At 28.8% G+C, this 144,179-nt stretch overlaps 1 protein-coding gene across 4 annotated transcripts; it reads right to left on the reverse strand.

The window, feature by feature from the left end:
* Window positions 1–8,356: 8,356 nt before the first annotated feature.
* LOC107450262 (uncharacterized) lies at window positions 8,357–119,864 on the reverse strand. 4 transcript variants are annotated; one of them, XM_087163699.1, is made up of 8 exons: window positions 119,580–119,864; window positions 92,502–92,596; window positions 27,496–27,622; window positions 24,281–24,325; window positions 16,415–16,456; window positions 16,114–16,134; window positions 10,076–10,141; window positions 8,357–8,770 (listed from the first exon to the last, which is right to left on the reverse strand). In XM_087163699.1, exons 2-8 carry the CDS (start codon window positions 92,570–92,572, stop codon window positions 8,495–8,497), a joined length of 648 nt encoding a protein of 215 aa, XP_087019825.1. In that variant the 5' UTR covers window positions 92,573–92,596; window positions 119,580–119,864; the 3' UTR covers window positions 8,357–8,494. The 4 variants fall into 4 exon arrangements, with proteins under 4 accessions (XP_087019825.1, XP_087019862.1, XP_087019916.1 ...); XM_087163736.1 differs by lacking the exon at window positions 92,502–92,596 and having other exon boundaries at window positions 119,580–119,861; XM_087163790.1 differs by lacking the exons at window positions 92,502–92,596; window positions 119,580–119,864 and adding an exon at window positions 48,661–48,994.
* Between the last annotated feature and the right edge of the window lie 24,315 nt (window positions 119,865–144,179).

Raw genomic sequence — 144,179 nt, forward strand, 5'->3', positions numbered from 1 at the left:
ATGATCCTAAACCCACTTACAAAATTGATTAACTAAGAAGGTTAACATTTTGAACAGACCGTCAATCATCTGCCTGATCCCTGAAAACAATAGACACATTTAAAAGTTCATTGGAAAGAAAGTCGAGGTATGAAATCATTCTACGAAAGCAAAACTCCTTCAAGATCTTCAGGCAAAATGAGTTCCAAAGAGTTCAATCTTGAGGGCCTTGCTAATTTCATTTCCAGACTGTGTGCCGAAATCATCAAAGCAAAAGGAAATGCAACAAAGTCTTAAAAATTTGTTATATTTTCTTACTTTAAGATGATTAATTTTAATATAAGTTAAAAAAAAAAAGCTGAATGGTCTCAAAACTTTTAAATAAAATTTTTAAAATTTTTGTTTGTGTTTCTTAAATTAAAAATTTTGAGGTCTATAATTAGTTGCTCTCATATGGGATGATTTAAGCTGCCAAATTACTGATTTATATAAGAGATATCAATTGTTTTAAAAAAAGGTAGAACAGGAAAACATATCGTTTCAAATCTTTTCTTCCTACTGAAGTTCTATAACTATCTCCCTTAACAAAAAAAAAAAGAAGAAAAGAAAAAACACCGTTAGAACTATTGTCTCTGTTTTGTTTGTTTAACTTAACGTTACATTTTGATTTGTTGAGCGAAAAGTATAAGATTTAGATACTTTAAAACACGAAGATGTGTCAAAAATATACAGCGAGTTCAAGGAAGTAAAAAAAATTTTTTTTCGCTTATTCAAAAAAAGAGAAAAAGAAACATTTTATAATTAGTTTGCACCATACGAGCCATTGTACAGGTTGCAGCAACTTCAGAGTCGAAATTTGGTATTTTGAAAGCGTCATATTTATTCATGAGCTATACACATTTTACAAAATTCCAATTTGTTCGAAAGTTACTGCAATTTTTAAGTGTTTTTTTTCCGCATTTTTAATCACTTTTACTTTGCTTTACGTTACATTTTGCTTTGCTGCAAAAATTCTATAGAACTTAGGAGTTTATAACTACGATGATATGTAGAAATATGCACTGGGAGAACGATGGAATAAAAAAAAATTAAATCGGATTATTAGTTCGAGAATTTTTCACTGTTAAAAAAATACCACGGTTGGTATTTTTTTATGCTAAAGTGTCAATCAAAAGTAGCAAAAAAAAAATATAAGAGAGAGAGAGAAAAAAATTAGTGTTGACAAATATAATTTTGTATAGTAAAATTTTTAAAAATAAAATTAAAAAAGTAATAAAAAATGATAAGAACCGTTTTTATTTGAATTCCCCATCAATCCTAAAAAAAATAAGAACTGCGCTTGAAATTTTGCTGTCCTCTTCTGATTTCCATGACTGTTTGATTTTTCCAATTTTTTCTCATTAATGCATTACTCCATTGAATTCGAAGTAACGGAGAACTCGAGCATTTTAATTTCAAATAACAAATAAGTGCTTCGAAGCAGAGTGCACCCAAAAACAAAAAAAAAAAAAACTGCCCCTGCTTTCAAATGATATTTTTGCCATCGCGAACTAGTAATTATATAAAAAATATATTGAAAGATGGCGTAAAAAGAAAAAAATTGAAATCATAACAAGCAAATCATCTACTGGAAGTTGAAACGATCTCTGCAAATACTGCCCCCTACCGTTGAGAACGCGAAACAAAGTTGCGAATAAAGTTAATTGAGGTAATCATTAGTCAACGTCAACAAATAGAGTTACTTTTCAATTATTTCTTTTTATTAAGTCCCACATTCTGCTTTCTTTAAGTAGAATAGATTTTTTCAAATTCAGATAGTTATTTTTTTCAAATCCAGGTAATCACCGATTTCGTTATTAACACGATAACAAAATGTTCTCAAATAAAGTTACAAATATTGTATATATTGAAAACAAAATATTCTGTGTTTTTGTGAAAAATATCGACATTTAAAAGAAAAAATTATAAATTAGGAACTCTTTTTGGGGATGGCGAGTGGGACTACGTCATTATAAACTAAGCTAAATAACTGCCAATTTTGTGGTGCAGTATAACTTATATCAGGGAAGAAATAGGCATCCTTTTACCACACTTTTCACAAAATATGATCATAAAATGTATTTATAATGTGTACTTATTTTCGACTATGACATGCTTTTTCTATAAATCACTTTATCAATAGCTTGCGTAAATTTATCCGAGTTACACCCAATTTAATGGTTATAATTAAAGAATTAATTGCTGTATTTTAAGAAAAAAAATTAAAATTGCGAACAATTATTGTGTTACAGTCAATTATGTAAATGTTGCGAAAAAATGAAGATAAACTTAATTTTTTTTCGGTACCTAAAAATTGTGATTTCTATCTGCATTTAACTTATGTAATTCTTAACCAAATTGTACTTGAAACAATTTATTAACCAAATTTTACTCTAAGAACAAAGAAGAGCAGCGTGATTCTCTTTATAACAGCACTTCAAGTTAATAGGCTGATTATCCCAGTGGATCGATTTTAGCGGAAATTTCCTTTCTATCACATTCTAAAATAAGTGTTAATAGGTAGTTAAATGAGTTCGAGGCTGGAATATTGTTGGATTTGACAAAAAAATCAAAAAAAAAATCACATAAGCGCTGCTTTAAAAAAGGTTCCATTCTTCACCCTAATTGATAGAGCTGATTTTTTTTAAAAAAGGTGTTTCATAAATTTTTTTTCCTCATATGTAAGATGCTATAAGAAATAACTATTTTTTTCTTCATCATTCATTTAATAAAGCAATTAAAAATATTTTGAATAAAAGTAAATATTAAAAAAATATGTTCAGATATTTAATTTTCTTCTTTACATCACAAAATCTTGTAAGACAATCTTTAGATAGAAAAATTCTTTCATCGAAAAAACTCGCGTTGTCAAAATATGTCATTTAAAAAGTACAAAAAGAGATGATAATCCTTATTTCCACATATTTTACCCATCCAAGATTTTGTTTGAGTTTGATTCGCGTTAGATTTGTTTGGCAGGTTTTGTTTCAGCATGATTTTCTGTTTGATAGTTTATGTTATATATAGATTATTTTTTGCTTTAAAGCAAAACAGGGTTTTATAAATACTATTCTTGAAACATCGTTTTAGTATTCTTTGCTGAAATAAAGTAAAGAATAATCACATAGTTGTCACAATTGAAAAAAAAAACGATATCGAAATTTTTTAAAGATGAGCCGAGAAAAAAAGCATGTTGAAACTACCTAATAGGGAGAAATTTGCAGAATTTCTGACTCTATGGGAAAGCCAAAAAGGTTGGGAATTTTTAGCGAGAAGCTTAATCAATGATTTTGGTAAAATTAACAACAAAAAAATATTTTATAATATGTGATAAAATCTGGTAATTTTATCATGAGGCCTTGGGGCATTTTAGAAAAACTAATTATTCAGGTAAATTTATTTTTCAGTTTAGCTTTTTTTACTGAATGTGTACTAAATAAGAACAATAATTTTGAAAACCACAATTTCCCGGAAACAAATACCATATGAACGAAAAAATGAACAAATGACAGGTTTAAATACTGTAAAATTTTGATTTTATTAACCAAAAAAATATGTCTTACCAGATTACCACTTTTTTGTCATAATTAATTTTTTACCAGGTAATTATACAATATTTTATTTCACTGTGTATATAAGACAGAGAAAAAATGATTTTATATAAACAATGTTTTGTTTACAATTTTATATGAGCAATATTTATATAAAATTGTGAACAAAAATAAAATACCTATTTGTTTTAGATTTCAAGAGTGATTTTGAAGTTATTTCTGAAGACTTCCCGATAAGAAAATGGAATTATAAAAAAAATGCTAATTCATCGCCATGTTTAAATGTTTCTAAAAGATTATACTTATAGTGTGCATAATATAATTCCCAAGTTGGGGAGAATAATTTAAGTTGCTTTTAATGTTTATTGTACTTTTTCTCTTTCAGTTTAAGTTTTCGCGTTAAAATTGCTTTAAAATAAAACATATTGAAATGAAAGCGCATAACTTCTGTAAACAAAGAATCACGTTCTTTATATTAAAGATCAAAACAAACGAAACATCAAAATGAATTTCTCGATTTCGAAGAGATCGATTTGGAGGAGATTAGAAATAATGAAATGCATACAGTAAACACAATAAATTTTCTATAATTTTAAAACTACAAAATATAAAAAGATAAATATAAAAATATATAAAGATAAAGTATAAAAAGACAAAATTTGAAAAGATAATATAGGAATTATTATCTATTTAAAACTAAGCTTATATATCTACACTGAGGAAAAAAGTATGGTCAAAACTATCAGAATATACATAAAATTTACCGTGTTTCTGGCTCCAAGGGAAAACCAAAAAAGCTAGGTAGTTTTTACCGAAGTGCTTTGGTAAGGATTTGGATAGAATAAACAATAAAATAGGGTTTCATAATGTTTGATAAAATTTGGTCAGTATGGTAAAATATTGCAATTTTGCGATGATAACTAAGATGACTTACAAGCTATTTATTCGGTTACTAGTGGGCTGCGCCCCCTGCTCGCTAACGCTCGCCAACCCACGAAAATTGCTACGCAATCTTATATGGTTTGCTTTGCGTACCAAGATCGCTTCGCTCGCTACTAACTTAGGTACATTGCAAATGCACACAATTCTAGGAATTTAAAACAATCATTCAAATCCATATAAAAAAATTATATCTTTTTAGTAAATACTAAGTCATTAAAATAAATTTGAATTCAAATAAATGACATGTAATTCGTTAAACCTATTAGAAATGTGCTATGGTATAATTCGTGATGTAAATCAAAAATCGTCAAATAAATTCGTAATGTATAAATTCGTGAAAAAAAAGCGCTTTCGACAAAATACTAAAATAGAGATCTATCGACAAAGACTACTCAGTTCTGCCTAGCTTAATAGTATGAAATTGCCGCAGCTGATGCTCTCTGGTTATTTCAGTTTCCGTTTTTAAAAGCGCTATATGTTGAGTCACCTCAGATAGATTTGGCATGTGACATTTTTAGCGGCAATCATGGGTCGATTCGCCGTGTAACAGAAATAGTAGCGTAAGCAAAACAAAGCAAACGTTGCCACCGGTGGAAAAGAAATACAGCCAAAATTTGGGAGCCACGTAAGAGAATTATATATATTAGATATTTAGATCTATTGGTAAACAGAAGTGATTTTTCTAAGTAATCATTTTTTTAAATAACATTTATGTTGTTATAACGTTATATTGTTGAAACAAATTTGATGAGTTCACATCCTTAATTTAATATTTTCACTTACCAAACGGTAGGATATATTAAAAAATTTTTTTTTGCCTGCATCTCATTGTGCATGAAGCTGATCCTTAAGTTCTAAATCATTTAACAGATCTCTTTAACTGTAATTTATAACAGTATATTAATGTTATTTGCTCAAAAATAATAATTGTTAGACTACCTTTCTAAATAACTTTATCTTAAAATGTAAGGCAGATTTACATTATAATACTAATAAAAAAACAGCAATTCTCTTAGTTTTAAACTCTTGAATTAAAAGCGTAATAATAGCAGTACAGGAAAATAACTTTAAGTTAGGGATTCAAAAATATTTATAGAAAAGCATGACTTTTATTAATTTTATGCTGACTACAACCAAAACAATAAGGAGACGAATGAGGAAAAACTGGATCACACCACGTGATTTTCTGGCCAATAAAAATGCACCGACAACAATGGAAAACTGCGACACCATCATTAGAATTTTATGTATAGTAAGAAATTGCTTTTACTTTAGTTTGTATTTTTTACTAAATATATGTGATAAAAATAACTATAACTTCATATATAATAAGAACTATAATTAAAAACATAACTTCCGGTGAACCGTTACAATACAAAGAGAAAAATTATCAATTGAATGGTTAAAATTCCGTATGTTGGTTTTAGCGACCAGAATTATGTTTTATTTTATTTTATTTTACCAGAAATGTCATAACCATGCAGTACATTAATTTTATCGTAATTGCTTTTTACGTCTACCATTGAATGATTGATTAGTGTGAAATTTATGAGGGTTTTGAATGATTTATGAGTACGAAATTTATTAATGTATTAAATGATTCATAAATATGAAATTTATGAGGGAATTGAATGATTCATAAATGGGAAGTTTATGAGTAATTTGCTTTTATTATGAATTTATGAGTGTTTTGATACTATAATTTTACTAACCGAAATGATATTTTTTTCCCTCAATAAATGCTATTACTTAACAGTATGGTAATTAAATAATAATTGTTTTCACTGTGCATATATAAAATATTTATATAAAACTCTTAACAAAAATACAATTTCCATATCTTTTAGATTTCCACACTGATTTCGAAGTAATTTTTGTGTACTTCTCGATAAGAAAATGGAATTATAAAAAGAAATAGTATTTCATCTCCATATTTAAATGCTTCTAAGAGATTATGCTTTTTAAATACTTTTAGTGTACATAATAAAATTTCCAAGTTGGGAGGAAAAATTTAAGGTGCTTTAATGTTTATAATACTTAGTTACTTTCAGTTTCAGTTTGCTCTTTAAAGTGCCTCAAAATACAATATATTTTAAGTGCAAAACTTCTGTAAACAAACAATCTTGTTCTTTAGATTAAAACAAGCGCTGCATCAGAATGAGTTTCTTGATTTGTAAGAGTTCCGTTTGCACTCCTAAAATTTTTTATTCGGCAAAACTAAAGCGGCAAAGTAAATTGATTTTATGCAATGCAATAACTTTGACTAATGCGAAGTCTCTCTGGTGTTAGCGAAATCTATTATTTCACCTTTTCACGAGAAAATATTTTAACATTTCTTTTATCATTTTGTATTAAAATTTCTATGCTTAAGGAAACCCAATTTAAATTGAAATATTGCTATAGAATAAGCTTATTTAAATTTACAATTTTAATTTTGTTTTATAAATCAGTACATGCTTTGAGAGATTAGATTCTTATTAAAAATATAAAAACGGATTTAAAGGAGGAAAAGCTATTTATGTCTGAAACTTTTTGTTCAGAGTCAGTCTTTTTCGAAAAAATATTATAAAATTTCCTTTTTTAATTTATATTATAGCTTCTTTGTTCAAGAAAACCAAATTTAAATTAAAGAAATATTATTGAAAAAGTATCTTTAAAATTACGGATTTTATTTCCTTACTCATCGGTGTATGAATTTTTGGGAGATTACATTTTAATAAAAAAAAGTTTTAATACTTAAAGAAATAGACTTAACTAAAACTAATTAATCAGATAAATCTAAAGTAGTCTTATTTTAGAGAAAATGCTTTAACATTTTCTTTATTATTATTTATGAAGGTTTCGATGTGTAAGTTCAATTTCAGTGTGAGTTCAATTTTAAGTGAAGGAAAGCAGTACATTAATTTTAAGAAAAGCATTTTAAAATTTATACATTTCATTTTTCTTTTATAAAGGGTATATGGTTTGAAAGATTATATTTTCATTAAAAATATTTTAGCAGATTAAACAGAGGAATAAATATTTAATACTAAAACGTATTAATAAGTGAAAATTAATTCCGTCGTTTTAGCGTTTCCTTTACTATTTTATATGAAAATTTCTAAGTGGGGGAAAAATTATAAAAACGGAATTTTAAAAATTATAACTTTTATTTTTTTATGTAAATCGGTAAATGTTCTGAAAGATTATATTTTTACTCAAAGTATTAAAGGATTAAAGCGGTAAAAAACATTTACGACTGGAATATATTTATACAAGGAAACTGCTATTCAAACGTTTATTTATAATATTTAATATTAAGTATTAGATTTCTTGTTTCTTTAATCCAACTTTATAAGTTTTTTGGCTAATTTAAGCACTCAAAATAGTCAGATAATTCAAAAGGAAGAAATATTTAGAATTATTTTGATATAATTTATAAACAGATGAACTAGTAGAGTTCTTTTTTTTATCTAAATTGGTTAAATAACTAAAGTTAGATACAAAAATTCTAATAAATACGAAAAATAAACCTACAATTTGACTCTTAAAAAAAAACAACGTAACGCGTGGGTCAGAAAATCAAGTTCGACATACGCGCGTGGCGCTACTTGCAGGTATCTAATTAAATCTGATAAAAAAATTGATTCAGAATGATCATAAACCCAAGACTTAAAGCAGCAATGTTAACACGCCATGCACAACCACGTGATTAGACACAACTATGCGATCAGTTGCAAGTACGCAATTAAGCGAAAATAATTGAACATGCCCGAAAAAAGTTTCGATGAAAAACTTGCTAGAATAAGTTAGTTTTTTTTCCTTCTGTACTTTTTGTACGGTTAGAAAATGATTAAAAGTAATGAAATGTTTCTTAAATTCTTTATTGAAACAGTGTTCTATTTTTAAATAGTGATCTAAATTAAATAGTGCAAAAAAAATAATTTATCTAGCATGGTGTTATTTTTTCTTCAGATAACAGCTGTCAAAATTGCCTCTGAGAACTATTCATAATCTTCCTCCCCTTCAGCCACCATTACTTCAATTTTATCAACAACTTGCTCTTCAAGATCTTTTACCGCATCATCATCAAGTGTGTATCTCTTCATGAATTCAGACACTGAAGGATATGCTTTCTTCAGTTCTTCTTTTTCATCAAGAATTTCTGGCTCTTCAGTTTCCTCGACTTCGCTTGCTTGATCCGCACTGGCTAAAACATCAGGCGAATCCGCCTCTCTTCGTCGACGACCGGTAAACTGAGGTTGAGCTTGCCGAACTTGCTGTAAGCAAACAGGCTTATATTAATTTGAATAACATATCTCATTATAGAAAGCGTGGAAGGGGATTTCCCCCGTAGGTAGGGAATTTACTGCAATCAAGCGAACACTCTAATTACTTAACTTTAGTTTTAACGTACATAGTCATAATATTTTATAATGATAGCAATGCAAATCCTCTTAATTGGAGAAAAAAGAGGAAAAATCAATCTTTGCATTTTTATCAGGACTAAAAGAAATGATTTTTTTTTAAATTTCAAGTTTTAAAGTTCGGCTATAGATTGTACTGTTAGCCAATGAAAATGAGAAGGAGAATGATTTAGTACAAAATAATGATTTTTGAGAGAAATCACCATTCTCAGAAACAATGGGAAGCAGTTAGGTGACAAAATTTATCCTTTGCTTACTTCTGATAAAATAAATGGACCAGAATGTCTGCATCATGCTAAACGCCGTAAGCAAGAGGTTAATAGAATAGATGCTGATGTAGATATTTCAATAGAAATGGTCAGTAAAAATATTGTTTTACTGTTTTTATGATAGCAGCATTATCTATTGACACCTGCTGATATGTGGTCTAGATGATTTAACTAACATTAAAAAAATACAAATAAACAAGTTATTGGTTGAGTTCTTTGGCTTGGAGTTTGGAGCGAGCACCAAAATGTTGTAAAACTGCAGTTCGAAATCCGTCAATTTAGCTTAACAAGTTTTAATCTTAAGAGAGGCGCAGAGATATTTCATCTTTTGTTTTTGTTACAAACAAACGGTTTTGAATTGAATTAAATATTATATAATTGTATTTTTTCAGAATGATTTTCTACTAACATTTTAAATTTTAATATTTTAGAATAAAGAATACTGTTCTAACCTTGTGCCGGCTACGGTTTTAACAATAACTTTTGAATCAAAATAAAATTCATATGAAATATACATTTACAAATTGAAAATCTGATTGGTACGTTTTAAGTAGAACGACCAATCTAGATCCAGTTAAAATATTCCCTTAAATTCTTAAAAATACGAATTAAATTATAACATTTTAAAGAATTTTAGCTTTAGTTGATATAATTTATTTACCGACAAAATTGTTTGAAATATTATTAAAAGAATTATTGTTAGATAAAGAATAATGATGTTACGTAGAAACTATGAGTTACATAGCTCGAAAAGTTGGCTGTCAAACGGGGGAAACATTTCAAAAGTTGAAGGGGTTCGGAGCGTGCTCCAAAAGCTTCGTATCGTAGAACTCATCAACTTATGAACAAAAATATCGCTAGTAACAATAAATTTTTAAATTGATGTTACCTGTAAGCAATTAGAGATAATGCATACAGCTTCAGTTGATGTAATGTTACTCATCAATGCTGACGTCTAAAATGGAAAAACAAAAGCTTAATAACATTAATTATCAAACACATAAAATAATATTTTTATGTAAACTGTAAAGAAGGCACAGAAATTTTAATACATGCATGCATGCATATATATAAGTTCAAAATAAAGATAAAACAAAGAAAATTATAGACATATGAAAAAATGGGGGGGGGAATAATAGGTAAAAAACTTATTGTTTTTCTTAACTTTCTTCATGTTTTCTTGTATTTATTTATTATACCGAGTGACCAAATTATTATGACCACCTGACAGTTTTATGCAAAATGAGCAATTGTGTCACAGTGTAGCCGCTAGAGAGCGAGATATCTGCTAAAAGAGCATGCAATGCAAGTGAACCACTGTGTTATGCCCGGAGATGTAGGCAAAAACGTAACTTAACTGAGTTTGAATGCGGAATGATTGTAGGTGCTTGAAGCGTCGGAATCAGTATCAGCAAAACTGTTGCTCTTGTACAGTGTTCGAGAGCAGCAATTGTTAGTATGTACAGAGAGTGGACTACCAAACAGAAAACTGGGTCTCAACATTCAGCTTGTGGTCGTCACCAGCTATTGAATGTTCGAGCTGGAAGGAGACTTGCTGGAGTTGTCCAGTCTAACTGAAGAGCAACCGAATGTCAAGTAGTAGGGAATCTTAATGAAGGTGAAACAGCGAAAGTCGCCGAACGAACTGTGCGCCACAAATTGCACCGTATAAACTATGGGAGCCGAAGACCTGTTCAAAAGCTTCAGCTGTCAGCCCTGAACAAGAGCAGACATCACCAGTTTGCAAAGGATTGGACTGTAGATGACTGGAAAAGGATCACGTGGTCTGACGAATCACATTTTCAATTACACCATGCTGATGGCAGGATTCGGATATGGCGAACGCAGCACGAAAGCATGGATCCAACACTTCAACACCAAGTGCATTGACCCAACACTTCACGCTCATGGAAGCAATGTTATGGTTTTGGGGGATGTTTTCTTGGAAATGAATTCTATCAGAACCACATATTATTTTGTAGTTTATTTTATGTGAAGGAATAAAAAAGGAATTCTATCAGAACAACATATTATTTTGTAGTTTATTTTATGTGAAGGAATAAAAAAAGAATTCTATCAGAATCACATATTATTTTGTAGTTTATTTTATGTGAAGGAATAAAAAAGGAATTCTATCAGAACCACATATTATTTTGTAGTTTATTTTATGTGAAGGAATAAAAAAGGAATTCTATCAGAACCACATATTATTTTGTAGTTTATTTTATGTGAAGGAATGAAAAAAGAATTCTATCAGAACCACATATTACTTTGTAGTTTATTTTACGTGATGGAATAAAAAAGGAATTTTATCAGAACCACATATTACATTGTCGTTTATTTTATGTGAAGGGAAAAAAGAATCCTATCAGAACCATATATTGTTTGTTTTATTTTGTTGCCTTGAAGTTATTAGAAAATCATTCTTGTGCCTAAAATTTGAAGTGGAATTCGTGTTTAAATTACCAAATGAATGGTTTAAATACCGTTTAATTTGGTTTTATTACCAGAAATATCATTACTGTACAGGTATGGTAATTTTACCATTTTTTTTCTCCGTTAACATTTTACGTATAAGTATCTAAAAATTGTTTAAGGGAAATTTATACTGACAAAGACATTTAAAAATAGATGTTTCAAATAAAATAGGATAAGAAATATTAAAAAAAAAATTTTATTTGTGTATTTTATGAGAAATTTTTGAACTTAACTTTACGGAGAAAATACACATTTCAAGCATAAATATCTGAAAAGACTTTTAACGATTTTTGTCCCGACGAAGACATAAGAAAAAGTTGTTTCGAAACAGCTTGGGTAAAAATCATTAAAAATTCTTTTCAGTAATGCATTATATGATCAGTATTTAATCCTAGTTTTAAGAGTTTTTCTTGGCAAGGAAACCAAAAACTAGTTATTTCAAAACCGTTTGAAAAAGTAAAATTGAAATTCATTTGTAAGTTATATCATCAGTTTTTTATTCTAACTTTACGAGAAGGTACACATTTTCAACATAAGCATCTGAAAATGCTTTTAACGAGTTTTTCGCGATAAAGATAACTGAAAATTGTTGTATCGAAGCAACTTGGACAGATTAATTAAAAATCATTTTAAATTTAATCCTAGTACGAAATAAGTTAGTTTATTTTAAGTGAAGGAATAAAAAACGAATTCCAAAAGAGCCGCAAAGTATTTTGTTTTATTTTCTTTGCCTTGAATCTGGTAGAAAATCTTTTTTGTACCTATCAACTGAAGTGGAATTAGTGTTCCCAAAAAGAAAAGAATTTCAGTTCACGAAGCATCTTCTTCTTTAAAATAATTTAGTTAAATTCTTTAATAACATTGGATTTAGTTACAATGTAAGAGAATTGGCTTTAAAAATTCAAGTTTTATTTTTATTACTTGATGCAAAAATGATTTAAGATCTATCTAATGAAAAATATTCTTGAAGGAATAAATAGAATGAAAGTGGTTAAAACTATAGCGTAAGATAATTTTAATTTACAAAATGTCAAGAAAGTTAGAAAAACACAATGAAATGTTTTGAATCAAAGTTAAATTAAGACCTTTTGCTTTTAGTAAGTGTAAATTGCTTTGAATTAAGCTTCTTGAGTTTGAAAATGTTGCAGGTTGCAAGTTGAAATTATTTTAATATTCCAAGTTTTTATAGCTTTTTAACAAAAAATTTACAACATTACTTTTTTAAGTCTTAGACATTTTTTAAAGTGAGTTTTTTTAATATACGTACGTAAAACTACGAGATTAGCAAAAGTGATAGTAGAGAAGTGGAGTTAACTAACTCGCTTCAGCGATTGAGTAACAGGTTTCCGATAGATCTAATATTACTAATTAAAAAGAGAAATATATCATAATAATAATAATAATAATAAAAATAATATTCTCTGTCTGTGTGAACATAAGAATAGTTTGTTCTATCATTCTGGATTTTGGAATTTCTTAAGATTCAGAATGTTGAAAGTTACGAAATAAAATTATTTAAATAATTCAAGTTTGTATAGCTTTTTATAAAACATTTTGTAACATCACTTTTTTAAGTCAAATGTTATAACAAACACGCTAATTATTCATAATTTATTTTGTAAAATCAAATACACAATTGGGAAATTTCAATAGTTTATTTCTTAAAGTGAGTTTTTTTTTAATATGAAGGTAAAACTCATAGATTAGCAAAAGTGATGGCACAGTGATGGCTAACTGACTTGTTTCTGCGATTGTGTAACAGGTTTCGTATAGGTGCATAATATTAATAATTTAGAAAAGAAATATATAGTAATAATAATAACAACAATTATAATAATCAATATTTAGAGTAATTACTTTTTGCCACTTAGAATAACGTTTAGAAATGAAATAGATATTTTACCGGCAGGGGAACGAAATGTTGGCAATCTCTATCGTAATAATTAATAATTATTTATTAAATTTATAAATAATTAATAATTATTAAATAATAATTATTGAACGTTCTAACGACAGATAAAATATTCGAAATATTATTCTCATGAATACTTTTTTCGAAAATATTGCAATGCATGTTGATATTACGATGCTACAGTGGTGAAGGCAATGATTTATCATGATCTTGTATAATTGGACACCTGCAACTGACGTCATCGTGGAAAAATCTTCTTATTTGCCGATACACCAGACAATGAGTTTAGCTCACAGGCGAGGCATCGTTTACAAGTATCCAATTTAATATGATTTAAATCACATAATTAGGCATAATAAGTTCACTTCTTCTCAAGTTGCAAGCACCCGATTATACACTTGGGAAGTAAATTTTTTAAAATTGTGATTTACTAGCTTAATTAGAACTCTAACAAGAAATCATTTGAAATTATTTGTTTATTAATATCTTAAACATGCTTTTTCCAACTGTATTATTTATCGCATATTTGGCAAAATTTCTACAATTTTTTACAAATATTTGTTACACATTTGTTCAATGACTTTTATCGGCAACAAATGTGAAATAGACAAATATTTTATAACTATCTATTATTTCATAACCAAAAATAAAGTAAATTGTATAGAAAAAAAATTATGCTTGATTTGTAAATAACACTTCAGGTACTTCCCCTCTCAGTTTTGCTGAAACAATAAATTTACTTAATTTAAAATAGTAAATTAGGACTTGCCATCCATGATTAAACGCAATTTGTATTTAATTAATGGTATAATGTCCGCTAAATACGGTTTTAAATAAAATGTTATCAAGACCCTTTCCGAGTATAATTAAGTCATTACATGAAACATTTCAAATTTTTCTTATTATTTATTGGATTAACTAATAAGATAATATATTCAAACTTAAAAAAGTACACGCGATGTCATAACTAAGTTTTTCATCTACTTGTAACCCTGAAAACTAGGTGAACTATTAGTTTCCATTATCTTTTCTGAAAATTTTAGATAGTCATTGATTTATTGAAGGAATTATTAAAGGTCAAATGATCAGTCAAATGTCTCACGAGTTGTTTCAAAATAGCTTTCTGTGGACAAAGTAAGCAGTAATTTATTTGTCACTAAAACACAATATTAAAAAAAATGTAACTTATAAATATGAATTATAGTGAATAAAGTTTGTAATATTATTTCATAAACAAGTAACTTAAGGAGGAATGTGTGCAAAAAATATGTAATAGATTATGTTTTTTAAATTTTGTTCGCTCAAAATATTGTAAATCCAATAGTTTCTGTTTCTTCAACAATATCTGACGCGAAAGTGCATGCATGTCACTAAATTGTTTATTCAGTATTTTTCATGACATGTGTTAAGGAAAAGTAATTTAGTTGTGTACTTTTCTAGTAAAATGTAGATGTTTCAAAGAGTTACATTTATATACTATTCATATTTTAGCTTCTCTTTCAAATATAGTTAAAAATGGAAAAAAGTACATTGTAAAAAACTAATTAATCCAGTAAAATTTCTCATCGAATGTTTAGGAAATTGGTTTGGTGTTAAAAATAAAAGTAGAAAGATACAGATTTTCTAAAAATAAATTTGTGGAAAATAAAGAAGCAAAGTCTAATTAAAATAGTCTTTTTAAAAAATATGTCATTTTGAATTGGTTTAGTATCTTCGACTCAGTGCTCCTCTTAATTATAATTAAATATAGTTATAATTAGTTACAATATTAAAAAAAAAACATTATTACTTTATTTCGTTCAAAGAGATTTTAGAATTTGCTAAAAGTGCAAATTTGATATGATATGAATCGATACAATGCAGTTGCTATATAAATATTATTTTATAATTGTGACCTGTAAAGATTTTGTACAATTTTCAGATTTCGGATTAACAATAAAAATTATGATTTTTACTGCTTAAAATTAAAAATTTTATACCTAATCTTTCTTTCTTTCTTTAAATATTACAGCAACTGAATAATAAATCAATAATGAATGTCTAAATGTATTTTTTTATTAAAATTTCATTGCTCGAAGATAGCAGTTTTGAAAGTAAACTAAAAAGTAATGCTGCCAAAAAAAAAGAGAAAAAAAACGCAATAATAGTTTGGCAATTTTTCTGTCCCTAACTTAAAATGAATGAAATAAATCAGAAATTATTAAAAAGACGGATAGCTTATGATGTAAAAATAAAGTTTAAAAAAATTTGGATCAGCCAGGATTCGTTTTATGAACAAGAAATGGAAAAGGTATAGCACTGTAAAAATACTTTGTAACGTTTTTTTTAATTATATGACTTTATTTTACTATTAAAACGAGTTGAATTAAGAGTCATAGATTTAGTTAATTTTTAATAAACTAAAGTATGCCTTTATAAAACAAACAAACACCTAAGTTTAAATTATGCTCGATACATTTTTTTAATCATATGTTTCGACAGCTTTCAACGTTCAAGTTTAAGCATTAAACTATTAAGAAATAATTTTTGATACATACCCGTCCATTGCATCCAAGCACCTGAAAAGAAACGTTAAACATTTTTATAAGTGTTGGAGTTTAAAATGCAGACAAAAATGATCCTAAATAAGAATAATAATAATGAATTGAAAATAATGTCCTATTGAATTTGTGATGTAAAATAACTTTCATTAGTTTTCTTTAAAATAAATTAAATATTGGGTTTGAGATCACGTAAGAGTATCTACATGTTTGATAAAGTGCTTTTACATTTGTGTGATCTTAAACCATTATGTCATAAATACTCATAAAATGGTGTAATAATCAAAGTAATACTTACTGTTGCTGAAAATTTGTAAAAGTCACATAAGACGCATTGTGCCTGAAAAAAAAATTAGCATTATAGATTTTAAAAACAAATTTTTTATGGACGCAGCACTTATTTTACATTAAGAGAATTTTTTTTTAAAATCACAATATTAAAATTATTTTTTCTACTTATGGTTGCAATTAAAGAAAGGTGCATTTACGAAAGGCTGCTAAAAATTACCACTCTTCAGAATAATTTGATGTTCCTTCTTAGTATACAACACGCAATGGGACTTTGTTTCGTGAAAGACGAAAACAATTTAAGTGCTGGTCGACAGATGGGGATACCGTCGTCATATAAGATGCTGAAGCACGAATGTTTGAGAGGACGCCATTCCACGGGAGAAACTTTTCATCTGAAATTCTCTTTAACCTCCATTACAAATTTAAAACTTAAAAGAAAGTGCAAAGTGAGTTCAGACCACAAAATTTCAATAGCTGAGAAAAATTTGCAAATATGTTGAAAGATTTAGATATTTTAACAATCTCTTTTCAGTATTTGAAACTTCATGATTTTCCCTAGGTTTGTCTAAATTCACTTTTTCTATACTTCACTATTTGTATACTAAATTTTAAATCAGTTATGGAGCTGTAAGAGAATTTGAGCCGAAAAGTTTTTCCCATGGCGTCCTCTTAAACCTTTTACTATGTAGTGTACCCTGACTGTCAACACTAATTCAACAAATGTTACAAACTACTAGAAATGTAAAACTAATTGCTTTTAAACTGTTAGCCATCACTATTCTTTTAACAAAAAAGAACTAAATAATGTCGCTTCACATAGAATGTACTGTCTGAAGTCAAATTTGCTCATGTCTTGTCTGACAAAAATTTTAAATAAGAATTTGCTTTTCCGGAAAGGATTAAACTACTAAGATCTAAAGTGCATCATTTCACTTGAGATGTACTTTTTAAGGCCGCTCTTGCTAATGTTCTACCTGGTTTATTTTTTCAATCGAAAGTTGCTGCAAAAAGGGTTAAATTTATGCTTATTTTAATATGCCAATTAAAAAATATGACCTACACACCGCACATTATATTTGTGATAAGAAGGCAGGGAACGTTGGACCATTACTGAGCCACTTCGATCTGTTCAGGAATATACAGTTTTGCTCGTTAAACTTTTAGGAAATGAACTACATCATATTAACTATTTCTTAAGAATCTTGTCGCTAACTTTCCTTTTACGGTGGTTTTATCAGTTTTGGCATTTTTTTTTACTGTTTTTAGGAACAATAAAAGCCGATTAGCTTCCCAACGCATTGCGGTATCACCTATGTTATGGTCGATCAACCTTGAACAAAGAGAGCCGAAACGACAGTCTTTTTAGCTTATTCTGTCTAGTACAGCGCCATCTGTCTTTCAACTTACGAACAATTTTTCTTTTTTTTTCATAAAATAAATTCTTATAATTTTATAGCTTCACTCAAATTCAGATGAAATGTTAGGCCATTCTCTTTCTTTTCAGCATGTTCTCTTTTTTTTACAGCCTTGTGAAAAAAAAAAGAAAGGCTTTTCGGGGCAGAGTGATTATAATTTTAAAAGCCTTTTTTTAATTATAATCATTCAGTGCATTATTTGTCTTATTCCCGGCCAAACAAAACTCTTATAATATCAAACATTGGAAATAGTCACGAATAATAATTCCCTGCGAAAAAGTTTATTATTGGATTTTCCCTTTCAATTGTCTTTCACCTGTCACAGAAACTAGAATCTTGATCTAACAAATCTTCTGGTCAAAACGTCTCGAAGTTCTGAGTTTTCCAGAATAAGACGTTTATAAGATGTCAAAAATCATTGCCTACAGCTGGTAATTATTATAAACAAACTTTCAAGATTCTGTCTACGAAAATAGAATGTCTTATGTTGCATTAAATACTTTAAATATAAAAATTAGGGATTATTTATATTGAAAATTAAGTTAAATTTATTTTTCCAATTTAAGTTTCTTTTACATAAAAGACCTAAAATAACTTTTGCACAAAATTTGGTCCACGTTAAGATTAATAAAAGTATATGCGACATTAATTAAACTATTATTATTTAATATGAAATTATAAAAAACGAAATGAAGGCTAAAATTGTTTCCAATATAAAAAACAAAATGAGGTATAACTTATTTAACATTGTGTACAATACACGAACTAAGATTTTCAAGTTAATTGTTAAACTGAATTAATTGCTAATTAGTTGTTAAATTGCTGTCAAGTTATTGCAAATATAAATTTTTTTAGCTTTTAAAATTTTGTATTTTGAAAACTATTTCATGTTTTTTCAGCATGTTTCAGTTATTAACTAATTGGGAGTATCAAAAATTCAAATTTGCCGAAAATGTTGAATCCCATCAAAAATATTATTTCAAAGGCAGCTGCTATACTTTCATAAATGTGTTGTTATGCATTAATTTTGTATCCATAAATATTAAAAATTTAAAGTAATACAATTTCATTTATCATATAAATACCATTCTGTGGTTTATAACGCGATTTCATTTTATAATTTTCTTAGACATGTCTGTTTCTTTATTTTTTTGTCATGACCTATCCATTATATTCCGCTTTCCTCGATAAATCTTATGATGTCTTTCCCTTTAATTTAGTTCACTATTTCATAGCTGTATTTTTCTTCTTCGTGTGTCATTTTCATAAATAATTTTCCTGAATTCTTCCATAATTTCTCAAAAAAATATCTCCATAAATTCTTCTAATTATTCAATGTTCAAAATTTCTTAGTATATTTTCAGCTTTGTTAGATAAAATCCAAATTTCAGATCCATACGTTACTATTGGCCTTTTTAGGGTTTTATATATCTGCATTTTACATTTTCTTGAAATTGATGTACTTTTTAGTAATCTGTAGTTAGAAAATACAGTTTCAATTCTATTTTGAATCTGCTTGTTTATGCAGTCATAAATTTCCCTTTTATTGTTCATTTCATTACCGACTCAAGTAAAGGTACTTGTACCCTTAAAAATAATCATGAATTTCATTAAAATGTTTCCTGCAGACGATTTTCTTCGACGGCGAAACAGAAGTTAAAATTCTTTATCTTCCATTTAAATTAATGGCACCATAAGACTTACTTTTAGTTGTCCAATCAAATCCAATACTCCTGCAACGTCACATATTTGTTTTTTATTTTCAAGAACAAAAGTTCTTATTTATCGAAATATGTCGCCAAGTCTAGTAATGCTACGAAGCTGTAACCTTTTTTTTAAATAATTCTATGATGTGTATCGTAAAAGATAGCATGAATTAAATTTTTGTTTGGTGCGTTTATCTATTAAAAGCTTTTGCCTTGAAAGCTTATTTGTTACAATTTAATAACGACATTAAACGGAACATATGCACTCTCGGATGATTTACTTAATTTCCTTTACCCCAATAGTTTTTTCTTAACTTGCAACGGAGTCTAACATAAATAAATTTATTTTATAAACTGGTTTTGGAATAGACATAAAACTACTGTGAGTTAAGAGAATATACATTCAGTGTATAGGTAAATACTGTCCCATTCGTGCAATCTCTAGTATAAACATTCGCTTTTCAATCCAGTAATCATGTTTATAAATCTTACAAAAGGACAGACCTTAATCTTAGCCTCTGTATTTACTCTCAATGCTACTTAAATAAAGATACATGAAATAAATTATGGTGTGGAAAAAATAATACCGATAAAGCTTTGCAAGAATATAAATTAATTTTAACCTTCGAACTTTCATTCGCAATGCAAAAAGATATCAATAAAGAAAGGTTTGATTAGTAAAATAAGATGAAGCTCATCAGTTTAGAATTTAATTTTGGCTTTAAAAGTTGTCCACGATGCCAATTTAAAGCTAATAAGGAAAAGTTTGGTTGAGGAACACGATAAAGGTCATAAACTTGAATAAAGCTTAAACTTGCTTTTTAAAGTTATTTACATTACTAATTAAGTTACAAAAAAAATTAGTTTAAAAACTAAAATAAAGCTTATAAAGATAGAGCTTAATTTTGATTTAGAACTTATTCAGAATGCTAACTAAATGAAGTTACCTTAAAAAATTATACCTTGAAAAAATATTGATAAGGGATAAGAATTAAATAAATGATTAAAATTTAATGTAATATAAAACTTATGATTTATGATGTAATATAATCGTTCAAGGGTGTTTTATTTGGAAACAAAACTTATGGTAAGAAAATACTCTATAAGTGACTTTAGAAAATTTTTGGGTAAAAAATTTCAAATCAACGGGAATTTCAAATTAACAATCCCCCCTAAACAGGTTTAAATATTTAATTGCCGTACATATGGTTTGTCCTGCCGTGAGAAAAAAGTATGGTCATAACTTCCAGAATTTGCTAAAATTCACCGTTTTCTGGTTCTAAGGTAACACTAGAAAGCTCCTTAATTTTTACCGTAGCGCTTTATTAATGATTTTGATAAAGTTAACAATAAAATAGTTTTATGCTATTTGATAAAACTTATTAAATATGGTAAAATTTAATAATTTTACCATGATACCCTAGTGCACGAAAACCACTTTATTTTTCTGTTTTGTATTTTGTGCTAAATGTTTGGTGACTCTTATTTTAAATACCAGAATTTCCGATAAACCGTTACCATGTGCGTGGTAAAAAAACATTCATGTTTTTTTCAGTAGAAATGACATTATCATATAAATTCTTTTCTCCGTATATGGCAAAATTGACGTTTTCTCTGTTATAATTTATAACTTGGAGCAAAATTGTGTTAGATTGATTTTTTTCTACCGTTTAAAAATATAATTCATTCTAAACTTAAATAAATGAAATGCAATGAATGAATGAATGAATAAAGTGAATGAATGAAATTAAAAATGAATTATGTTAAAAATGATTAAGTTTTAACGTTTAAAAATTCGGCAATTTATAAAATGTTTGCAAATTTGTATAACAAAATCTATTTGTTAATGAGACGAAACTTTTTTTTCGTATGTCATTGCAATCAGGCTTTTGATTACTTTATTTTTTTGAAAAGATAGAAAATTAAACAATAATATTAGCCTTTATGCAATTTCATAAAAGTGGAACATGGTTATGTCATTTACAAATTTAGTAAACCTCGACTATTTCAGCTATTACTACTATATAGAGTTGATTAAAAAATTTAAACAGTTCATTCGGTAATTCTTAATTTTTCCTTTCATATGATAACGATTTACCGGAAATTCTGCTTTTCAAAATTATAGTTTTTATTATCACACATTTAGTAAAAAATACAAAACTGAAAAGCAAGTTATACAGAAAAAATCGTTTTAATGCCAGTCTTTAAGGTATGATGATAAAATAACCAAATTTTACCACATTTATCAACTTTGCACATATTATAAAACATTATGTTATCTTTCCAAAATAATTAACAAATCACTTCGGTAAAAATTTAAGAGTTTTTCGAACGTTCCCGTAGAGTCAGAAGCATAGCAAATTTTACCATATTCTGTCATTTCAGGCTATACATTTTATTCAGTGTAGAAATTAAAAATAATCAAATATATGTCATTAATTAAATTCAGAATGTATCTTCCAGGATTTTATGCGAATACTTTCATCAAAGTTCAACTTTTAGTTCCTGAATGATCGTCTTTTTAATACTTTAAAGGATCTTGTTTAACTATCTTTAAACTTGCTGTTATTTAATTAAAATGTAGTCCCGGGGCTCTTGGAGCTGAAGTTTTTTCGTTTGGTTTTACGTCTTTTGCATTTTTAATTATAGTTTATATTTTACCGAAAATACCAGATAAGATATATTTTTTTTTCAATGTTAGAAAAGAAATTAATTATTTTGTAAAAAGATTTAGAAGACAAGAAAAAAATATTGATAAAATACACCGTACATTTCTTGCTAAAAAGCATAAATCATTTCTCATATGCATACAAAAAATGATAATGAATGCTTTATTTTGGTTTGCAGCGATATTTAATTAAAGATATTTTAAAAAGAATTTTTGAATATTGTGAATCGATTCTTAATTTGTAATATTTTAGTAGCGCTATTCTCTCAGTAAATTTAGGAATTTTACGCGACATGATTCAAAGTACTAATTTTTTTCTTTGCGAAATTAAATATAAAAATTGTTTGATCATAATATGTGCATCAAATTAGTTTAAAAACAAAATTAGCAGAATATTTTTTTAATCTATTAATTAGATTTTCCAGTTAGATGTGTATTTTTAAAATATATGATAATTGAATAATATAAATCGATATTTTGACTATTTCGCTGTGCTATTGAAATAGCCTTATTTTTTAAATTGCAAACAAGACAAAATAGATCCCATTCTTAGAATAAATTAACAGTGTTTCAACAGCGAAAGTGTTAGCCGTTCAGAATAGCGAGCTAACTCCAAATTTGGTATAAAGTAAGCTATGCATGAAACATACGCAAAACTTTAAAAAAAAAAATGTTTGTTCGCTGAAAGCTATTTTTAATAATTTCAGATGAAATTTAACATTTTGTAAATTAACCAAATTTTGTTTTGATTCCTGTCAAACTTAAGTAATAATGAAATATAAAAATGAAAATTAAAATTAAAAATGAAAATGAATTAAACAAGGAATTTACTGGTGAAAACAAAAATTCTTGAAATGGTTGTGAGTTGATAACCTGCTTCACCTTTGGAGAAACTCTGAATCTAATCACGAATTTAATTTAAAACATGATTTGGAATGGTATGTTATTCTTTGGCGAGTTTAATGAGATTTTTAGATGCATACATAGCTCATTTCTGCTTCAGAAATTGTTTTGCTTTTCATGCTTTGAACGTAAATGTGTTCCAAATGGCTCACCGAGATCAGAATAACACCTTTGTTTTAACACCCATATGAACGAAGATGTCACGTATTGCATCCAGGTATCTTTTGTTCCATTTTAATTTACTTTCCTCATTTCGTTTAAATATCATTCTATTATTTTTTTAATAATCTACACTCTTAAGTCCTTAACAATACCACAACTTAATAACAATATGAAGTAATAATTTAGATTTATTCTTGATCCTTTCTAAAATGGCTGTAGAAATTTTAAACGTATATAATGATATGGTACCATATACTGGTGACAATTGAGTACTTTGCAACACGAGAAGAAAATCACAGATACCCAAACATGCGTCCTATGACGTCAGCGCCAGCTGATCGTTTATATGCAAAATGGCGCATTAAAGTTGAGTTAAGTTTCTCCACATAAGTTTGAATGTTAATTAACGTGAAGTTAATTGCTTTTCAACGCTGTATCACAAATCGAATTGGCTGAAATATAATTCTTTCTTGTCTACGTCATTTACCTAACTTAGATTTTCTGTTTGTTTCGATATTTTACTGTAACCGTGATATATTTTTGTTTTGTGTGCCTGGCAACTTCGATGCATAGTTAGCTTGTACATGTTGTACATGGCCTCGTGTCTGTCTTTGTGTTTAGTAAGAAATATATAGTTAAAGAAATGAAATATTTGTGAAAGAATCCTTGTGAAAGAACATAGAAGGTGTCACTTAAGAGAATTGATATTTGACGCGATTGACTTACTCGAAATAGAATAGAAGGAACAGTTGCTATCGGACGCAAATGCCACGTTTTAACAAGCAATCAGGATGGAGGTACCCACTCTGCGTCACTTGCAGGTATCCCGCTATCCAAGGGTACTTCCAATGTTTAATATTGCATATTTACTCACTCATTGTAAGCATTTAGGTTACAAAAATTACACTTATTAATACTTTTTTAACGCAACTTAATTTATATAAATAAATGACATTAATTAATTAAAAAACAATTTGATATCATTCCATAAACAGAAAATAAACATTCATTTTACTTACAGACACGAATTGATCCCTTGAGTTAAAGCAGAATTTCAAAAGCGGCTGAAAAGAAAAATATCTTAATTAATTCGTTGACGAATCATGCGGAAAATATGATTCAACAATAATTACTAATTCGGAAAATTAAAACTGCGTGCTGAGTTATTAATTAATGGCATTCATGGAATATAGAGTTCAGTTTTCATGTAGCATAACAAGTTATAATTTCATTTTAATTATGACATCACATAATGAAATACGCATTTTCATTAATCATATTATGTTATACATAGATATAGAAAGGAAGCATTTTTATAAATTAATTTCTAACTTTGAATGGGAATGTAATGAGATAAAGGAATTTAAAATATGATGCAATTCTAAACAATATTTTGGGGGACATTAAATATCGTTGAGTAGACATTTATTTTTAATAATTGAAATTGGATCTACAGTTGGCTTTGCTAATAAACGTTAAAGAGCTTAAAAATTATGACAAATTATGTGAACCTTTAGAAGTTATGATAGTGGAAATCAATTCTAGTGCAAGCTGTTAATTTCTGATTGTAAAGTATTATATTTATATGCTTATCTTGAGAATAAATCTGCCAATTTATAATATGAGAATAATTTACATTGGTCCAGAATCAGAGTGGTTTATTTCATAGAGAATTAGCTGAATACATGTTATTTGTATGGGGTCAAAAAAAAGTAAACAATCGAGATATTAGTATTGAACAATACTATGAAATCAGTTATGAAGCTGAGAGATGTATACTAACACTATGAACAAAAATAAAGTAATTCCAATGTTCTTTTTGTGTATATCAAATTATTTGTTGCCGTTATAGGTGGCCTTGCGCTATTAGATTAAGAAATTATCTAATAACTTATTTAGTAGTTGATAACATCAAAATAAAGATATACTGCATTCAGTATTATCTGGCATAATGCTGTTGGTCGAGGCAACTCCTGATATTTAAAATTTACATTTATCAAGCAGTTTTTCCGGGATACATCGCTTTAAAAATCCATTAAAAATTTATTTTCATAGTATCTATCATAAGAATCTACAGTGTAAATAGGCATATGTGCAGGCAACAAATTTAATTACAAATTTTTACTCCTATGAGAGTATCTATTCAAACAGCCTATTGTGTGGTATTTATAAAAAATACATGTAACAAGTATCATGATGCCAATAGTGCTTATTAACAAAATTTAACATCAATGGTGTTTATAACAGTACGACGACTTTTCATTGTTACCATAAAAAATACATTTTCTCTATTAATTTTGCTTTTTAGTACATAGTTTATTTATTTATTTATTTTTAATTAATAATTATTACTGAAAATTTAATAAACATCATTGTTGTTATTAATAGATTGTCGATTCCTTTACTCTCTTTTAAACTTATCCCTACCGTTTCAACATTATTTTTAAATTGCCTTTTAATTTTGCTTTTTAGTTCATGGATTTATAGTAACAGGTTTTAATAGCATAACTGTAGACAAAATAAACACGTGGTTTCTTTCAACTTTAGAAATACTAATTTGATGACGTTGTCCCCCTATGATAACACAATCTCTTTGATCATTCAGATAACCTAGCATAACGATTAAAACATAATCAAGTGTTACAGAACGTGCAGTAAACAATATTTTGATTAGAGCTATAATCTAGAAAATATCACTGTTGCTATTTTTAAAATATTTGACAAAACTATGATTTGATTTTAAACAATGATTTAAACCAATGAGAAATTTCCATTTTCCAAGTCTGAATCTATAATACTAAAATGAAGAGTTTGTCTATTACCAATACCACGTCACATTTACAGCCTCTTGATCAAGGAATAATTCAAGCTTTCAAGCTACACTATAGAAAATTCTTTCTCAAAGCTATAATTGCTAGAGCTGAAGATTGCAAATCAGCAAACGAAATTACTTCAAGCATAAACGTTCTCGATGCCATAATGTGGATTAGTGACTCGTGGAATTCGGTACGCCAAACGACAATTTCAGAATGCTTTAAAAAATGTGGTTTTACCCGAGAGATTTTAGAAGGTATGAGCGATTCACAAGCTGAAAATGATGACAATAGCACATTCGAAATCTTTTAAATCAATTGCCTTCTGAAGATGAACACGTGGATGCTAAATTATTCACGAATTTTGACAGTGATATTCCTGCATGCAATACTTCCGTTGATCAAGAAAATTTTAAGCAAGACATTTGCGATATGATGAAATTTCCAGCGCAGAAATGTTAAAGATGTGTCACAACATGAAAACGTGTGCCTTAAATAGCTGTCCATAAATGCTAGATTTATTAAGGATACTTGAAGGAATGACTGAAACAATAACTGTTGAAAAGAAGTGTTTTAAGCAACAAAAAATTTCTGAATTTTTTACTGTGAATGGAAGTTTATTAAAATTTGTAGAATTTTTTAATGAATGTTTTGTTACAGCTTGCAATGAGAATTTTATGGATAATCAAGTATTACATTACAATGTGCATTTTGTCATTATGTGTTATTTAAATCGATTACTACGGAAGTTCTTCAACTAATACCAAAAGAAATAAAGTGAGTTTTATGTTAATTATCTTTATTGTGTTAAACATATTTTAGAAGTTATTAGGGTTGTCAATTAATTAAATCACTACTCAATATGGTCCAGTTTTTCGAATGTGCATTTAACTATATGTATATTGTCCTTTTTAAAGAGTCTTCATAAAGTGACCCCCTACATATAGTGACCATTTGACTTGATCCCGAGGGTGGTAACTTTAGGTGTGTTTGTGTGTGTGTGCTTATTTAATTAAGGAAGTTTTATGACTGCGCACGGAACTTAGAAGCCTTAGAAGTCTTATTGCTTAAAGCATGAAGGTTAAAAAATACATAGAAACTTTTATATTATATATAACAAATAGTGAACAAAAAAAGATCTCAGATAAATAAAAATTAAGAACTAAAAGTTTAAAGGAAGAAAATAATACATTTAAAATTACTAAGTTAAAAAAAAGTAATTTTTTTCAATAATTAAATTTAAAAAAAAATGTTTACCACCAAAAGCTATAACCTGTTTTTAAACTCACACAGTTATATCCGTAAAATGCACTGAAATTACATCAATATTTATATAACATCGAAGACATAAGTGGAAAAGAAAACTTTTTTTAAAAACTGGAGAGAAATATTGTACTAAAAATTGTTTTTAAATAACTCACTCTTCCTTTCGTATTATTGAGTAAAGCAAAACTGCCTGCAAAACCAAGGAAGATAACAAAGCAGGTTAGAACGAAGTTTGATTGAGAAGAGGGATTTTTCAATTTCTTGTCATCCATGCTTGTCGATCTAAAGAAAAGAGAAATAAATGTAATCAACACGACTCTTTTTACTTTTAAGTGAAAAGTCTAAGAGCTTTTGAAACATGTTTCAGGCATCATGTAAGTGTAAAATAAACTGATTTGAAATATTTGTCTGTTACTGATATTTGTTTGTTACAAAAGATCTATATTGTGCAAAAATAATAAATGAAGTTTTTATATTGTACAAACTTTTATAGTAAAGAATTGAATCGTAAAATTAAATTGTCAAAAGATAAATGTAATTTATTTAAGAAAATGATGCTCTAATTTTACATTTTGAATAGTTTTTGGTTATTTTAATATGTATATTTTTCTTAAATTAATGACTAAGTAAAGGATTTTGAATAAACAGTTTATTTGTATTAACCATCAAATTTTGTTTATTTTAAATTCTGTTTTCTAAAGAGACTTAAAGTCTAAGTTTTGAAGTTTGAAAAATATGGAGATTAGGATTTTTCGAATTATATAATAGAAATATAATTTTTTTTCTTAAAAAAGGAATATGTCAGCTTTTTTTGCAAGTTTTCTTGATCGGTTGAAAAATCTGCGAAGTCAAACCACTTGAAAACACAGTTTTTGATTATACTCATGAAAATGAATTTTTAATGAAAATTTGAATATAATTTGTATTTTAATAACTATGACTAGATATTTTTTGCATTAAAAGTAATAAAAATACTTTTTTATTTAATTTCAGAAATACCTTTAGATCTAACGAAATGACGTAACATTTTGACCATAATCAGCGCAATTTAAAAGAAACCCTTTTTTAAAATAAAAAATTACCGAACTCTCGGCAATTAAAGTGATGCATACTGGTATAACATCTACTAACTATCACTCACTCTAACATCTCACTCGGCTAACTGAATTGTTTTTGATCGGTTATTTAAAATTTGATCGGTTATTATAAAATTTGATACCAGTTTGCTTCAAATTAAGGTTTCTAAAATTTTACACCACGAATATAAGCCTAAATATATTAATTCTTTCAAACCAAATTATATTTGAAGAAAAACATTAAGAAGCGTCCGTAAAAACAAGCAAATGCAACGTAAAAAATTTAATTAAAATTTTCTCGAATAAGAAAGTTAGAATAAAATAAATAAACCACCAAAAATTTTGTAACTTATGTCTTCGCAAAAGACATAAAGATTGAACCAAAAAAAAAAAAAAAAAAAAAGAAAAAAAAAAGAAAAAGGAGGATCGCAAACACTTCTACTGTCATTTACTCAAATTCACTAAAATGTCACTTAGCCGGTTCATCCACTAAGTTCTTTATATCGATTATCAAGAATTCGAGAAATCATCAACTGCCGCGCATTGTAGGAACCTTGGGCATAAATTCAATTTTGACAATGCCAAACTAATTTCCATCCATGTCACATTAGCTCATTTTGATGTCCAACTTGTTTTATTTATATGAATGACGATTCCCTTGTTAACGACATTAGTTCCTCATCACCCAACCATAGCACGTGGAAATGCATTTTACCCTGATTTGTCTCTCTCGGCTACTGTTTTTTTTTCTAGTTTTGTTTCTCCCCTTTATTTTCCAATTTTCGTTGGCAATTTTACATCTTTTTTTTATTTAATATTCCTTTTACATCTTTTTTTTATTTAATATTCCTTTTCCCTCTCATTCACGTCTTGCAAGTCTCAAAAATAGGTGCTTATTTTTGAAGTTCTGGAAACATGCCGACTGTTCTTTCCTTTTTGTATGCTTTTGAAGTTAATTAAATTTTGTATCAGGTAATATTCAAATAGTTGTAAACAAAGAAATAGGTAGTAAAAAACGTAAAGTTGATACATGAGAAACAAAACTATAAAAACCACTGTAGCTAACAGAGAAGAAATATGAGCAACAGAACAATAAAAAACACAGTGACCGAGAGGGGAAAATCAGGGTAAAATGCATGAATTTCCTTATCACTTACATGAACTTTTACTAATTTAACAACACTTTCTTTAATAATTTTAGCCTTTTTAGTACAATATTTCTTTATTACGGATCGCTACCTAAAGAAACCTATTGAAAGTTTTTTGAGTATATACTAAAGTTCATTATTTATTAGTTTTTATTGATTTTTTTTTTATTAATTATAGTTCCTTCGTGTTATTATAGTGATTAATTACACTTTAGTGGGATTTAAGCCTGAGTAGAATTAACTATTTTCATACTTTCTCCACTTACCTTCATAGTTTCAGTTTTATAGTTTTACTCATATGAAACATACATTATATATATGTAATAAATATTAACTGCAAACAATTATTAAATGATTGGGATGTTTTAGAAAATATTGAATTTTGCGAGGATACTGCAAACTAAAGAAGTTGGAAAACTCCTGATTTAAAGTCTTCTATGAACATGCTATTTACGTATATTGCGTTGCAATAAATAGCATTCATAAAGAGCAATATTGTGTTGCAATATATTGCAATAAATAGTTAAGGGGGGTCAGGACCCTTTAACGCCTTAAACGATACAATGAAATACCATATTTTCGACACACTGTAACTATCTTTGAATTTATCCTAAAGCTATGAAATTTTTTTTATCATTTACTAGCACTATTATCAATATAATTAAATAGCTAAATTCAAAAAAAATCATTCATAAAAAAAATACAGACTTTTTTTAATATAGTGAAATTTTTTTATTTTCGAAAAAGTGAGTTTCATTGCGCGCAAAGCGTACGAGTCAAATATCATCAAAATAATGTCAAACTAATTTTAAATTAAAGTTATAATTACCCTAAACCTGTGTTACCTAATATTATTTTGATATACATATATTTTAATTTTCTAAAAATTAAAAAAGTTTAAGTTTTTCAAATTTCTATATTTTTGGCACATTACACAATTATTTAAAAAAATTTTAAGAGAGTAATGGTTTTTATAGTAGGTACCAGTTGTAGCAAACCATAACATAAAACTTTTCCTAAAGTTTCGTACAATTCTATCAATTAGTTCTTTGTACGCAGTGCGCACAAGTTCAACATATCACATTTTGAGAAAAATGACTTTAAAGTTAAAAATTTGTTTTTTTCGAATACCACTCAATATATTTTTCTAAAAATGCCTAAATAAATAAAATAAATCATTTTACAATACCTACATACAACTTAAACAGTAATACATTAACTAAATTTGACTTATAAACAAAATAAAGTAACATTTCACAACGACTTGTCACATAACGAGCATCGAGTCAAATAGTAATCAACTTTTCAAACATTAGAAATGATTGATACAAAAACCAAACCAACCTAAATGATAGATTTTTGAGATTTATAAAAATCTAAAAGATGATGTTTTAAAATAAATTTTCAAAAGCAAACAAAAGATTTTCAAATTAGTAACTTTTAAAAAATCTATATATATAAAAGAAAGTCGTGTTAGTTACTTCACTTATAACTCAAGAACGGCTGAACCGATTTAGCTGAAAATTGGCAGGGAGGTAGTTTAGAGCCAGGAGAAGGACATAGGATACTTTTTATCCCGTGCGATAAACCGTTCCAGCGATATCAGTGAAAGTCGAAATGGAATTTTCTGATTGGTTAAAAGCTAGCCATTGTTTTAAATTTTGCTATAAACGATTCAATTTTCAAATATCTTGAAGATAACAACAGTGATATTTTCTATCTTATAACTCTATTCATTTAGAAAAGTAAATTAAAGTAAATTGCATATACTTTAATTTTTAATTCGCGCTTTTCTTTATGTCAGGTGAGCACAAGCAAGTAAAATCAACGAGAATAGATTTCTTAATTGTTGGTCGTATCACGGATTCAGTACTGTGAAAACTGTTTAATAAATATAAAGACAAAAGCAAATTTCATTCAAATTGCACGTTTTCAGAAATATTTATATTTAGTACGTAATTTTAGGTTAGCAAAATTAAATATACTTTTCGAAGATTTCAGTGCTGTGACAGTTGTCATTTGAAAACTATTAGTTTGTTTGTTTATTTATGCAAAGTTTTCGAATTCATCCATTTTATTTCTTTCATTTATAAAATTGATTTTTGTTTTAAATCTTATAATTTTCATATTTCTTATTCATCTCATTTTTATTGCTCTTTTTATTATTTAAAATATGTATGTGATATTTCGATTTAGCAAATTTGCGACCACTGCCAACTTTTACATTTCTTTTTCGTTGTCAGAAAGAATATTTGCAAAAATATGCCGCCTAAGCAAATCGCTCTTAGTCGGTCGACATCTCAAGCGCGCAAAAAGAGAACTACCCGTGTTTCAGAAACATCGGAGCAACGGGAAAAAGACTTGAAACTAATCGAGAACAGAATGCTTTTGCCCGTTCCTTAGAAACGTCTGAGCAACAGGAAAGAAGACTGTCAACAAATCAACTACGAACTACACAAGCCCGTTCGTCGGAAACATCAGAGCAACGGGAAGCAAGAATGAAAACCGACCGAGAACGCATTTCGCTATTCAGACGCTGCCAATACTCTGATTTGAATTTCAGTGCATTTCACTATGATCCGACAACAAACTATAGTCTTCCCCCAAGTGTCATCATCGGAGAAATATATCAATTATGTATGTTTTGTAATGCTCTCAAATTTAAAAATGAAACAGCTGAAATTTGCTGTTCTAGAAGCATACAGAAACTACAAGATTTTACGTCGCCTGCCGAGACATTATCAACCTTCGTATCAGGTCAAACAAACCAATCGAAACATTTTTTGGCGCATATACGCCGGTACAATTCGTGTTTCTAAATGACTTTATTCGGTGCTACACGTATCCTGAACGAGAATTACATCCCAACATTCAAAGTGCAAGGCCAAATTTATCATCGTGCAAGGATCACTTCTTTCAATGCCTAACGCAGATCATAAATTTCTACAAATTTATTTCATGGATAACACAAATGCTTCTAGATTTATTTATTACATTTACGTGCAATTCTGCTTGGGTTGAAATTAGAGATATTTTGTTACCAGGACAATCATCATCGGATCGTCATGATATTACAGCACGTGTGTTCAAACAAAAATGATAATCTTTACTTGATTTCATTGTGAAGCGTCATGTTTTTAGAGAGACACGGTGTTGGGTGTACTCTATTGAATGGCAAAAACGAGGATTGCCTCAGGCACACATTCTAATTTGGCTTATTGAAAAAAAACCACCTTCTAAAACTGATCAGATATCAGCAGAAATTCTTGATGTCACCATAGATCCAGTCTTATTTCAGATCATTGTCCAAAATATGTTTCATGCTCCGTGTGCATCACCATACATGTCTGTTTGAAAATGCACTAATGATATCCTAGAGAATTAACTGCTTTTTTTCACCATTAAATAAAATTTGCATTTCAAATCATAATCGCAAATGTCATTTACACACTTAAATACAAAATTCAAATTCAAATTGAAAGCGTTGCAACGCACGCAGGGTACAGCTAGTTGTTTATAAAAATGACCACAAAGTTAAAATTTTGATTATTATAACAATATCCATTTTTATGTTTATCTAGAAATCCTAAGTAACCTCAAAGACATAGATATAAAGGAATAAATTTCTTACATTTTATTATTTTATAATAAAATCAATATAAAAAAAAACATTTAAAAATTAAAAGCCACCAGAAATATACATATCCCCCCCTTCACTTTTTTTCATTCTCTCATTTTCACAAATCTTTTTTTGTCGTTTCACTCTACGAGCTACAATAGACTGTTCACTAGCTCGCTTTTCAGCTTTTGTTACGCGGAGTTTATCTTGAGCATGAAAGTTTTGCTTTGCTTTTTTGTTGATTTGTAGCTCCAACAGTTTCATAATAGACATCAAAGACTTTTTTCCATCGTTAAAAACACAAACACCCATACATGCAGCTATTTCGGCAACATTTTTGCCAGCACTAGCAAATTTAGGGCAAAACTTCCATATGAGTGAGTTCAACGACTCATTTGGGTTTTGGGTCTTACCCCCCAAACATCTTTTCAAAAGAGACGGATGAGACAGATCCTTAAATATTGGCTTTATTGCCTCCATAACAACTTTAGCAACCAGCATTGGGTGCTTATACTCATGCACTTTGTTGTTATGCACAGCTTTATTATAGCTGCACCAACTATTTTCGCCTTTCGGACAAAACCAGTGCATCGGCTCTTTATCCGTGCTGCAAGTATGAGCCCATATGGCCCAAATCGCTGTTCGCATGTTGACTGAGTTATTGCTGTTTTGGCGAATTGCATTGCCATAATAACTTGTAATTCTATTTATTGTTACGTCTGTCAGTCTTCCCCGACCACCTATCGTCTTACCATCTGAAAGCCTTTTTTTGCCATATGAAGTTTTGAGTTTTCGCAAACGAGTGCCCATTCTCTTCTGTATGTGTCCCACACACTCCACTTTGGTTATCGAAACATCTTTTCCATATGGCTTTGCCTCACAAATAGCCTGGAAAGTTTTACAATCACCATCGCCAATGTATGTTTCATACTTGACGTCATATTTTTCTTCAGATCTTTGGAAAATCCTCTTCATGCCGTCAACCTCCATTTTTCCAGAAGAGCCGGCATGATTTTTCTGGCACACTGTTTTATGAGAAGATAGCCACTTATGATATCTCAAGCCAAACTTTGGACCCTTGTACGAAGCACAACCTTTGCAGAATGTCGACATTACTTCTATGTCAACAGCTTTTCCTGTCTCGCCGCCTACCAGGGTACATACGCCTATTAAAGACGTATGACCTCTGGTTTTCCAGGTGCCGTCTCCACTGACGGTTAGACTGTTTGGATTATCTGATAGACACTTTTCCTCGTTAACTGCCTGTTCCATGGATGACAAAGCAACTTCTTTTGATACTTCCAATATTTTAGAATTAATTTTATCATAAGATTTCTGAGTTATGGGCTTGGGCAAGCACATCACAGAACAAAATGTCTGCAGACTTGAAAGTCCACCACCAATGCACCGCATTGCAAAAACAGATCTTCTGTTTACTTCTGGAATGTTCTTATTCACTCCTATCAGTTTGCAGCTTTTAAAAACATCCCTTTTCTGACATGCTTGACATGTTATTTCAAAAGAAGACAACAATCCACACTGGGATTTCTCAGTCATTTTCAAGGAAGCATGACAAATTCCACAAGCAGCTACATTATTGAAAAAACTTATCAAGGAAGCAACATCAATAAGGCGATAACCATCAAAAGTCTCTTTAGTTTCAGTTTCGATATCCTTGAAACTGGAACATGACATCGAAAGCTTTTTCTTAGAAGCACTTTTAAAATCCTCTTTTTCAATAAAAACATTGCAACTGCCCACATTTACACTTTGCCGAAATTGATTTCCACGAAATCTTCTCTTTTTTGGTCTCTGACCAGATCTACGAGGATTATTCATGATTATTTATAATAAATAAATCAAACCGAAACTAGATTTTTGACTAAAATGAAAGCTAATAGACGAATGTACAAATATTAATCTAAGATTAAAAAACGCATGCAATTCGAATATAAACAAATAAAATCTGCAAAGGGTTGGAGCAGTGTTGAGTTGTAGACACTTTAAATCTCAGATTATTATTAGAAACTATAAGATAAGCCCGAAATGAAGCAATTCGCGACCACGCCCACTAAAGCAATTGTTGGTGAGTGACTTGCCTTCTAACCCTTATAACTTTTGAACCAATTGAAAGATTTCGAAATGTAAGATATGAAAATGCGCAGAATAATGCAAGGAATAAAAAAAATGATTCTTGAAAAATCGATTTTTTGAGAGTTTTAAGGGTCCTGACCCCCCTTAAGCAATCTTATAGTGCGTTTGTTTAAAGTTTATCAGTAGCATGCTTTTTCTTCATTTAGTAGGTAATTCTAAATAACTACAGAAAAAGATTAAGTTTAAAGCAAAATATCAAGTTCTTTCAATGTTATTATTCCCAATTTAAATTGATTAGTCAATTTATTTACAAAAAAAAATAATTTCTTGAGAAAAAAATTAAATATCTCATTAAATATTTAATATCTCAGTTTAAGTATCAGTAAACTTATGAAGCATTATGGGTTTATTTTGCATAAATTTAATTAACATATGGCCTAAATTTTAATGTCAGTTTTCATTTTCTTTGTATTTAACATCTAATATAAATATTAACGCTATCCAACAATTTTTCTATCAAATAAATACTTTTTTTTAATATTTTGAACAAATGTCATTTATATAATATAGTATCGTAAAAATATAATTGCATTGCTAGCCTTTTTGTAATTATCTATATTACATAATAACGCATAATATATGTTTTATATGGCGATGTTCGGATATTTTTACATCCAATTTCATATCATTTAATTGATCATTATCAGATATTGTTTACAGAAACCATTAAATTAAATAAAATTTGTAACTTTTTCATTTAATTAAACAAATTTGGATTAATTTGAAATTTGATTAATGCAATGTTCTGGAACATGTATAAAAATTTAAACAGATTGTAAACTGTTATATAATTTTGCAATTATTAATTTTAAGAAATATGCAATTCACAAGGTTTATAATGTTTTACTTGCATATACCTAAATTATTATTTAAAAATTTATTCCTAAGCTTCAGTATAAATGATAATATTTATAATATTCATATATTATAATATTTATATATAACAATATTCATAATATTAATATATAATAGTTTTTATATATTTCAATATTTATAATATGCAAAAAACATTAAATAGAACTCAATTTTCATTCAAGAGTTTTCAGTTTTCTTTCCGTAAGAATCAAGCAATTTCGAGTCCGAAAAGTCTCATTACGTAACAATCGTTATTTTGTTTTTGTTTTAGTTAACAGCGCTAATAAATAGCATATGCTCATGCATCATTGCTGCAGCATCTGTTTCAAAACTTTTATAGGTCGATGCTGATTTTAAAGCTTTAAGAATGCAACTCATAAAAGTTTCCAGAAAAGATTCAGATTTCTTTTTTTTTCTATCTTGTCTCAGAAAAGAATAAAAAATTCTAAATGCTATATTGATTTAACAGTTCAAAATAGTTTAGAGAGAAGAAAAAGTTTCCAAACATTTTTGTCATATTCAGAGACGAAATAGTCTTATACAATTGTTTAAAACAAAAATCGAAAAGCCAAATCAACAAAAATCAACTAATACATTTTATGTTTATTTTACTAATAAATTGTACTGTTTTTTCTTATTATTTTATTTTATTTTCTGTTTTTACGTGTTATTTTTACTTATTGTGTTCTATTTCAGTTGTTGAAATTTTTTTAAAAAATTTTTTTGAGTGCTCCTCAAACTATTGTATTAATATATTTTGCTTTGGCTATATTGATACAATATCAGAAAGCACTCTTTTTTGCGGATATAATCATGAGGGCTGATGAAAAGATTATATCTTCTTTTCTCCTCCGGTTTTTTTAAAAAAATTTCATCCTTTTTTTTAATCAGTTGTTTCTTATTCTTTTAATTATTATTTCCCCCCTTTTTCATATGTCTATAATTTTCCTTTGTTTTATCTTCATTTTGAACTTATCTAATGAGCTCTGTTTACTTGCAGCTTAAGCGCAATAAATGAAACTTATTGTTTTTCTTAACTTTCTTCGTGTTTTCTTGTATTTATTTATTTTGCTATATATATTTGCAAATAGAACAAGAATATATTTAACCATAGTATTTTTCATTTTTATCTTCTATTAGTTTTTTCAAGCATATAAATCAGTACCTTATTTTATTAACATATTATAAAAAAACAATTTTTTTAAGAACAAAACATTTAATTTCATCATCCATCATCATTTGAAAGTAATTAGGGATAAAATAAATTTTAATGTTTCCAAAAACTTTATTCTTATCTATGCCGCATTAAGTGATAGATATTTTTGGATTTTGTCGTTTGAGAAAAAGTATCATATAAATTATATTAAATTGCATTAAGTTTAAATACTAACCATTAAAAACTTTTAACGTTTTTTTTTTCATACAGTTTGAATATTAAACCTCTTCCTTAAAGAATTCTTTGAAAGTTTCTACATAAAATAGCTTTTTTAATAGCTTCTTAATGGAATACCTAATTAGGAAGATAAAATATGTAAAGTTACATTTTATGAAAAAGCGAAATTCTTGTAATAAAAAATAAAACTAAACACAAACAAATTCATTTAGTATTACATACGTTGTAAAAGAGTTTTACTCATTTTGAATTCAATAATAATCTGAGAACGTAATAAAATTATTATATTACTTTATTTAGTCAAATCCCTTTTCTGATTTTTCTAGGGTTTCCGATTTTGAAAACTGAAAAGTTTTTTTTTTTGATTCAAAAAAATTGAATATTTAATTAAAGAAAATTTTGTTTTGCTAGGTTTTTTGTCGGCTAAAATCATTTCTTTTCAAAAGTTTAAAGTTCGTTATAAACCTAAAATTTTGGTAGTAATAAACTCTGATGCATTCGTATAGGTTCCTTGTGGTCTACCACAATAGTTTAAATAGTAAAAAAAACTTATAAATATGATAAAAAATGTTTTTAGCTAGGTTAGCAAAAATCATAATTTTTAAAGGAAGTTCAAATTTTATGGAAATTGCTTTTTTTTTATTTGAATAAATTTTTTATTTATTTGAGCATTTACTTATTAAAACTGAGATAAAGTATATCAATAATGCTTAATAAAATTTTAAAGCAATATTTAAATTAAATAATTGAAAGTTTTAACTAAAATAATTAAAATTAGTACGTACAAAATAATTTCAAAATATATAATCATTTAAAAATTAAAACCTTATTTATTTTTATTCAAGTTCAACATCAAACATCCTCGCGGATTTCTTAAGGCTGAGTCTCAATTATTTAGATAGATATCAAATGAAGAATAAAATCGTTTATTTCAAGAATCATCAAAAAATTTAATTATTCTAAATTACATTTTACAGAACAAGTCATTCTCTGTTGCTTACATGCACATATTTAATAATTTTTAAAAATTGCTAGTGCGTAAGTAAAGATAAAACTAAAGATATATGATTGAATTTTATTTATTAAACAGCCAATTACTTTTAGAACTAATGGAAAATTATAATTTCTGAAAATTTGTTCTAAGTGTTATCCAGATTTAGTCTTTTCTGTTTCGAACATCAAAATAACAATTTCACATATTTTTATCTCTCATTATTTCATTAGATAAGTCTTGAGTATCAAAAAAATCCGGACTTGGAAAGCAGCACTCTAAAAAGAATATTTATAATTTGGTTTAAAAAATATTTTTGACTTGAATCGATGATTTTTAGAAAAAATCACCTGATTTTAATCAATGATATTTTTTCGAAATCAAATGGTTTAAATCACAATTCAAATCATGATTTAAATCTTTTCAACAATGGTTTCTAGATTTAAAAATTTTAATTTATTTAATAACAATGTTAATTGCCACAATAATTCTTCAATTCTTATAAAGAAATAGTTCACAGTTCAGTTCAAATTTATTTCAACTGCTTGCAATTTATAAACTAAAAAAATGGAAACTAGTTTAACAATTTTATGAAATTTGAAGACATGGTTTAAAAATCTAAATATAGAAATTTTAGTATCCACATTTTTGAAAAAAATAAAGCAAAGACTATGGGGAGAGTTGTTATCGACAATGTCAACCTTCATCTTCATCTATGAATCAACCTCAACATAGAATCGATTTAACATGTCTTATATACTAACGAATTAGAATTGTACTTTTGTAGTGGTAGATACACTACAGTACTCCCCCATCAGAATTATATCTGTCAAGATAGGCGTGTTCACGTCTCGTCCGAAGGTCATCAATAAGGGGATAGTAGACAATGTCAACCGTCATCAATGAAAAGGTACCCCAACATGGAATCTTACTTACTTACTTTATTTAACAAAAGCTGGGCACCTGGGCCGCGCAGAAGACCCATATCCCATTCATCGTGAAATTACAGTAAAATTAGAAAATGAAAGCAGTTTGTATACGGAGTCTCTGGGGTGACTGATATTGTAAAGCAAGCACCTTGCTTGTTTAACTGAAAAGAAAGTGAAAATAATTCTAAGCAACTTGCTATAGTAAAGATGGCTGTGTATGTATTGTCCACATGAGGTAACAGGTTTGAATTTCAAGGCTATAGAAAAGATGGCTGTGAATCTATTGTCAACATTAGGTACAAGGTTCAAATTTCAAGTTTGGTATTGTAGTTGAAGCAGTTGAGATTGTAATCTGTTGATGTTTTGAACTATTGCTATGAACTATTGATGTTAGAGTTGGAGATTTTTACTTATGTTGGTAGTTTCGGTACGAGGCGTCAGAGGTGAAGTGTGCAGCTATTGGTCTAAGGTTTTTGTCTTTTTTAAAGTTTTCAAATTTAAATATTTCATTGAAGTTAGCTGTATTGTAGTTGATAGCTTTGTCATAAAAATCTGCATTAAATTTGTAAACATAGAATCGAGTTAACATGTCTTACATATTAGTGAATTGGAATTAAACTTTTGTAGTGGTTGATACACTACAGTATTCCCCCACCAGAATTATATCCGTGATAGAATTCGATGAACGGATACCACTAGTTGATTCATTGCTGTTTTGTGAGAAGCCGGAAGAGCTATATTAAGATCACCGTTCCTTTTGAGTGCTGATCGTGAGAGCTGTATTAAGTTCACGGACGTGGTCGCTCCTGTGTTGTCTTTAGCAGTCGTGTGTATAAATTGTACGTTATGTGTGATCGAGAATGAGCACGAGGAGGTGGGCAATGTCGCAGTCACAAGTAGCAAGTCAACTGTTCATTGTGGACCATCCATCGAAGTAGGCGTGTTCAAATCGAAGTGTGAGTTTCTGTCAAAGTAGGCGTGTTCACATCTCGTGCGAAGTTTACCAATGTGGGGATAGTAGTTATCGACAATGTCTTATATTGTAGTGAATTGGAAGCATATTTTTTGTAGTGGTTGGTACACTACAAAGACATTTGCAAAGAGCTTAAAGAAAATAAAGGTTGTAATTTAATGTAAGACATAGCACGTAAAATATTGTTTTTTCTTTCTCAGATAATAAATTTTTAGCCTTTTTAATTGATTAATAGATCAATGAATAGTAAAGTGCAACACTAAAAGCTAAAAGACAAAATTTAAACTCGACAAACTTTAAAAAGACCTTATAAATTAAAGTGAATTCTTAGGTCGGTGTCATAAATAAATTTGCTTCTGTTGTATGTAAGGTTCGCATAAGTCTAATTTTATTACAGCAGATAATAGTTTGACTTTCATATAAAAAGGTGGCAACATTCAGAGATGTAAATAGAATGCTTCGCAAAAGCATATATTTCGCTGTTATTATTTTTCATTAAATACTGGGTAGACTATATTTGAGGGTGCCCCTTGATTCTCGCCAAGTTGTGATCGCGGTTGATCGCCAGCTTGGGCGATTTTGAAACCCAATCGTGATCCTGATTAGTTTAGATTTTAGCGTTATTTTTAAATGTTCAACGGTACATGTAATTTCAGAGGTCCGTTAGTTCTGCGTTGGATACCGGCTGATAACGTTACTTTTGAATCTAATCAATAAGATCGAAGGTATGTGGGCAGTCATAAAAAGGGATTTAAGAAAAAAATGTCACTGCTAGTTCGGTATTACAGACGCCATTTCCGATTCGTATTTTGTCGAATTTATGTGGCGATCGAAGTACACAGATTCTATTCATGATAAATTTAGACAGTATCTAACTGTTATTAGATAATTCTGTGCACCTAAATCTGAGAATATTCAAGCTTAGTGAAGAAGTGAGTTGTTTTTTTCCTTTTCTTTCTGCGCCTACTCCATAAATTTTTTTTTCGATTCAAAATCCTTTTTATTGGGTTTATTAATTTAGCTTATATTGGGTTCATTGCAAGTTTTGGCCGATGTTTCGTTGAAATTTTTCAATGTTTTATTGAAATATCATTATGTTTTGGCCGACATTTCGGATACCACGGTGTTCCGCGCAAACAGGAATATCTCTTCGCTTATTTACTGTATTGCATATTAACTAAATTCCTTGTCATTCAACTTTATCTTATATGGCGCAGCCGTCTTTTAAAAAAAGAACCTTTTTGCAACTTCTTCTTTGAACATCGAACTTCTTCTATCGCTACATTTTAAATTCTTTCCATGAAATTTTGACTGCCAACGAAGCAAAAAAGTATTCCTCATTGGCTGAAACTCGCCAAGGTAAACCTATTTTGACAAAAAAATAACATTTAACCGAAAAAAATTTGAAAATTGGATTTTATTACATACTGATTTCTTCTCGCCAAACATACGTCGCAAAAACAGATTCGCTGCACTTTTCTCGCCAAGATGTCAACAGACGTGAATTCTGTTTTGAATGCCTTGAATGTGGAACGACTGACTCATTTAACTGTCACCCAGTTAAAATCAGACTTGCGTTTAAGAAATCTTTCGCCCAATGGAAATAAAAATGACTTAATATCGCGCATAGTTAATGATAATATAAAAAGAACAGATGATGGAATTTTAGATGAACTTTTAACTCTTCGCATGCAATCGCCAAATAATGACAACAATGCACAATATTCCGAAGAAAATTGCTTCGACAACTCAGAATTATTGACTAAAATTGAATTACTTCAGAAACAAGTGGAATTTTTAAGCAGTCAACATATTCGTCAACTCGCCCCTTCACCTCCTCTCTCGCAAACTGATTCTAATATTGCAGCAATTCTTGCTACATTTATGGAGAAAATACTTTTATAAAATATCTCTTCGCTTATTTACTGTATTGCATATTAATTAAATTCATTGTCATTCAACTTTATCTTATATGTATAAGAGGCTACAAAAACTCGTTTGAAAAAACTTTTGAACATTTAAGGTTTGAGGTTTCAATTCTTTTGTCAATACGAAGTTTTCCAATGGATTTTTTCCCTTTCTAAATACACGAGCAGACCGAAATGAAAGCAAGTAAGTTTCAAGATGGATACTTTTTAAATCGATAATCAAAAAGTATTAAGAAAACACACCAAAGAAAACTGAGGAAAAGGTTTTGAAAATTCCATTTAAGCTAATTTTCGAAAATATAATTTAAAATTCTTGTAAGAGGATTCTTGAATAAGGTAAAATAAAAGTTTAGAGCCAGTTAGCATATTAACTCGCTTCATGTGAATATTATCTTTCATACATTGGGAGAAAAGTATGGCAAAAACAACCAGAATATGGTAAAATTTACCGCGTGTTTGGTGGTATAAAAAAACAAAAAGCTTTAATTTTTACCAAGTGCTTTGATAATTATTTTCATAATATTAACAATAAAATTTTGATTTATAATGTGTGGTAAAATTCGGTAATTTTATCATGATACCTTAAGGTATGGTATAAAACCAATTTATTTGGTTAAATTTATTTTTCAGTTTTGTATTTTCTACTAAAAGTGTGATAATACTCAAAATTTTAAAACCAGAATTTTCATTAAACCATTACCATATGAATGAAAAAAATTATAAATAAATAGTTTAAATACCGTTTATATTATATATTGCACAGAATTATGTTTTTTTAAACATAAATTGCTCATGCGCTGCAATAGTGGCACAACTAAAAAGACACGCGTTTTGTACTAAGAACAGGTGTAAATATGAAAATACACATTCTTTTCAGCAGCAATACTAGCATAACTCATAATTCAACTTGATGGTAATCTTCGTTTAAGCAAACTAAAGCATTTCTTATGCATTTTCCTTAGAAATGAAAACTTTAAACCCACTTATCTCAAAGCATGATTTATTGTGTTGAGTGAGGTAATGATTTTGGTAAAATTAACAATATAGTTTCATAATATGTGACAAAATCTGGTAAATGAGGTAAAATTCGTTTTTTTTCACGATACCTTAGAGCAGAAATGCTAAGTAAATTCGATTAAATTTACTTTTCAGCTTTGTATTTTTCATTAAATGTTTGGTAACAAGAGCTATAATTTTAAATACCAAAATTTTTTAGTAAACAGTTAACATACAAGTGGAAAAATTTCAAAATGAATGTTTTAAACAACACATAATTTCGTTTTGTTACTAAAATAATGTTCTTTTTTTTCATTTTAAAAAACTAGAAATGTCATTACAGTACGATAAAATTACCAGAATTTTTTTCTTCGTGAAAACTACTCAAGAACATTTTAACGAGAATTCAATTTTTATTACTTTATTAAGAAAGTAATTAGCCACTATTTTGCTAGATTGTTTTTAAGTTTATTTAAAAGGAAATAACTTCAAAATTGAGAATTACATGAAGCAATTTATTTAATGTTTGTAATATATACAAACTAGATAATAAATGTAATACTTTTAAAATAATATGAATGCTTATTTTCTTTCTCGAAAGGTTTTTTTTTTCACAATCAGCTTGATAACCGTCGTTGAACAGTTGGCTCAATTTCGGGTTCATGACTACCGATGCTCAACACCGTAGCCTTGTAATTCTGAACCCAATCCAGAAGACAAAAGAACTCCTGAATTAAGTATTGGGAGAAATTTGCCTTCGTGGAGAGCTTTTTGATGGAACTAACCTGCTTTTGCATCTACTGCTGAAGTAAGACCATGAGAACCTCCCACGGTTAGCCTGACAGCAAGGGAACTCTAACCCATGATTTGTCTACCACTGAGGATATTTTCACGTCAGCACTGTAGTCGGTGCAAGCTGGATGCGGAATTCGCATCGACTTGCCATGGCTGGGATTCGAACCTGGCTCACCTCAAGGCATTTGTTCCATCCCCTGAGCCACCGCGGCTCCTTACAATTAGTTTTATAACCGTCGCTGAACAGCCGGCCCTATTTTTGGGTTTACGACTACAAACGTTCAACACAGTGGCCTCGTAATTTTAAACCCAATCCAGAAGACAAGGGAACTTCTGGATCAAGCATTGAGAGAAATTTTGCCTTAGTGGAGAACTTTTTGATGGAAATATCCCGAATTTGCGTTACATGCCATCGACCAGCCATCGCTGGGATTCGAACGCGTTCGCCTCATTGGAAAACGAACGCTCTTTCTCCTGAGACATAATGTCTCTCGCAATTAGTTAATAATTCATCAGCAGATGAAACAGCTGACAGTAAAACTATCAAGTTTGTAACATCGTCTCAACAGCCATACATGCATGGGAGCCTATTTGTTTTATTTTCAGGTTGCTATTTTTTCTTCAATTGCAACGCCATCTGTTGTCGAACTTTGTAACTTACTTTGAAACTGATAGTAAGAAATGACCTTAGTAAATAACTAAGAGCCGTATTTTTTTAAAATATATTATTCGGTTTTTCTTCAGCTGATTTTTAATTAATCAGTCATTTTAGACACACCAGGTAAATTAAGAACAATATATTCAAATTCTCGATGCAATCATGTAGCGAAGAACAGCTATTATGAAGAAAACTGGGATGGATAGTTAAATTCAAAAAAGGAAAAGAAAAAGTTTTACCTACATATTTTGGTATGAGAGAAGTTTGAATATTAGCTTTCATTTTACAAAAAATTGTATCGAGCACAGAGGTTCGTTTCGACTGGAGACGAATGAAACAGTCATTAATACTTCAAAATCAGAAGAAATTTCTAGAAAATACAGCTATATTTCTAGCACTCAAATACAGCTCGAATAAGAGCGCAGTACAGCAAAACAAAGGTTTCATAATCACAGACGGGAACATGATTTAACTCCGGTCAGAACACTACTGCAGTCACAAGCGACGCCCACTTCAATTTATATTGACTTGGCGACAAAACTCTAGAGCTTCCGACACGATTTTAGACGATTCTCGCTTAAATTCGTACATATTGGTCCTATTGCACTAAAACTGGATGTTTCCAGAAAAATCATTTTATCACCAAAATTTTCGCCAAGTGACAAGTTTTCAAGAATTTCGCCGACAAAAATTTCGCCACCGAGTCTTACATAAGAAATACATTAGGAGTTATTTTCTTTCTCAATCGCGTTACATTTTCACGATTTTCTTGAAAATTTTTTAATGAAACTGTTTATTTAGGCCGGTCTGAGATATTTAGCCTCATAGCAAAATAATATTTACAAAACTATACAAATGTTTATAAATTTGTAGCAATATTTTATGATTAGTGTGCAGTTATGGCAAACGTTATTATTAGTCAATGATTAAGCAAAAAACGTTATTTTTAAATCGCTGAAACGATGGAACATTTCGTACATTAATGAAAACAGCAAAGGAAAATTTATTTTGCGATACGGCATTGTAATGATACATTTTTTTAAAAATTAGTTATAGAATACAATGAACAAATTAAATGAATATGAACAAAAAAAAATTATTATATAGAGGCCTACATTTTAATTAGTTTATATAAAAATGGAGTTGAGAGTCTATCTTAATATTAAGCAGTTAAACATTAAGCTTCCATCCCTTCATGCTGAAGATTTTGACGGGGTAGGCGACAAATGCTTATGACCACGTACACATGAATAAACGGAGATCTTGTAGAATAAGATTAAATTAAATTGAATCAGCTTTGTCTTTTCGAAGTTTTTATTAATGATCTTCAGACCAAAATTTAAACAAAAAAATTGAAAACATTTTTTTTATAATGGAAATTTATCTTTCTAATGATTTTTGAAAGAAATGTTTATTAGCTGAAATATTTTAATTAATGTCGGTTTTTTAGGAGATCAATCATGTAATATTTCCTCATAGTAAATTTTAAAAATAAATATAGTAAGTAAGTATTCAAGCGCAAGTAAGTATTCAAGTATTTAATGATAAAGCAAGTTTTTCCTTTATGATAAAACATATATTAATTAAGCAATTTATAGTATTAGATGATAGGCGAATATTACTATTACTCATATATTTTTTAATGCTAACTTAAAAAGGCAATTAGACGCATTATGAAATGACAAAAAAAATGTAAAAAAAGTTGTTATTTTCATAATGTTAAAAGAGTCATTAACGTTTTCACATTAATGACGTTTAGCTTAAAAGACATATATTTTGGTACCATGTTTCTCATTTATTACAAGGAATAATTTTTAATATATTTTTTTGGTGTTATAAATCCAATTTTAACAAGGATCAGCTATAACACGTGTTAAATAGTAAATGGTTAAGAAAATATTTTTTGGAACACACTTTTAATTATACGTAATTAGAAAAGTCTCTTATGCAACAATTTTTCCATTATGACACATAAGTGAGGTTTTTAACCACTATACATTCAGTAAATTAGTTAAAAACTAAAAGTTAGCTTTAGAAATATTAAAGGTTAGCTTTTTCTATTTAGTTAAAATTACACTCTGACTAGGATCAAGCAAATATTATGTTATGAGAAAGTTAATCTCTGATTTTTTTAAAATTTTGTTTCGTCGAAGTTCATATTACTGATTAATTAATATTGTAATATTACTTTTATCTCGTTTCCCACTTTTCATTAAAGGTTTAAGGTCGTTCTCAAGAATTAGGTTGTTTTACTTTTACATAAAATAAAATATTAAGTAACATATCAAAATTACCTTTTACTCCTAATATTCATAAGATAAGTTGAATAAATGAAGCAATGACGCTAAATACGGTATTTGGAGTCATAAGTAATTTCCAAATTTATAACTGACTAAAAGTTATTAATTCGAAAATGTAAATCAAGTTGCATAATATAAAGCTTAAAATATAAAGAAAACATCAATTTTTCAGATAATTTCCTGAGTCAAATTTAAATGGTCAAATACATTTCAGTGGGCAAGGAGGTGTGACTCAAAACTTGCATTTTTACGTTTCCTTCAAATAAATGAAGTGCTCAAACAAAAATACAATTAAATAATGACCAAAGCTACAATGTAATAAAAGCAATTGAAAAGACAATAATTAATTATTAATTTTATAGTTGATTAATTAATTATTGAAAAGACATTAATAAAGACATTAATTAATTATTGAAAAGACGCAATTAATTATTAATTTTATTTGCGTTTTTAACATACATCATTTTAAAATGATTTATTTAAATGATTTTTCTTATTCTTTTAAACTTTTTAAAAATTTAATCATTAAATATTTAATCGAAAGTAGTGATTAAACTTTCATGCAAATTTAAATAAATATCTACTAATATTAAAAATTCGAGATAAGTAGCATAAAAGACTGTCATAATTTTACATTTAAGAGAGATCATAAACATTTCAAATAACTATATATTGATCTTTATTGCCATAAGCAATTTTTAAAAAATTGCAAGCATTATTTTAAAAATATATTATTGTAGTTCTTGATTAATATAATATTTCACCGTAATAAGTCATTTTCATACATTCTTACCAATATTTATTAGTCCATTACTTATATTTCTTTCTAATTCATTTTCTAAATGCTCTAACTAATATATAAATTTGCAGTAATATATTTAAACTGTATAAATATATAGTGTAATATTATATACTTTTATTGCCACTTTAATTTAAAACAAAAATTAGAATTTTATAAAAATTAGTTATTTACCTTCAATGAAGAAGAGTAAAAAATGATAAGAGTATATTTGAAGTTTTAAATTTAAACTATATAGTTATATAGTGTAATATTATATACTTTTATAACCATTTTAATTTAAGACAAAAAATAGAATTTCATAAGAATTGGTTATTTACTTTCAATGAATAAAAGTTAAAAAAATAATAAGAGTAGATTTGCAGTTATAAATTTAAACTATATAGTTATATAGTGAATATTATATACTTTTCTATCCATTTTAATTTAAGACAAAAAATAGAATTTCATAAAAATTAGTTATTTACCTTCAATGAATAAGAGTAAAAAATTATAAGAGTAAATTTGCAGTTATAAATTTAAACTATATAATTATATAGTGTTACATTATATACTTTTATAACCATTTTAAATTAAAACAAAAAGTAGAATTCAATAAAAATTAGTCATTTACCTTCAATGAATAAGAGTAAAAAAAATCGAAACTTAATCCAAAAAAATAGTGTGGAGATGCTCTAATGAGCTCCTAAACAGAACAACTATTTACCTCTCAATATCTGTGGTACTTTAGTTATGAAGCCTTTATGAATTTGTCATAGAAGAATCTCTGATACATATTTTTGACCTCAATAAAAACAAATAGTGGAAAAAGCGGCATAAATGAAAAAAATGTCCCTTTCCATTTTCTTCCGGTGCTTCTTTATGCCCTTTTTTTAATAATAATAATAAAAAAAAAAAAGAAACTCCATTACGCGGAACAAGAATAGCTATCGAAAATTTGTTTCCTATCGTATTTAGATGTCTTTCACAGAGAGTGTACTTTGACAGGAAGGAGAATAACATGCATTACATCTGGTGATAGTGTTGCCAGATTATCATGTGAGTGAATGCAAAAGATCGTTTGGAATAGTTTTATCATGACAACAAAAAATGCAGATGGTTCAGTGGACCAAATCTGTAACGACAACTCAGAGGGGGTTGAGGATGTGTTCAGTGTTCAATTTGAATAGCTACGATGACTGTTGATAGATGAATAATATAAGTTAATTTGAAGTAGTCGAAAGTTTTTAGAGATTCTGATACGTTGAAAAATTTATTTTATATGCATGAGTGTTGCAAAGAAACAAGAAGTTGTTTCTACACAATATTTTTTATGTGTCTTTCAGGCAGTTGTAATAAACGGTTTTGGAATACTTCTTAAGCAATATAAAAGGAGTTTTGATATTGCGGTTTAGAAAACTTAACTTAACGTTGAACAATAAGTTTGAGAACAGAGAAAAAATGTATGGTCAAAGCTATCAGAATATGGTAAAATTTATCATGTTTCTGACTATATGGAAACACCAAAAAGCTCGGTAATTTTAATCGAGGATCTTTGATAATTATTTTGGTAATATTAATAATAAAATATGGTTTTATAATGTGTGGTAAAATTTAGTAAATGTGGTAAAATTTAGTAATTTTATAATGATACCTTAGAATATAATATAAAACTAATTCGGTGAAATCTATTTCTCAATTTTGTATTTTTGCTAAAAGTGTGGTAATAAAAACTATAATTGTGAATACCAGACTATCCGTTAAACCATTACCATATGAATGGGAAAATGTCCAAATTAATGTTCAAAATACCGTATAGTTAAGTTTTATTAATCAGAATTATGTTTTTCTTAAACATAAATGTCATTACCATATAACACGTTAATTTTACCAGAATTTTTCTATGTGTGCAGGTTTTCTGAAACTCTCATAAGATGTAAAATTAAATCACATTTTCGTTTCATTTAATCATAGCATCCCGTGATCAATTTAACTTTTACTCTCTAAAGAAATCGGTTCAATGCTGAACCATGGTAAAGGTACCCGTAAATTTCCTGTAACTTTGAAAAAAATGTTAATAATTTCTTCGAAGTTCATCATGCACTGTAAAAATTTCTGGATCAAATTACGGTAAAAATTATCGATACACTGGATGGCTGTGCTTTTTACCGCAAAATCGGTAAAAGCAGGGCATGCTTTTTACCGCATGTTGCGGAACAAAAAACTGATATACCGTAATTTTTTACAGTAATAAATACTGTAAAATCACTGAATATTTTACGGTTAAAACGGTTTTTAAGGATGCCTATACCGTATTTATACCGTAATTTGATCCGAAAATTTTAAAGTGTGTAATCAAGTTCAAGAAAAACGAAAACATGATTTAACTTCGAATTCGTCCGAATTAAAGTCCGAATTAACTCCGAATTAAAGTCGCTGTAAATGTGAAAAATATTGCATATATTAAGCTCCAAAGTTTTTAACTTTATGTAAATGTGTAAAAAAGTATTGAATCGTATAAATACTTCCTAAGCTTAACAGAATACATATACAATAATTATAAGATAAAATGTAAGTGGAATTGCAGCACTATGAAATTCTTGATATTCAAACTTGAATTTTTCATTAAAGTATAGATTCTAATCGGATTTAATAGAAAAATACAAGGTTATAAGGTAAAATACAAGGTTATATACAAAATATAAGGTTAGTTACAAACTGAATCAAAATTGATTGAACGAAGTATAATATCGGTACTTTAAAACCATAAGTAGGTGTTAAAAGGAATCATATTTTACTTGACTTATAGTATTGTATAATCAAGTTCGTAGAACGATAAAAGGGCTCCACTTAGTACACTGCAAAAAAAATTCCTGGTCAAATTACGGTATAAAGTTCCGGCACTTGCATCATTCGTAAAATCCATTTTTACCGTAAAATATTATGCAGTAATTTATAGAGTAATATTTATTTAATGCGAGTGCTTCAGTGATTTTAGGGTAATTATTACTGTAAAAATTACAGTATATCAGATTTACAGTATACAGTATATCAGATTCCGTAGCATGTTTCGTTAAAAATGGATTTTACGGTAATTTTTGTCTTTATTTGATCCGGAATTTTTTACAATGCAGATGCCACATTTACTTTGTAGCAATTTTGGGCGATATTTTGGTTCAAAATTTTTCTAATAGTATGAAATTTTGCTATTAAATTGAAGAAATTTATTTGCAATGTTAGCCAACTCAATGTTAACTGATACATTATATCTATCTTTAAGTTAAGCTGATGTTTCATCAATTTTTTTTTATTTAGTACAAATCTCAGCAAACAAAATTTAATCTGGCAAAATATTTTCAGTCTTATAATTCAAATCATTTAACTAAATAAAACCTATTTAAAACTTATTATTTTCCTTCAAATTTCTAGAAAAGGAATTCAAAATGCAAATTATATTGTTCGTTTCGCCTTTTATTACCAAACTATCATTTCTTCAATTTCTAATTAGAAATTAAAGAAATGATTTGTGAAATTAAAGTTTTGTTTTCATGGAATGAAATTGTAAAATTAATTTTTAATTTTCAGAAATGCGTGTTTGAAAACGAATTATTTAATCAGTTTTTGAATGCATTAACAATAAACTTTAATAAAAATATGTTACTTTTTCTAATGCATTCATTTGCATACATATGATTTTTTTTTGTATTTTTATTTATTTCAAAATTTATACTATAAACTTGCTCGCTGTAATTAAACAATAAAGATATTAGTAATTCAAAAATATTATAAATGGCAATTATTAACAAAATAATTTTCATTTTTTCTTCAATTTTAATGAAATTCCTAATTAAATATTCAAAATAAATAATATTATATGCACCGTAGCTTCTTTATTTTTAATAATTCTGATTACTAAATTAAATCGGTTGAATATATTCATAAAATTCAACTATTCATCTATTAGTCTTAAAATATTCATTCCCATCAGACTAGCATTCTCTTTAAGGAAAAAGATATATATATCTGTTTTGACAAAATAACTTATTTAATTTCATTTGCCAGTTCACAAAATAAATTTTATTAGAATCTTTAGAAGAAAATATATATAACAGTTTTATTAAAATATGTGAAATTAAAACTGTTTTAAGGAACTCATTTGTTCATAACGATAAATTTCTCAGAAATAGCTATATTCGAAATTGAACTTTTCATAGGACAAAAAATAAATAAATAAATAACTTAAAAATTACTTTTATAGCATCAACCAAACTCAATTTAAAAAATTTTTAAGCTTATTTTTAAGATAGTTACTAGTTTTAAGATAGTGATTTTTAAGATAAGATTTTTAAGCTCACTTTTAAGACGTGAATAGAATTATGATGATTTTATTGAAATACATAAAGTTTGATTATATAATATAATAAGTTACCTAAATTTGGTTTAAAAAATAAAAAGAAAGTCGACTCAAAAAATTTAAATTAAACTTTTTTATTAAATGGAGTAAGTCTAGGAAAAATGACCATAGTTTTTTTCCAAATCAAAGTAAAACTACAAAGAATAGAGTTACAAGAAATGTTCATTCTTATTTTTATTAAATGCACAAACAATAATGAAATGAAATTTTAAAATCTTATACGTAAACGTTTTTTCCCTTATACGTTTTTTCCCCAAATAAAATATGGAGAAAAAACTATGAAAAACTGCTTGAAATTAAACTGACAATTGAATTTATCTCCTAATTGTCGAGGTAAGATGACCATCTAATACAGTAAAGGAAATTAAGGTATGGAAAATAACCATTAGCCTTGAAAAATTTGCAATAAGTTATGAGAAATGATATCTCACTTAGAAAATAAGTGAAAAGAATCTAATAAACAAACTTTGATGTACATATAGATTCAGTATACCAATCACTTTCGAAAAAACTTTACCACATTTTAGGCAAAGATTTCCTAAGTTTGTACATGACTATTGAAGCAATAGCATGCATTTTACACACTTCATCCAGTCATTACATTTAGTTGAGATATTGTTTTTTTCTTTAAGCCTAACACACAGACATTCATCTAAAACTCAGTAAATCCTGAGTGTATACACTAAGAAAAAATATATGGTAAGAACTACCAAAATATGGTAAAGGAAAATTTACCGTGTTTCTAGCTCTATGGCTAGCGTGTTTCTAGCTAGAAAACACCAAAAATTTCGGAATTTTTATCGAAACGTTATGGTAAAATTAACAATAAAATATGTTTTAATTTTATAGTTTTATGTTAAAAAAATTTGGTAATTTTATCATGATTCGTTAGAGAATGGTATAAAAATCATTTATTCGGTTAAATTTACTTTTCAGTTTTATAGTTTTTACTAACTGTGTGGTAATAAGTATTATAATTTTGAAAATACTGTAAATCATATAAACGGAAAAATTACCAAGTGAATGGTTAAAATACAGCACAGTTTGGTTTCATTAACCATAATTATGTTTTTTTACAAGAAATGTCACTTAAATATTTTACGGTAATTGTACCAGAATTATTTTCTTTCTGTAAAGTCGGTTAATATGTAGGGTTCTATCTAGTAGGTTATAGGATTCTATCGGATAATATGTTAGATGTGTAGAATCGGAATGCATTATAACAGTGTTCGTACAGTCTTCACAAAATTAAAAAACGGTTTCAATATTGTAATAAAAAAGCTATGAGTTTCTTTTTACTAGCTTTCATCTTAAAATTGAAAAACGAAACCAAAAGAAAACCATCAACGAAACCAAAGATTTCGTAACCGGATTTATTTATTTCCAGATATTAAGCGTTGTGGTGAAGATTAATTTACTGAAATACAGCTTATTTTCTTACTTTTGCTACTTTCTTTTAGATTTTAAATCCCCTACAATCCTTGATACGTCAATACGTATTAATGAAAACTGGCAATCTTTCCTCTATTTTATCACTACTATAGTCGATGGTCACCGATTTCATAGCGTAACTCCACTATAATATTTTTCTGCTTCTGTTTTTTACTCAAGGATTTACTTGAGCGATTGCAGAATGATTTTTAGAATTGGTTGAAAACTTTCTCTGTTTCTCTCAGTTTTTCTCAATGAATTCATTAAAAAAAGATAGGCGATTATGGAGAAGACTGAGAGACCGACACACCATCTCTAAATCCTTGTTTTATTATTATTTACGTTTAAGGACGATGTTAATTGAAAATTCCATTCCTTAGTTTCTCAACATTATAAAATTATGAGAAAAAGAGTTTATGAGAAAAGATATTACCATTATTAATGTATATATGTATACATTATAATGTATAATGTATATATACCATTATTATATATATATATATAGATTAAAAATATATCGGAGATATTGAAGCAGGTCATATCTCCTCTGTGGACATTTAACCTAATAGCTTTATTCTATATTTATGTATATTTTTACTTTTCAGATGAAATAGTGAATTTCAGGGAAATTATTTCTTATATTCAAGCATAAAATTTTATCCAAAATTCATTTAAAATATTTTTTTATGAATCGAGTTTAAGAATAATTTCACAAAATTACAGTTCACCATTTACCTTACAGGTAAGCTCAAAGTATCTTCAAAAGCTCAAATAAAAATCTTATTTAAATAGAATCAATTGAAGTTATGTATACATTTTAAAAATAAGATTTTGAAAGTAATTCATATAATGTAAATGTTAAAAATTTTTTTTAATCAATAAACATATATTTAAAACATTATTTTTACTTGTTATCCAAAGACACGTGTTGCTCTTTCTTGCCAAATAAGCTTGAACTTCAAAGTTTAAATTCAATTAGATACATTTTTCTTTGGAGAGAATGCACGCAGAAAATATTTTGAAAACATTCAACAAAGTTTAATATAATTTACATGAGCTAGTGCATAGATTTCATCATTACTCAAAATTAAAAGTCAAGATGAAAAATTTATATTTTCAAATCAAAATTCAAACTCCAAAAATCATTTTTATAAGCGAAAAAAATCAGTTAAAAAGTTATTTATTTATTGTTTGGCAACCCGTAGCAGAATCACCAATTGGAGCACCTGGTTGGCAGAATTCGGCTTAGTGGTATTAAAAGTATTTATTTTCCAGTTTAAATTTCAATCTATCATTTCAATTCTTTCTGCCAGTTTATATATTTCTTTTAGATAACTATACAGGAAATGAAGTCATTTCCATAATGACGTCCCCTTTGCATGTATATTTGATATCTTTGACAAAAATCCAGTAAAAAGTATACACATTTTCATAGTGTCCTGCTACGGCCTTTTTTCATGCACTCAAGTTAGGTTAATTTTTTTGGTATACATAAATTCCAGGCATTTTCTTTTTCTTTTCGAAATTTAAGGAGTTTCTCTTTGATCAATGCAAATGTTCATCTTTTAAAACTAACAAAAAAATGACTGGAATTAAATACTGGAAAATTACTGGAAAAATGAAACGTTTAACGGTTAACTGCCATTAACGGGTAAATTATAAACTTCTCTAAAGATGAAGAAATTTGCAGCGGGTTTCAAAAGTTCCGTGTCATGGAACTGACTCACTATCTTTAAAAAACGTCGACATTCAAAAATATTTAAATTAGGATTTAGCAAAAGCAATTTAATTTTTGTTTCCTTTACGCTAAGTTAATCTAATTATAAAAAAAAGCAAATAATTAAAGCCTTAGGAAATGTTTTTCAGTCCACAAGATGAACATGTACAAACATGTTTTGTTGACTTGTATATGTAAGAGTTTTTTTAAAAGCCTTCAAATATATTCTCCAAATGTCGTGTTTCTCGATAATGAAATAAAAGAAAAATTGATCTGAAAAAAAAGAAAAGTAATACTTTTACTATTGTGACGTAAAATACGAAATATATTGGAATTATTTGACTAAATAGTTACAATGTAAGAATTTTATCTAACCCCCTTTATTGCGTTTCAAAAAATAAATTTCCATTTTAATTGTTTGCAATCGGATTTCGTGAGATCTACGCACACGTAAAATATATAAACAGACAATGAAATCTACATTCATAGATCTTCACACTGTTTCGCCGTTACAAAACATATGATTAATAGAGCACATCTCCATATAAAAGGTTTCCGCTGTGGAAGGATTTACAAAACTGTCATCAACTAATATTTGTTACTAGATGAATGGTTGAAAGCATTTCTTTTTCTTTATAATGGTTAAATTATTCCATTATATTTTATTGAGATCATTTTCTTTTCATACTTATTTTGTACTTTCAAGTATAGTTAAGGTATAAATTTTTATTTATTTATTTACTTTTAGTTTCGAAATCCAAAAACTTTGAAATTTAATAGCCAATTTTCATTTTCTCTGTTACAGGTAGGCAAATTAAAATGTTTTGAAAAATGCGTGTTTAATATACGTTTTGCGGCTGTTTCATTAACTTTCTTACACAATTGTTTAAAACACGCAGTTTTCCACACTGTTTTAAATAATTGCATTTATTTAAAGGAACTTCCAGTGTAGCATGTGCATTTTTTTCAAAATTCTTTCATACTTTAAGTGCAAACATCCCAAAAATTTCGCTAATAAAACTTACAAGTCTGTAAAGCTTTAAAATTTTTCATAACAGGAGCTAAATAGTCAATATTAGAAACATAAGAACTGAAAAAATCACGAAAAGGCACTTGAATTTGCAATAACTTTCGAAACAAATAGAAATTTCAAAATAAATAAATAAGATAGGCTGAACTCCGACCCACCCTAGGGGGGTATACGGAGATAAAAGTAAAATTATTACAATAAATTTCTCTAAAAACTAAAATTATAGTAAAATTTTGCCAAATGCCAGTGGTGGTGATCAGTTATATCAGTTATTTATTTATTAATTAAAATAAATAAATAAATAAGTACTCTCATTGAATGTATAATACAAAATGGTCCTATCAGCACATCTAATTTCTACTCTGTAGTTATATTTATTTCAACTCGCAATCGATCGACCAACAGTTTTTTTACTACAAGTATAATTTTGAAACTAATTATCAAATCTGAATTTTTCTGTCAAATTTGGAACCTGTCAATTTTAAATTAAAATCTGATCTTCTGTTTCTGCACAACTTCGTAATTTTAAGTTTCTAAGTCTCATGAATTTTAAGCTGTAATCAAAATGTAACGTAAATAAATAAAAAAACAAGGAAAAAAAAACTACAAAAAAGCACTTAATAGCGATAGTTTTCGAATAATAGAAATTTCTGAAAAAAAACTCCATGTTAAATTCTTAAACGAATGTAGCTCTTTAAGCATGCTAAATTTCAACTCAGTAGTTTCATTTCTGCTGCCTGTAGAGTGGCCAATAAAGTATTTTTTCCAACAGCTTTATCAGTTGATAATTCTCAAACTAATTACCGAATGTTAATTTTTTTATTTTATCACGTTATTTTTCTTTCATTTGCGTACACTTCTCTACACGTTTTAGTAATTTCAAGTTCTAAATGCTGTAATTTTTTCACATCAAAACAAAAATTAACGAAAGTGAACAATTAAAACAACATCGGCGTCGTCGGCTCGTACTATTTTTTACTATAGAAAGAAATATACTTTTTTTTCATTGATTATTTACTTTTAACTATTTCGCTTATAATGCTTACTTATGATGCTTCTTGAAAATAACCAAATCGTTAAAATAAAACCTCGAATTATTTAAAAATACAAAGTTTTTCTAATCTCCATTTTTGATTTAAGAAAAAAAATATTTCATCATTTTCTTTTGGCTCCGAATATGCTTAGATTAGGAAATATTTCTTGATTTTAATGATTTTAATCCAGGTGAGAAAAAAAATCTCTAGTTTAATAGGTGAAAACTTTTTTGAAAAAAGAATAGTATGATAATTTTTGATATTTCAGTGTTTTTAATTAATATTCAGACAGTCATTAAATTACAGTTCGTAAATAGCAAAATAGAATCTATAGTTAAAATTGCAACTTTGTTTTGAATTGAAGGCACTCAGACTAGAGTTTTTTAGCTACCTTCAAAAAAGAACTCTAGCCACAGCAAAGATTTTTTTTTATTTCTTCATAAAAATTAAGTTTTTCGATAGAAAACTTTTCTCGGAAAATTCTATGACTAACCAACTGCTAAATTTTAGAAGTAAGGTATGATTTCCTTTGACTAAAAAGTTTAGAGAACTGTGTCAGAAACGGAAAGAAATGGGTTGACTAATAACCAGAAAATGAGCAACGCAATTCAGAGTTGAAACAAAAACTTTAAATAACTATCAATAATTTTAAAACTATCAATAACGAATTATAAATGTCTAACTTATAAAATATTTAAAAAAAAAAAACTATTTTGAACTAAATTTGTCTGTCTTGATAACATTTATTTTTATTTTATAACCGTCGTTGAACTGCTTTATGAGTTTACGACTACTAACATTCAACTCCGTACCCTTGTAATTTTGAACCCAATCCAGAAAACAACGGAACTATTGGATCGAGTATTGGGAGGAATTTGCCTTCGTGGAGGACTTGGAGCTAACCCGCATTTGCGTTACATGGAGAGGAAGACCACGTGAACCTCCCACGGTTAGCCTGACGGTAAGGGGACTCTAACCCATGATCCGTCTACCACTGAGGATATTTCACGTCAGCACTGTGGTCGGTGCAAGCCGGATGCGGAATTCATATCGACTGGGATTCGAACCCGGTTCACCGCATTGGAAGGAAAACGCTCTATCCCCTGAGCCATCGCGGCTCTGTCCTCATAGCATTTTTATTTTTTATTTTATAACCGTCGTTGAACAGCCGACCCAATTTCATGGGTTTACGACTACTTACGTTCAGCTCCGTAGCCTTGTAATTTTGAACCAATCCAGAAGACAAGGAAACTCCTGGATCAGTACCCCCAGAGGTATTGATTTGTTGTGGGAACATGGAGGACTTTGAGACTCGACAGATTTAACGTGCATCAGTCACCATTTACTACACGGGGAGTCTTCGGCCGGCGAGGATCGAACCCACGACCTTTTGGATATGGGCCCAGCGCCCTACCGACCAGGCTATCCCGGCTCACTTAATTATAAATTCATCAGGGGTCTGGAGCATGGATAGCCTGGTTGATAGGACGCTGGGCTTAAGTTCGTCAGAACGGGAGTTCCAATCACGCCTGCCGACGATTCCTCGGGTAGTAAATAGTGACTGCTGCACGGTAAATCTATCAGAACACGAAGTTCTCCATGTTAACATAGCAAATTAAACCTCTGGGGGTACTGGATTGGAGATTGTTCGTTCTCTGGTTCAGATCAAAACTACGATCTGTGGATGAGGAAATGGATGTATGAATGGGTCCACCCTATAAACAGCAGAAATCGAATGTGGGCAGAAGTCGAATTCTTGATCATGGATGGCGCAGCAGGAAAAAAGAACAATTACAGCCCCATTGCCTTAATGGCCTAATCCAACAAGAACAGGGTGCAAAGTAGGTCTAATCAATGTATATCATCCTGATAAAGCCTTCGTGGTTGAATGACCAACAATTCTGGCCGTCTTCGTAGATTTTTCTGTTACTTCACTCCTTTTGCACACTGAGAAAAAATGTGGAATAAACTACCAGAATATGGTAAAATTTATCGACTTTCTGTCTCTATGGAAATACCCAAGAGGTTAATTGTTACCAAAGCACTTTGGTAAGTATTTTTTGTAAAATTAGGAAAAAAAATATGGTTATATCTTACGTGTGATAAGTTTCAATTACCGTGATTAAATTTAGTAATTACCTTAGAGCTAGGTGCAAAAAAACCCCTCTATTGGGTTAAATTTTTATTTTTGTATTTTCTACAGAGTGTGTGGTAATAAGAATTATAATTTTTGAAAGCCAAAATTTCCAGTAAACCGTTACCTTTTGAAAGGAATTATTATCTTAACGGATTGGTTTAAATGCGTAATGTTTGAGCTAACCAAATTTTCTTTTTTTTACTAGAAATGTCATTACAGTAAAATATGATCATTTTGCCAGAATATGTTCTCCTTTTGTTATTTACCAATTTTAAATTGCTCCCTTTTTGTGATACAATGGTCTCGGTTAGAAAAAATTCCATTAATTTTTCAATTTTTTAAAGTGATATTGAAATAAAGTAGAACATTGAAAAAAAAATTCAGGACCTGAAAAATTTTACATTGTATTTAAATGTTAGTTTTAATTCTAGTAAATAGCTAAAAAGTCAATATGGTTTGGTAATGGAATTCTGTTAACGTTGAAATTTTCTCCTTTTGCGTTATCCCGAAAACATTTATAAAAGTCAAAGAAATTCTGGAAAAGTTTCAGCTAGAATGTTCAGTTAATTGAATTTTCTCTTATCAGCTTTTCTATCTATCGAAAGTTGTTTCAGAAATGGCTAGAAAAGTTTGGTATACTACATTTCCATTGTGTTTTTTTTCTCTCTATCTTAAACGTAATCAAGATTGACATATTCGGTGCATTGAGTGGTTTACGTTTTATATTTCATGAAATGTTTTCAAGGATTTTATAGGCTGAATTCTATTTTTGTGAACTAAATTTATTGTTTTTTTTAATAGCTTTGATTTTCTTTTAATTGAATTTGAAACCAATGCTTGTATTTGAGTTTCGTTAAGTAACAAGAGTTTTGATATTTGTCTCAGCTTTTATATCTAAAAGTTATTGGGAGCTTTACAAATTTTCTAATAATTCAAATAGTGAACAGTAAGCATTTATGGAGACTGATAAGTGAGAAAAAAAAGATTTTTGTTCTGCACTGAGAAAAAAGTATGGCCAAAATTTTCAGAGAATGGAAAAATCTGCCGTGTTTCTGATTGTATGGGAACTTCAAAAAGCTAAATAAATTTTACTGAGTTGCTTTGGTAGTGACTTTGGTGCGAAATATGGTTTGACTTAACATTAAAATATGGTATTAACAATAATTTAAGGTTCGACTTAACAATAAAATATGGATTTTGGCTGATCATATATGTTAAATTTAGTAAATTTTGTAGTAATGTTATCTTAGAGCACGACGTAAAAACTATTTACTCGTTTAAACTCACTTTATAATTTCGCATGTTTCACTTAATGTGTGGTATTAAGAACTATAAATATATCAGGATGTCAGTCAGGAGAGCTGGGCAAACAGGCACAAAATTTAAAATGGAGCAAACTAACTTTACTTAACTATCATACTCGGAGAATGAACATACGAGTGACAAACAAATGGAAGTGCTCTTCAATAAAAAATAGGAAAAAGTTTGTGAAATAGTCCTGTAATAATGTTTAGTCTTAGGGAAAAAAGGAAACCTGGGTAATTACAATTGGTCTATTATATAGGTAGAGGGAAAAGTATGTTTATCACAGTTAATGGGTATAATAGTTAGTAAAGGGAAAATAAATGCATATCTTGAGGCCAGAAATAGATTCGTAATGTGCACGCACGCACGCACGCACGCACACACGCACGCACGCACGCACGCACGCACGCACGCACGCACGCACGCACGCACGCACACACACACACCAGAAAACACGAAGAAAGTTAAGAAAAACAATAAATTTCATTTATTGCGCTTAAGCTGCAAGTAAACAGAACTCATTAGATAAGTTCAAAATGTAGAATAAAACAAAGAAAAATTATAGACATTTGAAAAAAAGGGGGGGGGGGAAATAATAAGTAAAAAAATAACAAACAACAGATTAAAAAAAAAGGATTAAATTTTATTTAAAATTATTCTTATTTTATCACTAGATTTTGCATTTATTCTCATGGTACTTGATTTTTTTTATTAATTTGTAAACCGATTTGATTTGCATGTTTATAAAATTTTTCAGTTTTCAAAATGGATGAATCTAAATGAAATGAGGGCTGTGTCATTTGAATAATCAAGATATTCTAGGGTGGTGTTAAAATTCCATCTGATCCCTCTCTTTTTTTAATTTTGGTTGTGTTCTTCTTAAAGGGTGACAATTATTGAACTATATGAAATAAGACGTAAATTATTTAAAAACTATTGAGTGCACAAACTTATTCAACATGTAAATATTTCTACATGTATTCGGAAGAAAGTGGAACGAATTCTCGATCACGAAATGTGGATTTTCATTTCCCCAACTACGTTGTTAATGAACTCATCGAAATGAAATTGACTTTTGTATCCAAACCTAATCATATTCATATCATATTATTGTTTGTCAATTCTCTCGTCAATAGTGTTGGCGAAACACAACCGCTGTTCCATGATCATGTGGCTTAAACCTGCTTTTCGAGAGCTCAGTAGTCAAATGATATGGTGCTTTTTTTGCAAATAATATGCTATTTTTATGCCTGCTGTGAGTTTGCAACTGTTATTTATGACTGTTAGGTCATGTTTAGCCTATCTAAAGACCCCGATGTCTACGCGTATTTTCAAAATGTCGCAAAACGGAAGCTTCGACGAGGCACAGCTTTGTGAAAATCAAAGGCATTTATGGTAGAATTTTTTTAATATTTGAAAACTTACTCCAATGTTGCATTACTTGAGCGCATAAAAATTTGCAAAAGCTGAGAATAAGGCAGTGATTTTGATCATTTTCATTTAAGTGGAAAAACGTCACTAAATTAGTCACCAATTGCCACTAAATTAGTGATTTTTAGAAAAGTTTAATACCTATTTAAGTTATTTGCCTGTTCTAAAGCCCAGATAATTCTTCACTGCCGGTAAGATTATATATATAGTTTAAAGTCATCATTAGAGCAAGGTACTTAAACATAAGGCTATTAAGCAATGACTTTTTCTATTTTCCGTGCTGACAGAGCTTCGAAAGACAGCGTTAATGGCTGATGGGTTTGAATTTTTTATAGGAAGAGAAGCAGGTCTTCAACAGCAATTTGTCGCAGGTCTCCTGATTTATTCCCATCTGTTGTGATACTCGTCCGATAGATTACCTTTCGTTAGTCTGAAACACAGCGAGTGTCTTCAGGACGTTTTCAGGTGTTTTCACACATGTCTGCCAACCGACATTGCCAACACTGTCATCACAAACAGTTCTCTTTAACTTGCTTTCTTGATTGTTAGTACACTTGGATCGGTTGTCTTCAGCTTGTACTCGGTCGCTAACTTCTTTTGAACTGCAATCAGGCTGTTATGGCTAGAATAGTAGGCCTTCAAAAGCGATATACGCTTAGTCACGCTGTACCGTGATATTTTCATTTTCAAATGGCCGACAACAAGAAGTTACGTCTGCATGCGCATACGAATTCCCATCACTACCAACCACGAAGTTTGAACTTCATCATGCAAACCGTTCGGAAGTTATGACAGTTTTATTTCATATATGTAGCTCATTCAAACGTGAATTATAAAAAAAAATTCAAATAATGCGCATCCTTGTCTAATCTACACTAATGCTTGTTTTACTTCCATCATAAAGGCTCTTATATTATTAAATTTTTCAAACATTTTGTAGTTTTAGTATAAAACAATAAATTATTAAAAAACTTTTTATAAGAACTTTTTATAAAAACTTTTTATAGAAAACTTCTGTAAACTCTTATAAACTTCAATAAACTTTTTATAGTTTATAGAAAACTTTTTATAAAAACGTTTTCCCAAGAAAAACCCTAAATTCTGTTTTACGAAGCATCAGCTTTTTTAATTTTTTATTTATTTACCTTTTGGTTCATCGGAAAATAAACTCAGTGGCTATCATTAGTTCGTTCTCAAAATACAAAGAAGCACATCAAAGTCAATATAGTCAAGTTAATATCACAAAGATCAAATCAGAAGCAGGAAAAAATGTTATTTTTCAAAACATTTTTTTATGGTGGCATTTGTGTTGAACCAAAATATAATGAAAACATTACTTTTTTATTTGCCATTACCAGTGGTTGGAAAAGCTACATTATTTTTGTAGTTTACTACAACTACTTTGTAACAAATGTAGTCAACTACAACTACCTTTTTTAAATATAATGACTACAAACTAGTTTGGATTAGTAGTTTGGACTACTAGTTTGGACTACTTCACTAATATATGGAACCGAACTTTGATGGAGAAATTAATTTATACCTGTATAATTTGCACTGCTGGGAAAATTAATTTACACATTAATTTAATTACATTAATTTAATTAATTAATTACATTAATTTAATTATTTAGAAATATTCATTCCTGCTTGCATGAGTCCGTTTTGTATTCTAAAGCACTTCTCTCGAAAATGTTCATTTAGTCTTCATTTTTTTTAAATCTTCTTCTTGACAGAGAATATTTAATTTAAGAGATGCTCGGAAATTATCAAGTACTTCTAATTTGGTTAAAGTGCTTGATGCTCTTTCATATTCTCTGAGAAGTTATGTACATCGAAAATATGATTACTTCCTTTGAAATATCATCAATGTTTTATGACTTTACGTTCCCGTGTTAAGGTATGATCAAAGAAATAAATTATCTATTATTGATAATGGTTAGCTTAAATATTAGTTATACTTAACTCGATCTAAATACGCAATTCGTGCTAACTCACAGTCACAGGGGCATTTAAAATTGCTTCCTTTGACAGACCCGCGAAGATTTGTACTCATCAAATTCGAAAAATTATTTATGTCAGAATCCTGTTCATATTTTTTTTTGTTGTATGCCTGTTTAGGCAATGGGGGTGCGATTGTTCCTTTTTTCAGTGGCGCCATCTATGGCCAGGAATTCAACTTCTGCCACGCCATTCACACAACCACAACCCATTTATAGGGTGGGTCTCCTTCACACACAAAGGAGAAAGGACATAGAACACACACAGAGAGAAAGAAACACCCATGCCTTGCCCGGGATTCGAACCCAGGACCTTTCTGATGCAAGGACAGTTCCCTGCCCCCTACACAGGCCGATCGGGCCCTCTTCATATACTAAACTAATGTAAAAAGTGGTTGCCAGAAGTCGCTACAATTTACTGTTTTTTCGTATCGCATTACACACTACACTACTTTTTTTTTAAAAAGTAACACACTTACATTACAAACTACGATAAAAAGTAGCGACTATAGTAGTTTTACTATTTGTAGTGCGCTACTTCCGACCATTGTCTATTCCGCTATAAAAACAAATTAAACTAGCAAAAGGAACACCTTATAATATTTATACGTCATTATAACACAGAAAACTACATATAGTGATACAACCGACATATAAATAAATCTATGTGATACATTTTTAATTAGGGATTTTATTCATGTAAATTCTATCTCTTATATTCTAAAATGTTATCAGTTGTATCTTTTCACAAACTAAAATACATTTCTTAAAATCCTTTAGTACTTTTACATCAAAAGACTACAGTAAAAGATTACATCGAATAGCGACTACAGTAGTTTCACTATTTGTAGTGCACTGTTTCCGACCACTGACTATTCCGCTATAAAAACAAATTAAATTAACAAAAGAAACACCTTATAAAATTCGTAAGCCATCATAACACGAATAACTGCACATAGTGACACAACCAACTTATAAATAAATCTATGTGATACATTTTTAATTAGGGATTTTATTCATGCAAATTCTATCTCTTATATTCTAAAATGTTAACCAGTTGTATCTATTCACAAACTAAAATACATTTCTAAAAATCTTTTAGTACTTTTACATCAAAAGATTACATCGAATAGCGACTACAGTAGTTTCACTATTTGTAGTGCACTGTTTCCGACCACTGACTATTCCGCTATAAAAACAAATTAAATTAACAAAAGAAACACCTTATAAAATTCGTAAGCCATCATAACACGAATAACTGCACATAGTGACACAACCAACTTATAAATAAACGTATGTGATACATTTTTAACTAGGGATTTTATTTATGTAAATTCTATTTATTATATTCTAAAATATTACCAGTTGTATCTTTTCACAAACTAAAATCCTTTAGTACTTCTACATCAAAAGAAGTCCGATGTTTCAAATGTATTCCGATAAAATTAATTTTTTTTCCTTTTCGAATTTAATAGGTTGCCCACTCATTACTCGTTTAATTAAAAATAGATAAACACTGTTTTAAATAATCAGTTTGCTTTAAATCATAATAGTAACAAAGCTTTTACAAAGCTTTTTTTTAACGAAAAAAATTTATTTATCGGGAAAACGAATGAAATGCGTGGGAAATTGTTTTTGTGACATTTCAGTAATTGTTTTTTACGTCGCGTATTTTGTGAAAAGAGTTATGAATGTATACTAAAACTAGAAGTTGTCTATCTGCTTCAACATCGATTGTATCCTTTCAGAGACTAAAATTCTTTTGCATGTAGAACTTTTACATCAAAAGTAAGATTTTTTAGATGGTTTTCGATTAAATTAACTTTTTATTTTCGTTTTAAATCCGAAAGGTTGTCCACCCATTGCCTGTTTCATAAAGAATAGATAAGATTTACTTTAAATACCAGTTTGTTTTAAGTCATTAGAATGAAAAAAGCTTTTATAAATTTTTAACAAAAGAAATTTCTTTATCGTGAAAATAAATAAAATAATTGAGAAATTGTTTTGCGACGTTTGAATAATACACAGTGAATTTTGTGAAAAAGCTTTTTAAATGTGCACTGAAACTAGAATTTGTCTATTTGTTTATTTTATAATTTCATCAATTGTATCCATTGACAAATTGAAATATTTTTATATTTAGAACTTGTATTTCGTTAATTTTGAGAATAATATCGTCATGAAATCACGTGTTTCGTGACAAAACTCGAACTCTCAAATATATGACTAATAAGCTTCCTTAACTCGAAACCTCATCGTCGTACATTGTGGAAGATGGTCAATTAGGATCACGAAACTAGAATCGGAACTAGACGATCGAAAATAAAATGACGAGACAAGCTGTCCGAATGTATTGTGGTCAAGGAGTGGGCCTCTTATCAAGAAGATCCCGTGGTCAAATCCTTGGCATTTGTGTAGTTTGACTCTCTGCTGTATCTGTTTTTGTTCGTGTGACATTGACCTAACTATAGGGTGCCCTAGTGAAAGATTTGAAAAATTAGATACATTCAGCTCTGTGAGTTTTGATTTATTTATTTTTTCGGAAAAAATAGAATGACGAAATATTTCATTCCTCGAAGAATCGACAATATTTATTTCGTCTCTTTGAAGAAATTTTCTTTCGGAGTATATAGCAGAAAAAAAGGTGACGTCAAAAACAAAGAAAGTTTCGCGAAATATGAGCATTCATTTTTACTGTGATAACATGTAAGAATGAGAGTAGACTTTTACTATAATAAATAAATTTGATTGGCTCATGAGAAATCGAATTTTTTTAAATTTTTTTTTTAAACAAAAGGTTTCCTTAAAATTAGGTTTCTTAGGAACTATTCGACCAATTTTGTTAAAATTTTGTATTTTGTCATGTAAAATACAAAATTTAAACAAAATTCTTTAAAATGAGGTAAAAAATTGTATACCTTATAGTTTAAATTTTTTTCAAAAATAAAATAATGAAAAAAAATAAATATTTACTAAAAATTATATTTTCCATGGAATTATCATTGGATGAACGAATTTTATAACTGTGTGCAAAAAAGTTTCAATTTGCTTAAAAAGTTCTTGAGATGTGGCGAAATACGCAAAACATGAAATTAACATTACCCTAATGTTAATTTCATGTTTTGCGTATTTCGTAGTCTATGTCATTTATGTTTCGTAGTCTAGTCATGTTTTGCGTAGTCTTAACTAAAGACCGCTCTCTTGACCAAACCATGGGGACATATTTCCCAGATTGCGACTACCCCCTATATTTTGGGGGTCAGAAATTCGAATCCGTCTTAAAAATAGTTTGTTTATTTGGAAGAAAGTATCTTTTTGTGTCTGATTTCGCAACTTGGAATATAGTCTGCACTAGTTAATTAGCATGTTTGAGATTACCCTCTCCAATCATTAAGAATGAGCCCTAGAATGTGAAGATCCTATCATTAGATCAAAACTTATTCATGGTGGTTCGTTTTTTATGTTGCGAACTGTACTCTAAGACATATATTATAGAATATTTTATAATTAAAAGGGAATATACTATTTTATGATGCAATTTCTTTCTCCGAGTTTTATGTCGCACCCTGTACAAAAAGAATATTGTTGTACATGACGATAATTGAAATTCTCTATTTTTTGCCTCTAATACCTTGGAAACCAGAAGAAATTATATCTGTGTAATTGGTAGAAATGGAATCATTATTAGACATTAATATCTTAGGAATCAGAAGAATTTATACCCGTGTAATTGATAGAAATGGAATCTTTATCAGACATTAGTATAACTGGCAGAAGAACGCAAGAGTAACATTAATTAGCATAGAATATTACGAATAAGCTGAATTGGTACTTGTCGTACGATTGAATGTTATTGGGGGAAAAAGATTATGTAAAAAACAAGACAAAAATAATTTTACAGAACTTTGTGAACTATTCAGACATAATTATGAAACATTCTAAGCATCCGAACAATGTAATGTTTGGTACTTCGCTACAATGCTTTTTTCATTTTTTTGTTCTTTATGCACTCTCCGAAGTAAAACTCTAACTTTTGACGATTCGTCAAACCTTGAACTGTATTTTGTTAATTGTGAGATATAATTTCGTCATGGAATCGTGTGATTTGTGACGATGTTCGACACAGTGTGACGCAATCCTCAAAATATTTCCTCAATTCGAAACCCTCATCGTAGTGTATTGGGAGATTGAATGACGAAGCTAGAATGAAGACTAGACGATCGAAAATAAAGTGACAAAGTGAGCCGAATGATCTGGAGGTCAAGAATTGGTCTTGTTTTCGGTCAAGAATTGGTCTACCAAGAAGATCCCGCTGTGGGTATATAGGTGTAATTTATCTTTATGTTCTATCTGTACTTGTAATTTTAGGGCGATATTGCTCCACCTATATGTTGCTCATGATAAAATGATAATTAATGAAGTTAGATACTTTGGGAACAACAAGCTTTTTCTTTTGGTAAGAATGATGAAATATTTCTTTAGTTTTGACGAAATTCTTTATCTCGATGAAGTGATGATAGTTATTTCGTCACTTAGACGAAAAATTCCTTCGCAACATATACTAGAAAGCGATTTCGTCGAAAACGAAGAAAGTTTTGTGTTATTTGAGTATCCATTTCTGACACTGTATCTGTTTAAAACCTAAAACAGTATGACAATGATTTTTTTTAAAAATTTTTAGGTCATACAAAATATTGCTTTTTTTTTATTTTTCCATTTCATTCAATTTCCTTTCCTATTTTTATTTTTTTATAGCGTGTTGAATTCCATTTTCAACCCAGATGATAATTTCCAATTATTTTTTTTATTAATGAGCAAAAAAATACAAAACAAAAAATTAAACAGTTAAAAAATAATTTCTTGTCTTACTTACTTTTGCTTGTCTTACTAAACTACTCCTAATTAGCAAAGAGATTAGCTTTTTAACAAATTATTGTTAATAAATTTGAGTTACCATGTTAGTTAAAAGCAATAAATAACGTAATAAAAGATAAAGTAAAAATAGAAATTAATTTTTAAAAATCAACTACTTTTTAAATTTTTGTTACCTCAGAGAGTTTTACCAATTTTTTTTATTTTTAAAAAGCTAATATTAACGAGCATATGCATCGAAACTCTTTAAGTATTAAATTTTTCTTTCTTAAAAAGCTTCGCGATGAAGGAAATCTATACATTTAAATATGTTTGTTTAATGGAGTTTTGTTAATATCTTGATTTGAAAATTAAAAAAAGAGAAACAACTTTCATCATTACAGAAACAGCGTAGAATAGTTGAATTTCTCCCGAGATTCTTTAGATTGAAAATAAATTCTATCAAATTATTTTCGATGCATGAAGCAAGTAAATAGGAATAAATTATTTGAAAAATATTTCTGCATTTGCTATTACTAATAACGATCAAATCCCTCTGGAAATGTACTAATTTGTCTTTATTTACCAGCGTTCTATTATTGTAAAAATTCGAGCTAATGAATTTTTGTTTTTGAAAAGAATATTTTTATTTTATTTATATATTATTTGAATATTATTTATACATTATTTATTTATTATTTTATCTTTATTTATTCCTTGGCTTATGCATGGATTTGTCTCACATTGCAGGAAAATCGCGAGTTTTTTTCGATATAAATTGGCAAAATCCAATTCATACATAAAATCTTCGGCTTGGTTGTTGCTTTTTTAAAGTGCCCAAATAAACCAGATAATAAGTCCTAGATACTTAGATGCACATAGAATTTCTTAAAAAATTATTTCTCTGTCGAATATATTTTTCAAACATTTTTCTCTTTTGCCATTAGATATTTTTTGATGTTATAGTTAGGATATAAATTACTTATATTATAGTTCAAATAATATAGTTAGGAAGAGTATGTTGACGAGACAAGACTGTGTGAACATCAACAACAATAATGCAATTTTGAATATGAGAATAGAGACTTAAATAGTTTTGTGAAGAATTAAAGTTGTTCCAATTACTAAGAATCAAATAGTTTTGTATAAATATATGTAATTATTTCATTTTCTAAATCCTTTATACATTTATAAAAGCAACTTTTCTAGGCCATTTGATTCGGCTCTTAACTAAAAGATGTCTTGACTTTTATACTTTCTCTCCTTTTATTCCAAAAAATCAAATAATTAGATTTTTGAAATTTATTTAAAGCAAATTTAGAAGCCGCCAGATAGTTTTCTGTGTTTTTAACCTTAGTATTACTTAACTTTGCCACGCGTGCTTCGAAAACGGAGTTTAAAGTGGCCGGTAAACTTTTGCCATTTTCTTTGAGATATGAGTTAAAGTATCGAATTAGTATAGTTGAACACAAAAGTATTTTTTCAAATTAATTTTTGAAGTTTCGAATTATCATTACACAATTTCCTGCAGGAAATAGCCACATTGAGAAAAAAGGTAGTCAAAATTACCCGAATATGCCAAAATTTTATCGTGTCTTATGTTTGGTTATTTTTACCGAAGTGCTTTGGCAATGATTTCAATAAGATTTACTATAATGTATGGTTTTATAACGTGTTATATAATTTGGTAAACTTTGGTAATTTGGTAATTTTATCGTGATGCTTTCGAGAATGGTATAAAAATCAGACGTATTCAGTTAAATTTATTTTTCAGTTTCATATTTTTCATTAAATGTGTAGAAATACGAACTATAATTTTGAGAAACAGATTTTTCGGTATTTTGTTACCATATAAACTACATTGATTTAACCAAATAAATGGTTTAAAAACCAGAATTGCGTTTTTTTATAGATTTTTTTGATAAAAAATGTCGTTGCTATTCATTACGGTAATACGAGGGTTGCTATTTATATTTCTGACCTTGGCAACAGTAAGTGTTGCTAGGCGACCGCAGACGATTTTAATCGAAAGTTTGATATTTTTAAACATAAATTCAGCAGACGATTTACCATTATAGCTTCATTTGTGTTGTTGACAGTAAATTGAAAAGTTCTTCTCTTTCAAAAAATGGAATTGAATCGTGAACATTTTCGTGCCATTATTTTTCATAATTTTCGACGTGGATTGTCAGGACAAGAGTCCTTCGATGAACTTAATTCTTTATTCAGCGATAAAGCGCCATCCTACATCACTGTAAAAAATTGGTATAACGAATTTAATCGTGGTCGATGTTCGATCTAGGACGAATCCCGTGCAGGTCGTCCAAAATCTGTTGTTGTGCCAGAAAAGATCGATGCTGTACGTGAACTGATAAAGCAAAATCGTCATGTCACATACCGTGAGATAGAGGCGTCTTTGGACATTAGTATGACTAGCATCAATAAAATATTGCATGAACATTTGAGCGTAAAAAAAATTTGTTCGCGTTGGATCCCGCATCTGACAAACGCTCAAAAAAGGGCTCGTGTCGATTGGTGCAAGGAAATGTTGGAAAAATACGTTCAAGGTACATCAAAGGCTGTGTATAACATCTACACAGGTGACGAATCATGGATCTATGCATATGAGCTGGAAACAAAACAGCAATCAACTGTATGGGTCTTCCAAGACGAGGCAAAACCAACAAAAGTTGTTCGAGGAAGAAGCACATCGAAACAAATGATTGCCTGTTTCTTCGGCATTAAAGGTCATGTGGCAACAGTGGCGTTAGAGCAACGCAGGACGGTCAATTCTGAATGGTACACGACCATTTGTTTGCCAGAAGTCATCGGAGAAATTCGAAAAAAGCAGAAGAACAGGCGAATCATTCTTCATCATGCAATGCGAGCTCTCACACATTGACTGAAACAAAGGCATTTCTGACGGAGCGAAAGATCGAACTGATGGGTCATCCGCCGTACAGCCCTGATTTGGCATCCAATGATTTCTTCTTATTCCCACACATCAAAAATAAATTACGTGTACAACCATTTTCGACCCCCGAGGAAGCGGTTGATGCATTCAAAACGCATGTTTTGGAGTTACCTCAGTCGGACTGGAAAAAGTGCTTTGAAAATTGGTTCAAACGCATGCAAAAGTGTATTGATCATAATGGAGAATATTTTGAAAGACAATAAAACCAATTTCGATCCTACATATTTGTTTTTTTCATTATTAGGCCAGAAATACAAATGGCAACCCTCGTATTATCGGATTTTTATTCTCCTGGCAAGCAACAGCGAATTCGTGAGTGTGAATTTAACTGGCTATCACTTGCGACTAGTTATTTTTATTACTCACATAAATCTCTTTACATTTATTTATGATTAATAGTTACATCGGGAAATATTCCTGATGAATACTTTAATTTACTTTCTCAAAGGATATAGTTTCATTGTTTCAAACTGTTTCAAAAGTTTTTAAATTTTTAGTTAATAAAATATTCAGGGTTATCAGTATTAAAGATTTATAATATATATTTTTAGAATCCTTGTCAAAAATAAAGAGAAAAAATACTTACACACTAGGGGACTCAAATGTATATTTAAGTGAAAATATTGGAAACTGGCAAATCACGATTATATAGCAAGGTAAATGTACGGAGCCTTAAAACCAGTTTGCTTGTCGTTAAAGCTTGAAAATATTTGTAATAATGAAAAAAAAAATTAAAATTTTATCTTAAAATTTTATTTAAACTAGTTTTGAAGTTTCGTAGACCCTCCTGACCTGTAGACCCTTCCTGAATTGTGATTTGTCAAACTTTGAGGGGCGCTTTTGTTTTTTCCTTGCTCACGCTTGTATGCAAACCCATTGTGCCTGATTTTTTTGTCTTAATTTTTGATAAGATTTCTTGAAATACACATTAAATGTGGTCTTTACGGAACGCCTTGTACACTGTAAAAAAAACTTCTTTTCAAATGACGTTAAAAAGTACCAGCAAATAAGGTGCTGTTACTTTTTACGTTAAATGCGTAAAAATATTCTATATTTCTAATGCAAATGATGAATAGAATTTACTTGTATATCTTTTTAAATCACTTTTCAAGTAAGCTAAATAAATTTGTTTTGGAATTTATGTACTTTTTGAATAATTCAATGAAACATGGACTGAAAAATGTTCAAATCTGATAAGTTGTAATTCTAAAATAAGTTATAATTTAAATTAATATCGTAATATTTTATTGGGTAATGTTCACATACTATAAATATTTACTTAATTTTCAAAAACATCTGGTTCGTTTCCTCTTCAAACTTATCAGACTTAGTTTGTAACCTACCATAATTGGAGTCGAGCAATTGTTTTCTCTCTTAAAATTTCTTCGACGCCATTCCCTAATATTTAAAATCGTTTAAAATTACTCAACGTTATGAAATATTTTAAAATAAGGTAGAAATAAGAACATCTTTCGAAAATTTTATAATCCAAGACGAACTGTTTGAGTTTTTGATGAATTGTTTTCGCAGCTATTGTATATACCACTTGCGTGGGGCTAATAGAGTTAAAATCTTTAGATATGGACGTTTCCAGCTGTAAAGCGGAGATCATAAACTTCTGTAATATCTATCGGACTAGAATTAATTTTACAAATTATATTTTCGAATTTGCTCTTCAAAACCAATAAACGTTGGACATATGTACACTGTAAAAAATATCGACCCTCAGGATACCGGTACTTTTAGCCGTAAAATCTATTTTAACAACATGTTACCAAACAAAAAACCTGATCCACAAATTTTACAGCAATAATTACCATAAAATCACTTAATCACTCTAATTAAATAAATATAAGTTCAAAAATTACGGTATATTATTTCATGGTAAAAATGGATTTTACGGATGATACATCCAAAGTGCCGGTACTTTATATCGTAATTTTATAAAGAATTTTTTCAATGCAGCAAGATTTAAAAAGTTTATTTTTTTAATAATTTGAATGTCCATTTATGAGATCTCTCAAAAGTTTCCGCAAATTAATTTAAATATTAGAAGATTAAGTGACATAATATAGAAGAAAATATAACCTTTTTTTTTATCACAAAACAATGTCTCTCGATATTCCTCAGTATTCTATTTATGGATTTAACACGTGCGAAGCAAAGCTTCAAATACTTTTTTTTTCCGTTGCAGATTCATTGCATATTTGACGCAGCGTGAAATAACATTTCCTATATTTCGGTTATCCGATTTATTACAATCCGCGTCCGTGTCTCTGAAAGCAAGGAGTAAGCAATATTGCGATAATAAATGACATATAAAGATTTTCTGAGCCAGAAAATTTCTGTCCCGTTTTCTCATTTTGATGTAACATTATTGCAATAATAAGAAATAATTTATTGTTACGCTCATTTCGTTTGTAGTATATTTTCATTTTGTTGAGCTCTTTGATTCATATGTAATGAATGTGTCATATCTATCTTTCGAAGGAATTAATGTTTACGCCTGCTTTATTCAGACGTATAACAGATAAAATTCAGATAATATTGAAATGAATGGCAGTATTTAAAAATTCAGCAATTACTTTTGATTTCTTTCCATTGAATTTAATTTGGCACAGCATAATATAAAAGTTAGGCTGGAATAGGAAATGAAAGTTTTGAAACTCAAGTTAAACTCATTGATATTTTTTAAACGATTCTTATTTTTTTTCTTCTTTTGGGTATTAAGGGTTGCATGGATCGAGGCAAAGGCAGTAGAATTTTAACATAATTATCCATTATCCATAGTCATTTGCACGTTCTGATGTCCAAGAGGAAAAACTACGATTTCTCCTTGTTAGGATGCAGAGTCGCAGCAACCAGACAGCCACTGGAATTTCAATATTCCTTTATTCCAAAGCTTGCTTAATATATGTCTGGAATTTTTCAGTAAAGACGTCGCAATGTAACCACATTGTTGCATAACGTTTGCTCACTGTTAATTCTACAGAAAAAAAAACTTATTTTAAAGAGTAAGAAACCGTTTATAGAAAAATATATTTTACAATATATTTTTATTACAATTATACATTTTTATTACAATTATATGTTTTATTACAATTATACATTTTTATTACAATTATATGTTTTATTACAATTATATTTTCAGATTTTTATACAAGATAATATAATATATCTGTTTTATAATTGATATCGACGAAATTTGTGCAAAATTGTAATTTTTTTATTGACTTTCTCTGTATATTTTATGATTTAAAGTTATTCTGTTGATAAAACGGGTTTTCTCTGTTTTGCACCAGTGCCACATACGGATTAAAACCGTCAGTTCGTATTCTAGTTTTTGCCTTCAGTTTTGCTTATTATATGATAACTTTAAATTTTTTCAAATCATTTTACGATTCTTTTTTATTTTTGTTCTTACTTTTCAGCAATTATTTTATGGTTTTGAACATCATATAAGTAAAACTGCGAATCAACGACTTTATTGTTAAGCTTATATTTTACCAGATTATTATGCTTCTTTAGATATAAATTTTGGTAAGTTGCGTTGCCAAACAATTTTATGAGGGCGAGTAATTATAGTTCTAAAAGTTTTTACACTTAATTATAGCTTCAATAAGGCTTTTAAGATAAAGACAGTTTAGGATTTTTCTTCATAATCAAAACTAAAGCCGTGGTGGCTCAGGGGATAGAGCTCTTGCCTTTCAATGAGGTGAACCAGGTCCAAATCCCAGCGATGGCTGGTAAGTGGTAGACGGATATTCTTGCCGCCAGGCTAGCAGTGAGGTGTTTTCGTGATTTTCTGCTCCATGTAACGTAAATTCGAGTTTAGTTCCATCGAAAAGCTTTCCTCGAAGGAAAACTTCTTCCCATACTTGATCCCTTGTCTTCTGGATTGGGTTCAAAATTACAAGGCTACGGAGTTGAACAATGGTAGTCGTAAACTCTAAATTGGGTCTGCTGTTCAACGACGGTTATAAAATTAGCTACACTGGAGCTTTGGTAGTTCAAGAAACTGAGCACTTGTTACCCATTGAGGTGGCTGAGGTTTTAATCCCAGCGTAGACTGCTTGCGGTTCTCACCAACCCTATTGCTGGCATAGTTATTTTATAGGGTTTTTGTAAAAACAGCATATTTTTTTGATAAAATAACAGAATTTGTTTGTTAAAATAAAGAAGTTTGCTTGTTAAAATCAGAGTACGTATCTTCTTAAAACACCGATGCACTGATGTCCGTTTTTAAATAATATTTTTTCAGTGAAATAAACGGTTTTACCTTAACATACCAGTTGACCATTATTTTCCGTAATTTTAATTTTTTTAACAGTGTGGTAATATATCAATTTTATAAAATTTTTGTGGTCCTAAAGAAATTAGAAAAATTAACTATCGTATCTCAGCAATGCAAAACGTCGTTTTTAGCTGTCATTTTAGGCACAATATTAATCAAATTTATACGCTAAAATAACGGATGAAATCTTTTTAAAAATTCTCTATCTAGTAATAATTTCTTAAAAAACTGGAGTGGAGAAATTATAAATGTTTTAGTATAATCACTTGATTAAGAATTATATAACTATATCTTTATATTATAATCAAAAATATAACTTTAATCATAATATAATGTTCTTTTTCAAGCTCTAAAAGCATTCATATTATATTAAAAGCATTTTGAAAACATTTATATTTGTTACACACTTTGCATTATTTGTGGTCTCAATTTTTATTTTTTCAATATTTTTTTAAAACAATTTTGACATATTTTTTTGCGTGTATTTATTTCTACAATACAAGGAATATAATGGCACTCTTTATATATACATAACAATATTTATGTACAACAGCATAAGAGCGTTTTGGTTGACAGCTTATTCATTTTTTTTCTTAAAATACCCGAAGACAGAATAATGTCTAGAAGAAGAATTATACATAAAAAAGCGATTCCCAACTGCTCCATAAATTTTTCTCTATTTTTGAAGGTATCATGAGATTTAAAAGCTTTCTTTCGAAGCTTCGACTACACTAAAGAAAGTAGAAACGTTACCGATAAATTTATTTTTCTCTTGCGGTTTGAGTATTTTAGTGAGCTATATCTTTTTAGATACGTTTTTTTTTATAAATAAAGTTATTAAGGTACTGTATGCTTAGGATTATTATACTCAAACAAGTTTCTTTAAATTTCGACTAGTAGAATACTTTTATCTTCTTATTTTAAGTATTCTGTCTTATTTTTAAAGTATGCTGTAAACAAACGACTTTTAGATCTTAGAAAGAAGGATGTAAATAAAACCACTAAAATATTTTTTAAGAACAATAGAAACGCTTGTTTAGTAGTTATTTGTGTTTTAAAATTTATGAAAATAAATGTTTAAAAAGTTCGTTCGATATCTTTCTTAAATTATATATTTTTTCTTTCATTTGATTGGTTACTGGTTCATGGCGAAAGAATTTCTGATGAAATTACCCTAGTGTATGGCAATGATATTCCTGGTAAGAAACAGTAACATAATTCTGGTTAATAAAACCAAAATATATATGTTATTTAAATTTTTTCGTTATTATGGTAACGGTTTGCCAGCTATTTTGGTTCTTAAAATTATATTTCTTATTGCCACATATTTTGTAAAAATTACAAAACTGAGAAGGTGATTAAAATTAAACATTAGAAAATGGTTTTCACACCATGCTCTGAGATATTATGATAAAACTACCAAGTTTTATCACATATTATAAAGTAACTATCTAAGCGCTTCGTTAAAAATTACAAATCTTTTGTTGTGCCCATTGGGTCAAAAATATAGTAAATTTGACAGTATTCTGGTTCTGTAGATCACGCTTTTTGTCTTAGTGCTTGGACACAAATTTCTTATTTTATGTTATTGTAAAAAAAAAGTTATATAATAATTAAATTAAGTATTAAATTAAATTAAATATATAATAATTAAATTATTTAATTATTATATAATAATTAAATAATAATTAATTAATTTCTTGCTTCTTTTTAGATAAATAATAATAATACAGAAGATGATGATTATAATATTATTAATAACACAATAATTTCTATTAACGAATGGTTTGGATGAATAAAACGAATAAATGAGCCGTATTTTAATAGCTCACACAGCTATTAAAATACGGCTTCTTTATTCGTATATGTCAATATTGTCGTAATGTTGCTAATTGAAAATTTTAAATAAGGATTTTTTCTTCTAAAAAAATCCGTATTGAAACAAACTGTTGTAAAAGTTATAATAAATTATACTTAAATTGTAGAATTATTTTCAATTTTTTTGTTGTTATTTCAACATACTAACAATGTTAGTATGTTGAAATACAAACTCTTAATCATAAATATGTTCGATGATTATTACTTTAATTTATATATATTATTTTTTATTTTTTTATATTTTATGTTCTTTTTAGGCTTTATTTCCAAAACCATAGAGTAACAATAGTTAATTATTTTCCAAGGAAAATTGCGTTATTAATTTTATTATTTAGTTCATTTTTCTATAATATCGTCACAATTTAACCATATATTTCTATGTTGTTATTTTTATAGATTAAAATACAAATTGTTTATTTTTAAAGTTTGTAACTGCGTATTTAATTTATTTTAATGTAAAGCTAAGGATTCTGAAGAGTGAAAAGTGTCAATGTTATGTGAAACAAATATTAAGTAAATGAATGATATAGCTAATAAAACAATTCTATAATAATAAATTAAACTAGATATTTAAAGCTCAATTTATTAGGTAATAAAACTGAGAAGCTTATTAAATAATGAATCATCAAGTAATTGAAACTTTTTTAATTAAATAATTTGCTCTAACAATCAGATTCATTGAAGCAGCCTTGAAGTTAAATGTTTAATTTTAATTTGTACTTATCAGATAAAAATTGTAAAGTCATCTTTTAGCTTTTTTATTTTAAAACTAAATATTTTTGAAGATAATTTGAGATTTTTCTTGCGAAATAAGTTTGAACAACTTATTATTTAGGAAAGCTTTCTCAGCTTGATTATTTAATAACAAGTGGTTTGTTTGCATTTAATGGATTTTGCTTAGAATTACTTTTAGAAATTTACAAATTATCAGTTTTATGTTAGGTCGTAAAATATTTTTTATTTTTAAAGTATTTAAGATTCTTATAACAAAAGGAAATAAATAAATTAAACAAATTATTCTTTTAAGGGAACTTTAAATGTATTATTTTAATAAGCATAATAATGTGTTTATAATTTGCAATTTAATAAGCCTTTTCTAGATAAGTATTAAAGTGATAAAAAACTTTTATTAAATATTCTTAAAAAAAGTTCTAAAATAAGAGTTTAGGCTGGAATGCATGAAAAACGCTTTAGTGTTTTTGAGAACTTTAAAAAAAATTTCTAAAAAAGACATTTCTTTATTTTTCTAAAGATTTACTTCTGAAAATTTTTTGAAAGCCAGAGGCTTTAAAAAATCGCATTAAACTGATATACCATTTTTTCTGTACTAAGCAATTACATAAGGTTCATTTACAAAAATTAAGGACAGTCACATCAGCTCATCTTGATGTCCTGGAACCTTGTTTCTTCATATGAATGCTGATTTCTTTGTTAATGACATTAGTTCCTCTCCTCTTTTCCTCAGCGCATGGACTTGCATTTTAGCCAAATTTTCTCCTCTCGGCCGCAGTGGTTTTTTTGCTCTGTTTTTTTCATCTGTATTTCTGTTTCACTCTCAGCTACTTCTATACTTCTAATTTTGTTTTTTACCTTTAGTTTTCGTTGGTAACTTTGCGTTTTGTATTTCAAACCACTTTTGTTTCTATTCATTTACGTCAGGCTAATCTTTAGAATTTTTGTGCATATTTTTGAGATCAATTGCAATTTTTTTCTCCATCTGTATGATTTTGAAGTCAATGACGCTTTCTAATAAAGCGATGAAGCCTAACTGTCACAAGGCTTAGATAGAGCGCTCGTCTTCCAATCAAGTGACCTTGGTTCGAACTCTAGCGGTGCCTTTTTGATGCGAATTCCCTTCTCGGCTCGCACCGATCACAATTTTGAAGTAAAATATCATCGGTGCTAGATGGACCATGAAATAGAATCATTTTGCTGTGAGGTTATCCACGGGGGATTTTGGAGGTTTACCTCTCCATGTAACGCAACTGCCAATTAGTTTCTCCGAAAAGTCCTCCACGAAGGTGTGATGCCATAATTGGCATTACAAATTTATTTCCTATCTTTTTAAGATATCCTTCATTACTTAAGCTGATTTTTTATTAATAGAATTACATTTAAAATAAATAAAAAACTTAATCTTTTTAAACGAACATAAAATATTTATTTCTTCTCTTCTAGATCAATGTAACGGATACTTTCTTTTTATTTCATTATTATGCAGACATATATATTCACTATCGCCTTTAATCGAAAACAAAAATCTATTTATAACTTTTTATTCTAAATTTCCAACCGCAAAAATGTTTCAGTTGCATGGTTGTAATAATTCTCATAAATTTGTTGGCGACTCGTGATCGCCAAGGTATTATTTTAACTCTATATTGATATGCAGGTTGGCCTTGTTTTGGCTATGCTATATTTTAATAAATCGCCAATTTTGGATCTCCTACCAATGCTTCTGTGTCCGTTGGGAACAATTTACATGTACTTTTTAATTTGGCTTTTGATTAGGCAGGTCGTGGGGATTTGTCTCCCATGGCCTGTCCTTATTAGTATTTTTATGCAAAATTGATTCAACTGAAATTCTTATGGATAATATGTATATTTGGTACCTCGAGCTCTGCAAGTATATAAAATAAAAGCTTTTTAATTATTCTGATCCGGTTCAAGTAGTATTTTCATCATCCCCTAATTTCTGCATTAATCTTCAGTTTGTCAATATCTCCAACTACTCCTCACCACCTGAATATTCCATCATCACTGAAAATACATCCCAATATAAATTGGCACTCTGATTCCTCCTTCTTCATAGAAGGCTTGTTTGACCAAATGCTTGATCTAGGAGTATCGTTGTCTTCTGGGTTAGGATTAAAATTACAAGACTTTGGAGATGTGAGTCTTAATGTCAGAAATGGGTCAGCTGTTCGACGCCGGTTAGAAAATAAAACAAAAATTGCCGTAGTGTGCATAAACTTATCTGACACAGACTTTGAAACTGAAGTTTTGTTGTTTTAAAGGGTGTTTTTTGACTCCCTTTTTTTTAAAGTAGAGTATTCAAAAAAATAGTGGCAGCGGAAATTTCAGGTAAATATATTTTTTGAAGATTCACTCTTAAGAAATTGAAAAGAGGAACGAAAAATATTCTTATTTGCTCCCTTCTTTAGGAATCGGGACAGAAATATTTAAATATTTTTTTCGATTTTTCTCAGGATGACTTATTTATGTTTTTTTTCTTTCCACCTCTTAATCTCTAAGCCTAGTGTGAATAAATGTATGCAAGTTTGAAAGTATACATTTTAATTATTTTGCTTTTTTATTTTCAGTAAATTTACAAAAAATTTTTAGGTAACATAAAAAAATTTTAAAACATTTTCTGAAAAACTCTTAAGATTGAAAGACATAAACTTAAAAAAAAATTATTTTGAAGTTTACAATCATTATAATAGCAAAAAATTCTGAAAACAAACTAAAGTATTCATTAGGAAATATGCAAAACCCTTTTTGATTCATTTTAATAACTTTCAAAAAATAAGAAAAGATATATTAAATTTTAATTTTTTTTAATACTCTAATAGAGAAATTAATTAATTCTCACTTCTTGACAAAAGGAATAATTTCAAATTAAAATTAAATAAATATGTAAATAAGAACTCCAATTTAGTTACTAAAAAATTTCCTTGTCAGACATTCAGGTTTTACAAATTTACTTTAACTATTACGAGTTTTTAAAATTGGTTAAGAATTTCAAAACTGAAGAAAAATATCTAATTACTTTATTATAATAGTTTAAAATGTTGAATTTGTTATTACATGTTGAATTAGTCAGTATTCACAAAAAGCATTTTTATATTTTTTGAAGTTATTTTTATCCATTATGTAAAGTAATAGTTTTCTCGTAGGGAATAAAATTTCGTTCATGCTATATATTGTACCGAATACAAGGGTTCATGTGGACTGGAGATGAATAAAACAGTCAAGATTCCACAAATTTATTAGAAGAATCTTCCAGAAAATATAGCAATTTCCAGCACTCAATACAACCCAAATATCAGAACACAGCAGCACATAAAACACAGATCAGAACAATACTACACTCACCAACAGATTAATGCTCAAGAACTGTGTCACTGCGCAGCACATCCCTTTTTGTATAGACTTGGCGACGAAGTCCCGGTACTTTCAACATGATTCAAGACATTTCTCGTTGAATATGTAAATATTAGTCCTATCGCTTCGAAACTCGAATTTTCTAGAAGTATAATTTTGCTGCCAAAATGGTCGCCAAGTCACCGAAATTATCACCGAGACGGCAAAATTGTCGCCAAACCGAGTTTTCTGTAATAAATGCATTTGGCGTTATTGTCATTCTAAGCTGCGTTAGAATTAAGCGGCTTTTTTTCTTAAAATTTTATAATTAAACTGTTTATTTAAGATACCGCCTGAGATATTTAGTTTAACAAAATAATATTTAAAATTATACACGTTTTTACAAATTCGCAACAATATTGTTATCCTTCCCCCATAGATAACACATCAAATGAATGTTTTTGAAAAGTATAAGGCATAGCTAAGTAACATTTCTAAACGAAGAGAAAAATTCTGATATAATTACCAGAAATGACATCTCTGATCTCTGGTATATATATATATATATATATATATATATATATATATATATATATATATATATATATATATATATATATATATATATATATATATATATATATATATATATATATATATATATATATATATATATATATATATATATATATATATATATATATATTCTTTTGGCAATAAAACTAAAATATTTATACCATTCTAATTGGTATTTTTTCCAGTTCATATGATAACGGCTTACCGAAAATTTTGGTTTTCAAAATTATAGTCCCTAACACCTCAGATTTAGTAAGAAGTACGAAATTGAAAACACATTTCCCAAACCCGAATACATAGGTTTTTGTGCCATTTCGTAAGATACCATGATAAAATACCAAATTTTACTAAAATTTTACCATACTCGATAAAATTTATCACACATTATAAAAACCACATTTAATTGTTTATTTACCAAATTTTGTAACATGTTATAACGTTATATTGTATTGTTAATTTTACTAAAATCTTAACCAAAGCGCTTTGGTAAAAATTACCGAGCATATTAGTGTTTTCTTAGAGACAGAAACGTGGTAATTTCAACATATTCTGATAGTTCGTTTTGTCAAGGTGACGAAATAACTATCGTCACTTCTTCGTGAAAATGAGTTCCATTAAAAGTGAAGAAAATTTCGTCATATTCAAATTCTTTTAAAAAAAAGTTAGGGAGGTATTATTGATCACTTTTTCGTGAGTACCATAGGGTGGGCCAGTGTCAGTTCCAACATTATAACCGATAGAACACTGAGACGTATTACAACCAAGCCTGAAGCGGGATTCGAACCCGATAAGACCTCCATGACCACCTTAAAGACCAGTCTGCTCAGTCGTCATTCTAGTTTTGATCGTCTAGTCATTATTCTAGTTTTGCAATTCTAGTCAACACTGCGATGAAGTTCCAAGTTAAGGAAACATTTTCACCATATGTATGAGAGTTCGCGTTTTTCACTAAGTCACGTGATTTCGCGACGATATGATTTTCAAAATTAACGAAATACAGCTCTAGGATTGCCGTCAAAAGTAGAAGTTTCATTTGTGAGAATGTGCAACTCTCTTGATTCCCGACAGATACTACATCGTCTCGTTCTCCGTGAGTGTCATTGATACAACAAATACCTGATTCTCCATCAACGTCAATGGTACAGACTTAACTGTATTTGCTTTGCTCAATTCTGATGCGATCAAAGATTTTCTGTATGTCAACTTTTTTAGCGAATCTTTTCTGCAGCATTGCAGTATTTTACAGTATAGTGATAGTTAGGTTGTTCCGTTTGTACTTTGCACATAAAAATATAAAGAGATTTTAAGCTCTAATGATAATCCATTTGTTCACTTTTTCTCATAGGTTGGGTAATAACTATTTTAGATAAATAAATGGGCTCCATGGGATACGTAGCATATACATTGTAGTTCATCATCTTCGGATTCAAATAGGGAAGAAATCACAAAAAGCGAATCTTGAAAAAGAAATGTATATCGGTAAATTGATAGCGAAAAAATTGGAAGAATGATAAAAATAGATTTATCAATAATGAAGTAGAATCTTTCTCATACTGCATTAAACATGTAATTTGTGAATCGAAAAAGAACAGCAATACCTTGAGTTTAAAATTTAAAAAAATTCTTTCACTAGTTGAAAGTTATGATGGTAGTAAATTGAATAAACAATAATCAAATAAAAATTAAATATCCTAAAAAAAGATTTTTTTTAAAGAATAAGACTCAGAAATTCTCTGCATTCTGAAATTAATTTCTTAATTTCAGAATGCAGAATGCATGCTAAATTTTGATAATTAACTGCATCCTGAAATTTTATCAATTCGGCTAAATGGAAAGCTATACATAAATATTTGAATCAAAGATAAATTTCAAAAAAAATAAAATTGCTGGATGATGGTTTGTGAAATAATTAAATATCATTATTTTGAAAAATTCTATTCATAGTGTGAAAATATTGACAATAATAGAAGAAAAATAAGATTGAATGAAGTATGCAAAAAATATGTTGCCAGAAAAAAGAGTCTAAGTATGTTTTTTTCACTATCACTTAAAAAATATTTTTCTTCCTTCAAGGGATAAAATGTCTAAAAAAATATTCAACAAATAGATGCTCTATATTGTTAGCCAAGTGTATATAAGACCCAAGAAATATTTTTTTCAGAAATTTTTTCTGAAGATATCTAAATTTATATGTGATCATCCATCATTTTAGATCAACTTACATATCATTCCCAATAGAACTTGCATTATAATGATTTCACTGTCAAAAATAATACTTCGAAAACCAAAATTGTTTTCAGATTCTTTCTGAAGCTCTTAAATTTAAATTAAATTATTGATTTATTTATATTTTATTTACATTATAAGAATTTCTGAATTTCTCTTTTCATTATTAAGCAATATTTTATTACTCTTTGTCTTCATCTTCTAAACCTATTTAATTTGCTCGATTTTTAAATTATCCTATTTTGCTTGAGGACGAAGTATGGAAACTTTGAGTTTTCAATTAAATTCATCCACACGTGAAATATCTTTTAGATTTAGAATACTGCATTCCGTTAGGGGGAACAAGACAAGAAAAGCTAGTTAAAAGATATAATCAGTGAATAAGATAAAAAAAATATTTTTACAGAACTTAAAGATAAGAATTTAATTTCGTTTTGGATAACATACATTTTTCCTGTCCGTAGGAAGATTCAGATTGAAAATGTGTATTCTTGCTATGTTAGGTAATCTTATGGAAGGCACATTGTAAAAATGACTATTCGTTTTACGAGAGACATATTTAAAAATAATGAAGATAATAATATGAAATAAGTTTTCGTATTAATAATAATTCGTACATGTATTACAGAATGTTTTACAGTAAGGAACTGTCAAGGGTCACATTTTTTGAAGTGATACTTCTTATGCGACTTCCAACAAGGTTGAGTTAAACGTTTAACGCTACATTTTTATTGACCATTTTTATTAACATTTAAAACCTCTAACCACTGATACAGTTTTTATGTGTTGGATACATATTTTTATAGATCTTTTCCCTCAATTCTCCACGTTGATGACCACGCACAATAAACATCGTTTTGGCACGATAAACAAAACCAACCTCAACTATTTTGTTATCAACTGATGCACAGACGGTTGCATAGTGCGCAAAATAAGAAATATATCACCCTAAATAACTTTCGCTCAAATTATCGGATTTTCACATACCAAGTATCAGTCTGAATGATTTCTGGGGGTGAATTCCAATATGCTAATTAATTAGTGCTAACTATCAATTGAATTGCAAAAACAGACGCAAAAAGTACTTTCTCTGAAATTTTTTCACATATTCGGATTCCTGACCCTCAAAATAGGGGGTATACAAAATTTCAAAAAGATTGGATCCTAAGATATAGAAAGCTTATATTTGGTGATAGTTCCAAAAAACAGCAAAGCAATATCGCCCCCTGAAATGTTCTAAAATACCTAATTTTACTTCGAGTCTCAAAGAATTTTCATTCCTTGCTTAGCAACCAAGTTTAGACAATAAATAGGAATGCAGAATCACACGAAAATCGTTTTACAACTGATATCGTACCCTTTTAGTGAGTTTTCAATGATGTCCAGGCCTTACAGTACAGGCCTTACAGAGATTTTATGCAAAGAATAAGACAATATGGGTATTCCTGCAACGGCTTGCACTGACCACAGTGCTGACGTAAAATATCCTAAGTGGTAGATGGATCTTGGGTTAGAATCTTCTTACCACCGGGCTAACCGTGAGAGGCCTTTGCTTGCTTTTGTAATCCCTGCTTAATTTCTTCTAAATCCGAGAGTTATTGCCCATGAGAATGTGCCCTCTTGCGTGCATTATAACTCTTGAAGGAATTCTTTGATCGTATTATATAAACCTGTATAAAGATTAAATTTTCTGATTGGACATCTAGTCCGAGAGTGATTATTGGAATATAAAAATGTCCTTAATTTTGCACACCAGTGTAAATCCAACGTGGATTAAGAAGACGAGTAGAGTTTAAAAATTCCAACTACTAGTATCTTCTCTAAAGTGGAAAAACGCCCATTAATACAAAACTCTGTAGTAGATTTGTAAGGCAAGTTGAGGTTAAGATATTCCAGTAATGTGGGTTAGTTTTCTAAAAAAAAATTTGAAATTGCGAAAGTGATGATATTAGAGAAAAAACAATATGAAGATTGTCCCGTAATTATTTGGATAAATTTAAAGAATATGTAGTGGACATCACAAGGATTCAGAATTTCGTAGCAGCCCATGGTCGGAAACGTCATGGGAAAGTATTATGGCAGGTGCAAAAAACAAGGATACAAGGCTGACATCATCTGAAATATTTATTGGTCAAAGATATTACATGTGCTGTAGGAGATGACATGTGAAAATGTCGCAAAAGCTGTTCAAAGATTCCTACATTTGCTAGAGTTGCAGGCAGCGGGCTGTGGAATGGCGGACATTCTCAAATACATCTGGAGTTTGTTGGATATCTGCAGCAGCGCAGGTGATTTTTGAAACCAGAATCATTTTGGACTCCGTAGGTTTTGTGCACACAGTGTACTCCAGAGAAAAAAATCCATGCTGTTTAAATCAGGATAGCGTGGTGGCCAGGGAGCTAATCCACCACTCCCAATCGATTGTGCGAACACCACCTCCTAGTGGCAAACGAAGACGTATCCAACCATGAGTTGCTAGACAAATTTGAATTTTCGTGATGTTCTCTACCTCCCTTTAAGGCTTGTCCCAATATTCCTGGGACATCATGTAGACGATAACTTTTAGTAATCGCCCACAGGGACTTTTTTCTGTTTGAGTTATCAGAAATGAAAAGTAAAAATCTATGTGTCTCAAAAATTATATCAAGATGGATATCAAGTTAAGTTTTACAGGTTGTACAGTCAGATAAAAATATACAGTGACCTCTCACTTATCCACCACCTTTTTTCATTTATACGACTGTTTTGAAAGATTCTTGCTCATTATAGTGGAAAATAATGATAATTATCATTCTTTTATGCGTCGTTCTGAAAGTAAATATTTCAATTATGCCAACATTTTTTCAGAATAGTCAAAAATTTTAATTTTTGTCTTTAAATAACAAAATTTAAACAAAAAAAAGCAGTTTTCAGAATAAAATTTGAGGCAAATAATCAATCTTTGCTGCAGATAAAGTGAAATATGTTACGGTATCCAGTGAAATAGTTTATTTTTCTTCCCTTGCGACTTTTCTACCTTAGTTGTTTCTAGGAAGATTTTTTTTTCTACAATTTATTTTATTTTGAATAAAATGCCTTATTTGTTACACCATGGAAAAACTCCACCCCTCTTAAAAAAAATAACCTTTGATCTAGCCCAGCTGTTAATTTTACTCACATGCTGTTTTCTGGAAAAAGGACACACGGAATACTAAATATGAAAGTGACTGTGGTCATTTGCTTGCAGTCAGATAGATATCTTGGGTAAATAAAAGGTCGACATCCAATCATGCAAAAGCAGTAGATTTTTAGCCACTATTTATGACTATTTCATCTTAATTCAGCTACTTCCTTTTCTAATTTGTAAGAACTTGAAAAAACTGTTTTTGTAATTCATCGCCAAAAACAGAAATAAACATCTATTATGGACTATTTTGTAATAAAATAAATTGCTATTAGGTATGTTACAATTTATTTTCTTTGTTTAGATATAGTAAATGCCAAAACATCAAATTTTAACATTTAGAAATAATTTTATTCATGCTCTCATTGTAATTTATGTCACGTTTTGGAACTTTGAAAGGCTTTTCACTTATGCTTCTCTTTCACTTATACGCTTTTTTCTCTTGGTCCCTTAGACATAATAAATTCATAAGCGAGAGTTCACTGTATAAACACCTATAACTTCAAAAATATAACAGAACATTGACATGGAGCTGTAAAGTTTTATTCTTATGTAGCAGAGTTCTTTAATCGATGGGAATTGGAAATCTCAGTCTTCTTACAAAGCATATAAATTTTTTTTTGATAAATAAATAGTTAGTAACAAAGTAAAAATATTTTAATAAAATGTAGGTGTTACGTTCAATTGGTGTTACGTTCAACACTTTTTTTCTAAATCTACTTTTTTTGTTGTATTAAAACAGTCATAATAATTTTATGCTATTTATGTTTTACATTTCTTACTAGTATAAAAACTCATAATTGTATGTTTTACGCAATATACATTTTTCATTCATCGAGAAATATTCTAGAAAAGAAACTAAGAGTTGCGTGAATTGTAAGAGATAGCAGAATATCAAATATTTGTTTTGCTATCTGATGTCAGGGAAGTTTCTAATAGAAGTTTATCTTGCTTATTTTCAAACTTCACCCTTATGACAAAATGGAAAAAAAAAGAATATCTAGTCTAGCATAGACGAGATTCTATTTATATCTGCTCAAATTTCTCGATGAAGTGACGTGAAAAGATTTATCGGAAACTGATGAATGATGAAAAAAAATACTACCAAAAGAATAAACAGTGCTTTTAGAATATTTATTCATCACGTAATATCAAGAGGGAATTATTTAGATGTAATTTTCTAAATTGATTTTAAATGCAATCAATAAATGAATAAGAGAAACGTGTGCTGTCTCAGTTTTTTTCCATGTATTTCCTAAGAATTTTAATGGTATACTTCTATTATATATTTATTTACTTGTCACGAAAACTACTTAAAAAGCAGAAGTTTTGAAGAAATGGACTGTAAAGGTTTGTAAGTATATTAATAATAAAGTAAATTGAAATAAATAAAAATGATCTAATACTCATACCTGAAGGAAATTTTATTTGTTTCGTCATAGTTATGGAAAAAAATATTTACCAATTTTATGTATTTTTTTTTAAATTTTAAGAAGAAATGCAAGTAACATACCAATCAAAATTTTTGAAGGAACTTGCAGATCTTCTCTAAGGCATTTGGGGAAAAAATATCATATTTGGAAAGTATGCCCCCCCCCCATGTGAGACTGCGATCCCCTCTAGAAGAGGCTTGACATCATGAATAAATTCTGTTTTTGGTTGCGAGCTGTTTTGCAAGTCGGTAATTCGGTGATTCTAATTATCAACTTGCAACTGATTTGAATCAGTTAATTTTATCGGTATAGATTTAAATTATAATGTATTACTGTTACTTAAATTTCAGTTATTTATGTTTTGCAGTGATGCTAGGTTAAATGTAGTTGAGAATTTCATCTAAAACCATAATTTTAAGCATTAATTAATAAAGAATTAAGATTTTCATTTTAAGAAATAAAATAATAACGCATTTTCTTTGCAGTATCTAAAACATTTTCACAATTAAAAGTATTTAAAGCTTTTAGTAATAAGCTCACAAGACAAAAAATTAGTCACCCTAGTGCGCAAGCACCGATGGATCCTTAGGTTTCGTTAGATGACGCAGTGGTCAAGTGACGCGCTCAACTGCATGCACACTGCTTCACCTGATCAAAGACAAGTATCTATTAGTGGGATATTTTTGTTTGAAGCGGAAATTATGTGTAAATATGGGTAAGAGTAAAGATGTGATAGAGTGGTGAAAAGGGGCAATTGTGTTTGGCCGTGACAATGGTCATATGGTGAATGAAGTTGCTGGATTTGTTGGCGTTTCAAAGCTGACTGTTTAACGCGTCTACGAGCAGTGGTGTAATATACGTTGTCACGAAAGAATCCGTCAGATCTGTGGTCGGAAAAAGATCCTGCATGAAAGTGACCGGAGACGTGTTTCATGTGCAAGTTCATGTTCAAGCCGGTCTGTCATGTCTTGGGAGAGTTTCTCTTATTATGGATTGGGCTCTCTCACTGAGGTGGCCCCTAACATGATCCAACATGTTTATTTGAACGTTCTGGACAATTAGGAGTTGCCTTTCAGTCACCCTCTTCATGCAGAGTGTGTTGTCGATACCACTATTTTTCAAGATGACAACAGCAAAGTTCATGGGGCTGGAAATATATGTGACTAGTTTTATGAACACTCAGACACTCAATTACATCTCGGCTGGCCTGCAAAATCACCTGACTTGAACCCCATTGGAAATTTGTGGGACATGTAAACGGGTAAAACGCCAAAATCAGCATTCTAACTATTTGGTGAATTTCCTCCATCAAATCCTCAACGAGGGTCTTAAACTGGATTTGACGTACTTGCAAAACCTTGTGAGCTCACTTCCTGACCGGATCCAGGCTTTTATCAAATCCAGAGGCGGTGTTACACGTTATTAAATGATCTTTTTTATGATTTCTCTAAGGGTGACTAATTTTTTGTCCGGTGTGCTTATATATATAATGCAATTATACGAAGGATATGGTAAGTAACAAGATTGAAGTCTAACTTTTTTTTCTTCTATCGACTTTGGTAAAGGTAAAATGAGTACTGGGTAAATGAACTGTAATTAGAATCTAAGATTAATAGCATTGTGAGTCATTCAATTTGAATCAGGGATCCGAATAGCTCAATTCAGATTATTGATGCGGATCACTTGAATCGAATCACTGACCTGAATCGTATTATTATGATTTTGAATCGTATTCCAGGTCTGAAACACTTGATTCGAATTCTATTTAGAATAATTTCATTACTGATCTGAATCACTTGATTTAAATCAGCAAACTGAATCACTTGAATCCAATAAGTAAACCGAATTAATTTATTCGAATATTGATTTGAATCACATTTTTTACTAACTTAATTTATATCAGTGATCGAAATCATTTGATTCAAATAGTGATTTGAGTCACGGATTTGAATAACTTGATTCAAATCGCCTGATTCGAACAGTGATTTAAATCACTTGATTCGTACTGATCTGAATTACATGATTCGAACCAGTTATCTGAATCACTTGATTTAAACGGTGATCCGAACCACATGATTTGAATGAGAAATCTGAATCACTTGATTCCTATCATTGCTTCGAATCACTTTGGGCGAATCATTGCTTCAAATTAAGAGATTCAAATCACCAACAGTGATTTGAACCTCTTGATTTGAACCACTTAATTCGAATCACTGATGCGAATCACTTAAAACGAATCAAGTGATTCCATTTACTTGATTCACACACTTCGAAGTGATTTTGCTCACTTCAGAGCAAGTGATTAAAATCAATGATTCACCAATAAAGTTATACGAAAGAAGCGATTCCGATCAATAATTTAGATCAGTCATTGTTTTGAGTCAAGTGATTCGTATGAGTGTTTCGAATTTAGTGACTCAAATCACCATTTGCATCAATGATTCATGTCAGCAATTTAGGTTTAATATTGTGGGGAATACTGACATGAATTAAACTAATATGAGCCATCGAATAACGAAATAAAACTAAATTACCAAAACAAACTATTCATTAAAAACTTTAAAATGAAAAACTGAATTAGAACATACTTCAAACTTCCAAAGTAGTTGGGGAAAAAGGTTCTGCATCCTGAGACTCGCTGAAAGCCAGAATAAAACATGCTGTCGCGAAATCGCTAATTCAACTGAAGCAGGCAAAAATATTCTAGTTAGCAAGAGTTTCAGAGCGCATGCGTAACAAATCAGCAAATAACAAATAAGAAAAGATTTCTCCTAATAAGTTATTGTTAGATTATTCAACTACGGCTAAACAGATATATATATACAGTGGAGCATCGTTTATACGACGCCAAAGGGACCACCGAAAAACGTCGTATAAACGATAACGTCGTATAATCGATTTTAACTTCTAAAATTTAAACTAACTCTGTTTTCAGTTAATTTTAATGTTTAACGTGTTGATTTACATAAATTTCTAAATTAGACAAAGCAAAACAAACAAATAACCAAAGAAGAAAAATTGCAGTGAGCAATTTGAATGTATGTTACCTTTAATTATATTTTCCTGCTATTAGTCTCTACAATGCTTTGAATAGCGAGTTGAACTTACTGCTTTCTATGATGCAATTTTAGATTTCTAATCACTGCCAAATCTAATGGCTGAAGCGCACTTGTGCAATTTGCAGGAAAAAAGGGAGCTTTTACATTTTCCGAAATAATTAGTATCGATGGGTGCGCTGGACATTGGTCGATGAATAGCAAAATTTTTCGTTTTTCCTTCTTCATAACATTGTCAAGTTTTTTCAGTCATCTAGTAAAAATTACGGTCGTCATCCAAGCATTCTTGTTGGCACCCTTTTCTGTATCATTCATGTTGGCAAATTCCGCCCTTTTTTAAAATACACAAGTAAAAATAAAAAATTAAATAAACGTGAACAAAATCTAAAAACCGACGTATAACCGATTTTGTGCGTCGTATAAATGTAAACGTCGTATAAGTGATCGTCGTATAAACGATGCTCCACTGTATATATATATATATATATATATATATATATATATATATATATATATATATATATATATATATATATATATATATATATATATATATATATACACATGTAATACAAAAATTATAAATACTTTTGTATTAATAAAGGAATTAAAACTCTTTCGGTTTCATAAAATGTCTTTGTTAAAGAGTAAGCGTAGAGATATTCTATTTTCAATTCAAGGCTGAAAACATACCATTGAATAATAATTCGATTTATATTTCAAAGGAGGAGTTGTTTTTAGAATCTTGTCCCTCTTTCACTTCCATATTAGGAAGCATTAAATGATTTTCCATAATGCGTAGAGTTACAAAGGTATGTACGACTGGAACCTAATTACACCAATCTCTGTAGTATTTAATGCGGGAACGAAGGTTTTCGCACGTCTCTTTCTGAATAACGTGTTCCAATAACCAATAAACATCTGCCGGAACCATCCGGAGTCTTGTCCACACCCCCTCCAGTGTGGAGTGTAGATGTGAACTGTTATAACCACCAGCATAACTTTTAATAAACCTTTTGATAACTTATTATGGCTTTTGACTGCATATTTCTAAAGATGAATACACGAATGATAACAGGGATGCAGCCCTGTTATTATATATATATATATATATATATATATATATATATATATATATATATATATATATATATATATATATATATATATATATATATATATATATATATATATATATATATATATATATATATATATATATATATATATATATATATATATATATATATATATATATATATATATATATATATATATATATATATATATATATATATATATATATATACACTGGTGGCCAAAAGTGTGGACACTTTTTGAAAGTTTCATGTTTTTCAACTTTGTGTGCTTGTAGAATAATTGTCATTTAAATACAAACGTTTACATATCAAATTGAAGGGAATTTAATGTAGAATATAATAATAAATACAGTATTACAATATCTGTATTACAAAAAAAGTTATGCAACTAATAGTAAGATCTATCTTAGATTTTCATTTTTTTAAAGTGATACTTACACAATCAATACTTAGTAGGATAACCCTTATTTTTTAAGACAGCTTCACAGTGTCTTTTCATCGAGTGAACAAGTGTTTGGAGTTCATCTTTCGTAATCACATGGTGCCAAGAAACAATGATATCTTCAATAAGTTGTCTTTTATTGGATGGACGTTTTTTCGTACAAGAATTTTCAAACGTCGCCACAAATTTTCAGTTGGATTGAGATCTGGGCTGTTTCCTGGCCATGGTAATACATTTATGCCTTTATTTTGAAACCATGCTTTGCATACTTTTGCTGTGTGGCATGGAGCTGAATCCTACTGAAAAATAAATGGTGCGTTGTTGGGAAAGAGATACCTGATGGAAGGTATCAATTTTGGTTTCAGGACAGTTTCGATGTATTTTTTGGCATTCAGGATGCCATCAATCACTTGACTTCGCCCCACACCATCTGCAGACATACATACCCAAATCATGACATTTGTTGAGTTTTATGTAGTTGCTTCAAATGCAATCAGGATGAAGTGCTTCACCTACTCTACGTCTCACGTATTTTCTACCATCACTACCAAAGAGCGATATTTTACTCTCATCGCTCCAGATTACTTGCTTCCGTTGATTTTCTGACCATTTAATGTGTTCTTTTGCCCACTTAACTCGTTTTTCGCTTTGCTTTTGATTTAAATATGGTTTTTTTCCTTGGAATTCTAGCTTGTAATACAAATCCTGATAACCTTCTGCTTACTGTTCTTGAACTTACTGCAATACCCGCTGCATTCATTTCACATCTAATGGTATCTGATGAAATTTTTCTATCTTGAAGGCATAGCCGTTTAATATTTCTATCGGCAGTAGCACTTGTGCATTTGTTTCGGCCTGATTTGGCATCTTGAATGCCAAAAAAACCATCAAAACTGTCCTGAAACCAAAATTGATACCTTCCATGAGTGATCTCTTCCCCAACAACGCACCATTTATTCTTCAGCAAGATTCAGCTCCATGCCACATAGCAAAAGTATGCAAAGCATGGTTTCAAAATAAAGTCATAGATATATTACCATGGCCAGGAAACAGCCCTGATCTCAATTCAATTGAAAATTTGTGGCAACGTTTGAAAATTCTTGTACGAAAAAAACGTCCGTCCAATAAAAGACAACTTATTGAAGCTATAATTGTTTCTTGGCACCATGTGATTACGAAAGATGAACTCCAAACCCTCGTTCACTCGATGAAAAGACGCTGTGAAGCTGTCTTAAAAAATAAGGGTTATCCCACTAAGTATTGATTGTGTAAGTATCACTTTAAAAAAATGAAAATCTAAGATAGATCTTACTATTAGTTGCATAACTTTTTTTGTAATACAGATATTGTAATACTGTATTTATTATTAAATTCTAGATTAAATTCCCTTCAATTTGATATATAAATAATTGTATTTAAGTGACAATTAATATATTCTACAAGCAAACAAAGTTGAAAAACATGAAACTTTCAAAAAGTGTCCACACTTTTGGCCACCACTGTATATATATATATATATATATATATATATATATATATATATATATATATATATATATATATATATATATATATATATATATATGGGCAATTCCATATGTGACGGAATGACATTTTGACTTGCATGATGACAATTAATTGAAGTTTCTATGCATCTAATTTCAAATAAGCATGATTTTTTCTCGTGCATATCATTATTATTGGTATAATGTGATTCATAAACTAAAAAAAAGAATTTTGTATTTTTTTTATTTTTAATTTTATGAACTTTTTACTTGTGTGACGGAATGACATTTTGGCAACCAAGCTTTCGGCATGCCGCTTAGAACTGGTAGTTTCTGTGAATTTTGCAACTATTATTTTCCTGAACTATTTCTTACTTTTAGTATAATGTGTAAGCAATGTGAATTGTGAATTTGGAAAATTAACCTCAGGTTGGCTAGCAGTTATTAACATCTATTTTCTGTGACGGAATGACCGTGACGGAATGACAAAAAGTTTAGTGGAAGAAAGTCTTCATTTAAAAAATGTTTTATTAATATGTAAATGATAAACAGAATGTAAAAGATAAACAGAATTAATATTTACGTAAGAATCAGTTAAAATTTCAACAATTTGAAAATTAGGTTGTCTCAGAAGAGGTTTTATATCTAACTTGCCAATGTCGCATCTTATCTTCGTTCTCAGGAAATTTATGCATAAATCAATTTTTGTCCCATGTTCTTTAAATACTTTATTATCTAAATCGTTTTCGTTTATCAAAGTAATTTGCGCTGCATATAAATGTACCTTCTTTTTTTTCGCAGTATGGGACAATGATTAAAGAGCCGACCGCATACTCCTCAATCATATTTTCCATTTCCTCTTCAAAACAATGGCTTTTCAAATCATACACTTGGTTTTGGTTAAAATTAGAAAGCATTCCAATTTTGATGATTCATCTAGTGCAGGTCTCTTGTTCCTGGCAATGCTAATGTAGCAAGTGTCTAGCTGAAGTCATTCTCTTTTGCCCTCTCTTAAATAGAATAGCTGGACAGAAACAAAACTTCAACGATTTGTTGCTTCGACTTTATGAAATCATAAAATTCTTTTACATATTATGTGCCATTTTACAGCAGCCAACATCTTGTTTGGCCTTTTAGAACAACATCACAATTACATGGTATTTATAGGTACATGTGCTGTGAGGTATTAATGAAATACACTTAACAAAAATGAGAATAAAAACAAAAATGAGATAAGACACACTTTACATCAATATATGCTTCTTTATGAAAAGCCTCTTTTCAGGCGATAAGTATATATTGCATCTGCACTCTTCGTTACTCTGTCAGAGTTTGTATTATGACTGAATCCTTCATACTTGGGGGCTTGTAACTAACATCATCTTGACTGTAAATTTTTTTTAGCCAAATTTAACAGCTCATCAACATTACTTTTCTCTCTTAGTTTCTTTTGAGTTCGATGTTAAATACTTCTCACATAAAAACTGAATTAATTTTTTTACCTCTATTGGTGATTTTGAAGTGAGTGTAAAATTTTTTTTATGGTGAGTGTACAATTTTCTTTTATGGCTTTACCAAGACTCTGCAGGAATTTATATAGGGAATTTAAATTATTTATATGTGAAGAGATTGGAAGAATTTGATTTTTTCTTTGTTTACACAATCTCTGCACAACAGCGTTTGCACTTCTGAGTTTTTTAAGTTCAACTTTTGTCGCGGAAGCTTTCTTCTCTGCCTTTCTTTCTCTGTTTTTTTTCTTCATCATATCATGGGGATCTTGGTCTTTTTCAACATTTTATCTGTCTTTCAACAGCTGTTTTAGCCATTAGGATAATTGAAGAAAAAATAATTCCCTAGTTTTTGACTAAGCTTCTCAAGGACTTATTTTGTCATTCCATCGCCGAAGATGTGTCATTCCGTCACGCTAATTACTGGAAGTTAATAATCAAATGCATAGAATTTTACAATTCCTCATTGATTCTTATGCCACATCTGCTTTATATTCCAAAATATATACATTTTCATTCAAAAACGCAGTTGCTATTTAAAAAAATATACTAAAACATGTGACGGAATGACACAAAAAAAGTTACTTTTATTTAATATATTAAACTTAAAATGACTTAAAGGCTATGTTTTAAATGTTTAAATTTTGTACTATATGCATATTTTTATCAAAATATTGCAAAGGAAAGATACATTTCTTTTATATTATAAGTATTTTTCAAGAAAACAATTTGAGCACAAATGTGAAGAATTCACTTGTCAGCCATATGATTACTTTAGAATGCTGCCAGATTCAAAAAACTTAAAATTATCAAAAATTAAACGTAATATGTAGACTTTGGCTATTTTTGAACATATTTTTAAAATTAAAATATGCAATTCATAAAAAAGAAATTTCACTTAAAAGTTGACACTTTCGCGGAATTGCCCATATATATATATATATATATATATATATATATATATATATATATATATATATATATATATATATATATATATATATATATATATATATATATATATATATATATATATTACTTAATTAGTCTACATGTAATACTGACAGATGGAAATAAACCGCATTTGCGTTGCATTAAGAGAGAAGCAACAAGAACCATCCCCAATTAGTTCGTTGGCAAGTGAAAACTAACTCTTGATGTATCTTAATACTGGTGCTATTTTTCATCGTTTTTTTCTATAGTCGGTTCGAGCAGGGAGTTGAATTCGTAACGAGATTTATCTCCGGGATTTGAATCTGGGTCACCTTTTGGGAGGGAACCCTTTCAACGCTGCTTTCTAAATTATTGTCGCCGCCAGGCAGTTGCGGTCAAACCTTATTGTGAAAATCATACCTTAAATTAAGAAAAACTCTTTCCTAATTGTGGTCAAAGATAAATAATATACTAATATAGGCAATGAATGAGGCAATAACTCAAACAAAATAAGCATCAAAATTTATATTAATCAAAGGTTTTATAGGATATGTATGCTTCATACTTTAAAAAATATATTTCATATATTTTTAAATAAAATATATATGGGTCATTCTCACGAAAACTGTCATTTTTCAGTTCATAAAATCCCAAAAAAGTAAAGTGAATAAAAAGCTCTGAAACGTTTTATACTAATAGAAATATGTAATGGCATTATAAAGAAAGTATATATCCTATAAATTATACTTAATATTTAAATTAATTAATTTTTTAAATAATTAATTTATAATTAATTAATTTATAATAATTAATAATTAATTAATTAATTTAATAAATAAATTAATTAATTTAATAGATTAATTTATTTAATTAATTTATAATAATTAATAATTAATTAATTAATTTAATAAATAAATTAATTAATATAATAAATTAATTTATTAATTTTTTAATTTATTTTTCAAATTAATTAATAAGTAAATTCATTATTTTCACTATTTAAAAAGTGAGGGAATGACACTAATAGTGAGGGAATGATATTTTATTTTAACACATGTTTTTATCGAAGTTACATCTACCTAAAGTTTTAAAATGATAACATACTAAGTATATCTAATATTTATTATAATTTAGTCTTATATATTTAATAGTTTTTACATGTTTGGGAAATAAAATTGGCTGGCACGATTAAACAAAAAAAAATTTGATAATATACTCATCTTGAATCATTCCCTCACTTCAGCGTCATTCCCTCACTTTATGCACTAGTGAGGGAATGACGAATTCAATAAAATTTAAAAATATCAGTTAGGCCTAATTAATTTCTGAAGTCAATCACATACAATTATATTCATACAAGAAAGCAACATATAACTATCTACTTTCTCGATGAAGTTGTATTTTATTTTACTCTAAAAAATGACATGAGGGAATGACAAATGTAAAAAATTTTACCTGGTTTGATTCATTCAAATTTATTCCACAGCAAAGCTTCTTTAAGTTGAAGATGGAAACATGCTGCAATTTTGTTCTATGATGCCAGTTGTTAACTTCTGAAGTTTTTATTAAAATATTTTTATTCTAAGAAGATTGCAGGTGATAAGAACATTGTTGTGAGGGAATGACGCGAAACACTGGGGACAAAGTTTAAAATAGTGCTGTGTTAATATTTTTCTCAGAAATTCAATTTAAAATTGATTTTCTGCATTCTATATTTCAGTATTCTGAAATAAAAAACACGAATTTGTAAAAAAAAAAATATTTATTTCAGAAACAATTATTTTCTTTTTTTAAATCAGCAGTGGGGACAAGTGAGAGAATGACATATTGGTATATTTTAATTACCTAAAATAAATAAAAAATAAAAATTGATAATTTTATTTTTATTCTTTTGTTAGCTCGCACTCTGAAGGACACTTTCCCTTAATTTTCTTTCTCGTAAGCTGTAAAACAAACATAAAATATACTGGAGACATGAAAATGACTGTTTTTGTGAGAATGACCCATATGTAACACCATATTCATACAAAGTTAGACTTACATATGTAAGCATTAATAACTAAGTGAACTCGGATAACGAATTTATTCGAAAGGAACCACGAAACAGAGGGCCGGCGAGCTTAACGAGTGAGGTTTAATCTTAATTTTTTTTTAATTTTCAAACAAATATTAATTTTTTTGCAGATTATTCGTGTCAAAATTAAAATAATTTTGAATCAACCTTTCAACAAAAAAGAAAATATGAGGGATGACTACAGTAAGTATGCTTTTGTTAATAAAATTAAATACCGGGCTAGAATCAGCAAGTGATTCAAATCCGGTGATCACCTAATTGAACTTATTCTATTAATTCGAATCACTTTGATGATTCATTTTGATCAACCCTACTGAATGCTGTTAATCTTTATTTAAATAGGGTAAATTACCAAAAATGTGTTTTGCTCAGTTTAATAGCGTAAAGCCAAGAAAAAAGCCAACAAGTAAGCAATTAAGAAAGAATTAATTATTTTTACTTTATTTATTGGGTTGTCATTTCTTTGTTTTTGTGTCTGATTTAGGCTTTGTTCTCTACTTTTCTATTGATTATTTATTTGTTTTTTTCACCCCGTACGAACGAGAATTCAGTTAGTTAATAGCTGTTATAACTACGCTTCTCAAAACTATGTAATAAATTACATTTCTCATAATTCTTAGTTAACTATAAATAATGAAAAGATTATTATTTACGAGAAGAATTGAATTTTCTATTGAAACAGTAGGTAAATATAATGCTTTCAGTAATTATTTAATTTGTTGCAATCTTTTTATTGTAACTGTAGTTTTTTTGTGAAAACATAGTTACATTTATTAAGTAGTTTTTGAAAAATCAGACTATTTGACTGTAAAACTTTGTCCTAATGCAAGAAATATACTAGTGATGACTGATAATATTAAAGATAATACTAATTTTTGAGCTGTTTAATTTCTTTTCGAGTCTTTAAGGAAAATAATTGCATAAATATAATTTCAATTGAACCACAATACTATATATATATAAATATATACATAAAATAATCGTCAAGCACAAATATGTACAAAAAGCAAATATTAAAAAAATTCGTTTTGTATATACAGAATCGAATTATATATTCGCATATGAAAGGTACAATTCTTCATAAAAAAATTTAGTATTACCCTTTGTGCATATGCAAATGAATGGAAATTCGCTTTTCGTATACAAGATAAGAAAATGCATTTTTCTTACGTAAGGTTTAGCTCCAGAATCAATCGATTTAAGAGTTAGAAAGCTATATAATCTTCTTTTTCAGATACGTATTATTAAATAGTTTATCAAGTTTACCTCACAATTATATTGATTCGTAAATTGGTGGCTTCAATCAATATAGTCTTTTCTGCAAAAGTATCTTTTTAGGCTTCAGTGAACTATTTTTAAGCACCAACTTTCTATTTTGGCGAGATTCTGTTTCTGATATGTTTAACAAATAACATTTGCGCTATTTCTCTTTTAATTTTTCAATCTTCAATGATTTTTGTTTTGTAACATATCTTCCAATGTACTTTACAGACACTTTATTGATCTGTTTTGACAATATTGCGCAGTTAAACCAAATTACATTTTGTTTAATAAATTATAAGAGAATCTGTTTTCCATAAGCAACACTAATATATGATAGACAACGAAATAAAATGGCAACTAAATTTTTATAATATTTCATACTTATCACTAACAGTGACTAAATATAAATTTACATCCATTTATTTACTTAATAGTATATTCATACAGTGACTAATTATTCAGTGCATTAAAGATAGATCGAATAAATAGTCTGCTCAGACAATGTAAGTTTATCTGACAGTTGTCGATCTCCATTTTTACACGGAGAAAAACATTCTGGTAAAATAACTGTACTTTATGATGATGCCATTTCTGTTAAAAAAAATACTAACCAATAATTCTGGTCAATAAATTCAAAATATACGATAATTTTTCAGCTTATATGGTAAACTGAAAATTCTGTTTTTCAAAAATATAGTTCTAATTACCACCCATTCAATAAAAAATACAAAACTAAAAAGCAAATTTAACCGAATAAATGGTTTTATTACCATGCTGCTTAAAAGGTTACTTCAAAATTACTAAATTTTACCACAGTTACCAAATTTTAACTAAAATTATAAAAATATGTTTTATTGATAATTTTACCACAGTTATTACCAAAGTGCTTTGGTAAAAATTATCCAACCTTTGGTGTTCCCATAGAGACAGAAGCACGGTAAATTTTACCATATTCTGGTAGATCTGGTCTTACTTTTATCTAAATGTATGCTATTTGGCGTAGCGAATGTCCAGGATGAGCGGCTAAATCAACGTTAAGCTCAATCAAACATGGTACTGAGCAAGCCAGCTACGATTTTAAATGAATGAAAGACTAAATTAAGCATGTCCCTCAGCAGCAGGAAAACTTAGGCTCTCATTGGACCAATATTCAAAAATATCGGATCAATGAAGGTTCAAAGGGTAGTTATTTTTCTAATATTGGACCTATATAGAATTACTATATCACCAGATATTTTACAGCCATTTTTCATGCAATATTGATCCTATATAGAGGTGTGAGATTCAACCTATATTTTATAACATTTTTCAAACAATATCCACCCTATATAGAGTTGCCCGATTCATCTATATTTTACAGATATTATTCAACCAATACTGGTTCTTCAGATTCACCCGATATTTTATAGCCATTTTGCAAACAATTTAAGTCCTATATAGATTTGTCTGAATAAATCCTATTTTTTAAAAATCACTATTCATCCAATATCGGCAGTATTTAGAATTGGCAGATTTACCTGACATTTAATAGCCACTATTCAACCAAAATCACCCCTATGTAGAATTGTTCGATTCAGCAAATATATTGTAGCCATTTTCCAATCAATAGTGACCCTTTATAGAATAGTCCGCATCAGACTACGTTTTGTAGCCTCTATTCAGCCATTACTATATCGAACTGCCAGATTCAACTTACATGTTATAACCATTTTTCAACCAATATCGGTCCTATATAAAATAGTCAGATTCACCCGATATTTTAAAGCCCTTATTCAGTCAATTTCGGCAATATATAGAATTGTCCGATTCAACTGATATTTTATAGCTAATATTCAACCAATATCGGACCCATGTAGAATTGTCAGATTCACCCATTATTTTATAGCCATTATTCAGCTAATATTGGCTTCATATAGACCACGGATGGGCAAACTTTTTTGGTCGAGGGCCAAAAATCAAGAAAAAAAAATGCTTGGTGGGCCAAGTAAAAACTTCAAAATTTAAAAAAAATAAAAAAGCAATGTACAAGTTTTAATTTAAATATTTAGTGAGATGAAGGAAATTGCGATTTCATTTTTAAAAGTTCCTTATATTAAGGTTCGAAGTGAGATGTGCTTATTTAGGAACAGGGGTAAATGCTTTTCTGTTAGTCTACTTCTGAAATGATTTTTTCTAAGGTTCATAGTTGAAAACTCTTGTTCACATATATAAGATTAAGCAAAAAACATAGCACTGATTTTCGGGGCATGAAATATTAAATTTTGGAAACTAGCTTTTGGTAATGATTTGTAAAACTTTGGCATATTTAGAAACAACTGCTTCAGATGATTGTCCGCTCTTTGGAGCGTAAAATGCGCAGTTTGCCAAATGTGAAGTACAATTTACCTACATTAGATTCCATAAGTCAGCTCCTCCAGAAAGACAAACGCTAGTGGAGCCATTCTATAAAGAACTTCTGCTTTCAACATTTTATCAATTGAAGCTGTCTGTGCTAACTATTTCCATCAAATTATGTTTTGTAGAACAAAAATAGTCATCAGTACTTTGTTCAAAAAGGAAAAACAAAAATAATTTTAAGCATAGTCGACAGGAAAATCGATGTATATTGTTTATATTTGCCACTGATCGACAAATAAAAATTCTATCCGCGGGCCGGATAAAATCCTCCGGTGGGCCACAGTTGGCCCGCGGGCCGTAGTTTGCCCATCCCTGATATAGACTAATCAGATTCACTCGATATTTTATAGCCATTACTACTTGTACCAATATCGGCATTATACAGAATTGTCCGATTCAGACTATATTTTTTAGGCATTATTCAGCCAATATCGGCGTTATACAGAATTGTCCGATTCAGACTACATTTTTTAGACATTATTCAGCCAATATCAGCATTATACAGAATTTGTCTGATTCAGCCAGTATTTTATAGCCATTTAAAGCTAAGATCTAAATACTTAAACAGAATCTAAATAATAGATAAAACTAAACTAAAACAAGATAAAAATAAGATCTAAATTTAAAATACTTCAGGAGTCAAACTGAATCTGCAACTTAGTGGCCAGAAACAATGATCTCTTTAACATTGTTATTATGAAACATTGTAACTATTATGTTTTAAGTATTCCATTTATTTATATTTTATACTTAGAACAGAAGAAGTTAGGCCGTTTTCAAGTAAACTAATTGATTTATTTCAATGAAATACACATTATTTTGGTCTGCACGAAACTTTTTTGGGCTTTAATTGCTTGTTTTACCGAATTAAAAGCATGATTAAAAAATCTGAATAATAAAATAACCAATATGATTTTTCTTTTATGTACATTACATTGAGCACATAATAAGTGTAAAATCTAATTTGGCTTATGTACGGGGACATTATGTGTTAAAATCAGTAAAATGAGAGATAGAGTTTATACTTGAAATTTAATTAAAACATTCATATTGGAAAATAATATTTTACAACATTGGTTCTAATAATATTAAATACTGATTATTTTATATAAATTCAAAAATTTAAATTTCCGGAGCAATTCAATTAGCTTTTAAAATAATGAATATTTTTAGTTTAATTAGCTTAGAATATATTTTATTAGCTTTCAAAACATATTAAAAATAGTTTTTAAATATTCTTTAATTCCCCATTGAAACACGTTAGTGCCATAATTGCTATTTAAAATTAGAGCGAAAAAAACTTCGATAAAAACTTATATTTCTATATAAACTATCAAAACTTATTTTGAGTGATAAAGTAAGACCAAGAATAATGAAAAATTATAATATATTCAGGATTACCATCTGGAATTCAATTTCTGAGAAAACTTTCTTCAAATACTAAAATATTGAACCGCATCAAACATGATAAAGTTTTTGACAGTCTTGATAATAAATATGAAATATGTGAAACAATCTGAGTTTTATCTCACACTAAAGCAATTTTATCAAATAAGTTCGTATTAGGAATTGAAGATATAAATTTTTTGGCAAGTGACCAAAAACATAAAAAACCACCCTTGAATAATGTTATTCAACAAAATATTTTTCAAACGGTTGTATTTATAGTTTGAAAATTGAATTAAAACTTGACGGTTTAAATTTGCATTTATTATTTGGGAGCGTACAAATGTATAATTAGAGGATTCATTATAATATAATATAATATAATATAATATAATATAATATAATATAATATAATATAATATAATATAATATAATATAATATAATATAATATAATATAATATAATATAATATAATATAATATGATATAATATAATATAATATAATATAATATAATATGATATAATATAATATAATATAATATAATATAATATAATATTCATATAACGTAACGTAACGTAGCGTAACATAACATAACATAATATAATATAATACGATATGATTCAATACAATGTAATAAAATACAGTACTATAAGATACGATAAATATAATGTAATGAAATGTCAAAAATATGATTATCAAGTAAAATATTTTTTGATTTTAAACTTTAAATTGATTATGAAGTTATTATAATATAAAATAAATAAATAAATGCAACTGTTAATATTTCAAATATGAGTAATAAGATTACGAAAACATCATTTCACTATTTTTCATGTAGTTAAGTGTTTAACTACTGTTAAATTAATTCAACTTCAAATGCATCAAGTAAATTAGCAATTCAATATTTTCAACTGAAAATCAGTCAGGCTTATAAGTGGATTAAATGAAATTAAAAGATGATATAGGATTTTTTTCCGTTTTAAAAGAAACCCGTGAAAATCTTTATAAGTAGGAATTCATTAAATGCGAAAAGAAATAACTGGCATGTAATTATTGCTTTTCCTTTTTCTAAAAATACAAATGAAAGCTAATGAAAATCTCTAGAAAGGCATATTTCATAAAAGCGAAAGAATGCACAGCAAAAAATGGTAAATCAAATTTCACGAAACTTTCTTCGTTTTTGACGACATCGTTTCCTGTTATATGATCCAAGCCAACATTTCAACAAAGTGATGAAATAAATATCGTCTCACATCTACGAGGAAACGAATTCATCAATAGTAAAGAAATATTTCAATATTTTATTTTTTTCCAAAAATAAAGCTAGCAGTGCCTAATGTTTTCCTAAAAAACTCTTCGTAGTCGGAACCATATAGCTGGGTCAACGTATCATTGGTAACACAAGACAAATAGAACAGGGAGATAAATTGCAAGCAGGATTCGAACCCGGGATCTTCCTGGCATGAAGCCAAATTCTTGACCACCATACAGCTCTGTTGGCTGTATGGTGGTCAAGAATTAATTGAATATATGGTAATATAATCAATTACTTCATTTTGCATTTAATTCCAATGATTTTATATTCATCTTAGTTTAGTCATTCTAGTTCACAATTTCCCACAATGCACTACGAAGAGGTTTCTCGTTTCGCAACAAATCACGTGATTTCGTGATGAAATAATTCTTAAAATTAACTGAATATAGCTCAAGGATTCGGAATCGTCAAAAGTGAGAGTTCTGTTTTTGAGAGTGTGTCAGTAATAATCGAATTTAGCATGACTTTTTAATTCTCACATTCCACAAATAATTCCAAAAACGCATTTTGTACGCAATTTATTTAATAAGTTATAAATAATGGATATAAAAGTTCAAGAAGAGTTTTTTATTTACTCTTCAAACCTAGAAATACAACAATAATTATATTGTCTTATTTTTGCCGATGAAAAATGTCATAAGCACTGCAGAAATGTTAGAAATATCTCTCTGTCTTTTGAAGAAAATAACTGTGCAGTCATCTATTTATGAGTTATATAACTAACCTTAACTTAACGTATATCACCACCAGTTTAGATCCACACAAAAGACCTCGTTTTGCCCTAACTAAGTATTTCTAATTTCTTGAGTTTACACAAAATTATAAACTGACACGTAAATGTAGGGCTTCCTTCTTGCTCTTTTACCATCTGGGGTCCATGTAAGCTCAATAGTTCTTCCTTTTTTCTTTTGAATCGAATTGAAGAAGTCGAAAGAACCAAAGAAGTAATCGCAGAAAAGCGTCTAAAGGATTAAGTTATAAGAATGCCCTAAGAAAAAACAAGAAACGAAGAAGCTATAAAACAAAGTATTAATCAGGAATAATATTGTTAGAAAAGACGGACGTTTGTTTAGTGTCATCATTTGTCTTTTTTTAATGCTTTGATGATACTTGTTACGGTACTGAAAAAGCAGTCTGCCTATTTTAACTACATTATCGTACTTCGTCCAGTTTCTTTCGTTCTTTTTTATTTATTTATTGACTTTTTTAGTTAAGAGGCTCCACCTCCTGTTCGCTTCACTCACCATCCCTTGTTACTGCTCATCTATTATTAATTTATCATCTATTATTAATTTATCATCTATTATAATTATTATGTTATTATTTTTGCATTATTATCGTATTTCGTATAGTTTCTTTCTTTCTTTTTCCTTATTTAATTTTTTTTTTCTAAGAGGATCCATTTTCTGTTCACTCCCTTCAACATCCGCTGTCACTACTCATCTATTATTAATTCATCTTCTATTATAACTATTATGCTATTATTCTTCAATTATTATTTTTTTAAAGTAGTTATTTTTAAAAAAAAGCAAAGAGCATTACGTTAATAATATATTCAATTACTCTAATTTTATGTAAAAGCATTCTGTTAATATGAAATATTTAACAGACAATCACGAGGGAAACTAGGGAAGTGTGACTCGCCAATTTTGAAATAAACTAGTGGGGTGTATGCCTTATGAGGAATAATTTTAGGGGGCAACATTCGTTTCGGCCAATAGAAGGTCCTGTGAGGGATAAAAAATAATTCAATATATAGAAAAATCGGCATTTTATTACTTCAATGCAGACTATTAGTTATTGTAATTGTCTCATACTCCAATTAAGTTTGTGGCACTTTCACGTACTATATGATGCATATTTATTGTCAAAATTGATTTCGAAAATTTTATATATCTGTAGTTTTTCAGAAAAACCTGTTAGGTTAATTTAAAAAAAAAAAATTGACATCAAATTTTTTTAATTTTTCTTTTCAAAAAACTTTCCAAATTAATTGGAGTATGCAATTGCGAATCAATTAATTAATAAATAATTAATTAACAATTAATTAATAATTAATAATAATTATGTATTAATTAATTTTCTGAATAACTTATTAATTAGCAAGTTAACTATTTATCCAATTAATTACAAATTATTTGGATTATGAGACAATTACAATAATTAATAGTCTGCATTGAAGTAATAAAATACCGATTTTTCTATGTATTGAATTATTTTTTATCTCTCACAGGACCTTCTATGGACCAAAACGAATGTTAATTAATTTATTAATAACAAATTAATTAATTATCCAATTAATTGCAAATTAATTGGATTATGAGACAATTACAATAACTAATAGTCTGCATTGAAGTAATAAAATATTGATTTTTCTATATATTGAATTATTTTTTATCTCTCACAGGACCTTCTATGGGCCGAAACGAATGTTGCCACCGAAAATTATTCCTCATAAGGCATACACCCCACTAGCTTATTTCAAAATTGGCGAGTCACACTTTCCTAGTTTCCCTTGTCAGTGGGTTTTTGTTAATATGTTAATTATAGAGAAGTCAATTATTTCCCATATTAGAAAAATATCAACTGTCCTTGGAAAAAAAATTGAAATTAGGAATAGAAAATATGCGATAGAATACAATGAAATAAATCAAAGGTATTTTCACTCATAACGATAACCTCATATTAACTATTAAAATTCATATTTAAAATGGTTGTTATCTCTTTTGAATGGGATACCTGCAAGTGACGCAGTGCGGGTATTGTAACGTATCAAGCTGTAACGCATTAAGAAACAGTTCTCTTTCTTTTATAAAAAAAAAAACATTTATTTCACAACAATAAATACAGTATCGAAATTAAAGTACCCGCATCGGGCTAGTAATAATCTTGCAAAAAAATATAGAAAAACCCGTAACGGGTCAGTATAAACATCAAATTCAAAAAACCAAGACCATATTCTAAAAAAATCAACAACTCTCTGTAGTTCTCAAAATTGTCTCGTGTTTTTAATTTTAATTTATCTCTTAATGTGTTAAGTTTATTTTGGGTAGACTATATTTGAGGGTGCCCCTTGATTCTCGCCAAGTTGTGATCGCGGTTGATCGCCAAGCTGGGTGATGCTGAAACCCAATCGTGATTCTGATTGGTTTAGATTTCAGCGTTATTTTTAAATGTTCAACGGTAAATGTAATTTCAGAGATCCGTCAGCTCTACGTTGGATACCGACTGGTTAGTTTACTTTTGAATCTGGTCAATAAGATCGAAGGTATGTAGGCAGTCATAAAAAGGGATTTAAGAAAAAAATGTCACCGCTAGTCCGGTCCAGACGCCATTTTCGATATTTATGTGGCGATGGAGGTACATAGATTCTATTCATGATAAATTTAGACAGTATCTGACTGCTATTAGAGAATTCTGTGCACCTAAATCTGAGAATATTCAAACTTAATGAAGGAGTTGTTTTTTTCCTTTTCTTTTTGCGCCTACTCCATCAATTTTTGCTTCGATTCAAAATCCTCTTGGGTTTATTAATTTTGCTTATATTGGGTTCATTGCAAGTTTTGGAAGATGTTTTGTTGAAATTTTGCAATGTTTTATTGAAATATCACCATATTTTGACCGATGTTTTGTTGAAATTTTCCAATGTTTTATTGAAATATCACTATGTTTTGGCAGCCATTCCTGTTACCCGGTGTTCCTCACAAAAAGCAATAGCGCCAAACATAAGTCGCCAATTTCGCCAAGGGGCACTCTCAAGTATATATTTCCCTTTATTTTATTCATGCTTTTGCTAGCCCGATGGTTTTTAATATTTTTCGACTTATAGTATCTCGATCCTGATTGGTTGTTGAAACGTGGCATTTGTTTAAGTCAGCCACTGTTCTTTACATTCTATTTCGTGCAAACCAAGCCAGTCAAGTATTAATTCTCTTAAGTGACACATTCTATATTCTTACAATAAGATTCTTTTAGAAAAATTTCAATTGGGTATACTATAGCCTACGTCACAGATCGTGTTATTCCTACTAAATTCAACTAGTAAACAGCATTTTCTGCGAACCTGATTTCTAGCAACAAGTAAAAGCATCAAACGAAAAGTCTTGTTATAAGTCGCTACTGGCCAGGTTGGAATTGTATTAGTCTAGTTCCTTTGGAAATAATTTATATTGTTGTTTTACCGAAGTTTATGAATTTAGTAAGCATATTTAAAACTCAGTTTATTAATTAAACTAAAAGGTAAATGTTATTCCTAGTAAGTGGAAGTAGTTGTGCTTTTTTCATATTATACCCAATTCCTGTACTATGTATTTCTTACGTAACACAAAGGCAGACATGAAGCCTAAGGCTACAATACAAGGAAAGCTGAACTATCAACTAAATTGGAGCAAACTAGTTCACAAGTTAACGTTATGTTAGTATTAGCGTGAAAGTTTAAAGACTATTTGGATACCAAAAATTATTGATATGGGTGGTTGTGCTGCATTAAATTGCGTAAACAGTTCAAAAAAAGGGTTTCGCATGTTCAAATTTCCTTCAAATGTGAAAAGAAAGACGTAATGGATAATAAATTACCAAAGATACAACTGGCAGCCTGGAAGTGGACCTCGCTTATATGAGATAAATACTCATTTATTTATAATTTATTAGATTTATTTATTTATGCTATTTATTTATTTATATTATTTATGTTATTTATATTATTTATGTTATTTATTTATTTATATTATTTATGTTATTTATTTATTTATATTATTTATGTTATTTATTTATTTATATTATTTATGTTATTTATTTATTTATATTATTTATGTTATTTATTTTAGTTATTTATGGTAATTTATCTCCTAAAATTCAAACGGTTTTCATTTATAATGAGAAACCATTCAATATGCGATCTTTCATATGTTTTTGGGTCATCAATGTTTTTTTTATCTTGTTTTATATTCTTGTCTTAAATTGCTGAAATAATTAGTTTCTGTGTTAGAAAATTTCGCAGGAGTATGTTTGTAAATTTTAAACCCTTATTTCTTTTAATGCGATTTAATTTAAGTATGAAAATAAAGAAAAGTATTCTAAATATTTTTGCAGGTTTATTTTGAAGAATCTCAACGAGAAATAAATAAAAAAGATGGAAACAGTAAATTAAGAATTGACGTTATTTCAACAATTTCTAATGTTTCAAATAAATAAATGTTTTGAAATAAGATGCTTATTTAAATAAATTATTTAAAAATTTATCATGCGTTGTTTTTTCTCCTCCCCATAAAACTCAAGTTTCTATTTATTCTACTAATCCTATTTATATAATAATAATGGCAAAAAATCTTAATTGGACTTGTTCTTAAATCTTTTGATAAAAATTCAATGTCTCAATTAAAAACACTAATTTTAAATCAATTCTTGATTTTGAAACAAAATTTCTTGCTTCTCACGATTGTAGACATTTACATTCATAATATTACATGAGAAATTTAATTATTTTGATTCTAAAAACATACTTAAAAATATTTTAGGTCAAAACACGTTTTTTTTCCATTTTAATTTTGTTAAAAAAAAACTGAAAAGAAATTTAAAAAACTCAGATCTAACTGAAATATAAAATTTAGTACCAAATTTACTTTGAAATCATTTATAAAAAAAATTATGTTAGTGGCATATAGCGCATGCACAGTTTTTTTTATTTAAAACTTTAAATCGCTCATAAAATTTCCAGTGAATTTGTATAAGCACAAAAGTTTTTTTCTTCCGAAAAACAATCTATCTATATTATATAAAACGCTAATACGTACGTATGTATCAATAAAACCGATGATATTTCTTTTTTCGCGCTGGCAACAGTTTTCATTTTTAATTGATTGGATTCGGCGCGCAAGAGCACGTAGTCAGCAACCAGATATCAATAACCAGAGTGAGCATTATCATGTTGTTCAATTCAGATTCATGCACTAAAAACATGACAATATTTAATTTAAACTCAATTAGGAATTAATTAATTAATTGAAGTGAAAATGCTTTAAAAGGCCGCTGTTGAATTGATATTTTTCTACTGGGAGCTACCTAAACGTCTAAAAAACGTTTAAGTGTTTGTATTTAATGCATTGAATTTTTTATATTTCGCGTTTATTTATGCATTGAATTTTCACGCTTTAAAATGCAGAATATTAGTGAAGCAATATTTGATAATTTATTTTGCTAATATGTTTCTTATTTAGCTAATGTTTTTATTTTTTCACCATGTACAATCTAAATAGCTAATATACTTTTTTAAAAGCCAATAAGAACATTGGTAGAATTCATCTACATAAGTACAATACTATGTCTTTGATGATAAAATACTATGTCTTTGATGATAATATATTATGTCTTTGTGCTAGAACATTGTGTTCATTGGCGAGCGAGCGCAGCGAGCCATGGTTCACGGCGTGAACCACATAGGATTGCGTAGCAATTCTCGGGGGTTGGCGAGAGTTAGCGAGCAGGGGGTGGAGCCTCCTAGTATTATATAAAACGCTAATACGTACGTATGCATCAATAAAACCGATGATATTTCTTTTCTCGCGTTGGCAACAGTTTTCATTTTTAATTGATAGGCTTCGGCGCGCAAGAGCACGTAGTGAGCATCATATGGCTAATCTATATTATATAAAACGCTAATGCGTTTTAATTGATCGGCTTCGGCGCGCAAGAACACGTAGTGAGCATCATATTTCTAATCGGGTGAATTCTCACCGAATTATCAAAAAAATTCTCACAAAATCATCTTCATCGAAACTGATGCTTTACATCAGGCGTTCAGTACTATTTCATATTGTTTTACAACACATGGTTTTAGCCCTCTGGTGGGAAAGACTTTAAAACAAAACTTACAGCAGTTACTTTTCTCAACAACTGAAATTTAGAATAGTGTGATTACGAAAAATATGTGAACTGTTTGCAATTTCAAATTTATATTGAAATGCACAGGTTAAGAATTTTCTACAGTGAAAAGTTTTCGGAACTTCAGTGTTCAAAAAAGTATACAAAAGCTAGACGTTAAGAACGTATCCAATGAGCGAGCAAAGCGAGCATCGGATTGCAAAGCAATCCGAAATGAACTGCGAAAGCAGTTCCGAGGGTTGGCGAGCGCCAGCGAGCAAGGGGCGAAGCCTCCTAGTATTATATAAAACGCTAATACGTACGTATGCATCAATAAAACCGATGATATTTCTTTTCTCGCGCTGTCAACAGTTTTCATTTTTAATTGATTGGATTCGGCGCGCAAGAGCACGTAGTGAGCATCATATGGCTAATCCATGTTATATATAACGCTAATACGTTTTAATTGATAAGCTTCGGCGCGCAAGAGCACGTAGTGAGCATCATATTTCTAATCGGGTGAATTCTCACCGAATTATCAAAAAAATTCTCACAAAATTATCTTCATCGAACCGATATTTTACATCAGGCGTTCAGTACTATTTCATATTGTTTTACAACACATGGTTTTAGCCCTCTGGTGGGAAAGACTTTAAAACAAAACTTACAACAGTTACTTTTCGCAACAACTGAAATTTAGAATAGTGTGATTAAGAAAAATATGTGAACTGTTTGCAATTTCAAATTAATATTGAAATGCACAGGTTAAGAATTTTCTACAGTGAAAAGTTTTCGGAACTTCAGTGTTCAAAAAAGTATACAAAAGCTAGACGTTAAGAACGTATCCAATGAGCGAGCAAAGCGAGCATCGGATTGCGAAGCAATCCGAAATGAACTGCGAAAGCAGTTCCGGGGGTTGGCGAGTGCCAGCGAGCAGGGGGCGAAGCGTCCTAGTGTTAATTATTGCACGCTTTTCTTTACCAATTATCCTATAGTTGAGGTTAACGTCGCTTTTTGCGATAAGTTGCCAAATCTTGCAGATCTTCATTATTGGAGGAAAAGCTTTTGCTCCAAAATAATTGATAAGTCAGCCTGTCTAATTCAGGGGCTCTAATGAAGCCATAAACTAATAAACTATGCATTGAAGTTGCCAGGTACACAAAACGAAAATATCTCACGGTTACAATAAAGTACATCAACAAATAATAAGTCTAAGTTAAATTAAATATGCAAGTTAGAAAGTATTATATTTCAAGAAATTCGATGTGTGATGTATTTAAGTAACTTCACGTTAATTAATATTCTAATTTATGTGGGGAAACTTAGCTAAACTTTAACACGCTATTTTGCTTATAAGCGATCAGCTGGCGCTGACGTCATAGGTCACGCTGGTGGATATTAAGGCTCCTATTGGATATCAGTTATACTTTTCTTCTTAAAGTGCAAGGTCCAATTTTCATTCTTTATACTTTTAAAAATGTCAGAATAAAAGTTTAGGTTTGCAAATGGCTGCATGGGATCTCACTCTTATGTATTATTTATTTTTATTCATTTCTTCCGCTATCATCTCAGATACGAACTTATAAAAATCTAATAGAGAAATAGTTAAATTTTTCTACAACAGTAAGGTAAATAGTCACAGAACAAAAAAAAATGTGAGAAAAAACTCGGAAAAAAGCAGTTAAAATTGCAACAGCTTGCCTTTAAATGAGAATTTAAAAAAATAATAATTCGTGTTAAGCTCATAAATAAAAATTTCTCTTTAGGCATGTGGCGTAACTACCACTATAAATATTGAATACCAATTCACTAGTACATAAAGACATGTTAACTTGATTCTATCTCGAGGTACCTTTCAAAAGATGACTGTTGGCATAGTCGATAAAATTTAAATCCCTACAAGCACACCAAATTTTACCTCTGTAGTAGCAATTCAGCGGGCTGCACAGCATGCCATATTTTATTTTTTAATAAAAGTTCAGCAGTTGATCTATCTCCGATTGCTAATTTTTTTATTGCATCCAACAATTTTTTTTACAACTTCCTAACTTCAAGTTCGCAGGTTTTATAGTTTATGCGCAGCGAAATAAAAAGTTACATTGCACTGTCAGAAACTAATACTCAAATTTCACGATATTTTCGATGTTTTTGACGAAACCGTTTCGTGGTATATGTTCCGAGCGAACATTTCGTCAAAGTGGCAAAATAACTATTCTTCGAAGAAACAAATTTCATCAATAGTATAGCAATAATTCGTCCAAATATTTTATTCACAAAAAATACGGTCGCGTTGTGCTTAGTGTATAATGTATGCCTAACTTTTCTAACAATTATTTTACGCGGGCAACATTTAGCTGAGTCAGTGTCACCTTAATGACTTACGAAAGAAAAATAAAACATAGAGATGAATTAAACCCATGTCCGAAAAGTAAATCGAACCCGAGTTCTTCCTGGTACGAGGCCAACTTCTTGACCATCGTACAGACCAGTCGACTTATTTTCGATTGACTAGTCTTCCTCCTAGTTTCGATATTCTAGTAAACAATCTCTAGTAAACAATCTCAAGATATGCACAACGTTGTGGTTTCGAGTTGAAGAAACATTTTCATCATACGTTTGATAGTTCCCATTTCGTCATATATCACATGATTTCGTGACGAAATAATTCCCAAAATTAACGAAATATATGGCTCAAGGATCGCTAAATCGTCAAACGAGAGAGCTTTATTTCTGAGAGTGTCAGTACAGCATCCAAAACAGGGGAGCAGCAGCTCCTTAACACAGCGAAATTACGAGTGGATACGTTTCGAAGACTGGATCGATTTACGGTGACTGGTTTTAAATTACATTCAAGAAATATTTAATATAACAAGCCAGAACCTTTTATGAAGAAGCAAAATAAAAATCTGAGAAGGAAATTAAAAAGGTATTTTGTGCTCTACGGGATATTTAAGTGCTGGAAATCTTTATAATTTAAGTATTCTCTAAATATAAAATAAATTAATTTTCAAACCAAATTTTAATAACTTAGTAAATATTTGAATATTAGCTCATTGAATACTTTATATTAATTTCGGGGAATAAGATTAAATTGTACTTGTTCTTTATTGATATGTATTCTCTGAAATGAACCATTTAAAAATTCTAAATACATATTTACGTTACATTCATCATTATAATAAATATTTAGTTATCATTTCACTCATAACTTAGTATTAACACTTCTTGATATCAAAATTGCTTTTTAAATATTTTCAAAGCTTCACAGATTTGTACATATTTTAAAATATCTATAGCTCATTATATATTTATAAAGACTGCATAAGTATATAATAGAAAACATACAATAAAAGAATAACAAGTAAAAATCAAATTATACATATGTAAAAAAATATTTCGGCTTTTTAGTTACACATTTTTCGAATTTAAAAAAAAAAAACATTAAACTTATGTGCACTACTAATTCAAACAAATATTGCTTATATTAAACGAAAATCATGTACGGTGAGCAAAGAAAGAGGAACTGAGTATTACGTAATTATGACGTAAGTATTACCATGAATAACTTTTTTAAGCCAATACTGTAAGAAAACAAATAATTAAATTCGAAAAGGATAAAACCTCTTTGAAAAAAACGCGCTAAGAAGCAGCAGAAATTTCAGAAAAAAGTATTAATACAAGAAACGAATGAAATAAAAATAAAAATATGACCACCGAAGCCGACGTCTTCAGGGGGTACCGGCCTCGGTAGCCATTAAAAACAAAACCATTTCTATTTGAGGGAGAAGCAAATGCTTAAAATATCTCCCTCAGTACCCCGATGGTTTTGTATAGAGGTCCAGGATAAACAAGATACATTCAAAATAATTAACAAATTAAGAAAAGAAACTCAATCAAAATCATCAGAAAAATAAAAACTCACTTAGTCACAGGTCAAGCATCAACTTCAAAAGCAAGTAGAAGAAAAGAAAACACTAAAAAGTGAAAAACCAACGACCCCTATTATAATACGCAGAAGAAGTTTAAAATGAAATGGAAAAGGTCAGGAGAAAGAAATACGTAGACAAATTAATAGAATGCTTAACTGGGGCTGCTCAGTTAAGACTAGAATTGCGCCCTGTTAAAAGAAAAAATTAAATAAAAACTTAGAAACCATCAATAATTTTTTTAATTACAAAATTTACATTACAAAAATTAAAAGGAAAATCATGTTTACTCAAATTATTTAAAAAATTATCCACAGCTTCCCGAAAACTTTCAACATTATTGCAAATTTTTTTGATCCTAACTAATTGTGAAAAAACAAGATTTTTGAATATTTTACTACACAAATTAGTTTTAAAATTGCTTAAGCCAATTTTTTAAGCCAAACTATTTTGATCATATTTACATGATTCTGCCTACCTTTTACATTTTAGGAGTCAGAAATCACAACCGTGGAAAAAAATTATTAAGAATGAGTCATAGTTCATGAAAATTCCATCATTAAATCAAAAGTTATTTAGAACAATCCTTTTTTTATTTAAATTTCTATTTTATTTTTGCTCAATGTACATAATTAATTATTGAAGAGTTAAGATCATGCTGACTGTTATTTTTGAACAATTTTATTTTTTTGAGTTAAGATTGTGATATGCTTTACTTCATACATCAATGACACTGAAGAATATTTTTTTCTTTTGCTTTTTGTTGCGTGAGATTTCGAACCTATCTGAGATATTTCCATGTCACTATTTCAAATCTGCAATCTCCCTACAAATTACAGTTTTTGTACAATTTAATAGCATTGAAACAAAACTTGCTACTTCTATTTGTGGAGTTGGTGGCTGCCTGTAATCTTTGAGTCCAAAATATTTAAGTTTTCCTGCTTCGTAACTAGTGAATCTGGTTTCAAATCAAATTGCTCTGTTTAATTAATTACTTTTATTTAGGTTCAAAAAGTAAAGTACGTACACACTTAGATAAATTGATTGAAGATAAATAACTTAGATAAATCGTATCATCGATATCTTGAACTATAATAAAATATGCATTTGATGAAACCTTAATATGTTTCTTGACAAGGAACATGAAGAGAATATCAGAGAATAAAAGGGGTATAGCTTGTTCAATAGGAGTTGGCACTTGGCTCCGCCTTCATCATGTGGTAACCGACGATATTATTTCGCTATTTTTTTCCTCTCCTTTGAGTGAATGGTATGTCCTTTTTCAGACCTTTAGCTGTAATATATTTAATTAGCCAGAGTAACGAAATGTATAATAGCAGATGATAAAGAAGTTAGTGACTGAAAAATAATTCACTGTTTGCGGTTGGCGTGCATTAAGGGTTGTCTCAATTTCAAGAGTGGAGACGTTTCTCTTCTTACTCCTGTGCTGAAACGAACTCTTCGTCTGAGGAGGTAAAGCCAAGTGCCAACTCCTGGTGAATGAACTATATAAGATGGTATCTTGCTGAATATCTTTCTGATCTTGATTTAGCAGATGACTTATGTTTACTGACCAACACCCATCAAAACATGTAAACAAACATTTTAAGCATAGGGGTAAAGAAAATAGGGCTTATTATCAACCAAAATAAAACTAAAATTTTGAAATTTAATCCTAAACCATCAAGTAAATATTCTAAGAAAATAATTAACTAGGGGAAGTAAGCAGTTTTACGTATTTTGGAAGTATAATAAACAACAAAGGCTGATAAAGATTTACTAAACAGAATCAACAAAGCCCGAAGTAGTTACGCGATTCTCTATAAACTCTAGAAAAACAAAAACAAAACAAATTCAATAAAAAAAATAGAATTTTCAATACTAATGTTAAATCTATCTTACCATAGGAGTCTGAGACATGCCACTGCAATAAAAACAACATGAAAAATCTTCAAGTATTTATTGACAACTGTTGAAGTGGTTTCATTAAAATTGTCATTCAGAAATCCTAAGAAAAGCAAAACAGAAACCTATTGGTCTGGAAATTAAAAAAGAAAAACTGTAAATGGAAATTGATTGACCATGTTCTACGTAAACTTGGAAAATTTAAAGTAAAAAAATTTTTTGATTGGAATTCTCAAAGCAGAGGAAAAAGAGGAAGACCTGAAAATACTTGGCTCAGGATGATTGTAAATGTATTGAAAACAATGGGGAAGACATGGACAGAGGTACAATATCTGACTACAAATAGAGAAGAGCAATGATTGAAGCTCTATGGCTTAATTCAGAGAAAAAAAGAATATGTATGTATGTACGTTAATATAGTTCTAAATCAAACAATGTTTCTATTGAAGTTGATTTATAGTGCCGTGTAAATAATTTTAAAAATGGCTATAATAGGATTTAATTTCTCTTACACGGCGACAAAAAAAGCCCCATTACAACTCCCCGAATGGCAACGCTAGAAAATCGACCAATGATTGCCGCTAAAAATGTCACACGCCAAATCTAGGTGAGGTCGCTCGACATACAGCGCTTCTGAAAACGGAAATTGAATCTCTTCCGAAATTCACCCTATCAGCTGCGGCAATCTCATACTATTAAGCTAGGCAGAAGAGAATATCAGAGAATAAAAGTCTTTGTCGATAGATCTCTATTTTAGTATTTTGTCGTAAGCGCTTTTTTTTCACGAATTTATGTATTACGAATTTATTTGACGATTTTTGATAAATTTATTTTAATGACTTAGTATTTGCTAAAAAGATGTAATTTTTCTTTTAAAGTTGTTATATGGATTTGAATGATTGTTTTGAATTCTTAGAATTTTGTGCATTTGCAATGTACCTAAGTTAGTAGCGAGCGAAGCGAGCTTGGTTTGCAAAGCAAACCATATAAGATTGCGTAGCAATTTTCGGGGGTTGGCGAGCGTTAGGGAGCAGGAGGCGCAGCTCACTAGTAGGATTTAATTTGGCACCATATGAAATTGCACAATTGAGTTACTTTTTGAATTTTTTATTTAGGTTCAAAAAGTAAAGTACGTACACTCTTAGAAAAATTGGTTCCAGTTTTATCTGCAACATCATTGTTTTGAATTATTATAAAATGTAAATATGCTGCAACCTTAATAAGATGTTAAATTAAGCAATACTTCCATTTAAGTTGAGTTATAATGTTAAATACACAATTTTGAAACTTAAAGTTATGTGATTCAATTTAAAACCACATTGAGGTTACGAAAAATTTAAAAGTAAATAGTCATTATGTTTCATCATGCATCCAAATTTCTCTCGATTTTTCGTTTAAAATTTTTTATTTCCTCATTTTAATACTTATTTTAATAAAGTGAAAACGAATTTTTTTAAAAAAAATAATATAATTTATTTGTTATGAAATGGATTTGCTTTTTTCCTTTATTTCAACTGTGCTGATCAATTTCAATCACTATATAATTATTATTTTGCTCGAAAGTTTTGTTTTTATTGAATTGTGTATAGAGGGCAAAATGAGAAAATAGACCACGTTAGCAACTTTCGATTTAGTGATTGGATTCCAAAAATTTACGATTTTGATGAAATTCACAAAATTTATGACATACTTTAAGGGGCTTAAATTTTCGAACACATATTTCTGTCTAAACTATTCGCACCATTTTCTTCAGATTACAGCTGCACTATTTTTGTGGCTCAAGCGTCCGAATTCACTGATTAAAAATGTTTGCCTACACAAAGAAGGTATATTTTCTGTCTGAATTTGAAGGTTTAAACATCGACTGACATAAAGACAATCCTCGGACAATCCAACATAAAGACAATCTTCGGAATCATTAAGATTGCATCTTAATGCGTGTTAATCCGATAATTAGGTGAAAAGTTATTAAGGTATTCAGATTTTCTTATTTTGCTCAATGTACATAAAGTTATCACAGTATTTTATTTGTACCCCGACTATATACATTTTGATTTAGCTAAAATTTGTTTTATAATACGATACTTAAAATAAAGATGACGATGAGGTTTAAAAGAATGACATATAATGATGAAAGTTCATAAAAATTTTTTATCTGGAGATTCGTTAATGTAAGATGAAAACAATTAGTAGAAAATAAGTAAACATGATGTACAGTCCGCAAAAAAAAAAAGATATCACCCTGAATAACTTTTGTTCTAATGATCGGATTTTCACGATCTAAGCGTCGATCTTAATGGTTCCCGGGGGTGACCTCAAATATGCTAATTAATTAGTGCTAACTATTAATTAAGTTACGAAATCAGACACAAAAACATACTTTCTCTGAATAAACATGTATTTTTTTTTACATATTTGGATTTCTAAGCTTCAAAATATAGGGGGTAGCCGCAATCTGGGAAATATGGTCCCCATAGTTTGGTCAGGAGAGCGATCCAAAGTTCGTACCCGTTAATGTTAATTTCACTTCTTACGTTTTTAGTCATATTTTCAAAACTAATGAAGCAATTTGAAGAAAATTGCGCCCACTCATAAAACTCATTTACCCAAAGATAATTTCATGAAAAAAATATTTTTTAGTAATTATTAATTATTTTTTATTATTTAATTAAATTGAGGATGAAAAAATTTTGAATTATAAGGTATGAATTTTTTTATACCATAATAATCTACATATTTTTCAATACAAAAATCTAAAGTTTCAACTGTTTTTATTCATTAGAAGCTGAAAAAAATTAAAATTAATTATTTTTGAAAAAATAATTTGGCGACAATAAAAAAATGATTAAATGGGGCGATTAATATTAAAATGTGATAAACTTGCGAGGAACTTGACTTCTCGCGCGTAGTGTAAAATTTCATTCATATTTTTTTCGCTAATAATCGTTTGCTAATCCTTTTATTTTTATTTCTTTCAAACTATAAAATACGATGTTTCTTTTTAGTCATTTAATAATTTATTTGTAATTTAGTAAAGAAATTATAAATAAAGCATTTTGAATAAAAAACACTTTATTCAACGAATGTCTAGTTTTATAAAGGCGTGCTTCTGATAGAATATGATTATGCACCAGATTGTGCTTACTTAATGTGATTATTTTTTAATTTTTGATTTTCTTTTTCAATAACTGATACAATTTCAATAATATACATACGTATGCATAGATTTGGAATAATATATTTATCAATTTCTTGAATATATATTTTATAATTATTAATACGAATGCGTAGTCAACATTTTTAATCATCTTAAAACTTCGCCCGGTGGCTGAGCGGTAGCGCTTCGCGCTGTCGTTCCTCGGGCCGGGCAAGGCTGACTCAACCTTTCATCCCTTCAGTGGCTCGATAAATAAGTACCAAGCATGATTGGGAACTAAACACTGGGGGTTCCGCGTTCGGCTGACCACCTGAACGGAACATCTGCTCCTGCACCCCAGAGCCCTAGGTCCAGAAAACTGAGATGGGCACAGTAGGCCTTGGCCCTCCATGGGCTGTCGTGCAGCTGAGTTTAGAGTAGAGTTTTTTAAAACTTCTTTACATCTTATATATCGCCTTAATCTTAAAATAAATTTGTAAATTACCTGTCTGTGCGTGTTTCGCAGAATTATTTTTCTAACTTTTTTATTGAATTTTAATGCAATTTTTTTAAAATTCTATTATGTATATTTTTGTCCAATAATATATTAATCAATCGTTTAAGTACTTTAATTTATGTTTTTCTTTAAAATAAAATTACTTTTTAAATTATTGCTAAGTTCTTATTGAAAGAAAACTTAGAATTATTGCCAGCTATCTGAGAATTAAATCTTGTTAAGAAATTAAAAATATTCTACTGATCACACACAATATCATTCGAAGTAGAACAGCTGACTATTTACTAAAAATACTATTGTTTACGAAAAATGAAGATAAATTATTAATTTTATTTTTTTTATTGCTTCTTATTTATTCGAGTAATGAAAAGTAAATGCGTATGTGCGCACAGGGGAAAAATTTAACAGATTGTTTTGGTTTTTAAATGAACAAAAAAACTATGGGCATGCAATTTTAATTCAACATTCAAAGAAAATCTTGTGCGCTAACCCTTTTGTCTTAAAAAGTTGAAAATATTTGCTTTAAAAGTTGTTTGTATGATTTCTCACTTTTGCACAGTTCAAAAAAATATTGCCATATCAGGAAAATGTTTGATATGCCTTGTTTTGTTAAACAACTACTAAAATAAAAAATTGTAAAAAGATTAGAAAAACGTGCTATTTTTAGAATCATCATCTCAAAAATTGTTCTTTTACTCCATTTGACTTTCTTCTTCTTAAATAACTTATAATCATAGTTTTAACACACGTTTTGAAGAAATTATGTAAACAAATTCCTAATATTTCGTAATAAAAAAACAAGAATATTAATGATTTATTTATACAGTGAAACCTGCCAAGTTGACCACACTTGTAAGTTTTACATCTGAATAAGTTGACCTCAATTATCAAGAACGGAAATTTTCCTACATAATAAAGAAGCAAAACCTTTGTAACTTGACCACCTGTCTATCTTGTATGTTGACCACTGAAATAAGTTAATTTTGTCTAGGAGTATTATGAAATTCTATTCTAAAACCCTCATAAGTTGACCAGAAAAAAAAATTCAGAAAAGTTTCTGTCATTTTGCAATGTATGTTAATATTTCACTTGTTTGGTGAAATAGTGTAAAAAGCTAATCTAAACCCTTTTGTGAGTTGACCATCTGGGGAAACTGTAGGGACTCAGCTTTTGACCATTCATTGAAAACAGGTGTGTTAGTTGAAAAGTTGCTCTTCCAGTTGCAATAGTGAGCAAATAGGCTTATATGTGTAGTAATAACAGAATAAATTTTGAAGTGTTAAAATAATTTTGTTTTGTTAAAGTTTTCAATGTTTTCGTGTTCTGATATTTTAAGAAATTATTTTTATTAAACGCTTCACATGCATAACTAACAAAATAAATTTTTTTAAAAAGTTAGTTAAATATTAAAATTATTTCTGTGTAACAAATTGAAGTTCGTTTAGGTTTAAACACATTTCTTAAGATATTCATTTGGCCATTTGCTAAATCAAATTTTTAAGTCAAGTAAAAAAAAAATTTAAATGTATAGCAACATGTAGGAAACGAAAAAGTAAACAATGTCCCACCCCTTCTATAAGTTGACCACTTGTCTACGTTGGCCACTAAAACAATGCACATGAAGTGATCAACTTACACAAGTTTTACTGTAATTGTTTCATTGAACCAGAGTAGTTAATTGTTTTCGTAATAATCGGCCTTACAACTATTTAACTTAGATTCTTTGGACTAGGCGTCACTTCATGCATGTCTTTCGAGATTGAAATTTCAAAGATAAAATGTAAAAATTACAAGAATGCGTAAGCTGGTTTCAATTAACAAAAAAAAAGGGACAAAATCGTTGGCAAAAGAAGTTATCTCATGAAAAGAGTGTCAGAGTTGAAAAAGTATTGTAAAAACTGTAACAATTGTTACTCTTGTTTAATTAAGGGTATTATAAACCTAATTTTCTTTTAATCATGTTTTTTAAAGAACTAACGAAAGGAGTGTGTAAATAACATCAACTCGTAATTTTCTTCGTGTTTTTTTTTTGTTTTTATTTATTATAATATATATATATATATATATATATATATATATATATATATCAAAATGCTTTTAAAATGCCATATAAACTTTATTAAGTTTTACAATTTTATCGAAAATAAATACCGTGATTTCTATAAAATTTTGCGATTATGCATCAGAATAGCTATCTTTTTTCAGGTCCACCTTTGCTTGATCACTTTTGGTTTTAATTCAAAACTGTCCTACAAATTACATTAAAACAGCTTTAAAAAAATAAATAATGTCAGATAAAAAGTCAAAGATTCTATAATCTTGGAGAATCAAAAATAATTTATTAATTTATTTAAATTTCCTTTTTAAAGGAGATTTAAAAAAAAAAAAAAAGCCCAGAAAGCAACGCGAAAAATTCTTTTGGTTGCTTAGCAACGAGAAGCACTATCTTTTCCCATCTTGTCATTCATTCAGTTTCTTTATGGTTGTTATAAATTATTTCCCCTTCTATGGCGAGGTAATTTGGCATATTTTTAAACCATCGCCAGATATATAAATCCTTATTGCGACCTAATTTACAACCCATTTTTTTCGAAATTTTGTCTACCCCCCCTATTTTAAGGGTCAGGATTCCAAATATGTAAAAAAAAGTGCATGTTTATTCAGAGAAAGTACGTTTTTGTGTCTGATTTCGTAACTTAATTAATAGTTAGCACTAATTAATTAGCATATTTGAGGTCACCGCCAGGAACCATTAAGATTGACACTTAAATCGTGAAAATCCGATCATTAGAACAAAAGTTATTCAGGGTGATATCTTTTTTTTTTTGCCGACTGTACATCATCTTAAATATATATTTTTAGAATCTTTGTAAAAAATGAATTAAAAAAAATACTCATCTAGGAAACCTAAATTAATACTTAAGATATGAGTTTTGCTTTAAATCTTTCATATGCGCAGGGAAAAAAAGTTATTGTAAAATTCCCGTACTGTATGATAATAACATTTCCAAGAAAAGAAACCATCATTCTGGTTAATAAAACCGAAATAGAAGGTAGTTAATTCATCATTTGGTAGTTTTTTCCAGCTACACATCAGCGGCTTACGGGAATTTTACGGTTTTCAAAAGTATATTTTTTATTATTACGTATTTAATAAAAAAAAACATAGCTATATAGTGAATTTAACTAACTAAATGTTTTTTTGCTCATGATAAAATACCTAATTTTTAATCACATTTATCAAATTTTGTTATGTATCATAAATACGTATTTTATTGTTAATTTCCCAATGAAAAAATGAATGGAAATTAACTTAAATGCTTTTTATAAATTTTTTATTTGCAACTCAATATCTTCCTGTCTAAAAACTTTTTGTTTGAAATCAATCAGAAATAAAACTATAAATTATAAAATAACCCGTAATTATGTAATACGATGGCTAAAAAAGAAAGAGAACTTATCAGGATCCTGAAATCCGTTACTCAAGATGTCTTGTGAACCGGAGTTTACGATAACCTTGGAAAAGACAGGATGAGTTAAAGTAACCATTATAGTTTTATTTGTGACTTGTCTTATCACTATTTTCTTAAGTTGAAACAGCATGCTCTTGTCACGAAACTCTGACTGTTTGGTAAGTTATCTAATCTAACAGAAGAAAATTCGTTGTCTATTGCCGTCTCAAATTATTCAAATGAGGCTTTAACTCTGTTGTAATATATATATATATATATATATATATATATATATATATATATATATATATATATAATTCAAAGCTGAAAATAGATTCTGTTATTAGTTTTAAGACGTAGAAATCTCTATATCACAAAAAGTCAGTTTTCAAATTTAAAAATCTATTTTCAATTACCAAATTAACAAATTTAAGAAACTAAGATAATGGGTAATAATTTCTGAAAACATATTTATTAAGGAAATCCCTAAAATTCCCTATTGTCTCTATGACGTTATCTGCTAAAACGAGTTAAGATGGTTAAATTTTCCCTTTTAGATGGCGTTCGATTAGGTTAAAGATATTTTTGCAACCCGTACCCTTTTAGATTCCCTGAAAAAAATATGAGACAGACCAATAGTGCGTGGCTTTTCATTTGATGTAACTGATAACAAAACTAGGGTACGAATGGGTAAACCTCAAGATCCTGACTGGGAAAAACTTTTCTTTTGAAGAATTTATCATTAAATGCTAAATAAAACTTCAAGGAAACCAAACTATGCGTCGCCTATGGAAATTACTTGTTTCTTCTTCAAATAAGATCTCAGTACTTCTCTAATGTGGCATTATAAACTCGTGTATTTCTCTATTGGATGGCAACACTATAGTAATTATTCTTTTTGTTAGGTTGTCTTAAGTAATAATTTAAGCAGTGATGAACAATTGGTTGTACATTAAGTTTTCATTTAGAATAATTTTGTATTTATATAGATATAAAAGCTTAGTTAAATACGAAGCAGATATTTAGATTTATTTTTGATCTTTTAAAAATTGCTATAGAAATTTCGAACATAAACTGTGCTATAGTACCGTATATTGTCATACCAAATGTTGATGATGGAGCTTGGTTTTTTCGAACAATAGCATATATCTATTATACGACACTCAAGTTATGACTCGAGAGGTGTGTGAGGAAGTAGTGCAGCACGTTATGGAACATTGGGTTGAGTCTTCTATCTTTTCTCTTTTGACAGAGATGGAAATAATTTTAATACTTCGATTACCTACTATGCTGAAATATCAAGAACTTCGGTGGTTTTTGCCATTTAATGACTGCCGCACTGATTTTAAATTATTACTATAAAGTTCAATAAATTAAGTACTTCGACAATATTGCGGATATCTCTGAAAAATAAATAAAATTAAAGTCAAAGTGATCTCAAGTCAAATCCACAAGCAAAGATGGAAGGTAAAAATACACCGAAGAGCCACTACATTATGACCACCGTCCATCTATAACAATGGGCTCGTCCAGGTTTCCACGGTTTCTCGCCCAGGAACAATGTTTTCATGGAGCACATTAGGACCCATAATCCTCATAGAACAATGCCTGATGTCGGTAAGCTACTTGAATATAGTTACGGATCAGGTCCTGCGGGGGATGGTGTTTATACCAACGGGATAATGCACTATGTCATAAGGGTCGAATCGTCGAAGAACAGTCCAGTGACTTTCAAGTCATGTCTTGGCCCCCAAATTCACCTGACCTTAATCCAATAGAGCATTTGCGGTCCTACTTGGACCACCAAATTCGTGCTGCCACGCTACCCCCTCGCAATGTGAGGGAATTGCAGGACCAGTTGGTGAGCGCTTGGTACCAGATACCTCAGACTATCTATCAGCCCCTTGTGGAATCAATGCCACGGCTGGTGATAGCAGTTTTGAGGGCTAAAGGTGGTCCCACATGTTATTAGCAGGGTGGTCATAATGTAATGGCTCTTCGGTGTATTTGTTAATATATTGTTTGAAAGCAATTAACCTGTTAGGAAAGCAGGAGGGTCTAAAGAATTGGTATATTATAAACACGGCGATATCGTGCATTCATTTTGATTACCATTAATGCTTTTATGTTGTACAAGATTACATTAATGTTTATATGTTGTACAGCTAGGGAACCCATGATCCGTCTACCACTGGGAAGATTTTACGTTAGCTCTGTGATCGGTGCGAGTGGGTACAGAATTCATATAGACCAGCCGTCACTGGGATGCGAACCTAGGTCATCTCATCGGGAGGTTATTTGGAAAGAATGAAATAAAAATGAATTAACTCAACTATTCAAATTCGTATTTTAACTTCATATAGTTATGATGAGTTAAAGAAAGAGCTTAATTAGTTTATTTTTAATAAATAAATGTATAAATTTGGAAATATTGAACACATATTAATTTCAATAATTTTTAAATGAGGAGACAGCCATTCAAGAATTTACCCTATCGGTAGAATGATCGCTAGTTATAAAAAAAAAGAAAATTGTCTTTAACATTGTTTGAGTAAAAGATAAGATCAGGAAAAACTTTTGTTCTCTAAAATAATGTTAAAAAAAAGAATTACAACGGACAAAAGAAAATTCCCCTTTAATGCATGGGATAATATTTCACTTCGCTGCGTTCAATATCTTCTTTCACCAAATTGAATCTATTTCTATTTTAGAGTTAAATGTAATTGGACAGAATTTTTGAGAATATACTCTGAGATTTCTTATGATACACTTTAAAGCAAATTTTACTTTATTTATTGCTTTAATTGCTTTAGTTTGCGAAAAATGTTTCATGAACAAAAACAAGGAAGCAGGCAATTTCTGTATGTGAATAAAGTTAGTGGCGTGCCATTAATTAGGCTTTATTTAATAGCTATTTAGTAACTTTTAAATTTATGTTTAATATTATTAATTGAATTATTTCTTTATTCTTCTTTTTGAGAGTGGTAAATGAAAGAGTTAAACGTTGCCTTAAGGCTGGGAAATATGCAATACCTGTTAATGGTATGCCTAACTAAAACTTCAACAAAAAATAGCTATTATGTACAATGCACAAAATAAAAAGTGGACCAGCCTGAATAACTTTTGATTAAAGGATCGGATCTTCATGTTTCAGGATTCAATTTCAAAAGTTCTATGGGTGACCTCAAATATGCTAATTAATTAGTGCACATGATATTTTTTTACGAATTCAAACACAAAAACACACTTTCTCTGAATAAACATACTTTTTTTTGATGGATTTGGATTTCTGACCCCCAAAATTTAGGGGATCCATAGTTTGGTCAGAAGAGCGGCCCAAATTTAATTACCAAACACTAATTTTAATTTTTGCGTATTTCTGATTTCGTAACTTAAAATATTGTCTGCAATAGTTGATTAGCATATTTGAGATTACCGCTTCGAACCATTAGGAATGAGGCCCAGAATGCAAAAATTCAGTCATTAGGTCAAAATTTATTAAAGGTGGTCCGTTTATTTTTTGCGCACCGTAGAGCACCAAAGTTGAGCTCCATTAATGTTAATTTTCTTTATTGCGAATTCCACCGTATCTCGAGAACTTTTTAAGCGATTTCAAAAGTTTTTGCACACAAGTATAAAAATCGTTTATCTAAGGATAATTCCATGCGAAATGTAACTATTTGCAAACATTTATTATTTTTTTTATTTAAAAAAAGCGTCAAAAAATTTTGTATGGTAAAAAAATTTTTTTTACATCATTTTAAAGAACGTAATTTTACATGGAAAAAAGCAAAATTCCGATCGAATAGTTCCTGAGATTATCGAATTTAAAATTTGATTACAGTCTTTAAAATGATGTTAAAATTGTATACCTAATAATACGAAACTTTTTCGACTATTATTAAATAAAATAATGAAAAATAATAAATATTTATTTAAAAGCTATTTTTTGCGTGAAATTATATTTAGATAAACTAATTTTATAATTGTGTGCAAAATTTTTTCAATTCTCTTATAAAGCTCTCCAGATGTGCCAAAATACGAGAAAAATAAAATCAGCAATAAGTGACCCAAGCTTTTGACTGACCTATTGACCAAACTATGGGAACCGTAATTATAAGATTGCTGCTACCCCCTATGCTATAGGGGTCAGAAATTTCAATCCGTCGAAAAAAAGGTGTATTTTTTCTGTGAAAGTATGTTTTTGTGTCTGATTTCGTAACTTAAATTATTGCCTGCACTAATTAATTAGCAGATTTTAGCTCACTCTCGTAAACCATTAAGATTGAGTTAAAGAACGTGAAGATCCGATTATTAGATCAACAGTTATTCAAGGTGATCCGTTTTTTATTTTGCTCACTGTACAGTTTACGGTTTAAACACCGTGTTTGGTTATTTTTCTGTTTTGGCGGAGTATGCATCGTACTGCATTAGGCATTACATATTTCTTAGCTTTTCAATATCATTTTACTCCTAAATTTAAATTCAATATTCTAATTATTTGAATTAAATATGAATTTCCGAAATGAATGATATTGAATATTTAAGATATATTTAGTGCTTTTTAATGGGTTGACAGTTTAAGTAATTGCCTCTTTAATGCTTGATTGGGAACGCTTTTAAGATATAAAAGTTATATATCATGTACCCAAATGACAAACTTCAATTTCTGTTTAATGTCATAATACTGAATATTGAAACATTATATAAGAAATATATGTTTGATGCTAAAAATTTTTTAACATAGTTATAAACACATTTAATGATGAATTACATTATAATCAATATATTTATACTAATAACAATCGAAATTTTTAAGCAATTAAAAGGAAATTTTATGCGTAAAACTAATTTTTTTTAGATAAACTAAATATTTTAGTTTAACTCTTTTAAACATCCTTGTTTTTGATGATTAATCAAAGTTTCTATGATAAATGCATAGTGCAAATTTATTGTATTAATGTGGGATGAACAATGAAAATTTCTTAAAGTGTCTCGTCTTGAATGAATTTTAAGACATTAAAATTCATACAATAATTGGGTACTTCACTTCGAGAAGAAGATTAAAATTCATACAATAATTGGGTTCTTCACTTCGAGAAGAAGAAGAAGATTAATATTCATACAATAATTGGGTACAATAATAATTGCGCTTCGAGAAGCAGAAGAAGATCAAGCATACCCACGCATGTGACCTATGATGTCAGCACCAGTTGATCGTCAATAAACAAAATGGCGTGTCAAAGTTGACCTCTTGGACATTGGCCTAGTGTCCTACCAACCAGGTTATCCCGGCGCTTGTGAAGGATATCAGAATGCACCACTTTAGAAAATTTATACTTGGCAGGGTAAGTTAACTCGAAATAGAATGGGAAGAACAATTGCTAACGTAAACAAGACCACGTTTTAACTGCCAATTAGTCACGAGATACCCCCACTACATCACTTGCAGGTATCCCATTGATTAACAAAATTTACGGCAGAAATTATTGACTAATATCGAACTTCAATCTAATGCAACTTCTAGATCGGTTTTGAATAATGCTACAAAACCAATAAATTACTAATATGGCAAACTATTTTATCTCATACACTGACATGAAGACTGATTGGAGAACATACTAAGAACATCTTTATTGGTTTCTAAAAGGTTTTCCAAAAGGTTTTTTCGGACTGAATTTCTAAAAGGTTTTGCTTAGTTAAATAATTTAACGTCATCAGGAGGTTAAACAAAAAATTAATTACTTAATTTGAAAATATGCCACACTGTTTGTAATTTCTTGGAAAAAATGGTTAAATAACAATTTATTTACTTGTTATTTTACACAATAATTAATTAAAAAAGTCAAATAAATAAGTGAAAACTAATAACTGTAAGAAAAACAGTTTATTTACTGCTTTCCCCTATTACGGTTAAACAACCAGAATTTTATCACGCTATCTAGGCTTGGCTAATGAAACTACTTAGTGCCCGGCAGCTGGGCATGTATAATAGCCGAGAGGGCTAATCTCTCAATCACGTGACCGATATGACGGAGGTTCGAGTCTCAGCTTTGACACCATATTATCTCCACCATGATCTTCAGTACATGATAAGTTTCCAGTCTCCCGCATGCATTGTCCAATTCGTGACCCTGGTCTGTTACAATTTGATACTCTCCTTCACGGATAGATGGCAGCACCATAAAGCTACTTGACACAAAAACATCTAGCATTTCCCATCCCTGATGCTACAAGAAATTACCAGATATAATTAAATCACATTCCATGGTTAATTTGATAAATCAAAACTCAAATACAACCTAACTCCAATACCCATTAACTAACGAAAAGCCTTGCTCCTAAGTACATTTAAATTCCTTTTTATGATTTTAAAACTATGATGGTGTAAAAACCGTAAAAGCGAAAAAAAAATATTCTATATCGTAAACTTTACGGTTAAATGGATGGACAGACTGCAGATGTTATGTTACCATAAGTTTAGGATAAAACTTCTAGCAGTGTAGCTTCCCAGGTAGCAAAAAGATATGATCTAATATTAGAAAGATGCAATATAATACTGCCGTGCTAGAAAACGCTATACTATTGAATCCTATCTTCTAATATTAGAGCTAATATTATATAAAATTAAATAGTATTCGATCTAACATTCGAACTTTCAAAATTATCATCTATTTCACTAATTTTGGTCCAACGCCACATTTTTGCGAAAGGTTATCTCATATTATTAATAAATAAACATTTATTTATGAAAGAAAACGATAAATTAAATATTACTTAAAATATCATTTTCAGCCAATGCTATTTTATGGCAGATAATATTAGTGGTAGTTTGCGAACGATTAAACTCGAAAAACTTTTTCAGATGTTTATGTTGAGTTGTAACTCCTTCTGCTTGTTTACAAGACGACAAGATGGCGATCTTGTTTCCGCTCAAGAGCTTTCATTTCTACTATTTAAGGTATTTATAATTTAGTAGTTTTTTTGTAAACTTTATAAATGTCAATGATAGTTACATGATAAATTAGTATCGTAGGTAATGTTTTTTCCTTGAGTTAAGAATCAGCTAGAAAAGTAATTTAAAGCACGATGTGTTTGAGATTGTAGATGTTGTAGAAACATACAGCAGTGTACCTACTTAATAAACTTTACCGCTAAATAAGAATTAATTTATTGATTCTGTATTCAATAAGGTCAGTAAATATTTTATATTGTGATCATTATTGTTCACTCGTAGTTGTTGACTTCTTTGTGGAAACGTATTGTCTAGCCGTAAGTAATAAGCACTGTTTTTCTGCAAAAATGAAAAAGACAAAAGTAATGGTCTGTAAATAAATTAGCCGTGTTAAATAAAAAATATATATGTATAATCTGCTACTTTTAGCGCAGTTAAAACCATTATATTGTAGAATGTTTAAAGTTTAATACAAACAATATTGCTAACATATTAAAATTTCATGCTAAAAAAATATTGTACAACAATCAATTAAGCATTTTTCTTTAATTATAGACTGATTTTTATTTGAATATAGGCTAATCTGTATGTTTTTGATGCATTATTATTTATATTAATTTGTAAATGATTAAAAAATAAACAATAATTTGGTCTATTCAAAATGGCGAATGTAGAGCTTTAAATTATATTTTTCAAATAAATTCCTGTTAGAAATAATCTAATGCTGTAAAACTTAAGTTAAACTATAAGAAAAAAAATATTTGACAAATGTTGGGTATTTATACTGACTTTTAAAGAATGCTATGTCAAAATATTTGGGGGAAAGGGCGAACTATATTTTATATATTTACAACTTTGAATTATGTGAATTGTTAGAGAATTCTCCTTCTATATGATTTTTTCAACCATGAATTGATGATTTTGAATTCTCATAGTATCTTTTTACATTGATGTTCTTTCACGTTAATCAAATTTTAAATTATACAATGGAAGAAAATAAGCAATTGTTTATTTAACACTTTTCACCACTTTTTTAAATATAAATAATAAGTAAACTAATTGGTTCCAAATATGCTTGTAAAACAATGTTTGCTAAGTAATTTGATCCTGACAAAGTTTTTCTGCAACAATGAAAAAGATAAAAAATAGTTGTCTGTAAACAAATTAGCCAAGTTAAAACAATTAGAAAATTAATGATCTGCTATTTTTAGCTCAGTTTAAACCATTACATTCTGGAATATTTAACATTCAATACAAACAATATTGTTACCGTATTAAAATTTCATGTCTAAAATATTGTAAAAAAAAAGAATTAAACATTTAATTTAAATTTCTTGGGGATATTTCAGTATCGTGATCTGTCCCGCCAACTGCAATCGCCAAATAGATTTTAAACTTGCAATATTTTTAAAAAAAATATGTATATGTTTGCCCGGAGTTATACCTTTCGAGTTTATCCTGTTCTGTAATGTTTCTTTTAGTTTAATAAATATTTATTAAATAATAATTAATTATTGTTTAATAAAGTTTTAATATGTCTAATAAATAATTATTGTTTTATAAAGTTTTTAAATAAATTTCTATTAGATATAATCTGAGATTTAAAATTTAACTAAACAATAAAAAATAAATATTATGCATAATGACTTTTAAGGAACGTTATGTAAACATATTTGGGGGAGGGGCAAAATATGATTAATACATATAGATATGATAATATTACAACTTTGAAATATGTGAATTGTTAAAGAATTCTCCTTCTACATGTTTTTTTCAACCATAAATTGATTATTTTGAATTTTCATAGTATCTTTTTACATTTATGTACTTATACGATTTTTAAAATAAGCATTTGTTTATTTAATATTTTTTGGCTCTCTTTTTGTTGATTTGCCACATAGCGAGTAGTTATTTTCTGTTCAAATAAAAGAAGTTGAAAGGTTTTGCAATTTGATTTTTTTTTTAAATATATGATAGTTTGCTTGGGAGTGCTTATCAGCTAAATTATTTTTGTTGATCTCCTTCTCACAGTGTTATTTTTTGTGTGACACTGGAGAAATTTTTTTACGCTGGTATCAATACTGGAATTAAACCATTTAATTTCGTTGTGAAGGATATTACAATTTCTGAAAAGCATTTTCAAATTAAATAACTAAAGTTTCAAATAAATATTCAATGTTTAATAGTTTTAATTTTTTTTTTCATTGCAAAATCTGATGTATTTTCTTTTTAAATTTCAGTATAACTTTTCATCTTCAAGGAAATCTACTATCAAGACACTACAAATGGAAATGGCACACTCTGATGGAATTTTAAGTTCGATTCTTACTGCGAATGATTTTAACAGTGATTATTCAGCAAGGACCACTTTAAATCTGCCATTTAAGTCCTCATGTTGAAGAAAGATGCTGTCATGTTGAAGTTTGGAGAAAGAGGGAAACCTGTGAAATTCGTCCCTGTTTTTTTTGTGGTGCATACAAAAACTGTTGCTGAATTTTTCATAAAAGCATTTAACGACCACTTGGAAATATATTTTCAAGCAAATATAGACTAACAATTGGAACTCAAACTGTATCAAACAGTTTAAAGTTATGAAAAGAAAATTATTTTATTTAATAACAATTAAGTATTTTTAACTTCTGTTTTACCACAAGGTTGTCAACATTAATTTTGAACAATGAAGGTAATGTATTACATTTACAATTGGATGAAATTTATATTACAGTGTGTTTTGTTTTTAAATAAAAGTATTATGCTGTGAAAGTTATATTTATCATGGATTTCTTTTTTCTTAATTATTGTAACAGTTGAATATTTAAAATTTGTTTTTTCTTTAATCTTTTGGTATGATATCGGAAGCAATTTTTTTTAAAGCTGATTTTAAAGTATAACTGAAACTCTTGAGGATTTTCATTATCAACATTGAGCTTATTATTTTAATTTTGGAAATTTTCACATAATTATTTATTTGAAATTTGAGACAAGAATTTATGCTTTTTTATTTTTATCATGTTTAAAATCATATTATTGTAAAATAATTATAATCGTGAAAAGTTCTTTTGACTGAATAACATTTATATTATGATTAAAATTCCTAAAAGAATATTGCTTAAACTTTCATCTTAAAGGTCTTGTATATTCTTTGTAAAAACGTGTAGAATTACATTTGCCATTCAAGACATTTGCCTATAATGTTATGTTTGTTTTTACTATGTTCATGAAGCATAAACTCTTATCAGCCAAATACAAACAATGAATTAGTTGATTTTAAAGAAAAATTTTGTGATAGCAAGGTTTTTAAAAAGTAACTGATGGCAGTCAAATTTGGATCAATACAAAAGCAACTTATAGTAAAAAAGTATGTTATGTTTTTTCGTCTCATTCTTGTATGCAATTAAATGTTTGTTAAAATTTAATTCTGATAAAATTCAATATTTAAAAATTTTTTTTTTTGGTTTTGACATATAAATGTTATCTAAACTTTAAGTAAATAAAAGTACATTGTACCTTTAACTAATTATTGAATCGTTAAAAATTTCTGATGTCCCAATGTAAAATTATTTTTACATTACAAAAAATAATTGCAAATTTTTTTAATTAAAATTCATAGAAGCTTTTTTTGTTTCCACTCTCTGATAATATTTCTACAGGTGCCTTTAGGTTTTGTTTCTAGTGTTTCGTAAGTAAAATTTCAGATTCTAAAAGGATTAAGTTACGTAAGTATTTCTCTGTTTAATTTCAGTGATAGAAGTGAAATAATTTATGCAAGTAAGTAATTTGAATATTTTTCAATTTTCTTCATTGTGTCAGTTATTACAAAAAATAACAATTTAAAAATTTGAGATATAATTTTATTTTAATATTTTTGGAAATGAATAACTTAGTTATATACTAGTAGGAAAAAAAAGTTAAGGTAAATTTTCAACTCAATTCAAATGTAAATTTAACTTAGCAATTATGTAGTGTGGTTTTCTTAATTTACAATTTCAGAATATAAATAATGATTGATAATTGTAGAATTACAAATGGCTTAAATTGCAAATTTTAATATTTATATATATATTACAAACTAACAAATTCAATTGAGGTTTTGATAAAATAGTCTCATTTTTTTTTTTAAATTGAGAGTACATTTTAAATTTAAAGACTTGAAAATTATTAGTGATATAAAATTTGCTTTAAAATCCATATGAAGAAAAGAAAAAATCAATAAAAGTTGCAATAAAATATTTCCTAATTAAGTTTGAAATATTCAAAAAAATCAGCTGAACATAAGATATACTTTGGAGTAAAGAGGAGAAAAATGGAAGGTAGCAGAATTTGCTAATATAACTTTATTTAGTATTTCTGTATTGCTAAGTAAATAATGCATGGAATGACATAAAACTATTCTTTGTTTTACTGCTTCACAACAATACAGAAAATTAAGTAAAATTATATCGCCGAATTATTCTACTGCCATCCATATCTTCCTCTTGCTTACTCCAAAAAAATAAAAAACAAAGCAAATTAATATCAGAAAATACAAAATCTAATATTATATAGCATCAAAACTAATGCAAAATAATATTATGGCGAACGCTAGATAATATTAGTTTGCATAGAATCTAATATTATATAAGGCTGAGCAAACAGCGATCTTTTGTATCTTTCTAATATTAGAAGTTGTGCAAGATAACGTTAGATTTTACCTATTTTCTGATGTTAGCTAATATTCGGTGCTACTTGGGTTCATTAATTGCTTCGATATAAGTTTCCCAGTTTCACGGATGATTTAAAAGTTTTGAGTGATATAAACTTACCATTTTCTCTTAAGTATAATAAAAATTATTAATAAAAATCTATCATTTATGAGTCTAATAGTTGTTTTGAAGGAAATGAAATATTACTACACAGAAATAACATCTTAATTATATAATATCAATTTATGATCATTTATATTTTTCCGCATTCCAAGAGCGGATATTTAGCTAAAAACAAATTTTAAAAATCAATTTAAATTATTACGCTTACAATTACAAAACTTTCATTAAATATCTGCGTATTTCCTTTTATAATTCAAAAACATATCCTTTAAATATTCCTAAAAATTATTCTATTATAAATATTTATGGACGTTACGAAATGCATAAAAATTGCATTATAAATACACGAATCTTTCTTCTCCTTTTACAGAAAAAACAATTCGAATTTAGGAAGGAAATTCAGTTTTTGCTCAAAAAACATCAAAGAATTTAAATACACTCTAAAATCTTGCTTTATTTCCGTTCGGATTTCAATTTTCTAAAGACTCTTCCTTTTAAAACTAACAATAAACTAGGAAAGTAAAAAAATGATTTTCCAAGTAATTTAAAATTTCTTACGTAAGGACACGGAGCGCTTATATTATTCTATATTCTTTAGAAGTAAATTTTTTACTATGAAAGAAATACTGCTGAAATCACATTTTTAAATACCGAAACTTTTTATCGGACAATTTTCATTATTTGAAAGTGGAGAGACTGACTTAATAAATAATTCACCATCATTAAAATCAGAATTTGAAATCAAACATATAGATTCATAATTTTCTTTTTGGTTTTAGAAGACAATAATAATTAAACTAAAAGGAATATAAGAAATCTGCTTTATTGATGATTCTCATGGATTGAAAAGGCAGACAAAGGTGACATTCAACCTGAAATGATTCTCATATTTACCATATTTAACATGGTGTTACTTTTACAATAGGACTGCTTCAAATAATTTGATACAGAAAAAAAAATTATATCGCAAATTTTTAGTCTGTTGTAAACTAAGTATTCACACATAACAAAATCATAACAGTGTCTGTAAAATATATTGTAAGGTAAAAAATATTACTTTAAGATCTGTAATTCTTTTACGAAAATATCTCTTTAATGAATGTAAAGTTTTTATTCTTTCTCTTAAGTTGTGTCTTTTATTAGCAGAACCATAGCATTTAGAAAATGTGCAACACATTTAAACAGAAATTTCTAATGTGCTTTAATTATATGAAAATATTTCCTCATATGAAGCTGTATCTTTTGAAAATAAAATTGATTCATGTAAATAAGACATTTTGGGATTTTTTTGGAATTTTAGATTAACTGCGTTGACGTAAACCGCATCAGCAACAATTTTTAGGTCGATGTTTAAAAAATGATTTTAAACATATCAAATGTAAATGATGAGTTACTTTTATAATAAATTTTCCGTAACTCACATTTTTGAAAAAAGTTGTTTGCATTTAATTTTCGTTTCTTATTTAGCAAAACGCTGAGCATTGATTTCTTGAAACAAATGCTTAATTGTTGTAAACAAATGTATATTTGATTTTATTCCTTTCGGATTAAAAAAATTTATATCTTACGAGAAATCTGATTAATAGTAATTTTCAAACCTATAATTTTATGAGTTATGTAAATGAGTATCTCCTTTTATTTGGTAAACAGTGCCACAATTTTCTTAAAAGTGACAATACATTTCCATTAATTTGCTGTTATTTGTCTGGAGACAATGCCGAAGAACAGATTGATGTAAAATGCCATTTTCACTTTAAAAAGTTCCGTCAGCTAAGATCGATACTAGGACTTTAGTTTAGGTATCCTGATTCTGTATCCATCATAGAAAAGGTGAAAACGTCTAATTGAGTCAAGAAATTTTACATATTAAAGGTATATATTATCGGTATATGTATATATACTTATGTAATATATATTAACGGTCGACTCTACTAATTTTGCTAAACTTCATTACAAATACGGACATTGGGCTTTTTTTCTAAAGTACGCGAGTTATCTGTATAAATTTGTCTGGCTGTATAATTTAATGGTGAACTCTGTGAATTACATGATATTTTTTAGAGTGTTCGAGAGCAATATGCTTTGTCACTAAAGCACTCTAAACTCTTATAATATCATCTGTAACTATGGGTAAAAAGTGAATTATTCATCCACCAAGGAATATCATTTAATTTCTGATTACTTCCCCTATAATTCCCTCAAAAATATATGAAAAAAATCACAAATTATACAGTAAATAAAAGTTCCACCGACTGAGATCAAAACAGGGACCTTTGTGTCCATCACCTGATTCTGTAACTACTCTATAAAATGATATGATGAACACACCACCGATTTGATTTAAGAAGTTTTTAGATAATAACTATGAACTTTATATAATAACTATGATATTAGGAAGTTTTTATATAATAACAAACGAACTCAACTAATTTTGGTGAACTTCGTTTCAAAAATGGGCAGTGGGCGCTTTTTCTCAAAGAAGAGAGTGAGTTGCATAAATTTGGCAGGTTTTATAAATTACGAACCGACTTTCCGAATAGAAGGAATTTTTTCAGAGAGTTCGAAAAAAATAAATATGCATTGTCATTAAATTTCACTAAGCTCTTATAATATCATCAGTAACTTTTTTTAAACAGGAAACAGGAAAAAAATTGTTTTATCCACCAAAGAATAGTTTTTAATTTCTGATTATTTCACTGAGAATCCTTCGAAACTTAAAAATATAATGATCTATACAGATTACTTATTAAATGCATGGATAGTGTAGTTTTAATTGCTAACCATTTGCTAAAAATGAGTATTTAAAAGCAAAAACTAATTCCATATAAAGTCAATGAAAAGGCAATATTTTATGACATTTCTCAACAATGCTATATAATAATACCCTAAAGGTTTGGAACAAAAATTTCTCATGTTTTATTCTATCGGAACCAAGGGAAGAAAAAATCGTTTGTCCATACTCACAAAAAAAAGTTTGCATGCGTTGAAAATATAGGATATAAAATGTTTCACTTCTGTTATTCTCTCAAAACTGAATTTTTTCAACTGTAAACTTTTGTATTACATGCACAAATGAAACTTTGAGAACATGTATAAAAACGAAAACTGATAAAAAGAATGAACATCACTTCTTGGTATAATATTTTATTCACATCTATATTTACTCGTTGGGTTTTAAATCAAAGATCTCTTTTTTCCTTTGAGAACTCACTCGCAATTCTGTTTCAAAAATTGTTATTTATGTATGTTTCAATAAATGTCATATTTATTGATTGCATATTTTCTGCGTAAAAATAGTTTTTTTTTTTTTAGATTCAAATTTAGATATAAAATGTGTAAGAAGAGTCTAGCATGTAAAAGGATAAGTGAGAATACAACTCAAGCAATCTTTTAATTTTGCTGTACTTGGCAAATTTTAAGAAAAAAAAAGTAAAGCAGGTATATAACTCTACTGTAAAGATCTTGAAAAACAATATTGAATCCTAGTTACTATTTAAAAAGAATTTGAGTGTTAAAAATATTATCTTAAGAAACTGAAGCGGTAAGATATTACTTGATTTAAAACTTCATTCGCTTCAAAAATATATACAAATAAGACATTACAGACATGTTCCAAGGGCTCAGAAATCGGCGCCCATTTTCAAGACCTGCAAGACGTAACTGAGAAGAAACAAAAGTGATTTGAAATATCAAACGTTAAGTTGCCAACAAAAAAATTAAAAAATAAAGTTGAGAAAAAAACTAGAAAAATCGCAATAGCCGAGAGAGAAAAACGATGAAAAGCAGAACAAGTAAAATTACAGTGGCCGAGAGGGGCAAATTAGAGTAAAGTTTATTTCCACACGGTATGAAAAGGGGGTGAGTAACAAGGGGATAATCATTGTAATATGCAACATTGTTGAAAGAGTTTATACAAGCATATTACGAACAATTAATTTTTCGTTGTAAATAAGGGTATTTTACAAACACTTATTTATAGTTATTTTTTTTCAAACTTGAAAAATTTTTTAAATTTGTTCCGAGCATTTTACCGCAAAAATATTAATATTTTTATTTCATTTTTGTTAATTCACTTTCATGTAGAGAGTAAGAGCATGTATCTAAAGCTTATGTATGAGCAAAATATGCAATTTGATATTTTTGCTGCGATTATTAATTATTTTACCAATTGAATATTTATTCTTAATTGTTTTTCTTCTTTATTAATACTTGTTTGAAATATTTTGCCCCAACACCATTAATATTTTTACGTTACCTAGAAAGTTTTAGATTTTTTCTAACGTTTGGTGGTAGAGTCCATTGAAATTACTGTCAAAAAATAGCTAACATCATTTTAAGCAAGTTTTTTTTTCTGACTTTGATTAGAAATTGTCGATATTAATTTATATATCAATGTCTAGAAGCGAAATACTTTAATTCAAATCCAGTATGACCAGAATTTGAATTTTCTAGTATAATATTTTGATTTTTCATATTTATAATACTTATTAATTTGTTATTAATTTTAATATCAGTTATTGCATCAAATTTTCTTTTATGCATAAATACTTCCAACTTGTATTAAAGATCTTGAAAAACAATATTGAATCCTAGTTACTATTTAAAAAGAATTTGAGTGTTAAAAATATTATCTTAAGAAACTGAAGCGGTAAGATATTACTTGATTTAAAACTTCATTCGCTTCAAAAATATATACAAATAAGATGTTACAGACATGTTCCAAGGGATCAGAAATCGGCGCTCATTTTCAAGACTTGCGAGACGTAACTGAGAAGAAACAAAAGTGATTTGAAATATAGAACATTAAGTTGCCAACACAAAAATTAAAAAATAAAGTTGAGAAAAAAACTAGAAAAATCGCAATAGCCGAGAGAGAAAAACGATGAAAAGCAGAACAAGTAATTCAGAATTCAATTCACTTCACTAGCACTTCAGAATTCTAAATTTGTTTCCCTATTTGTATGAAAATATCTGTGAATTGAATTGTGAGCTTGAAGTATACATTTCTTGTTCTTGTTTACGTATTGTTTAGACTTATGTTCGAAAATCTTAATTTCAACTTAATAATATAAGTTGCCACTAGTACTGGCTTTGTAGCCTTTTAGTGGCCAAGGAAATTTTTCTTATGTAGAAAATTACGAAATTCAAATAAAATATATTTGTTCGTTTGAGTTTATAGTGTTGTAAAAAATTTAGGGAAAAAAAATTGAAGAGTCATCATTGAATTTACAAAAACATAACACTTTGAAAATTTGTTTAATGATTACGTATACGCAAAATGTGTAATCAAATATTTTTACTGTGAACATTAAGCTGTTTCACCAATTATTAATTAATTTGCCATTAGTATTGGTTTTGTAGCATTTCAGTGGCCAAGGCAATTTTGTTTTTTGTAGAAAATTATGAAATTAAAATAAAATATTTCTTAATTGTTTGAGTTTATAGTGTTCTAAAAATGCCAAGAAAAAAAAGTCATCGTTGAATTTACAAAAATATTTATCAAAAAAAAAAAAAAATAATAGACAACTCTTTGAAAATTTGTTTAACTATGTAGAAGCAAAATGCGTAATCAAATATTTTTGTTGCGAACATTAATTTATTTTACTAATTAATTATTTGTAATAATTTTGCTACAAACTTTAAAAAAAATGAAATTTGCACTGAACATTTTCCCACATCATCAATATTTTTATTACGTATTTATTGATTTTCAAATTTTTATTGCATTAGAT

This window comes from Parasteatoda tepidariorum, chromosome 1 (assembly GCF_982258835.1).
Source record: "Parasteatoda tepidariorum strain Cologne lab strain chromosome 1, Ptep-v5.0, whole genome shotgun sequence".
Classification (NCBI taxonomy): domain Eukaryota; kingdom Metazoa; phylum Arthropoda; class Arachnida; order Araneae; family Theridiidae; genus Parasteatoda; species Parasteatoda tepidariorum.

Coding starts and splice junctions, on each gene's coding strand:
- LOC107450262 (XM_087163699.1), bottom strand. CDS start 92,572: ATGTTTTATTCTGGCTTTCAGCGAGTCTCAGGATGCAGAACCTTTTTC. Junction 27,623..92,501: donor AACTACTTTGGAAGTTTGAA/GTATGTTCTAAT, acceptor TCTTTTCTTTAG/ATCGACAAGCATGGATGACA. Junction 16,457..24,280: donor CAAGGGATCAATTCGTGTCT/GTAAGTAAAATG, acceptor TTTTTTTTTCAG/GCACAATGCGTCTTATGTGA.